Source organism: Hibiscus syriacus, unplaced genomic scaffold, assembly GCF_006381635.1.
Source record: "Hibiscus syriacus cultivar Baekdansim isolate YM2019G1 unplaced genomic scaffold, ASM638163v2 tig00110378_pilon, whole genome shotgun sequence".
NCBI classification, from domain to species: Eukaryota; Viridiplantae; Streptophyta; class Magnoliopsida; order Malvales; family Malvaceae; genus Hibiscus; species Hibiscus syriacus.
Genome location: NW_024062712.1, coordinates 147,691 through 266,354, shown reverse-complemented (window position 1 = coordinate 266,354; position 118,664 = coordinate 147,691). Strand labels below are relative to the sequence as shown.

At 34.9% G+C, this 118,664-nt stretch overlaps 9 protein-coding genes, 1 long non-coding RNA gene and 4 pseudogenes across 13 annotated transcripts; 10 read left to right on the top strand and 4 right to left on the bottom strand.

Moving 5' to 3' along the window:
• The first annotated feature begins 1,662 nt into the window (after positions 1 to 1,662).
• Positions 1,663 to 2,473, top strand: LOC120121727. Its single transcript, XM_039141027.1, has 2 exons — positions 1,663 to 2,158; positions 2,250 to 2,473. Exons 1-2 carry the CDS (start codon positions 1,663 to 1,665, stop codon positions 2,471 to 2,473), a joined length of 720 nt encoding a protein of 239 aa, XP_038996958.1.
• Positions 2,474 to 3,766: 1,293 nt separating this feature from the next.
• On the top strand, positions 3,767 to 7,210 carry LOC120121688 (probable carboxylesterase 16). Of its 2 annotated transcripts, XM_039140995.1 has the most exons (3): positions 3,769 to 4,329; positions 4,360 to 4,865; positions 6,398 to 7,210. In XM_039140995.1, exons 1-3 carry the CDS (start codon positions 4,057 to 4,059, stop codon positions 6,933 to 6,935), a joined length of 1,317 nt encoding a protein of 438 aa, XP_038996926.1. In that variant the 5' UTR covers positions 3,769 to 4,056; the 3' UTR covers positions 6,936 to 7,210. The 2 variants fall into 2 exon arrangements, with proteins under 2 accessions (XP_038996925.1, XP_038996926.1); XM_039140994.1 differs by having other exon boundaries at positions 3,767 to 4,865.
• Positions 7,211 to 24,185: 16,975 nt separating this feature from the next.
• LOC120121726 lies at positions 24,186 to 42,450 on the top strand (annotated as a pseudogene).
• Positions 42,451 to 44,661: 2,211 nt separating this feature from the next.
• On the top strand, positions 44,662 to 58,164 carry LOC120121678 (protein WVD2-like 7). 3 transcript variants are annotated; one of them, XM_039140986.1, is made up of 11 exons: positions 44,662 to 44,665; positions 55,044 to 55,150; positions 55,315 to 55,806; positions 55,927 to 56,070; positions 56,404 to 56,769; positions 56,850 to 56,908; positions 57,011 to 57,085; positions 57,173 to 57,275; positions 57,394 to 57,456; positions 57,530 to 57,637; positions 57,727 to 58,164. In XM_039140986.1, the coding sequence occupies exons 2-11, from the start codon at positions 55,082 to 55,084 to the stop codon at positions 57,952 to 57,954; spliced, it is 1,707 nt and encodes a 568-aa protein (XP_038996917.1). In that variant the 5' UTR covers positions 44,662 to 44,665; positions 55,044 to 55,081; the 3' UTR covers positions 57,955 to 58,164. The 3 variants fall into 3 exon arrangements, with proteins under 3 accessions (XP_038996917.1, XP_038996916.1, XP_038996918.1); XM_039140985.1 differs by lacking the exon at positions 44,662 to 44,665 and having other exon boundaries at positions 55,028 to 55,150; XM_039140987.1 differs by lacking the exons at positions 44,662 to 44,665; positions 55,927 to 56,070 and having other exon boundaries at positions 55,028 to 55,150.
• LOC120121681 (alpha-soluble NSF attachment protein 2-like) lies at positions 45,005 to 47,455 on the top strand. Its single transcript, XM_039140989.1, has 9 exons — positions 45,005 to 45,164; positions 45,508 to 45,557; positions 45,659 to 45,731; positions 45,818 to 45,897; positions 46,164 to 46,315; positions 46,444 to 46,603; positions 46,696 to 46,743; positions 46,986 to 47,066; positions 47,207 to 47,455. The coding sequence occupies exons 1-9, from the start codon at positions 45,020 to 45,022 to the stop codon at positions 47,285 to 47,287; spliced, it is 870 nt and encodes a 289-aa protein (XP_038996920.1). The 5' UTR covers positions 45,005 to 45,019; the 3' UTR covers positions 47,288 to 47,455.
• On the top strand, positions 49,091 to 53,568 carry LOC120121677 (annotated as a pseudogene).
• Positions 58,165 to 58,337: 173 nt separating the features above from the next.
• On the bottom strand, positions 58,338 to 59,560 carry LOC120121682 (succinate dehydrogenase [ubiquinone] iron-sulfur subunit 2, mitochondrial-like). The gene is made up of 2 exons (XM_039140990.1): positions 58,838 to 59,560; positions 58,338 to 58,653 (listed from the first exon to the last, which is right to left on the bottom strand). Exons 1-2 carry the CDS (start codon positions 59,527 to 59,529, stop codon positions 58,476 to 58,478), a joined length of 870 nt encoding a protein of 289 aa, XP_038996921.1. The 5' UTR covers positions 59,530 to 59,560; the 3' UTR covers positions 58,338 to 58,475.
• A 19,974-nt stretch (positions 59,561 to 79,534) lies between these two features.
• On the top strand, positions 79,535 to 82,724 carry LOC120121683 (proteasome subunit beta type-7-A-like). The gene is made up of 9 exons (XM_039140991.1): positions 79,535 to 79,639; positions 79,743 to 79,915; positions 80,787 to 80,928; positions 81,079 to 81,175; positions 81,271 to 81,340; positions 81,440 to 81,544; positions 81,786 to 81,884; positions 81,974 to 82,061; positions 82,476 to 82,724. The coding sequence occupies exons 2-9, from the start codon at positions 79,772 to 79,774 to the stop codon at positions 82,550 to 82,552; spliced, it is 822 nt and encodes a 273-aa protein (XP_038996922.1). The 5' UTR covers positions 79,535 to 79,639; positions 79,743 to 79,771; the 3' UTR covers positions 82,553 to 82,724.
• On the bottom strand, positions 82,489 to 93,374 carry LOC120121684 (transcription initiation factor TFIID subunit 13-like). The gene is made up of 6 exons (XM_039140992.1): positions 93,255 to 93,374; positions 93,127 to 93,164; positions 92,218 to 92,277; positions 92,053 to 92,127; positions 91,733 to 91,904; positions 82,489 to 82,501 (listed from the first exon to the last, which is right to left on the bottom strand). Exons 1-5 carry the CDS (start codon positions 93,355 to 93,357, stop codon positions 91,794 to 91,796), a joined length of 387 nt encoding a protein of 128 aa, XP_038996923.1. The 5' UTR covers positions 93,358 to 93,374; the 3' UTR covers positions 82,489 to 82,501; positions 91,733 to 91,793.
• Positions 83,782 to 85,030, top strand: LOC120121686. The gene is made up of 3 exons (XR_005516011.1): positions 83,782 to 84,004; positions 84,747 to 84,824; positions 84,948 to 85,030. It is a non-coding gene; the product is annotated as an uncharacterized LOC120121686 (long non-coding RNA).
• Positions 85,287 to 87,761, bottom strand: LOC120121685 (E3 ubiquitin-protein ligase RGLG2-like). The gene is made up of 11 exons (XM_039140993.1): positions 87,219 to 87,761; positions 87,049 to 87,131; positions 86,825 to 86,967; positions 86,636 to 86,749; positions 86,457 to 86,554; positions 86,309 to 86,388; positions 86,119 to 86,224; positions 85,899 to 86,026; positions 85,663 to 85,816; positions 85,494 to 85,559; positions 85,287 to 85,405 (listed from the first exon to the last, which is right to left on the bottom strand). Exons 1-11 carry the CDS (start codon positions 87,516 to 87,518, stop codon positions 85,328 to 85,330), a joined length of 1,350 nt encoding a protein of 449 aa, XP_038996924.1. The 5' UTR covers positions 87,519 to 87,761; the 3' UTR covers positions 85,287 to 85,327.
• Positions 93,375 to 94,335: 961 nt separating the features above from the next.
• Positions 94,336 to 96,105, top strand: LOC120121680 (annotated as a pseudogene).
• Positions 96,106 to 96,384: 279 nt separating this feature from the next.
• On the bottom strand, positions 96,385 to 97,916 carry LOC120121724 (SAGA-associated factor 29 homolog A-like). Its single transcript, XM_039141026.1, has 8 exons — positions 97,881 to 97,916; positions 97,764 to 97,766; positions 97,557 to 97,679; positions 97,358 to 97,437; positions 97,219 to 97,262; positions 96,808 to 96,968; positions 96,632 to 96,645; positions 96,385 to 96,484 (listed from the first exon to the last, which is right to left on the bottom strand). The coding sequence occupies exons 1-8, from the start codon at positions 97,914 to 97,916 to the stop codon at positions 96,385 to 96,387; spliced, it is 561 nt and encodes a 186-aa protein (XP_038996957.1).
• A 42-nt stretch (positions 97,917 to 97,958) lies between these two features.
• On the top strand, positions 97,959 to 114,591 carry LOC120121679 (annotated as a pseudogene).
• Positions 114,592 to 118,664: the final 4,073 nt, after the last annotated feature.

Sequence of the window (118,664 nt, the reverse complement as noted above, 5' to 3'; positions counted from 1 at the left end):
TCCTATATATATCCTCTTCTTTATATTGATGATATGTTGATAGCTTCCAGGAGTCAGATAGAAATTGCGAAACTAAAGACTCAATTGAACAGGGAGTTTGAGATGAAGGATCTTGGTGAAGAGAAGATTCTAGGCATGGAGATATCAAGGGATAAGAAATTGGGGAGGCTTTGTTTGTCTCAGAAAGAATATCTGAGGAAGGTACTAAAACGTTTTGGCATAAATGAGATGTCAAAACCAGTTAGTACACCTCTTGCTCCTCATTTCAAGCTCGGTGCATCAATGTCACCTAAGGATGATGCAGAACGGGAATACATGTCAAAGGTTCCGTATGCAAGTGTTGTTGGTAGCTTGATGTATGCAATGGTGTGTACGAGACCTGATATTTCACAGGCAGTTGGGGTTGTGAGCAGGTATATGCATGATCCTGGAAAGGAGCATTGGCAAGCTGTGAAATGGATTCTGCGGTATATTTTGAACACCGTAGATGTTGGTTTGGTCTTTCAGCAGGACAAACAAGACGGTCAGTGTGTAGTTGGGTATTGTGATTCAGACTATGCAGGTGATTTGGACAAGCGTCGATCAACTATTGGTTATGTGTTTACATTTGCAAAGGCACCAGTCAGTTGGAAGTCCACCTTACAGTCAACAGTGGCTTTGTCTACTACAGAGGCAGAGTATATGGCAGTTACAGAGGCTGTGAAGGAGGCAATTTGGCTTCAAGGGTTGCTTGGTGAATTGGGAATGGAACAAAAGCACATCAAAGTGCACTGTAACAGTCAGAGTGTTATTCATTTAGCAAAGAACCAGGTTTACCATGCAAGGACGAAGCACATCGATGTTCGATATCACTTTGTACGAGAGATTCTAGAAGAAGGTGGAGTCATAATCCAGAAGATTCAGACCACTAAGAATCCTGCTGATATGTTGACAAAAGTGGTAATTGCGGTCAAGTTTAAACATTGTTTAGACTTGGTCAATATTGTTACAAATTAAAAGATTGTTTTTTAGAGATGTGTGTGGAATTTGCCAAGGTGGAGATTTGTTGGTTTTTGGCAAAGTCCCACATTGGTTGTGTATAAGGAGGAGGGGAAATTCTTTTGTTATAAATAAAGCCATCCTCCTCCTTAGTTAATCATCTCACAAATATAAGCATTCTTCTATATTAAATGTTATTTGTATTCTTTCTCTCTTTGTAATATTTCCTCTATTAGTGAAATATTTTGGTGTTCTCTTTTATCTCTATTTAATAGTTATTGTCGGGTATAGTTATTGTTAATTATTGTCCTATTAAAATTATTTGTCTTGGTAGTTCTGTCTAAGGAAAGTGGGTTTTAAGAGGGACCATTGTGACCCCTCCTCTTTCCTGGGAATATACCTTGGGGTGATTTTTAGTACAATCGTTTTCACACTAGTCACATAGATAATAGTTTCGAAGGTGAATCTGTTATTGGTGGAAATTAACCCGAATTCCACAACACTACCTTGTGGAGGAGTTTGGCGTGCATTTGGGATGATATTCGAAGCAATATTAACTGGTGCATTTGGAATGGCCAATATGTTGATTTTTGGTTCGATTCTTGGCTGGACGATTGTGGACCTCTAATTAATCACGTTGTGTCCGCTGGAGCGGTTGGTATGCATAAGATTTCTGTAGCGGATATGACCAAAGAGGATGGAAACTGGCAATGGCCACTTTTCGAGCAATTTCTTCTGTTGAATATATTGCTGAAAATTGCAACAAAGAAATGTCCAGCGCAATTGTTTGGAATGGATGTGGGTTGGAGCTTGTGTGATGATCGTCGGTTCACGGTTAAGTCTGCGTATGATTTTTGCGTTGGTTATCCCACTAATTCAAGGGAGGAGGTTTGGGCAATGATCAATATATATCGTGGTCTGTCTAAAATTAAAATGTTATTGTGGATAATTGGTAATGATCGTTTGTTGACAACTGCTGAACGTCTGAGGTGTCATCTTACCACCAATAGTAGCTGCCTGCTTTGCGCAGCCCCTGAGGAAGACATTTATCATTTGTTGAGTCTGTCCATTTGCACTTTCCATATAGGTGGCGTTGGTGAAACCAGAGAAGCTACAAGCTTTTATATCTATGGACTTGAAAGCTTGGATAACTATGAATCACAACAATTCCAAAGATTTTGTAAGCCACGTTGAAAATTGGCATCTCTTATTTGGTTACATAGTGTGGAATATGTGGCTATATTGCAACTCGGTTGTGTTTGATTCACCAGTTGAAGATGCTCTATCGATTATAGAACAGAGTAAAAGCTTAATGGAGATCACGATCCAAGCTTCTACAATCAGATTACAGCAGACTGGTCAGAAATCACGAGGTCCAGCTCGTGTGAATGTATGGAAGCGTCCTCCATCCGGTTGGTTAAAGATGAATTCAGATGGTGCCAGACATAAGGAACCAGGTCTAACTTTACGTGGTGGAGATCCTGATGGTAAATGAAAAATAGGAATTACCAATTTTATAGGAATATGTTCTGTCTTGGAAGTTGAAAATGGACATTGCAAGGTAACACTTGTGAGTCACGTAACAGAGTTATTGAAATAAGATTGGGTGGTTCAGTTTCATCACGTGTCTCGACAAGGAAATAAGACTGCAGATTACTTGGCAAAGTTGGCCGTAAAGAATGACTTTGAGTGTGTGAAGCGGATGGTCCCCCAGGAATGACGTCATCGTTGCTGCATGAAGATCAAGCACTTCCGGTAGTAGCCTAATAGCATTCTTCATTGTTTATAAAAAAAATTATTTTAAATTAGTATAAATTATATATGTGGTCCTTTTTTTTTTCAATCTATTTTGTTTTAGATCATTGATTTAGAAAATAATAAAGATTTGGTCATTTACATCATTAGTCGTTCTTATTTTAGTCCCTGGATAATTAACTCTCATTAATTCGAGAAAATGACATTAAAAAGTAATAATAATTTAAAATTTATCTCTAAACTTAAAAAAAAAATCTTCACCTCCAATTTGGTTGCTCAACATCCACGAGAACCCTTGGCTGCTTAATGGTAGAACAATACCTAAGAGTGGAAAAGATCACCTATTTTCTGGAGAAGATTTCTACATCCTACCATAATCAACCAACTTATCATTGATACTTGTTTTTACTTTTGATAATTTGAACACACACTCAAAGATGCCAATGAGAACTTGCACATTCATATGTTGCAATTTACAAGAATACCATTTCAAGGTAGATTCTTGTGACAATGACAAATCGCCGCATACCAAGTTTATGCAAAGAATTTGTGTTTGGTATGCTTAAGCAAATGTGTATATACGTCAGAAACTTCCAAAAAAAATGTTTACATCAGAAACTTCAATTTTTTTCTCAAAATATAACTCGCTTTGTCTCTGTCATTGGGGAGCAAGAATCTTTTTAGTGATTAAAATGAAAGAGATTGATAATATAGGTGATCAATTTATTATCTTTTTTAAATTGATAATTAAAATAAAAAAAAGACGAAACACAAAATCTACCATTAGTTTAAGAATATAAATCTTACTCGAAAGTATTTCAATAAAATGTTCCTGCTCTTGCATTTAAGATTTTTAAAAATATTTTATTTTAATTTGTCATTAAAACTTTCACTTGTACTGTATTTAATTGACAAAAAAACATTAGTTTAACATTAATAAAATTGGTTTGGTTGTTGAATGTAAATGTAAGACGCCATAATCATCCAACAACGGAGTTCCTTGTATGAATAAAACTCCCAAGGATTTAAAAACCCTAATTACCCAAATCTCCCGTGGAATTCAATCTTAATTCACCATCTTCCACCAGAGCCATGAATTTACCTTTACTTTAAACCCCCCCAAAGAACAAAACAGAACCTTACTCTGAAGCTAAAAGAAAGAACTAAAATAAAGGCTTCATCTTTATTTCTGGTATCTGCAAAGTGCAAACCCATCAAGAAAATCCCAGAAAATAAAAAGCCCAGACTTGTTTCGAGCAAGAAAATCGTAAAAGGAATTTTCTTTTCTTAGTTTTTGGGTAAGAAAAGAAAATCTTAGGGGAAATGCCAGGCGTAGCTTTGAAATTATACAGTGTATTCTTCAAGTTCGTCTTCAAACACCGTCTGCAAAACCTCATCCAATCCTCTATCGATGAATCTTCCAGTTCGTACGGTGTAGCGACCCGACCCGAGGAATCCATTTCCGCCTCCAACCCTTCGTTCACTGATGGTGTCGCCACTAAAGACATCCACATCGATCCATTCACTGCCGTTTCAATTCGGATCTTCCTCCCTGATTCCTCCCTTTCCCCTCCCGAACAACCCGATTCAAAACCCAAGCCCAGATCGTCCCAAGAAAATGACCCGAATTCCCATAATCACCGCCGGAGTAGTTATGGTCCGTCGAATATGAACCCCCCGAGAAATGATTCGAGAAGAAGCAGTCTAGAGGGGTTGAATTTAAGATCCGACAATATTGCTTATAGAGGATATTCACCGTTACCTCAAAATTGTCGAAAATTACCAATAATGTTGCAATTTCACGGCGGCGGTTGGGTGAGTGGGAGCAATGATTCAGTTGCTAATGATTATTTTTGTCGAAGGATAGCGAAATTGTGTGATGTTATAGTCGTCGCAGTCGGTTACAGGTTGGCACCGGAGAATAGGTATCCGGCTGCATTTGAGGATGGGTTGAAGGTGTTGAACTGGTTAGCAAAGCAAGCCAATTTAGCCGAGTGTAGTAAGTCGTTGGGGAACGGGGCGCGTGGGGCTGGATCAGAGTTCACCAATGCTGAATTTCAAAGACATTTTGTGGATGCTTTTGGGGCTTCAATGGTTGAGCCGTGGTTGGCCGCTCATGGAGATCCATCTAGGTTGTTATTCCTATATGAAGTTTTGAGCTTGATTGCATTTAGTTTTGTTGCTGAAATTATTAGATTTAAAACAATTAGTTAACTGTAATTCGATCCTGGCCATGAATGCAATGCTGCAATCTTCTATTGTGTCTGTTGTTTTTGTTAGATTTGCTTCCGTTGATGTGCATCGTTTGTTGTTGATTTTGTTAAGAACAGGGGCTTGGTGCAATTAGATCAGGAATTTTGACTTTATAAGCTTAAAGATGTTTGTTGTTAGTAGATGCAATGCAGGATTATTGGCTAATGGCTGTAGATTTGATGTGTTTTATTTAGTTGAGATGGCTTAGGATTAGGAAGTGGGTTTTGATTTTGGAATTGAGACTTATAACATATAAGCTTCAATTTTTGTGTAATTTGAATACTTTTGAATATGAGCCGTTGGAAAGTAAATACGGTTAAGATATCTTTGATCATGCTCTCATCTGAATTGTTTAACTGGGTAACAAGTCTTTAAAATCCATAGTCTCTCATTTTGTGTTCTACTATATGGACTCAATCTCAGAACCTGAGATTTTAAGACAACTTTCTGTGGCTGGGCTTTCATTTTTGTTTGTGCACAACGACCTTCTGTTTGTTGAACACAATTCAATAGTTTGGTTTCGTTTGCATTTTTCATAATCTCATGTTTTTCTCTTAATATTGATTACATTTTGTTGATGGTTGCCCTTGGTTTTAGCTTGTGGTACCTATTTATAGTTTTGATTTGGGTTTGTGGCATGGAAGTTCTTTATTGACATCTTAATTGGTCAAAAAGTATGCATCCGTCTTTTTTTATTCTATTTGAGAATTAACAAATGTTTTTATTTTCCCCAGGCCTATTTCATTGCTGTATTTAGATTTTATATTTGAGTGGTTTAACCGATGCATCAGAAAGAGAATAATATAAGAATCTACTATTATATTTTTTTCGAGTTATATCTTCCATTTGTTTAGGTGACCTTTATTACTAGGTATGGCGTCTACTAGGCTTTCATGTTATCCTCTCGTGCCATTCATGCAATAGCACGTAGATTCTTATTTACATTTGTCATGTAGTGTCGGTACAATTCATATGTTATGATCAAAGGCCTTTTAGACTGCATGTAGCTAGAGTTTTACTGTTTTAGTAGGCATTTAATGTCCAGTTGACAATTGATTGTATCATGTTCATTGTTGTCTTAAGTACGGTCATCAATCTTCTGGACTATAATCTCCGGTATTAGTCGAGTATACAGTTATCATGTGTAGCAAAAGGCGTGCAAAAGATAGAGTCAACCTGGAAATCAAACTCGAATGAGGTAGAATTCTGGTCAGGGAAGAATCTGTCTGAATAAGTCCCAAGTTTGATCTCACGCCTGACATTTGGGTGGAATTAAATGTTGGCAAATCATGATTAATTGTTATTCTGTAAAATTGGTGGTTCTTAGTACTTTACTCTTTATATACGTATGTATATATATATATATTCTTCTGTTTTGCCTAATGATTTATTGTGATATCCTTTAAAACAGATGTGTTCTACTTGGAGTGAGTTGTGGAGCAAATATTGCAGATTATGTGGCTCGCAAAGCTGTGGAGGCAGGCAAGCGTCTGGCTCCTGTCAAGGTTGTAGCACAGGTTCTAATGTACCCATTCTTCATCGGGAACGTCCCCACACACTCTGAAATAAAGCTGGCAAACTCGTACTTTTATGACAAGGCTATGTGCCTACTTGCATGGAAACTCTTTCTTCCCAAGGAAGAGTTCAGCTTGGACCACCCGGCCGCTAATCCACTGATTCCAGACAGGGGCCCACCTCTGAAACTTATGCCCCCAACACTAACCGTTGTAGCAGAGCATGACTGGATGAGAGACCGGGCGATTGCTTACTCGGAGGCCCTTCGGAAGGTAAACGTAGATGCACCTGTTCTTGAGTATAAGGATGCAGTTCATGAATTTGCAACCCTTGACATGCTTCTAAAGACACCTCAGGCCGAGGCCTGTGCCGAGGACATTGCCATCTGGGCTAAGAAATACATCTCATTGCGAGGTCACGAGTTCTCATATTAAAATGTAGAAAAGAAAAGAAAATGTATGAGGCGGATCATCATCCAACGACATCCTTCTCTATTTATTCGGTTTTGAAAAAGAGAACGATACAAGGATTTTGTGCCGGAGGATTTGGACAATGTATTGCTTTTGTTCATTGTTGGTAACGTGATCATCGGGTTTGCTCGTCAGCTTCCAGGTTTACCCTTATGCCCTGTTCTGTTCCTTTTTGTAAGATAAAAACCTGTCTGATGGTAGATAATAAGTGAGTTGAGATTACTTTCTTTTCATTGAGATGTCAATTACATTTTTTGTTTCATGTGAATTAAAATGTACTATTTGTAGCGACTAGCGAATATAGTTTGATTTATTTGATATAACACACTTGTATTTACAGTGTAGCCGAGAATCTCATCCTTTGTCTACCTCAAATTACCTGTTCCATAGAAGGATGTGGGGAAACTACTGGGATATCATACGATAAAAATGTCCGAATTATGCAGATAATATTTAATCTCTAATTTATTGTTGAATAAAAAGTAAAAATATTCAAATTCTCCACTGTAAATCTTCTATTTACAGTTTCAAACTATTATGTATTTGAATATAAGTTAAGAAATTATAATTTAATTGAGTATAATAAAAAGAAAAATAATTTAAAAGATTTTTTTATGTGTTGGGCGTTACTAGGTAGGGACCGTTCTGATATAGGACGAATTGGTGTGTCATTGCCTCGGCTTGTGGGTTTGTTGGCTACTGTGCATGCTGCTTCAAGTGTATAAGTCGAGCAAGTCCTTGCTGGCTTGTGCCTTGTGGGTTATTCAGGGTTTCAAGCTTCCTGTGTCCTAGGGAGGGTCTGGTTCTCTGTGTACTGCTTTTGTTCATTAGGATATTTTGATTCGGGTGTTTTGTTTTTTTTTTTGGTTGACCTCCTGATTTCAAGGTTTCACTTTGATTAATCCGGATTGACCCGTGTTGCACATCTAACTTAGACGGGTGAATTTCCCAACAGGAATTTTCTGCATACACAGACTGTTCGAGTCTTTGCTTAAGTGATGTTAAGCTGTTTACCATTTGAATTTGAATAAATCTATGTTGATTTTGGATTGTTTGTTAGTAGAATGTTTTGCCCTTTTGTTTGGAGTCGAACCCGGTTTGTCAGAATATATTGTTGTTTTGCTCTGTTAGTCTGTATAACGTAGTCATGGTGCACTATTTTTCCTCCAGTCAAGTGTAGGAAGGTTTTTCTATCGAATCTCATGGTCGTATTATTTTGTATATGCATTATCTAATAAGCGTACAAAGCTTTACCTTTCAAAAAAATATTTTAAACTTTTGACATCAAAATATGTTGAGTAATCAATTAAGTGTTTAATCCTCCAGTTATTGTTCACAAAATATTAATTTTTTTTGGTAAATAAAGTTGACTAAACTGCTAACTAATCACCTCACTAAATCTAACATATCTTCATGGAGCAGTGCATGTACTGCTATTGGAGCCGAGTGGTATGATCTCCCCAAAAAGTCGTTCTTTTGGACCAGTTTAGTTATATTATCGGCTTGCCGATTAGCTTGACTCTTCACTTGATTGAAAGAAACTTCCCATCCTTTATTTAACCATTCCTGTATGTGCTGCAAGATGACTGGGTTAGTATGCTTTTGTTGTCTTTGCGAAACGAGTTTACAAGCCTCCATGTTATCTAGCTCTATAATAACTTGCCTTGCATCTAAGTTCCAGGCATGTGATAGACCTTCTAGGACTCCCCAGAGTTCGGCCTCTAGCACGGTACATGTGCCAACTGCTCTGGCGAATCCAGTAAACCATTCGCCTTTGTCGTTCCTTGCCACTCCACCACACGATCTGTAGCCGTCCTTAGGGTCACGTGCTCCATCTGTATTCATCTTGTTCCAGCCTGTAGGTGACGCTTCCCATCTATCTGTCCGTCGCAGTAAATCCCTCTCTATTTGTAAAGCTATCCTCTTTTGTTGTTCTCTCGAACTCCAGCAGCATGCTAGATCCAAAATTGTGAAGCTAACTACCTTTTCCGGTTCAAAGACGCAGAGATTCCCGCATTTCCACAGAATGATTAAATAGGAGTTTAATATTTTTTAAATATTTTAAATAAAGACGTAACGTTTTTGAATCTAATAAAACAATTATTGATTTGATTAAATTTAATGATACGATATTATTTCCAGGCACACTCATGAATCTAGCCTTAAACATTTATCATTTTGTCAATCTTTAAAATTCAATTAAAATATTATTTTAGGAAAAAAATTAATTGAATCATTATTTTTTTGGTAAATGAATCATTAAAATTTAACGAGGTTAATATAACAACTTGTGTGGTAGTCCGTGTATACTTTATAGATTGAATAACTTTTAAGAATTTATGAGCTTTTTAAATTTTTAAAATCTTTTATGTGTTTTTTAAAGTATTGTCAGACATATTATCACGTTAATATTAACTGTTAAATTTTAAAGGTTAAATTAGATTTTTATAAAAAATAATATTTAAAAAATAGAGGATTAAAATTATTTAAATAAAGAATTAAATTAAATTGATAAAAAAAATCAGTGTATAAGATTAAATATATAATTATATTTTTATAAAAATGATATAATATTAAAATTAATTGAATCGAAATGTAAAAATATATCTTTGGATTTGGCTGCATGAATGTTTCTTATTTTCAAGTACATATATATAAACTCCCCACCAGATATTACATTTGTATTGGTTGAGGTAGCCTAATTTAATTTGTATATTTAATTATATACTGTGACGGAATTATGTAGAGATACGTCATACGTGTCCACTGTTTCCTTAATTTTTTATCATTAAAAATATAAAGATAAATATCTATCTAAACCTTTAAATTTTTGTTTATTATAATTTCACATCTCATTTTTTATTATTAAATATACTTGCCCTTTGATCTAGAATCTTGACTCCATTCCTAATTATATAGATATATATCAATTAAAATTACACATGTATAAGTTGATGTTAAATAGTTAATAATAAATAATATATATTTATAATATATATATATATATATATTGTTGGAAAATTTTGATAAATTTAGAATTTTGAATGAGAAATTGATCCGAGAACCAAGGAGTGGCCGAAAATATGTTTTAAGGAAATTATGTAGCGACATGCCTCAATTGATTCCGATCACAAAATAAAATATAAAAGAATATTTTTATTTCCTTTTTAATTCTCTTTTATTATAAAGAATTTGATTTATTTCTTTTACTTTTTCTTGGGTTTCAATTTCGTCTCGGATTGTTACTCTCATATAACAATAATTGTTGGGGAAAAAGGTGAATTACATTGATGAATTTAATATTTATATTAAATTCATAATCTTTTAAATATTGTAAATTAAATAATATTTATTTAATTTGAATAATAAAAGGAGTGTATATCTGTTTAATATTTTAAATTTAAAAAATATTATTATATGTTTAAATTTAGATATTAAAATATATCTGATTGGAATAAATCTCTCAGGTTTAATATTTTAAATTTAAAATATATTATCATCTATTTAAATTTATATATTAAAAGAGATTTAGATGGAGTAAAACTCTATTGAAATTCCCCTATAAATACTAAGCAAACCTCTCAGTTTTTTCATATCTGAGAATTCAAGAAGTTTTTTTCTCTTGAAAATATTTCTTCTCCTTAGAAAATAATCGTTTTCTCCCTTAGTTTTTCTGGTGATAGTCGAAGGCAAGGAAAATTCTTGATCTCTACTATTGTGCTATTATAGTTGATCATCTAGTTGTTGTACTTGGGAGACAGACGACCAAAAGATCTCGAGCACCAAAGAGTGACCGAAAATATTTCTTAAGGAAACTGTGTAGCGACGGGCTTCAACTGATTCCGATAACAAGATCAAATATAAAAGAGTATTTTATTTACTTTTTTAATTCTCTTTTATTTATAAATAATTTGATTATTTCTTTTACTTTTTTCTCAGGTTCCATTTTTTTCTCGAATTGTTACTCTCGAATAACAATCTTAAGACATATTTCATCTTCTACCCTTCTTGATCCGAGATAATTCAGAGATAGTAAACAAATTTGTATAGGGATTTATTTTGTCGTCTGAATGGGTTTACTAGAATCTCAAGTGGACAAATTTGTGTAACATAAATTTTCGTGAAAGTAACTGTGGTTATGTAATACCCCAAAATTTGACTAGTGACTAAAATGTAAGTTTTAAAAGTTTGAGGACTAAAGTATAAACTTTGTAAATGTTCAAGGACTAAAAATGTAACTTTGAAAAGTTATAGATTTTAGCTCGTAAATGAACAGTTTGGCCTAAAACAAGGATTTTTGTGGGGAATCAAATTTTCGGTATGGGATTTGTGTTAAAAGTTATAAAACGATAAAGTTCGGTATTGAAATCGAATAATCAGATTGAATTGAAATTTTATGAAAATTTGAAGGATGTTATAAAATGGTATGAAATATTATTTTCATATTTTATATCAAATAAATTTGTCTCAGAACAGTGTAATTTTTCAGATTTGGTCAAACAGTGGAATTTTAGTGACTAAAGTGCAATTTTTGAAAATTGCATGGCTAAAGTGAAAAGTCAAAGTCAAGTTTATTTATATTTGAATAAGGAATATTTTAATGGAAGATAATGCAATGACATTTGGGAATTATCAAGTTTCATTAATGGTATTTTTGGACTAAGTTGTGAATTAGAGAATTAATCTATATGAAATTCTCTATCATTTGATACCAATATTTCATAGTGAAGATGCTTATATGTTGAGATTGAAAGTTAGGTTTTATGTAGGATTTTTGGAGTTTGAAGAATTAATGAAAGATTATTATGTTTTTGATGTTGGAGATTAATTTTCAACCATGTATGATGTTTAAAATCAAGTGTATAATGATTTAAAGCTTTTAGCCTAATTAGGGTTTTGTTGATTGATTGAATTTTGGTTCAATTTAATGTTGTGTTGATTAGAATAACATGAATTTGAAGTAAGGAAGTTGTTAAGGAAGTTGAATTCATGCTTGAAATTGAATGAAAGACTAGTCTTATGATCATAGTGACATTCGGCCATTGGGGAAAAATTAAGGGAAAATATTGAAAAATTTCCTATGTTCTAGAATTGATATTAGAAGTGTTATATGTGATTTGGAGATCAATTTGGAGTCTTGAGTTATTAAAAGGGTTAATATATAAGTTTTGAGGATTGTGGGATATTATTGCAAGAATGTAATATTTGAAGGGTTAATGTTGATTTTTGATAGTTGAAAATGCTGGAAATTTAAGTTGGAAAGTTGTTTGGAACCAAATTTCAAATTTGGTAAAATTTGATGGTGGAATTAAAAAAGTCTCAATATTTTGGAGACTTGAATATACAAGCATCAAAACGACGTTATTTTGAAAAACTTAAATATACACCAAAACGACGTTGTTTTGAATCATATATTGAAAGTTGGGTGATGAAAATAGGAGAGAGAGTAAAATTCAATGAGCAAATTGAACAAATTGAAAGTTGAGAAAGAAAAATAAGAGAGAGAGTAAAATTCAGTGAGCAAATTGAAAGTTGAATGAGGAAAATAAGAGATAAAATAAAGTTCAGTGAGGAACGATGTAATTTACTCATGAGGAAAAGCCATCGAATTTACATCTCTATTTGACAAGTCCAGTAAAAACTTTTAACAATAATATATCGTAAACGTCTCGTTTGAGTGTGTTGGGGAAAAGACTTCTGCAAAATAGAAAGTTAACAATAATATTTTTTTGAGAAAATCGCCTCAGTGACCAAAAAAAAGTTATAATATACGATTTTAACCAACTTTTTTTGGATTTGCCAAAATGACCAACAAAATCGCAACGCGAAATAAAAATCGCAACGCGATCCCCAGAATCGCAAATCAGTTTCCAAAATCGCAACGCGATTCTTGAAAATCGCAATGCGATAGTACAAATTCGCATTGCGATTTTCCAAAATCGCAACGCGAATATGAAAATCGCAACGCGAACACATAAATCGCAACGCGTATCCGTAAATCGCAACGTGTATCCGTAAATCGCAACGTGTATCCGTAAATCGCAACGCGTATGGGTAAATCGCAATGCGTATCCGTATATCGCAACGCGTATCCGTAAATCGCAACGATAATCCGTAAATCGCAACGAGAATCCGTAAATCGCAACGATAATCTGTAAATCACAACACTGAAATTTTGGGTATATAACACTGAAATCATAAACTAAATCCCTAAATCGCAACTCATTCCATCTCCATCTATCACTCTCTCCGGCGACATCCGTTCCTATATCCAACGACATCCTTCCCAATCCGGCAACAGGTTTTAGTTTCGCAGCTCGTCTGTTTAGTAAATTAATTTACAACCATGAAATCATCTAATGTTGATCATGTTTGGATAGATTTGTGTTTTGGAGGGTCATGGGATAATGTTCATGGTGTTTTACAATATATGCCTTTACCCATGAATCTTCAACTAAAATTGTCTTTACAAAAGTTAACTTATGAAACTCTAATGCTACGTGTTTCAAATAAATTGAATTTAGAGCCCCTAAGTGGATTTAGGCTATCTTATCAGAGAAATGGTAAAGTTTATTTGTTAACCGACAATGAAGATGTTGAACGATTCATTGCTTACATTAGTGTTTCACAAGATGATGTTACATTGTATGTGTTGAACCTAGAAGTAGTATTGTTGGGTCAGTAGGGTAGTAATCAACTAAGTTTTTCTCAAAACCCACAACCTTCTCTAATCCAAATCCCAATCAACTTTCAGCACCAAATTCCGGTTTCGTATTGACCAGTTAGACGATGATGAGCCAACAGAAAAAATTGTGAGTACTAGTCAGTATTCGAAATTTGGTCTTGGTCAATATCCGGACTTTGATATTGGTCAATACACGGATTTTGATGATGTTTCAGAAGAAGAAACAGACCATGGTGTAATGATATTGATATTGGTCAATACCCGAATTTTGATGATGAAACAGCCGTTGCCGAAGAATGTATTGTTGATGATAATGAGGAGGAAGTTACGACTGTGAATGAACATGTTGAACATCCATTCTGTAATTCATATAATCCTGAAGAAGAAAAAGAAGAAGAAAAAGTCCCCGAAGAAAAGAAAATGCCACGGGCGTATAACTGGAATATGCCAGAATTACTTCAGATACCGGAAGAAGAGTTGATAAAGAAAGTAGTTGATTGTTACACAAAAGTTATTCGTATCAAGAAAGATGATTGTTTGATACAAAGGAAGACTTGAAGATAGCTTTATATACGAAATGTGTGGAAGATGGCTATCAACTAAAAGTTAACAAATCAAGCAAAGATCGTTTCGAAACAAGGTGTATGATTGACAAAAACTGTACGTGGCGTATGATTGCAAAGAGAATAAAAGATTGCAAAATGTTTCAAGTTAGGACTTTTATTGATAAACATACATGTTCAAGAACCCAAGTTTTTCCTCACCATAGACAGGCAAACAAAAAGGTGTTGGGTGGTTTTCTGGCTGAGTTAATGTTTTTGAATGGCAGGGTATATCGGGGACATGAAATTATGACTGACATGAATGCTCGGTTCAGATTAGTATATCATATTCTCAAGCTTGGAGAGCCAAATGTTATGCCTTGGAATTGTTGAGGGGGTCGCCAGAAGCATCGTTTGCCCAACTGCCGGCTTATTGTCACAATTTAAAGCTGAAAAATCCTGGGTCGGTAACTCATATCAAACAGATAGAGATGGACGCTTTGAGTTGCTGTTTATCGCCATTGGTGCTACGGTTAGTAAATCAATATAATTTTGTTGACTCATTTTGTTAGTTACATGCATTTCACATTTAAATGATTATATTTCTTGTGTATATTATTTTGTAGATTCGTTCGTTTATACTTGCATGCGCCCAGTTATTATAGTTGACGGAGCACATTTGAAAGGTCGATACCTTGGAGTAAACTTATTAGCAGTAGCCATGGATGCTAACAATGGGATATTGCCAATAGCTTACGGGTTGGCAAATCTGAAACCTCTGATTCATGGACATGGTTTATGGGGCATCTTAGGGATTGCATAGGTCCTATTAGCAATCTGACAATCATATCCGATAGGGCAAACTCAATTGACAACACTGTTAGAAGGTGTTTCCCAGATGCTTTTCATGGACTTTGTGGTGTTCATTTGTATAGAAATCTAAATCAAGGTCTGCTGGTATAAAAAAGCACAATGGACATACTGGAAGGCTGTAAAAGCTTATCGGGAAGTGGATTTCAATAAGCATATAAATTGTTTAAGACGTGTTTTGCCTCAGTGTGCTCAAACACTAGAAGATGTCGGGTTTGAAAGATGGTCAAGAGTACATCAACTTGGAGCAAGATATGGTTTCATGACGTCTAATAGTGCAGAATCAATCAACGCTCTAAGTCGTCATTCCCGGAAATTACCCATTACTATGTTAATGGAGTTTTTTCGAGCCTCTATTCAACAGTGGTACTACAAGAAAAGAAACCATGCAGGTATTATTTCTTTGAATTCGTAACTTATCATATTTATATATTTTACTAAGTATTGTTTATTTAAATTTACAGGAACATTGGAACATCGTGTTACACCATGGACTGAAAAAAGATAACGAAACGTGTGTGAAGTCAACGTCATGGAGAGTTGAACCATGTTCAAACACTTTGTTTCAAGTACTGGATAATAACTTAAATGGGCTAGTCGATCTAAATGCAAAGACGTGTAGTTGTATGAAATGGCAAACATCTGGTTATCCGTGTGGCCATGTTATAAAAGTTGCTCTTCATTTAAACCAAGATGATTCAGCGCATACGCTATGGATTGCTACACTACAGAAGTTTATCGACAGACTTATGCCGAGATTGTCTACCCTATTCCACATCCTTCTGAGTGGGACATACCAGATGACTTACAAACAGTTTTGCCACCAGCCATGGACAGAAGGCTACCTGGCCGACCAAAAAGTCACGATCGTATACCGTCTAAGGGTGAAGAGAAGAAGAGATCGACATGTAGTCGGTGCAGGAAAGTGGTCATACAAGGTTGACATGTGGATCACCAGTGCCATCAAAATCATCTTTTCCTCTACCAAAATATGGATCCTCATCAAAATCCAAAGCTCATATGGTGTCAAGCAAAAGGCAATCATCTTTAAAATCCCAATCACATTGGCTTCACCTTTTGGGACTGTTAACTTAGGTGATTTTTAAATGCAACGTTGTATTATGTGGATTTTATGTGTGAACTTTTAACATTTTCAGTTGAATTAATGACTCAGGCCAACCATTTTGACTTAACCAACTCTTGTTATTCAGTTGTTATCACTATTAGGCATGCATTTGACTATCGCAACACGGAAATTACAATCGCAACGAGAGAATCGCAATGCGAAATGAAATCCCAACATGAAAATCGCAATGCGGAAATGAAAATCGCAACGAGAGAATCACAATGCGAAATGAAAATCGCAATGCGAAATGAAAATCGCAACGAGAGAATCGCAATGCGAAATGAAAATCGCAATGCGAAATGAAAATCGCAATGCGAAATGAAAATCGCAACGAGAGAATCGCAATGCGAAATGAAAATCGCAATGCGAAATTATAAACGCATTGCGATTCTCTCGTTGCGATTTTCATTTCCGCATTGCGATTTTCATTTCGCATTGCGATTCTCTCGTTGCGATTTTCATTTCGCATTGCGATTTTCATTTCGCATTGCGATAGTCATTTTTGCCTTCAACATAATACAGATTGAAATCAACAAAATCAACCATTACATTTCAATCAATTAAACAAGCACAAATAAGAATTATGTTCGCATCAATTACACAAATCAACTTTTACAAATCATCTTTTACAAATCAATTAAACAATCAAAAAATAAGCAATAATTCTTATTTCCGATCATCTACTATTGAATCAACTTTTACAAATCAATTAAACAATCAAAAAAATCAATTAAACTATTGAATCAACTTTTGCAGCCATACATCATTTTCACGCAGTTCACTTCTGAGATTAACCTGCAGAAACCAAACATTTGCTCAAACAACACTTCTACACATCTAAAACCTACAAACAGCAAATTATTGAATTCTAGGTACTTAACCAACATTTTCAAACCAAAAGTATATAAACTTACCAATTGTTTATGGACATTTTTATAACGCGGATGCAGGTAGGCAGCGTCTCGTATATATCGATTTAGCCATATAATGCCGAAACCACAAGCCTACTGCAGCTCTATCTCTATCGGTGGGAGGTAGATACTTGATGCTTCCCGTCGTCAAACGCTCCAACGCCAAGCATACGAGAGGACCACAATCTCCTCTGGCTCCGCTCGTTTGTTGTGGCGCGGTCTCGTCTCTAATAACTGTAATATTGAGCTTCTTTGGCTTCTTATTTCCAGAACGAGTCCAATAATTGATCGCATCCAAGAATTTAGCCAAATGAGAGCTCCATCCCTTAATAACATCTCTTAAATCAGCCAATGATATGTAATTTATCATGCTGTCATACACTATTGTCTTAAGGGATGGGAGCTGAAGCTCGACGAGAATCCAATGTTTACGTTCCAAAACAGGGATAAACACCTGCAATCATAAGTAATTCATTCATTTGCGCACTTATTTCATAAAACCTTTAAACTCAATCTAAAATAAATACTAACCTTATCGACCTCCCACCATGCAGGATAAAGTTTAGCTTGTCCATTGCCCAAATCAAATGATTCATCTCGTGCATTCTTCAAGTGAACGGCGTGAAAAGACGTCGGCATAATTGTATATCGTATATTTTTATTTTTCTTAAGTTTCTTATTATTAGAAGACGTGTCACCCACGCATCGATATGCTGTTTTACAAAAAAAGACATATATTAGTGACTTACATAATTTAAAAAAAAATTAATCAAATTGAAATATAAGAAAAATATAAGACTTACCCCCCCATCGAAATAGCCATTGTCTTCGACCCCTAATAATACGCCCCACCAAGACCGATCAAGCAACAAATAGATATCATCGGTGAGCTTGCATATGTCAGTGAAACACCCCTGGCTCCGCTCATGTAGATAAAAATCAACAGCGGTCTTAGCCCAAAGGGTGTTATCCAGAATTGTGTCCGGTAGTTGTTCCCTCTCCTCTTCAGATACCGGTATGGTACTGGCCGGTAACTCATACGAGAGCCAACTTGAATCCATCATGTCCGGCACGTCAGAGGGTTTCTCAAGAAGCCTACATATGACGCCATGTGAATCGGGCTCTTGAATGGTGGGAGGGACCTCTTCAATGATGACAGTGGCCTCTTGAACGGTGGGAGGGGACTCTCGAGGAATGATAGGGGGGCCTCTTCAACGATAGGAGTGGACTCTTGAGGGATGACAGGCGAGTCGGGCTTCTTCTTGCGGTGTCTTCGCACTATTGGGTGTACGGAGACTTAATAGCACGTGCACGCTGTCTGATGCGTGAACTCCGTCGTGCAAGCATAACCCGACGTAAAGCATCCACTCTATCGGGCCGCTAAATAATTAAATACAAAAATCAGTAAATAAACAGACATGATATTTAAACAGTGAAAACAAAGACAAATATGTTTCAAACTTGCATTGTATTCACCCAAGTCATTATTCTATCATAGTTCACAAAATGCATCAGATAACAAAGAAAAATATGTTTCAAACTAATACCCTGAAGTTAGTATTTGTCTTTGTTTTGTCTATTGGTTGAAGTAATGCATCCATTCAAGTTTCAATTTGCAGAAGAAGAAATAGTTTACTTTCGCAACACGAAACTTAAAATCGCAACGCGAAACCAAAATCGCAACGCGAAATGAAAATCGCAACGACAGAATCGCAATGCGAAATGAAAATCGCAACGAAAGAATCGCAACGCGAAATGAAAATCGCAATGCGATTTTGGTTTCGCGTTGCGATCTTGTCGTTGCGATTTTGGTTTCGCGTTGCGATTCTGTCGTTGCGATTTTCATTTCGCGTTGCGATTTAAGTTTCGTGTTGCGAAAGTAAACTATTTCTTCTTCTGCAAATTGAAACTTGAATGGATTGCATTACTTCAACCAAAAGACAAAACAAAGACAAATACTATTTCACAGTGTTAAAGAATACACAGTTTAGCAGAATTGGCAGCAACCGAACAAATTTACTTTCAACCAAAAGACAAACAAAGACAAATACTATTTCACAGTGTTAAAGAATACACAGTTTAGCAGAATTGGCAGCAACCGAACAAATTACTTTCAACCAAAAGACAAAACAAAGACAAATACTATTTCACAGTGTTAAAGAATACACAGTTTAGCAGAATTGGCAGCAACCGAACAAATTTACTTTCAACCAAAAGACAAAACAAAGACAAATACTATTTCACAGTGTTAAAGAATACACAGTTTAGCAGAATTGGCAGCAACCGAATAAATTTACTAAGCAATCTAAGTGAAATGGCTAATCTAAGTGAAATTACGAGTAAATTTATCATTAAGTTAAATATGGAAAATCTTAAACTTACCTCGTTGCGTAGAGTATGAACCTCATTCTGCAACGATACTATCATCTCACGTAGAGCGGCAACCTCACCACGTAAAGTTGACACCTCCACACGCCATGCACCATCGTTATCGCGTAGAGTACCGATCTCCTCACGCAAGGCATTGACCTCATCACGTAACTCCCTTGACTCATCCCGTGGAGGTGGAGGTGGAGAACAGGGAGATAGGAGTCGTGGCATCTTTGCCGGTCGCCTATCATGAGGTGATGGTGGAGAAGAGGCTCGATGATGTGACGGGATAGGTGATGGCTCTCGTTCTAGAGGTGTATAGTCGGGTCGATCGGGTGATGGCTCTAGGTGAGGTGATGGCTCTCGAATTGGAGGAAGTGGATGCTGCTCATCATCCGTGCCATCAAAAAAACTCTGACTAGCTTGCCACCAATCAGTGGCAAGCTCTTCCTCCGTGGGTGTCAGTCTTTGTAATGGAATGTTGGCCTCCTAAAATATAAAAACTCAAACAAAGTTAAACGTCTACTATTAATAACTTGTTTATATATTATATGAAAGTATTTGTGTTAACTTACATTATTTATTGTCGCATATGGTATTAAGTCTTCCCAATCCAACAGAGTTTTTCTCTTCCAGGAAATAGCCCTGGGAATATCATTTGACGTTTTTATTGCATATGTACGCATGCTGGGGAAAGCCTCGAATATCCAAATCTACAAACAATATAATAACAAAATTAGTAATTGTTAAATAATTAATTATAATTTTAGAAACATTATATAGAAATTCTTACCTTAAAGGCCCAAACAAAGCCTGACAAAGTGTATTTGGACCCATCGCCCCGCAAACTTTTGCGGTCATCAAAGGCAGACGACAACTTAGTCCAGGTAGCTTTCCATATATACGAACCCCACGGAAACAGATTCCATGCATTCAGGTCCTCTACCAATTATTAGCTCCCGATGAATAGGTTGTCTGGCCTCTCTGCCTAAAAAGCCGGCATACACAAGTAGTAGAAGGCATACTCGGACAACATCGACGTCATCCATCCGAGTGAAACCAGCTTTCTTATTAAACAATTTCTTCAGGTCGTCGACATGTAGGTTCGGCTTCTCCATTGACTCATCCAGAAAAACCCGGGATAACCATGATGGGCGGGCGATATGACGAGTGTACCGGCCTACATCATCGTGTCCGAATCGTAGACCAGTGATTAAGCAGAACTCCTTCCGCCCAAAACAAGTATACGCTGGTGGAAAATGAAACCATATCTCTTCCTCACCACGTTGTATACTGTCGGGTAGATTTGATGTCATGGTCTGAAGCCACAAATGGGTCAAATTAGCATCTCCACCCGGATGATGTACTCTCAGCCATGGCCCGAAGCAGGTTTCCTCAAACAATTGTCTTTGAGCAGGTGAAAGCTTCGAAGCAATTGTAGTGGCCAGGCTGACTTTATTTCTCAAGGTCAATTGAGCCGAAAAAATTTCTACAAAAACAATAAACATACCAAGTTAGATATACCAAAAACTACACTGTGAAGATATACCAAAACAATAAACATAAAAGTAGTAGTTTATTCTTGAAACTAAAATTTGCAACACTGTTTTGTCTTTTGGTTGAAATGAAAATCGCAACGAGAGAATCGCAACGCGAGAGAATCGCAACGCGAAATGAAAATCGCAACGAGAGAATCGCAACGCGAAATGAAAATCGCAATGCGATTTTTGGTTTCGCGTTGCGATTCTCTCGTTGCGATTTTCATTTCGCGTTGCGATTCTCTCGTTGCGATTTTCATTTCTCTCGTTGCGACAGTCATTCTCTCGTTGCGATTTTCATTTATCTCGTTGCGACTCTTCTGCAAATTGAAACTTGAATGGATTGCATTACTTCAACCAAAATACAGAACAAAGACAAAGACAAATACTAACTTGAAAATCGCAACGAGAGAATAGCAACGCGAAATGAAAATCGCAACGACAGAATCGTAACGCGAAATGAAATCTAAGTGAAATGGTTAATCTATTATTGAAATGACCAGTAAACTTATCATCAGTTTCAATATGAAAAACCTACAATAATGCAAACATTTCAAAATAAAAATAATTAAAAAAACTAACCCTCGGAGGTTGATTTTCCATTTCTGAATATTGTGAGGGATTTCTGACCGTGAATGGTTGTGAGGGATTTCGCCGGAGATGGGGACGGAAATCTTCGGAGATGGGGACGGATTTCTTCGCCGTAGAGAGTGAGAGATGGAGATGGGACTGAGTTGTGATTTTAGGTTTTAGGTTATGAGTTGCGATTACGGGATTTTGTCTTAATATTCGTTTTTGTAATTTGAAAATAAAATACGCGTAGCGATTATAATGGCGCTTTAAATATCGCGTTGCGATTTACGTATACGCGTTGCGATTTTATGTATTATCGTTGCGATATACGGATACGCATTGCGATTTACCCATACGCATTGCGATTTACGGATACACGTTGCGATTTACGGATATGCGTTGCGATTTATGTGTTCGCGTTGCGATTTTCATATTCGCGTTGCGATTTTGGAAAATCGCAATGCGAATTTGTACTATCGCATTGCGATTTTCAAGAATCGCGTTGCGATTTTTGGAAACTGATTTGCGATTCTGGGGATCGCGTTGCGATTTTTATTTCGCGTTGCGATTTTGTTGGTCATTTTGGCAAATCCAAAAAAAGTTGGTTAAAATCGTATATTATAAGACATTTTTGGTCACTGAGGCGATTTTCTCTTTTTTTTTTTGTATAATCCAATAATTATATTTTTGAAGTTTTCTTGTGAAAAAAGAAAAGCCATCAGAATAATTGGTTTTAAAGTGTAGAATAATTTAACAAGTAATTGTTTCTTTTTTATTAGTTAGAACAGAAAAGTCGTTTAACCACCGAAAACAATGCATTTTTTTTAACTAAAGATAAAGAGACAGGGAAAACAGGACCGATTGCTTAAAACACCATTATTCAAAGATTGAATTTATTATTGTTTTTTTTAATATTAATATGCTTGTAATCATCTCATATATATTATATTTGAATTGTGATAAAATTTAGTTATCAGTATATTGTTATGTTCTATTATTATATTAGTATTAATGATATTTATCTGTTATCGTCAAGTCGAATGGTCTTTGTATTGTTTATTTATTTATTTTTAGTTGTTTGACTGATTTTTTTATATGATATTATTTTTATTATTTAGTGATTAGATTTTGTTTTTTTATAATTTTAAAAGAAAATGTTAGATTGATATAATTAGTCTATTTTAAATTTTGTAAACTTTCTTTCTTTAAAATTATAGATTTTACTGAATTTTCTTCTCATTTTATTGAAAATTATTATTAATAAAAATCCATTAACTATAATATGATAATGAGATTATAATTAAAGAATAATATTATGTTAAACTGTTTTTTTTTTTTACAAAAGGGTTTAGATCAACTCCTCCAGTCCAAGGTCATCAAGAGTAACGGTGGTAGGATTTGAACTTGGCCTTACAAGGTTAAATTTCTGAATCTCAACCACTTATACCAACACTCATTGGCGTTAAATTGTTTTTTATTGATAAATGATTATAAGATATTATTTGTTTAGATTTTTTAATTAATCCACACATACAGCTACGAAAACCCTAAACCACCAAGAAAAATAACACCCTGTGCATCCATAGTTGGATATCTGGTGAAGGAATCTCTCCGGCATCATTAACTGGGAAAAAAACAAAATCCCAGAAACTGTTTTAAAACTTTCTTTGGTTTTAATATAAATTATATCGAAAACCAACGAGAAGAAAGGCTAGTTGCACCAATAAAATTTGTCAACGAAAACGACCCACGTTTACTCCATATATATGTATATGGAGGATCATTCGTGCTTTCAAACATCATCTGTATTTGTCTCTTTTTCTTTTCTTGAACAACATCATTTGGCTTAGTATCTAAAGACCCTTTTTAGTTTCTTTCTTTCTTTTTTCTTTTGAAATGGGACTAAAACCTTGTTGTGATAAAGTTAGATTAAAACGAGGTCCATGGAAGATCGAGGAAGATCATAAGCTTGATGAACTTTACCTTCAACAACATTGGTACTTTTCCTTGCTGGCGAAATGTTCCCAAGCTTACTGGTAATGTTTTTCTTCTTGCATAGCAAGTGCTTCTGGTTATGTCTTTTGTCTGATTTGTATGGTCTGATCATGCAGGCCTTTTAAGATGTGGGAAAAAGTTGTAGATTAAGATGGATAAATTATCTAAGACCGGATCTTAAGAGAGGGTCTTTTACTGAATCCGAAGAAGATGAGATTATTCTACTTCATTCACGTCTCGGTAACAAGTAAAAACATCACCCAGTTCATGAACATATAAGAACAGATTGCAGATTGAGATTTTAATTTCAGGTGGTCTAAGATTGCTTCGCATTTTCCCGGTCGAACGGACAATGAAATCTAGAATCATTGGAATACTAAAATCAAGAAGAAGCTGAAGCTGTTTGGTTTAGACCCCGTGACACACAGCCTGTCGAGAAAACCGATGGTAATAAGAAACAAGAAAAAAGGTCAGAGGTTGTTCCATGCAAGGAGGCTGAAGAAATTGAAGTGACTTTTTGAATGAAACAAATGATTTGTTGAACGACTACGAAATGCTATGTCGAAGCTTCGATTTGGATTATTCATACACATCTTCGTTTTCGATGGAAGAATCCAACAATCCTTCAATGGCTGAAACGACATCGGCTCAGGAAGAAAACCCTTTAAAGCAATGGGTTGATTGTGTGGATTCATTTCTCTCATGGGATGATGTTCGCGTGTTGTGAGTACTATAAAATATACGCAAATAATGTGCAAGTATACACAATCGCTCAAGTAATATAATGATGAGTGAGTATCGTCTCCACAGGGATTGGGTGAAATTACGAAAGTCTAACCAAAGCAACGCACTAAATTATCTAAGTATAGTTAGTCTTGATATATACAAATGTCACGGCAATGGATATGTGTATGCTGGTGGATGCGGATTGATGGTGTGATGGTGTAGCAAATGGAAATGCAGTGGCAATGATGGATGTTTAATATTGAGTATGGTGAAATGTCAAGGCAATGAAAAATGGTAAAAACAGTAAATAAAAAGATAAATAAAATAAATAAAATAAGAAGAAAATAATCCTCACGTGACAAGCTTCCAATGAAATGAATGGTAAAGGATTGGTCTAAGGTTGCTAAACTTATTTCTCAAGTATATTTAAGCTATCTCGTCTTTACTTACTCGACAGGGCTTTCCTAAGGTGTTTAAAAGAACCTAACAGAATAGGATGCTAAGGCATCTGCTCTCACTCAACGATGTTGGACAGCCTACCCTATTGATAAAGACACCTTTTTTAGTCGTTGAAATCCTTTCCTAGTCTCTTCCGAGATCTAAGGGATTAAGTTATAATATTCCTAAGCCGGTTCAAAGCCCCTTGAAAATACCATAACCCATTGCTTATGAGGATCTTATCTTGCGTTTCTTCTGAATACTTACAAGTATTTTTAGCTTAGGATTCTTCCGAATACCTAACCTTCATCTAAGAGATGGACATTTCCATGCCTCTTACAAGCCTAGATGGTGAAGCATTCATAAGCAAAGCAAATAAAGAACCCAAAATAAACTCAAATATACCCTAAAAAATAAAGTTTAAACAATCGTTTAACCAACCACCACCAAATAAGTTAGTTCATGGTGGGGTTCGAAATATCCAAACACAAAGTCATGAAAATATTCGTTCCAACAACCCATAAATTAATAGAAAAATAGTAGCAAAAGGGAAGTGAGAAGAAGCCTTCGATGCACCACCGGAGGTCTCCTCTCGGCCACCACAAACCACCTAGCTCGCTAGCTCCTTCCGGCGCCTAGCTTGCCACTCCTTGGAGCTTTATCAATGGAGGAATATCCCAAGGAAGAAAAAAGGAAAAGAGAAAATAAAAATGTGATTTTTTTCTGCTATATGCGTGTGCTCTCTGTCCCCCCTTTTTTTTCTCTCCCATGAGGTGTCATATATAATAAAAATATCTTGGGGTAATGATGAGGTTGTTGGGTGCAAAATACCCCTCATACCCCTAGAATCACATGTTGTGCATGAACCTTATCCTCCAAGTGGCAGTGGTCCTTTGGCAGCTCTGGCAGGCGGTTATAGCAATCCTTCACGTGCAGAGACAGCTGTCCAGTGCCAGCTGTCCTTATGCAGAAATATCTTTTTGTCTTTTTCTGCGCCAGAAATGCCAAGGCATTTCAATCTGCTTTAGCAACGTGTGATGCCGCGACATTACTTCCCAAAGAATCCTTTTTCTTGTTATTCCTTGCACACCATAAACAAACTGTACCTTTCCCTCAAACAGCGCCATTAAGAAATAAAATAGCACAACCACCACAAATGCAACTATATGCAACTATATGATCCTAAAATGACTAAAATGAGCTTTTAAACAAACAATAACTTAAGTGAAAAGGCTTTAAAAGTAGCATTTTTAGGAAGTTAACACACCCCCAAACTTAAGCTATTGCTTGTCCTCAAGCAATGGATAGCAGTTACATAAGCATAATGTCATGGCAAAGTTCGATAGTAAGACAGTAGGAAAAAATTGAATTTCAACCCTCAGAACGATAGGCTTCAACATGCTAGACTTATCAAGAATTCATGTACTTTTCCCTAGGTCAAAATCCTTTGTGGTAGTGTGTGTGCGTGATTGTATCCAATCTATACTTAGCGAATTTAGACAATTTCTAATCAAGTCCCCTAGTTTTTGTCAAGGCATTTACTTATCATTAAGCACATTTTTACTCCCTTTTTTTTATGCTGTTTCGAAGGGAGTCAGCTCATCACACCTACTCTCCCACACTCTAGATGAAAGGGAGCATACCTTCCATCCCCGAGCTAGTTAAGTAGAGTCATCCCGTGACTTCTTTCATTCACTCATATGCACAAGGCTTCCATTTATTAAAGAAAGTTCCAAGAAATACCACGGCAAAGAGGAGTGTCCCTCTACAACTATGCTTAAGCATTTATTCACAGTTTCATTTCTAAGTGAGTTTGTTTTTTATTTTTCTTTTAAACACCATACTACATTTCAATGCCAAGACTAACTAAAGTTCCTTCATAAAAATTTCCTAAATTTTCTAAGTATAGAAAACATACAAATCGTGTAAATATTTTTCACAAAGCATCAAGCCCTAGAGTGAGTTCTATCATTCTCAACAGTCATTTACATTCAGATTCTAGCCTAACAAAATTATCATCATCGGGTATCCTCAAAACATTTCATATAACTGTCCTACCATTTACTGATGCCATGGCATAATACTATGCTAATGCTATCATGCATATGACCTACCAAGAACAATACCTCCCCCAAACTTAAGGGAAGCATTGTCCTCAATGCTTTAAAGAGAACTAAACTAACTAGAAACTATATGTTATGCAATGAAATGCAACTAAATGAAAATGGATGCAAGAGGGGTACCTCAATGTTTACGTGGTGGTGGTGCTTTAGAGGTGCTAGCAGCTCCTCGTCGGGTGCGCTTTCGGATAGGTGCTGGGCCGGACTCGGAAGAAGTGGAGTAATAGTGTGCAATGCGTCCAGCCGTGGTCTTGGTGCGGCGACCACTTTGTTGTGCATGAGAAGGATTGGGTGCTGGGACGGGGCTGGGTGTTTCTTCGACAGGGACAGTGGGCGGATATTCAGGAGTCTCGGACCGGTGTGTATCAGGAGTAGGGTCAGCAGCAGGAGGATCGGGTGCATTGTGCTCAGGCTCTGGAGATGCCTCGGCATTGAATGCCGGTAGAATTTCGTCTGGGAAACCAGGGAAATTCCGTTGACCGTGGGGAATAATTTCTTGAAACAACGATTCCACCATAGCATCTCTATGCTTCACGTATCCAAAGAAATTACGGATGTCACCGTGTAAAGCATGCAGTTGAGCTTGAGTCTGCGTCACATCTTCCTCGAGAGCAAGTAACCTTGCCTCGGCATTTGATTCTGTAGTACCTGCAGATTGCTCATGAACAGGGTCTTTAGACTTGGGATTTTCAAGTCCCAACAATAGTGGAAGTCTAGCCCTAGTGATGCCCGATAATCCAGGTAAAATTTCATCAAAAGCATTTTCCTCAACCTTTTTCTTATGACATAAAGCGGTAATTAAATTAGGAAACACCAAAGCACTTGCCTTTTTACCCAAACAGTCATGAACTTGCTGAACAATAATACGACCCACATCGATCGGACGTGATACTATCATAGAATGTAAAAGCAATAAGCGTGAAAGTGATACTATAGTGTTGTGGGAAGTGGGCATTAGTTTATGCTTGAGAAAGTGATTCCATAACTTTGCGCGAGGCTGAAGACGTTCTCGGTTGACCGAGTATCTACTCGTTTGTCGTCCATTCCACTCAGTGTTTTCAAAACAAAGGTCCTCCAAGACCCCATCGTATGTGTTGCTATCGGCTTCCTCTTCGAGCATGGCATGGCCGTCTACTACCTCCTGTAAATGAAAATAACAATTAATAGCAGTGGATGTAAAATGGATTTGCTTACCTCGAACGAAGATGGAGTGTTGATTGGGCTTGGAAATGTTCGCATAGAACTCCTTAACTAATGAGGCGTTCACCGAACCAGGATGACGGGCAAACTCCTTAACGATGTCCATAACATCGGGTCCAAAACCACCATCGGTTTCCTCGGTAAAAATAAATCCCAACTCAAAAAAGAGTTTTCGGTTCTTGACGTTTTGGAACCGAGGCTTGGCCTCATCGTTCTCAAACTGTTGCAAAGCGGTCGTGTCGGTTGGAGCTGGTCTTGAGCGCACCATTTTCAGTGTTTTTGAAGTAAGAAAAATGAAAAAGGAAGAAGCTTTTGAAAGCTTTAAAAACTTGGATGTATTTCGACTATGGAGAGAATAAGGGAAGAAGATGAGTAAAAGAGAGAGAAAAAGTAAAAGTTAACATGAAATAGAAAAAAATGAATAAAGAAAGAGAAAAGAAAAAGTTAAAAATTTGGGAGGGAAAAGGGGTGATAGGACGGTTAAGAGAGAAATTAGTGGGTGGGGGGTTGTGCATGTATAGGGAAGGAAAAAAAATTGCCAAAAGGTAATGATGGTGATAGGACAAGTCTGTGGAAAGAGAAAAAGAAATGTCATACATTAAATTAAATAAAAAGAAACAAATCAAAAGAATATCTCTCCAATTAATGCTCTGTCCTTTCCTCCCTTTGGTAACCGCTCCTTGTACGGTTTGCAGCAATGTGGTCCCTACAAATCAGATCAAAAATTAATTACAAAATAAAATAAAATAAAACTAAAGAAAAAAACTTTAATGTTAAATTTTATTTATGCACAGACACAAATTCATGCCGAGGCATCGAATTTTGGTTCTCCTCTGGGCACGCTTCAGTATCGTGCAGCCGTAACACGTCCTTGTTGTGCGGTGGTGGAATTCCATTGTAGGCTTTCAGACGCTGGCCATTGACCTTGAAGATCTTCCCATTGTCTATTCTCTTGATGCCAACAGCTCCATGGGGATAGACATAATGCACCTCAAATGGCCCTGACCATCGAGATTTTAGCTTCCCAGGAAAGAGTTTAAGTCTGGAGTTGTAAAGCGAGACTTGGTGCCCCACATGAAAATGTCGTGGCATCAGTTTTTGGTCATGCCACTTCTTGGTTTTCTCCTTGTATATCCGAGCATTCTCATATGCTTGTGCTCTAAACTCTTCCATTTCATTAAGTTCTAATAATCTCTGCTCCCCAGCTAGCTGAGCATCGAAATTCAATCGCTTGATAACCCAATAAGCTTTATGTTCAAGCTCAACCGGGAGATGACAAGCTTTACCATAACTAACTTGAAGGGTGACATCCCCAAAGAAGTTTTGAATGATGTTCTGTACACCCAAAGTGCTTCATCCAACTTTGGCGACCAATCCTTTCGCTTTGGGTTCACCACTTTCTCTAAAATCTGCTTGATCTCTCGATTAGATATCTCAGCTTGGCCATTTGTCTACGGATGATATGCCGTGGCAATCTTGTGTCGAACTCCATATCTCAACAATGCATTGGCAATCAACTTGTTATCAAAATGGGTTCCTTCATCACTGATGATAGCACGAGGTACTCCAAACCGAGTGAAAATATACTTGTGCAAAAACTTGAGTACGATCTTGGAGTCATTCCTTGATGTTGTTATTGCTTCCACCCACTTTGACACATAATCCACAGCAAGCAATATATATAATTTTCCTTCAGAAGATGGGAATGGTCCCATGAAGTCGATACCCCACACATCAAACAGCTCTATCTCCAAAATATTTTACAGCGGCATCTCATGTCGTCTGGAGATGTTTCCAGTCCGTTGGCATCGATCACATCCTTTGTAAAATGCTTGGGCATCTCTAAACAAAGTTGGCCAGTAAAAGCTTGATTGCAGGACCTTAGCAGTAGTCCTTGCTCCACCAAAATGGCCTCCACTTGGGGCCGAATGACAATGGTACAAAATATCACTTTGCTTCTCTTCAGGTAGACATCGTCTAATGAGCTGATCGGCACAATGTTTGAACAGATATGGCTCATCCCAAAAATAGTGCCTTGCATCGTGCTTGAACTTCTTTTTAACCTGACTATTCAAATCAAAAGGCATAATTCCACTAACAAGAAAATTAACAAGGTCAGCGTACCACGGGATTGCCGCTGCATATAAAATTTTCTCATCAGGAAATTCCTCTTGGATATCTACAGTGTCATGGAATTCAGAATTGTTCTCTAGCCTAGATAAGTGATCAGAAACTTGATTTTCAGTTTCTTTTCTATCTACCACCTCTAAGTCAAATTCTTGCAAAAGTAAGATCCACCTAATAAGTCTAGGCTTGACATCCTTTTTGTTCACTAAGTATTTTATAGTCGAATGGTCAGTGTGAACAATAACTTTAGTGCCTATTAGGTAAGGTCTAAATTTATCAAAAGCAAATACTACGGCAAGTAATTCTTTCTCAGTGGTGGTGTAGTTCAATTATGCTTCATTTAAAGTGCGGCTAGAGTAATAAATAACATGAAAGATTTTACCTCGGTGTTGCCCCAAAACAACTCCTACGACATAATCGCTTGCATCACACATCAGCTCAAATGGTGATGTCCAGTCGGGAGGGACTACAATGGGTGCCGAGATCAGTTGTCGCTTTAGCTCAGTAAACGTGCTGAGGCATAATTCGTCAAACACAAAGGGTTGGTTTTGTTGAAGCAATGTGCACAAGGGTTTAGAAATATTGGAGAAGTCTTTGATAAACCTTCTATAGAATCCAGCATGTCCAAGAAAACTTCTTATTTCTTTGACCGAAGTTGGTGGTGGCAATTTTTCAATCACTTCAATCTTTGCCTTGTCCACCTCAATACCCTTGTGTGAAATTTTGTGGCCTAATACAATACCTTCAGTCACCATGAAGTGACATTTTTCCCAGTTTAAGACCAACTCAGCCTCCTCGCATCTCTTGAGAACTTTTGCTAAATTGCCGAGGCATCGTTCAAAGTCGTCCCCACAAACAGAAAAGTTGTCCATGAAGATCTCCAGAAAATCCTCAACCATATCTGAAAATATAGCTTGCATACAGCGCTAAAACGTTGTCGGGGCATTACAGAGTCCAAAAGGCATCCTCCTAAAAGCAAAAGTGCCATAGGGACAAGTAAATGTAGTCTTCTCCTGGTCCTCTGGTGCGATGGTAATTTGATTGTACCCCGAGTATCCATCCAAAAAGTAATAGAATGCTTTGCCGGCCAATCGATCCAACATTTAGTCGATGAAAGGTAGAGGAAAGTGGTCATTCTTCGTAGCTTTGTTGAGTTTTCTATATTCCATACATATCCTCCATCCGGTCACAGTGCGAGTGGGTAATAGCTCATTATCCTCATTCGTAACCACCGTCGTGCCTCCTTTCTTCGGAACACATTGGACAGGGCTCACCCATGAGCTATTAGAGATAGGGTAGATCACTCCAGCATCAAGCCATTTCAGAATTTCTTTCATCACCACTTGCTTCATAACAGGGTTGAGTCTTCTTTGTGGTTCAATTGAATTGCCGTGGCAATCTTCTAGCAGAATCTTGTGCATGCAGATCGTGGGACTAATGCCTTTCAAATCGGCCATAGTCCAACCAATTGCTTTCTTATGTTGCATCAAAACACTTAACAAACTTTGCTCTTGGTTAGCAGTAAGGTTAGCGGAAATAATCACCGGAAAAGTCTCATCGCTACCTAAGTAAACATATTTAAGATGCCCTGGCAAAGTCTTAAGCTCTAGATTGGGTGCATGCAATAATGAAGGCTTAGGAGAAATGAATTCATCAAAATTCAGAGGTTCAAAATTCATACCTGATCTAACTTGTACTAAGCTAGATTGCTCCTCCAAAATTGGAAAGTCGTCGGACTCCACTAAGCTTTCATCATCCACCCAATATTCATTTTCTGCTAGCTGAATGAAGTTGTTCTGGCAAAGATGTTCAGTCTCTTCTTCAATCACTTAGTTCAATTCAGATATGCCTTGGCATTCTTCAGTGTTATCAACATATTTGATCGTTCTAAAAACATTGACAGTCACACACTGATCAGCCACTCTCATGGTGAGTTCACCTTTTTCACAGTCTATCAAGATACGTCCAGTGGCTAGGAAAGGTCTTCCCAGAATGATTGGTGCCTTGGCATCAACTTCACAGTCCAGAATTAAGAAGTCGACTGGAAACACAAACTTGTCCACCCTTACTATGACATCCTCGACTCTCCCTTCAGGTTTAATATGGGATTTGTCGGCAAGTTGTAAAATAACTGAGGTGGGTCTTGCATCTCCTATGCCAAGCTTCAAGAATATCGATTTCGGCATTAAGTTGACACTTGAACCAAGATCACATAAAGCCTTTCCAACGAAATTAGCTCCAATTGAACAAGGAATAATGAAGCTGCCCGGATCATTTCTCTTTAGCAGCAACTTACTCAATGAAGAAAAAAATTTTGTTGCCGTGGCAACAATCTCTACTTTCCTCTTCTTGGTACAGATGTCCTTCATAAATTTGGCATACATCGGCATCTTCTCAACAGCTTCCAAGAGAGGTATATTGATATGGAGCTGATCAAGAATGTCTACGAACTTCTTGAACTGAACTTCATCATTATGCTTCTTCAATCTTTGCGGGAAGGGTGGGGGAGGTCTAGCTTCCTTAGCTGTAGGAATAGAATTTTCTTTTGCCTTGGCATCCGAATCTGGTACCTTGGCAGAATCCTCCTCCTTGTCCTTCTCAGAAACTCTATCATCTTGTAATTCAGCTTCAGTAGTGGGATTAGAATCATCATGTTGTGGCCCACTATCCTTGACTTGTCGATTGATTTGTGTTCCACTCCTAAGAGTTAACACATTGCAGTGCTCTTTTCCAGGCCCTTTAGTGACTTCAGTATCACTTGGAAAATGTCCTTGCTGACGCTCTTGCAATGCCGTAGCAATCTGACCAACTTGACCTTTCAAAGCTCTCAGAGACGAGCTATGGCTTTGAAGTAAGGTGCCTTGACTATGAAGTAAAGCTCCTTGATTCTTAATTGAAGTAGAATGGTCTTGCAGCATTGTCTTCGTAGTAGATATGAATTCTTGAATTGTAGCTTCTAAGGAACTTATGCTCGCTGAAGATGAAGCTCCTTTGTTAGCAATATTCCATGGCATAGCATTTTGGTAACTTTGAGGCTCATTGTGATTCTGCTGCCTAGTAGGTTAGTTAGCATTGTGGGCTCCTTGATTTCCCCATGAGAAATTGGGATGCTGACGCCATCCAGCATTATAAGTGTTTGAGTAAGGATTGTTGCTGCCTCGATTGTAATTACCAACAAAGTTGATGGACTCATGGTTGGTTGGGCATTCGCTCTCGTGATGATTGCCTTGGCATAACAGACATGCCAGATTAGTTGTTTTTCACTTCCTTCACATCAGTGGAACATTGTAAGTTCTTCAACATATTAGTAATAGCTGAGAGTTGAGCGGACACTAAATCTTTGGCTTCTAACTCGAATGCTCCAGGTGCTCTCCTCCCACTTCCAAGTCTTGAGGAAGGAAATTGATAATCATTGTTAGCAATTCTGTCCAAGATAGCAAACGCCTCCGTAGGTGATTTGTCCAGCAATGTCCCATTTGCCGAGGCATCCAGTAACATCCTCGTGGGTGCATTGACTCCATTATAGAACATGACTACTTGAGTCCAATCATGAAAACCATGATTTGAACACTTTCGAAGCAAACTCTTGTAATGATCCCAACACTCATACATGGATTCGTCGTCGCCCTGGCAAAAAGATGATATTTCATTCCTTAGCTGCGTATTCATGTTTGGTGGGTTGTACCTCAATAAGAAACTCTTGCAAAGATCGGCCCATGATTCCATCGAACCGGCTGGTACACCACTCAACCAAGCTCTTACTCGGTCACGCAATAAATACGGAAAAAGCTTTAATTTCAGAAAATCCTCATGCACTCCTTCTTGGCGGAAAGAATCACAAACTTCCAGAAAATTACGAATGTGCTGCCTGGCATCTTCAGTTGGCATACCCCCCCAAACTGCCCAATGGAATTCAACATGTTGAACATGACTGGTTTCAGCTCGAAATGTGCAGCTTGAATTTCAGGTGCCACAATCCCAGGATTCAGATCATCCAACATCGGATTTAAATGATCTCGAATAACACGAGGCCTGATAGCAGGTTCAGCATTGTTTAATGCCGCGGCATTCTGATTTCCGTCATCTTGACCAATGCCTTGGTTTCCAATCTGATACATATTTCCTTGAGCACGTCTTCTTCTTCTAAAGAGTCTTTTAATCTCAGGTTATATTGGTTCCAAAGGCTCTTCAGAATTTCTTCTAGGTATACACTAAATAAACTTGAAAAATAAAACAAAAATATCAAGTAAACAATACAAAAAATAAAAATACAAAACAAAATAAAATGCTCTGGCAAAACTAAATAACTTCAGGCTGCCAATCCCCGGCAACGGCGCCAAAAACTTGTTCGCGTGTTGTGAGTACTATAAAATATACGCAAATAATGTGCAAGTATACACAATCACTCAAGTAATATAATGATGAGTGAGTATCGTCTCCACAGGGATTGGGTGAAATTACGAAAGTCTAACCAAAGCAACACACTAAATTATCTAAGTATAGTTAGTCTTGATATATACAAATGTCACGGCAATGGATATGTGTATGCTGGTGGATGCGGATTAATGGTGTGATGGTGTAGCAAATGGAAATGCAGTGGCAATGATGGATGTTTAATATTGAGTATGGTGAAATGTCAAGGCAATGAAAAATGGTAAAAACAGTAAATAAAAAGATAAATAAAATAAGAAGAAAATAATCCTCACGTGACAAGCTTCCAATGAAATGAATGGTAAGGATTGGTCTAAGGTTGCTAAAACTTATTTCTCAAGTATATTTAAGCTATCTCGTCTTTACTTACTCGACAGAGCTTTCCTAAGGTGTTCAAAAGAACCTAACAGAATAGGATGCCAAGGCATCTGCTCTCACTCAACGATGTTGGACAGCCTACCCTATTGATAAAGACACCCTTTTTAGTCATTGAAATCCTTTCCTAGTCTCTTTCGAGATCTAAGGGATTAAGTTATAATATTCCTAAGCCGGTTCAAAGCCCCTTGAAAATACCATAACCCATTGCTTATGAGGATCTTATCTTGTATTTCTTCCGAATACTTACAAGTATTTTTAGCTTAGGATTCTTCCGAATACCTAACCTTCATCTAAGAGATGGACATTTCCATGCCTCTTACAAGCCTAGATAGTGAAGCATTCATAAGCAAAGAAAATAAAGAACCCAAATAAACTTAAATATACCCTAAAAATAAAGTTTAAACAATCGTTCAACCAACCACCACCAAATAAGTTAGTTCATGGTGGGGTTCGAAATATCCAAACACAAAGTCATGAAAATATTCGTTCCAACAACCCACAAATTAATAGAAAAATAGCAGCAAAAGGGAAGTGCGAAGAAGCCTTCGACGCGCCACCGGAGATCTCCTCTCGGCCACCACGAACCACCTAGCTCGCTAGTTCCTTCCGGCGCTTAGCTTGCCACTCCTTGGAGCTTTATCAATGGAGGAATATCCCAAGGAAGAAGAAAGGAAAAGAGAAAATAAAAATGTGATTTTTTTCTGCTCTATGCGTGTGCTCTCTGTCCCCCCCCTTTTTTTTCCTCTCCCATGAGGTGTCATATATAATAAAAATATCTAGGGGTAATGATGAGGTTGTTGGGTGCAAAATACCCCTCATACCCCTAGAATCACATGTTGTGCATGAACCTTATCCTCCAAGTGACAGTGGTCCTTTGGCAGCTCTGGCAGGCGGTTACAGCAGTCCTTCACGTGCAGAGACAGCTGTCCAGTGCCAGCTGTCCTTATGCAGAAATATCTTTTTGTCTTTTTCTGCGCCAGAAATGCCAAGGCATTTCAATCTACTTTAGCAACGTGTGATGCCGCGGCATTACTTTCCAAAGAATCCTTTTTCTTGCTATTCCCTGCACACCAAAAACAAACTGCACCTTTCCCTCAAACAGCACCATTAAGAAATAAAATAGCACAACCACCACAAATGCAACTATATGCAACTATATGATCCTAAAATGACTAAAATGAGCTTTTAAACAAACAATAACTTAAGTGAAAAAGGCTTTAAAAGTAGCCTTTTTAGGAAGTTAACAGATGATAACTTTATTCCTCTGCAAGAAGAAAATTCATTTCCTCCCTGGGAAATTAGCCAAATAGGTATATGAAACATAGTTTTCTTTCGAAATTTCTCTGGAAAAATAATGATTCGGGTTGATGAAGGTTTGTATTTAGGCTTTGAAACTGTACTTTATCAAGAAAGTGATGTTTTTAGAGTTTAATTTCACTTTGATTTGGTGAAACTGTATAGATTTCTTTATATAAGCAGTGGAGAAAGTAAAGAGACTTTACTAGATAGTTATGTTGTACGACAGTTTAATATAAGACTAATGAAATAAACTACTAGAAATGTTAATATTTTTTTAACATTTCCGGTAAAAAGATACCTAAATTGATATTTTTTTCTACCGAAAATATTAATTTTTCTACCTAAAATTAATATTTCCGATATTAACATTTCTAGTAAAAAAATAACATTTTAAATAGCGCTCTATCGGAAATATTAAAAAAATATTAACATTTAGCATTATATTAGACTATCTTTCTTTAGGCATCCCCGTACATTATCAACCCTAAAGAAACCTTTAACTTTCAATGATTAGGTGATTTTAACCTCTAAAAATTAAAGCATGTTTAGTTCACTAATAATTTTATTTACAGCCTAATAAGTCTGAAAGCTGAACAGCTTACGCATCAAAATCATTTCTTTACAAAAAATAAAAAAAATCAAACATAAGTTTGGTTTATATTTCGACTATTATTAACTTATTGTAGACTAATGCCTGCTGTCATCAATTTAATCTTAACTTATCGCCATTGCTATCGTCATTGATTTATTATTATAAGTTTTGTATAAATAATTTATGGCTTCATTGTTTTATTTAATTATTGCCATTCGCCAATGCATTAGAATATTTTAAATTTTCGTCAAAGGGTAAGCCTGATAAAGTTTTCTCTTCTTTGGTTTAGTTTGAAAAATTATTTATTAATTAAAAATCATTTTTGATTTGTTTAAGTTTAATTATAAGAATTTAAAAATATTTATATTTTAATATTATCTTCAACAATGATATGTGCTTTTAAATAGGCTTTATTGGAGTTCGGTTAGATCAAAGATCAATTGATATATAAACACAGGGAGTATGCCACTCGGTTCGTTCTTATATAAATTAATTAAACCATCACAATTGAATAAAATAATTTAATTTTATCTCAAAATTAAAATAATTAATTTAAAATAAGGGTCACAATTTGAACATTTCTTATACAATTCACTAAAAAATGTTCAATAAGATTATAGCACGCACTATAAGAATTTATATTTTTATTGCTCATTTAATTATTAAAATAAAAAAATTAGTCACAAAAAGTATGTTATTTATAACGAAAAATATTTTTGTAACTTTTGAAACAATTAATTGTGATTTATTTTTATTTGGTCACTACTCAGATAATAATTGTGATAATTTTAAAGTTCATCACAAGTTATTAGTCACTTATAATGTTTTACTATGACAAAAGTAAGTTGTTATTATTAATTAATCACTAATATAAAACTCAAATTGGCGCCGAAACATTATAATAGTGACAAATATTAAGCAACAACTATTATTATTCATAATTGTGATGAAAATATGTTGTCACTAGTTTTAGTTGATGGTTTGTGACGACAAGTAATTTTTTTACTAATTTTAGTTGGTAAATTATGATGACAATTATTTGTCACTAGTGAAGTGAATAGTTGTGTCAAACTTCTATTTGATCACTAATAAAATGTTTGAATTTACATCAACGTTTTTAATAGGAAACGATATAATAGTTATGACATATTAAGTGGTCACTTTTATTATTCATAATTGTGACAATTATATTTTTTCACTAGTAAGTTTACCATTTTATAATAGTATACCTATGATAGTCTTAAATTACGTCACAAGTATCACTACGAGAATAATGTTTTACTGACAAATTGATAGTGACTATTAGTAATTCTGTCATAATATTAAGTTTTTGGTGAACAAAAAATTGCACGATTAATAAAAATAATTGTGATATATTTTTATTTTGTCACTGTTATAGTAATAACTAGTTTTTCAAAAGATAAATTTTATTATTACTTTATTTTTTTTATTTAAGGATTTTCACCACAACGGTTAATATTTTGTTGTGATAAATATTGACATCAATAAAAATTAAAATTATTGTTAAGATAAACTAGTTTGCCAAAAGGTAAATTTTATTAGTACTTTATTATTTTAATGTAGGACTTTCACCACAATGAGTAATACATTGTCAAATATTTTTATTTATTTTTTAGTATAATTAAATGACAATTGGTATTATTTTTGGTTCAATATATTATATGTTTACATTTTAAAATCAACCTACTTATGGTTTATATTAATCTTCCAAAAACATATTTTATATGAGAAATCATAGAAAATTTAATAAAATTATAATAATAATAATAATTAATATTATATATATTAAAATAAATAAAATTTATAATAATATTTTAACCTAAATATTATTTTTTATTAACAACAAATATTTCTTTCTTAGTGTAGTGGTTAGACATTGCACTCTTTCCCTGAAGATTCTAGGTTCGATCATCTTAAAAACCATGTATTCTATTAATTTATCAAAAAATAACATGTGAAACCATCAACCAATTAATCTAACGGGCACTATATATATATATATATATATAACATATGATATATATTATTTAATATATAATAAATTATATTATTTATTGTATTCAATATTTATAATAAATAGTTTTAAAAATGATTTGCACAATATTATCCAAATATCATAAAATTTTTCTAAAAATTATTTTTTAAAAAGTATAATTTATTTTACGAAGTTTGTTTTACGCGAAACAAATGACCATATATAAAAAGTCTAAAAATGAAAAGGAAATGAAGAAAATAGTGACAAATGAAACCCAATAATAGCCTAAACTATTAAAAATAAAGGGCCAAATTTGTACAACAAAAGCAAAGATCAGATCCAACAATGTTTATTTCCCACCTCTAGAAAAAGCGAGTCACTTCGAACAAATCAATGCTAGCTCAGTTCAGCTCATCTATGGCTATGCAGAGAGCGATTCAAAGGATCCACACTCTCTCGGTGATACCCCGCGCCTCAAAAGCTTCTCTCTTAACGCACCCAAAAGTTTATATTCCTGTTTTCATATTATTTTAGTTTTATTATTTTTTCTAATTTCTTTTGGTTTTTAATTTATGTATATAATCTTACCTAATACCTAGATAATATTTTTAAGCACCTATTTGATTTTTGATTTATTTTGTCTCTTTGGAAGTAGAAATAATCGTTTGGGTGATTAAGAAAATTGCCAAAGAAAGTTAAATATTGGTTTACTTGATGAATTATTGAATTTCTTTCTTCCTTTCTTCAGAATGTTGTGTGTGTGTGTATTGCTTAATCTGTTTTTTTAATGGCAATGACAGTAAATTTTCTTGATTCATGCTGTAGAGATTGTATATCTGTCCTTACTGAAATTCTCATGTGTCATGTTGAAAAATGAATTCAGGTAGATGTGGAATATGCAAATGGCATCAAGTTTAGCTTGTCAGCAGAGGTTTTGCGAGTTTATATCCCTGCTGCTGATGGCAAGATTCTGTCAATCGGCGGTGAAAAGGTATATATTTTGCTCAATCTTCTGGCATTGAGCACAAAACAATAACTAATGTCTAATTCTTTGATAAAAAAAATATATATGTATCTAATTCGAGGTGTTATCTTTCTTTTAGATGAGTAAGTTTGGTTTGTGATTGCTTGAGGTTCCTTTCTCAGGTTATATCCGGGCGACGCCATGTCAGGATAATGTCTGACAAATCTGTAGGGATGTAGGGAACTATGGGGTAAGGTAGCTGTCGTAACCGATTTTGCCCGGTCACAAAATTTTACTTGACGGAAAAAATAAGTGATTTGATTTAGAATATTTTAGGAGTCACCATTGATCTTTTTGGTTTAGGTGGTCAAATACCTAAAAACAATCTTTTAAAATAGTTTTTAAGAAACATAATTTAAAAGATAAACTGTAGCGTTTAACCAAAAATTCATTCTTTTTAATAATAAAAAGGGATTCGTGGTCGATTACGTTTGGGGATGATTAACATCCCACAACGCCCAAGATTGGTACTTTATTAATTATAAATTGTCTTTATTATTAAATTAAATATTCAAAATGTATTTAATTTATAATCCTATTATTTCAATTTATAATTTTAAGAAAATCTATTAATTTATATATATAAATAAGATATTTATTTATTTAGAAATATCAGAAAATGACTTATAGGTGCTTTAAGATAGCTCTTTTCTTAATATTAAAAAATAAATAAATATTAAAACATTTATCTAAAAATAAAAATAGATATAATTTATAAAAGTATATATTTATTTATTTAAAAATATCAGAAATGAACATCCAATTGCTTTAAGACTGTCATTTCTTAATTTTTGAAAAATATATATTTAATATAATTCTTTAAAAGTAATATTTAAACTTAAAAATAATAATAAATAAATAAATATATTATTATATAGATATTATATAATAATGAAATGATAATAATAAATGTTTAAAATAAACATATAAATTGAAATACAATAAATATATGACAAAATAATAAAAATTAAAAATATATTAAAATTAAATATTTAAAAATAAAGCTTAAATTACCTATTTGTTAATGTAGTGACTAAATAAACTTATATCAAATTCAATATCAAATTAAATAAATTGAAATATGCTTTCAGGATTTAAAAAATTAATAAAATTATGAGGGCTAAATCGATTATTTGCCTAAAATATATATATATTATGTAAAAGATTAAATTACAATAAATTAAAATTTGAATACCAATTATAAGAATCTAAAATATCATTCAGTGACTAAAATGTAAAGTTATAAAACAGAGGACTGCGGGTATAGTTTACCCATATGTGAAATTACACATATACCCTCCCCAAAACGGCGTCGTTTGGGGAGGGGTTAAATACCCCAAATTACCGACCTTCTTCTCTTATTTTTCTTTTTTTCCTCTCTCTCTAAAACTGAGAGAAGCATTTCTTCTCTGGCTTCTCTATAGGTTCCCTCATCGGAGGGAATCCGGTAGCCAACCGGCAGACACACGCCGCCATTAGCTCCGCCGCCGACCACCGTATTCGTGGTCGGATTTATAAAAACACTCCAAATTACAGCTTATTTTTTTCTTTATCTAGATCTAAAGTGGGTTTTGCTAAAACCCTTTTGATTTCCCTAATCTAAAAAACCGTAGGTATTACCTTCGGTTTTCACGGTGAAACTGACGAGCAGGATAAGTTTTCTTCTTTTTTCTGTCTATTCGTGGTTGATTGTGATCGTTGGTAGTGTTATATTTGTTGTGTTTCTTTTTTTTCTTTTTTTTGTTCTCCTTTCTCTGTCTGGTTGCTCTCTCTAGTTGTCTCTGCCTTTTTTCATTTATAGTTAGGTGGTTTTATAACCACCACCGAGTCTTGCCTCGGACCAGTCCCAAGGTAAGTTTGGTGAGTCACCGAACTTCCAGTGGTGACGTGTGCGGCTAGGGCTGGGCCTTCTGGAGCCTTCTGTTGAAGCCGTGGCAGTGTGGCAGCATATGTCAAGGCGGTGGCAACGGCTGACTGACGAACGGCGGTCAGGTGGCCCTAGGTATCATAACCCTAGGTTTCTGCTGGGATCATCTGGATCGTTGGATCTATGTTAGATCCAATGGCAAGGAGAGTGGCGGCTAGGATGGGATGATACAAATCCTAATCAGTTTAGGGTTTTCATTGGGCTCCGGGTTTTGTAATTGGGTCATGTAATCTGGGTCTGTTTGTAAAATAATATATAATAATAATAATAATAATAAATAATAATAATAAATAAATAAATAATAATCAAATGAAGAAAAAAAACGAGTGTCTTCAGTAGCTTCTCAAGTTATTCGTTTGATCATCTTACTTTATAGGGTTACGTTTGGTTGGATTGAATGTGTTTTTCCCTTGTTTATTGATACTTGTGTTTTTTGGGTGGACGGTTCAGGTTAGTTTTGATGATTTGCATGAAACCGGGATATATTCTTGGGACTACTCTATAATATTGGGAGCAACAAGTTTACCCTCATGAGAGATTATATCAAATCATTGAAGAAGCATGGACTCAGCCAGGTTCTGTCTAAAAGGAAGCCATTGAAAGACCTCTGATACCCGAATTAGTCCCTCTAGAACACCGATTTAATATCTTAGTCTTATCAAGTTCTTTGTGTTGCTCGATTTTGTCGGAGGTTGGAATAACGCACGAATTATTTTGGAGCATCCACGTGGTTTAGTTTCTGGACTCAACTTGTTTTCCAGAAAAAGAGGGATTTGGAACTTGGTATCATTGCGTGTAGAAACAAGTGATTTGCTTTCCATCTCCATATTACTCTTGCTTCCCTTCTCCTATGGGCTGAGAAATTGTGATGTTTTTTCAATTAATTGTTCTTTTTATATGTTAATGAAAATAGAAACTGCTCATGTACATGTCTGAATCTGAATACTATAATGAATATCAGGTTCGAATCTGATGTTGTCTGTAAAATACTCTGGTCGGATGTTCGAATATGCAACCCTCATTTAACTTTATATGAAAAATTTGATCCAACTAATTAATCATAAAATCCATCAAATCAATCAAATCTTAAAATAACTTAAATTTGAGTGGTTAATATATTAAGTCAAATTCTATAGAATATCGTTTTTACATATAATCCCTATATTACAATTTAAAAATTCTATGTCTCTTATTTCACTGGAGTGAGTTATGAAGGAGAGGGTATTTCAAGGCTGCATATTTAGAGACTGGGTTTCCAAGACCAAAGAGTGCAACTTTGGCATAAAAAGCTCTGAAAAAGAAACAAAAGAAAAGACTTTCGTGTAATGGTTCATGGTGGGTTAAACTAAATGGGATCAGTCTTATGCAGGAGGAGGAGAGACGTGTGTGTGTGTGTTTTTTTAATTTTAACTTTAAACTTTCGTAAATCGTTAATGAGTAGATGAGAGTTAACGGATGAGAGATTAAAATTGAAGGAATTGATACGGTAAGGGATCAAAATCGCTGTCTTTTTAAATTGGTGACCAAAATTGAACAGGTTAAAAACATAAGAATCATCCGTGCAGTTTACCCATAAATAAATAATGCGAAGGAAGACATGGTCTTCTCAGAGCCTTAAAGTTTAAAACTCCTTGCTATCTAGGCCTGTAAATGAACTGAACGTTCAACGAACCGTTCATGAACCGTGTGGCGGGAAGTTCGTTTATGTGCGTTATTTATTAAATGAACGAACATGAACAAGATTTTGTGTTCGTTTAATTAAATGAACGAAATGAACATAGGTGTCGTTCGTTCATTACGTTCGTGAACGTTCGGTTATGTTCGTCGGTTATGTTCGTTCGGTTATGTTCGTTTATGTTCATTCATTTATGTTTAACCCAATATTCTTAAATCAATTTTGGTGATCAATTTGTAAGTATCTTAAAAATATTAATTAATCTGATATTCTGATGACCAATTTATGTTCATATATTCATTTTCCCCGTTTTCCCAAACCCTAGTGTTCACTGGAGAGTAGAGACGATCGCTGGAAGCTTCAAAACAAGTTATATTATAGTGCAATCTGAAGTTTTACAGGTTTGTTTTCATCTCTTTCTTTATTTTATTTGGCTTAATAGTTGATATGTAAAGTTATTGTGGGTATCTTCACATCTAAAACTCAAGAAAACATCATACTTCTTTCTAGAAATAGATGGGAAGATAAATGTAATAATCGGAAGTATATGAGCATCAGTAAAGAGAAAAATATATAGAATTGTCATAAACAAAACAAAGGTTTCTATGCAATTTTTGAAAAAGAGTGTAATAGCGGAAGTAATGGGTTTTTCAAAAAGAACACATTAATAAGTAGAAAATACATTTTGACAATGAACTTTTGTTTTCATAGTTCTTGTGTGGCCTTTAGTTGTGGAGTAGACTTTAGGTACGTTAAAACTTTGAATGGTGTTTAGCAATAATATCAGTTACAATATGTAGCATCGAAGGGATTTCGGATCTATGTTATTGCCTTGTAGTCCAATTTGTACCGTTCGAAATCTTTATGCTATTAAATTTTCTACTCTGCCAACGGAAATGACCATTATTAACAAACCTCACTAAAGTCTGACATTGATGTCACAAAACTTTTAGCCAACGAATTTATTAGAATAACGTAGTGGAAAATGATTGCTCATATGTAATCATGGACCACTAAGATAAATGTTATAGCGTTAAATTAAAGTCGTGTGAATCATTTAATATCTTTAAAAGATCGATCGAAATATTTGGTATCTTCAAACATTTCATCACTGCTAATCAGCTCTTACGCTATTTATCACTGTAGATTTGGTTGATTTGCATTGTCGACTATTTTTCATGAAAGAACAATGGAAGGTAGGGTCTCCAACGTTTATGTTCGTTTATGTTCGTGTTCATTTATGTTCGTGTTCGTTTATGTTCGTGTTCGTTTATGTTCGTTTATTTATTAAATGAACGAACATGAACAAGTTATATTCCTTAATAAACGAACATGAACAAAAAAAAAATTGTTCGTTTATGTTCGTGTTCGTTTATGTTCGTTTATTTATTAAATGAACGAACATGAACATACCTCCGTTCATGTGCGTTCGGTTCGTTTACAGGCCTATTGCTATCTTAAATTGGTTTCCGTCAAATCAAAGGAGGAGAATAAAGAGGAAAACAATGGGAGATCAATTAGCGAGAGGCGAAGAATTCGTGAAAAAGGCTGAGAAAAAGCTGAAGAGCTGGGGCTTGTTTGGTTCTAAATATGAAGACGCCGCCGATTTATTTGATAAAGCCGCCAATTGCTTCAAGCTTGCCAAATCCTGTACTTTGCAATCCTTTTTTCTTATTTATTATATGTTCGTTTTCTTGAGTATTTTTTTGGGTTATTTTTCTCAATCATCCTAATTCCTTCAATTTGGGATTTTCTTTATTCTTCATTTCCTTAAATTTTAATTTGTTATTTTCTGGTTTAGTTTACTGATCACTGTAGCTTTTTAGTTACATTTTCGTCAATAACCGATTAATTACGTTTTGGTTCAGTTAGTAAATTTGAAATTTAGGCTTTTCTTTTCTAGGATCAGATTATTGATTAATTACGTTTAAGTTCAATGATTCTTGTAAAAAATTGTATTTTTTTAATCTCTTTACATTTTCCTTTTCTCAAGGGGACAAAGCGGGATCAACTTATGTAAAATTGGTGAATTGCCACTTGAAAGTAAGCAGTTCGGAGTAATAGCATCTGGTTCTTGCTTCTAAGTAATTGAATTATCTTCTAAGATTTAATTTGATTCTTGTTTGTTTTTTAATGATCTGTAGTCTGAAAGCAAACATGAAGCAGCTCAAGCTTATGTTAATGCTGCTCAGTGCTATAAGAAAACAGCTACAAAGGGTAAGTGTGGACTGAATGGTTTCACGGTCCGAATCCTTCGACAAAGATTTAATGTATATGCCTCTGACTAGATTGTGTTCCTACAGAGGCTATATCTTGCTTTCAGCAAGCAGTGAACTTGTTTTGTGATATTGGAAGGCTAAGCATGGCTGCAAGGTATTATAAGGTATGAATTGACGAAAAGAGATTTTATTGATTATAGTTTACTTCAGTTTAGTTAAGCAGAAATTTGTAGTGATCATTTTTCGTTTTCATTCTTTTTTATTTGGTTTCTGTTGTTCCCTTGATCTTCATTAACAGTCTCTCTGCAAGTGTTTAACCCTCTATGATTTGTTTTTTAGTAGTATTGTTATTGTTTCTTACAGCATCCTCGACCCTCTATGATGACGTTTCTCAGCTATTTATAAACACGAGTGCTTCTATTTCTTGCAGGAAATTGCTGAATTATACGAGTCTGAACAGAACATCGAGCAGGCCATGGATTATTTTGAGAAGGCTGCTGATTTCTTCCAAAACGAAGAAGTATCTTCTTCTGCCAATCAATGCAAACTGAAAGTTGCACAGTTTGCTGCTCAGATAGAACAGTGAGCATACTTGCATCTTCTTGACATTGTTCTTGCAATGCATTTGTTTCATCTTACTTTGCTAACACCATTGAATAAATGTTTTCCCTCATGCTAAAGTCTACTTCTGAGTTCTGATTTTTCTCCAGATACCAAAAAGCCATTGGGATCTATGAAGAGATAGCACGTCAATCACTCACCAATAACTTGCTGAAGTATGGAGTTAAAGGGCATCTTCTTAATGCTGGCATTTGTCAACTCTGCAAAAGTGATGTTGTGGCAATCACCAATGCATTGGAGCGATATCATGTTGAAATTTTGCCTCTTTTTGCATTGTTACACATTAACCTTTTAATGTAAATTGGTTATGTTAAACTTATATCTTCATTTGCTTTCTTCAGGATCTGGATCCAACTTTCTCTGGAACACGAGAGTACAGATTATTGGCTGTAAGTTATCATTAGAAACAGCTTATTCTTTCATAATTTATCTTTTTCTAGTACTAAAGGAGTTGCTGGGATTTTTTTAGTTCTTTTGGCTCTTGCTTAAAGATGCTTCATCTGTTATTGCACTTTTTCCATTCATTTTACTCTTCCATCTTTCTATACTTAATGTGCTTTAGCTGATGATATCTTCCGTTGTACATTTCCTTTAGCTGATGATCCTAATGAACTCATGCTTTCTGTGACAGGACATTGCTTCTGCTCTTGACGAGGAAGATGTCACGAAGTTTACAGAAGTTGTCAAGGAATTTCATAGCATGACCCCATTGGTACATCTATCTCCTAATGCCTCATATTTGGATGAACCAGTTGTCTGGCTGGAGTGGTCCAGGGGCAACATTCAATTCGGGTTCTGACCCCTAAAAATAGAATTCTAACGTTCTTGCTGTTTCTGTATAATGCTATGCAGGATTCTTGGAAGACGACCCTTTTACTTCGAGTGAAGGAAAGGCTGAAAGCTAAAGAACTGGAAGAAGATGATCTTACCTAAAAGAGCTTCGCTTTGTGATAATCGCCATTGTTTCCCAGGTTTTTTTTAATGGATTGCTTTGCATTGTCTGTGTGAGTATAATAAAACTATTGGTTTAGGAAATGTTTTACTTGTTTGGCTTTAAATTTTTGAAACTTGGCTGATGATTATAGTGTGCTGTTTTTGCTCCTATTTTATTGGCTTCGGTTCGTCCGATATGAAAATGTTCAATTTTCAGAAGTTTTTTCATGTATTGATCCTCGTTAACCTTTGAAGAGTTTATCTTATACTCATCAATAGCATGAACGAACTGAACTGTTATGATATTTGTGTAGGTTTATGTTATCTTTTGTACCAAAAAAATCAAATTTAAAAGAAATTTATTTATTAATAAAACCAATAAGATATTATAATATCTTAATTATAAAAAATAATTAAGAATATAAATATTCGTATTATTATTATTATTATTATTATTTTATTAATTGTAAAAATTAAATGTATGATTATTGTTAGGAGAAATCATTATTAAATGAATTCGAAATGATTTCGAGGTCAATGTGGGAATTATTCATTTTGAAAAAATTATTATTTCAAAAACAAAAAACCCTAAGATGCATTACCTTAATTAGGGTTGTAAATGAGTTGAATTGAGATGAGTATTATTGAGTTCGACTCGATTGAAAAAGTCTAAAAAGGAGTTCGACTTGATTTGCTGGTCGCGAGCCGCAAATTTTTTTTAGATTCAAATTTCAAGCTGATAGCTTTGTGTATACAAAAAAATCAGTAGTATTTCAAATCCACAAGAATGGACTCTCGAGAGCAGCAGAGATTTACTGTGTCCCATTATACAGTGTTTTAATAACAAAAGAAGGAAGCTATTAATCTCACTCTATCTTAGACTGCAGTATGTCCGCCTTCGTTGTCCTGACATGTTTAAAAATCACACAGCACCACTGCCCAATCTTTAAAGACCGACATCAGATTGTAACAACATCTCACAACCAACCGATCATCGTCAAACTCGGGATGCTTGCTATCACATAGACACAAGTACTACCCTCCGGTATGGCCCTAGTTTCGATGACGATGCAGTAACCATTCAACAGCAACCGATGTTCGTAAAAAAAATCCCATACTTCTACAGCTCTTTCTTGAACGAAAGAATACTTAATGAAAACACATACATCTGATTTACGATTCCTTTTCTTCAGCCACGCTACGAGCTTGCTGAACTTGGATAGTGTATTGCCTTTGAAGATCTCTAAGCTAGTAAAAGCTCAAAATAATAAAAAAAAAACTTAAATTTTACTCAATTGAAACTCAAACTCGAACCTTAAAAACATTAAAACCTAAGATTTACTGTTTATCAAACAATTAAGTACATAATCTTAGTAATATATATATATATATATATATATATATATATATATATATAATTATATTAAACTTTAATACTTAATTTGAGAACAATTTGTTATTAAAAAAATGGAGATCTTAATTTTGGATTTTTATACTTTCTTAAAAAATGAAAAACAATTTTGAAAACGTAAAAGAGAAAAGAAATCTAATAAAGGCAACGTCTTTTAAAGTTGAACTGTTTTAAGTTAGGCAGTGAAGTGTCGTGCAATAATGAAACAACAATCACTTGATATCATTTAACACTTGATTTTAACTTTCTTTTAATGAGATCGACACTTGTTATATTCGTGATTATTATTTTACCAAATTTTTAAAAAGATTTAATTTTCAGTTAGCTCAGAGAATCTTTCCATTTTTTTAATACCATTTCGTTGCCTCCATGTTCTCTGTTCATGAGCTGCCTATAAAAATGTAGATTTTTTTTTCAACGTTTTGACTTATTACAATCTGCTCATGAAATTCAGATCTTTTGGAGACTACCCATTTTTAATCAGGCTCTCAGATTCACGCCTCCAATGGCTAGATTCTTAGCTTTCATTATATTACTGAGCTTTTTGGGTGGTTCCATTTCGGGTCAAAAACCGGATCTTCAGGCTCCATATAGGATCCAGACTTTGTTCTCCGTGGAATGCCAGAACTACTTTGACTGGCAAACGGTTGGATTCATGCACAGCTTCAGGAAAGCCCGGCAACCCGGACCAGTGACCCGGTTACTCAGCTGTACGGAGGAGGAGAAAATGATTTATAAAGGGATGCATTTGGCTCCTACTCTTGAAGTCCCCTCTATGAGTAGACATCCAAAAACTGGTGACTGGTAAAGGTTTCTGCCTTTTAACCCCCCCCCCTTTTTTAGCATTTTTTTTTCTCTTTGTTTAAGTTTGGGTTGTCTTTTGGTCACACTTTCTTTTAATTGATGCTAATCAGGTGTTTGATATAAAGTCTTGAATTTTTAAGACATTGTGATGAATCAAATTAGAGATTGAAAGTTTATTTCTTTTAATTGAAACAAAGTATATGTTGTGTATGAAATAGTGTTGTAGTGAATCTTATGTTGTGTATGAAATAGTGTTGTAGTGAATCTTATCTTGTTTCATACGTTTAAATCTTCAAGAGTGATAAATATCTTCCAATATTTCATCTTCACTTAACATTCCTTCTAGCATATATTGCTTTTGATTCAATTATGTCTTTGTATGGAGTAAAGACTAACGAGTTGATTATGGATTCCATCGCTTTTCCGAATTTTCACTTGATTTGAATCAAAGAAGCTTTTAGAGTATTTTCCGTTCGAGCCATGGAAGAACTTACAGGCGGAATAACAGACATTTTCTTCTTTTAAGTCTGCAGGTATCCTGCAATTAACAAGCCTGCTGGAGTTGTCCACTGGCTAAAACATAGTAAAGATGCACAGAATGTTGATTGGGTCGTAATTTTGGATGCGGACATGATCCTTCGCGGTCCAATTATACCTTGGGAACTTGGCGCGGAGCGAGGCAGGCCTGTTGCTGCTTATTACGGGTACTAAACTTTTCATTCGTTTATGCAAAGTAAGCCTAAACGGAGGATTGTACTTGTGACACTGCTTCAACATTCATTTTTCTATGTTCTAACTTTAGATATTTGTAATTGTTTGGTATTTCAGGTACTTGATAGGATGTGATAATATTCTGGCGAAATTGCACACGAAGCACCCGGAACTTTGTGAAAAGGTTGGTGGCCTTTTAGCCATGCATATAGATGATCTTCGAGCTCTGGCACCTTTGTGGCTTTCCAAGACTGAAGAAGTACGTGAAGACCGAGCTCACTGGGGGACTAATATAACTGGTGACATCTATGGAACAGGCTGGATTAGTGAGATGTATGGTTACTCGTTTGGTGCAGCAGAAGTACGTTGTTTTGATTATTTTACCCCACATATAAGAACAAAAAGATTTTTCTCCTTCAGCTGTGCTGTTCGTGATATCTTTATATCCATCTTTGTTTACGGTTATGTTCTTTGTTTTTCAGGTTGGACTTAGACATAAGATCAACAACGACTTGATGATCTACCCGGGATATACTCCACAACCAGGTGTTGAGCCTATTCTTCTACATTACGGCTTGCCATTTAGTGTGGGAAACTGGTCTTTCTCTAAATTACAACACCATGAAGATGGTATTGTTTATGATTGTGGGCGACTCTTTCCCGAACCTCCTTATCCTCGAGAAGTATGTTAACCTCTTCTCAAATGAATGAATCACTACAATGCCTGCTTAAGTTCTTGTTTTTATTTTCATGTAATGCATTTCTTTCTTACAATTAAATTTAATGCATGGCATTTGCTTTATTCGTATACTAAACACTGTGGATTATAACTAATGATGATTGGACTTATAAAACCGTTTTATGGCATCTACAACTTTCCTGTTACAGTATATCATTTCTTTATGCAGGTGAAAGCTATGGAATCGGATCCGAATAAAAGGCGTGGCTTATTTTTGAGTATAGAGTGTATTAATACTTTGAATGAGGGCCTTCTCTTACAACATGCCAGAAATGGATGCCTGAAGCCAAAGTGGTCAAAATATCTAAGCTTTTTGAAAAGTAAAACTTTCGCGGAACTAACTCAGCCGAAGCTTCCCACTCCTCCTAGGGTACAATTTGAGGTGGCTGAAGAGCGGAAAGAAATAGATGAACCCACAAAACCATATCCGAAAATTCACACGCTCTTTTCTACGGAATGTATTCCTTACTTTGATTGGCAGACTGTAGGACTCATGCACAGTTTTCACCTCAGTGGCCAGCCCGGAAATATCACACGTCTTCTCAGCTGTACAGATGAAGAGTTAAAGCATTATAAAGGCCATGACCTGGCACCCACTCATTATGTCCCTTCGATGAGCCGTCATCCACTCACAGGCGACTGGTAATTCTAGATCTATTGTTATTTTCTTTGGAAAACTCTCAATTGTTGGATTATTCTTATTTAATAGTTCTTCTGGCTCATGCTATACTTGGTGTTAGTCTAGTGTCTTATTAGTTTTGAACTGACGTTTGGCTTGATTCTAGGATTATATAATTGTTTAAGCCTTGAAAACTAGTGTGGTCGATTTGGAGTTTGTTAGCTTTGACATGTTTCGAGGACCAACCTGCTTCCTAAATCGAGTCACTGGAATAGCCATTTCCTTTAACATATGACACTTGTTGTTGCTCGATCCATTTCAGGTATCCCGCAATTAATAAACCAGCTGCTGTTGTTCACTGGCTCAACCATGTAAATACTGATGCAGAATACATAGTTATTCTTGATGCTGACATGATATTGAGAGGCCCAATTACACCATGGGAGTTCAATGCAGCACGCGGTCGACCAGTTTCAACCCCTTACGAGTAAGTTGAGGAGAACAAAGAATAATGTTTTTCTTCAAATTATTTCCAGATTACCCTTTGTGAATGTTATCCCTTCTGCGTTTGTGTGAACTTGCTTTACTTATTTTATGGCTTTGCATGATAGGTACCTTATTGGCTGCGACAATGAACTTGCAAAACTTCATACTCGCCATCCCGATGCTTGCGACAAAGTTGGAGGTGTTATAATCATGCATATTGATGATCTCCGGGAATTCGCTCTGCTATGGTTGCTTAAAACTGAGGAGGTCCGAGCTGATAGAGCTCATTATGCAACAAACATAACTGGAGATATATATGAATCCGGGTGGATCAGTGAAATGTATGGCTACTCATTCGGTGCAGCCGAGGTATCATTTTCAGTCAACTTCTCAGGAACTAATGATAACTCTTAATGTGCAAAGTGCAATACATTCCTTAAGTCAGAAGAATATTGAGTAAAGACGATAATATGCTTTGATGAATTGATTTGCTGTTTGAGTTTAATTTTAATAGTATTGTCTCATCATGCAGTTGCAGTTACGGCATACCGTAAGCAGTGAGATATTAATATATCCGGGTTATGTTCCTCAACCCGGGGTGAAGTACAGAGTTTTCCACTATGGCTTGGAATTTGAAGTAGGGAATTGGAGCTTCGATAAGGCAAACTGGAGAGACGCCAATATGGTAAATAGATGCTGGGCTACGTTTCCAGACCCACCTGATCCTTCAACACTTGAAAAAACCGATGAGGACTCACTTCAACGAGACCTGCTCAGTATCGAATGTGTAAAATCATTAAATGAAGCACTGCTTCTGCATCACAAGAGAAGAAACTGCCCTGACCCTACCACCTTATCTGATCCAAAATCGGACACAACAAATGATGTCACAAGTTCAAGGAAATTCGGTATGTTTGCTGAGAATAACGAAATGAAAAGCGATCTGGTACTTGGAAATCATTCTCGAGAATCATCTCTAACTAAAGTCCCGAATGGACTGTTTAGTACTTTAAGGTTCTGGATCATTCTTTTATGGGTGTTTTCCGGGATAGGTTTACATTAGTCATGTTAGTAGTGTTTTCCAGTTACAGAAGCAAGGGAACACTGAAAGGTAAAAATAACAAAAACCGGCGAAGATCTTATGCAGGATTCCTAAAGATGAACGACGGTGGTTGGCAAACACGAAAGTCTGATGCATCTTTGTAACAACACGAGTGGTTTGTCGAGAAGAAGTATTACTTGAAATAGAGGTTTGAAGCAAGCCCTGAGTGCAATAAAGAGCTGAGAATATGAATCATGACAGTTTGAGATCAGAAGAACTATCTTATTACAGACTTCACAGTAGGAAGCCAATACAAGGTTTCAATCGTTTTCTACCAGACAAATTGGATCTTTGGTCGAAATTGTTCTTCTTGTTTACGTAACTTATAGACATGCAGTTTTTATCTGAATTTTGTTCGGGAATTGTAATTTCAAGCTTGCCATGGAATCTTAGGGCACTCTTGAAGGTTACCATCTATAGTAATATTTTTCATCCAATGCATCATAAAATCATGGATAAAGTTGTTCACTCTTGCTAGATGTTACTTCTCTTTTTAAGGTGAACTTTTGTATATTCCAAATAGAAAAAGGGACTTGGAATTTAAACTTACTACATGTTACTTCTTGAAGGTCTATTTACTTTTTCCTTTTCTTCAACAATATGTGAATAGAGGGAAAAAAAGGTTGAATTCTCTTATCAGTCTCTTTAGCATGTGTAAGTTATAAATTTATTCCTTGTACTCTAATTTAGTCATACTTAATTGTGTGTTTTCAAAGTTTAAAATTTAATTTTAAACCAAATGGTATAAAGACTAAATTACAAAGATTAAATTTGATCAAATTGAAGAATAGATAACTAAATTACAATTTATGTAAAATACAAAAGACTAATGACAAAATTGGACTTAACATATTCAATGGTTATTGTAAAATTTAAAAATACAAGAATCAGAAATAACCAAATTAGAGTATACGGACTAAATCTGCAATTTGAGCATAGTACAAGGACTAATAACAGAATTTAACCCATAAAAAGATAATTGGCAAAGGATAATATTGAAACTTAATATTAGAATTAGAGTAAGCTACCAACAATCAGTTGGTCTAGTGAGATGAGGTACTAGGTCCCTTAAGTAAGGTCAGGGGTTCGAATACAAGCGTTTGCGAATGGAGCAAATTGGGTTAGAAGGGTCGCCCTCGCCTCTGCAGTATCCGATATGGATTAGTCGATTAATTATATCGGATATCAGTGATTAATTCAAAAAAAAATTAGAGTAAGCTACACTACATGCATTGGATGCTTGAGATTATGTATTGCCATTATCACCTTCCTGAAAGCTAGAGTATATCTACTCAAATTTGTACTCACTCGAAGAATGATGGTTTTGATGGCACAGATTGTAAGCAAAACTTGCAAGAATTCCCAACAATTAAATCCCCAAAAGCGGACATAATTTTTTTATGTTTCAACCACAGGTTGTTCAACTTGGAACATCCAAGGAAACCTAACACCCTTCACCTTGTGTTGTGGCCAAACTTGGTTAAACATGCTGCCAAAAATAATGCTCCAAATTTAAACATCAAAACCAAGCAAAATCCAGACCAAACTTGAAAACATGTTGGGGGCTCTTGTTCTGTATTCAAATTCAAAAAAAATTCCCGACAATATGGACGTTAAAAGATTTTCATGGGGTTCTTCAACAAGTGGGTCCAAACATGAAAAAAAAACCCAAGTCCTTTTGTAATTAAACATGGAAGCTCGGGTTTTTGACCCCACTTTAGATAATAAAATAAGATAAGAAAATCTCAACTTGCACTTTTTTTCATCTCCACTAGTGCTATTATCATTTGAATTTCAAATTTAAATGTTTGTTTTTTTTTTTGAAAGAAAATTCTCTTTCTTCAATAGTTTTGTGGGAGACACTGCAAAGAATAATTGTTAAAGATTTGGGTCATTTGTTGTTTGGAGATATTTGCAAAGACATGGGAGACTCAGCTTGTCTCATGCAACCATTTTCTTATACTGCAGGTATTCCCAATGATTCCAAGGAGGTCAGTTCCATTCATTATCATATAAATTTATGCTAATAATTCATTCAATACCAGTAAAGATTCTTCCTTTAGATTTTACAGTAAAGCTTTCATGGACATTCCTTTAGATTTTCTCAACTTAAAGCTTCCAAATTTTCAAAAATGGGTTCTGATTTTTTTCCCAGGGAAACCCAGTTCTTGGACAGTCGATATCATTCGGGAGATTCATGTCGGAATCCTTGTCATGGGATAAATGGTCTACGTTTTCTCATAACAAATATGTTGAAGAAGCTGAGAGATATGCAAGGCCTGGTTCTGTGGCTCAAAAGAAAGCTTTCTTTGAAGCTCACTATAAGACCCTTGCTGCTAGGAAAGCAGCCGCCTTGCTTGAACAAGCCAAGAACAGTGCAACCATTAATGCTACTGAAACTGAAGCTCAAGGTCCAGAAACTGGCTCCATTTATGAATGTAAAGAGACTAATTCTGAATTTGTGAAGATTGAGAATAGAAATATGGGGATACTAGCTGCTTCAGTTGATGAACCCCAAGTTCTTTTGGAGAATAACATGAAAAATCAATCTTTTGAAAAGAGTGAGGTTGTTTGTAAGGCTGAAATTATAGATAATAAAGAATTGGAGCTCAGTGAAGGAACTCAAATGGAGAAGCCTCTACTTAAGGTAAACAATTCTATGCGACTCTTTGTTTTCGATACCTTTTCGAACATGAGTATGAAGATATACCTCTCTAAATACATGAAAAGCTTTAGATAGCTTTACATTGTTGCTACTGTGATGCAGAATGGTAAAACAAATCAAGAAGAATCCGAGGTAACAAGCAAGAAGAAACCTTCACATTCTTCTTCCTCAAAGGTGTCAGCTAATGAATGTGATAAAGAATTGGAACTCAGTGAAGGAACTCAAATGGAGAAACCTCTACTTAAGGTGAATAAGTTCATCTAAATATCCACTTTTTTTGTTTTGATTTCAATATTTTCAATGTCCATGTACAATGGTATCTCCGATTATAGCCCCTCTGGGATGTAAAATATATAACTTCTGACCATCCCCATAGTGTACGAGACAAATGTATGCATTTCGATTAGGGTTGTATTCTATGATTACGATTCTACCATGTCTTTCATTTCGTCAAAAATCAATGCCTTGCGGTAATGATTCCTCTGGCATTACTATACCACAACGATTTTGTCCATAGATCAAATTATTTTGGGAATTAGATTTCACTTGGCTGTCTACGGCTATGCTGCTGTGATGCAGAATGGCAAAACAAGTCAAGATGAATATGAGGTAACAAGCAAGAGGAGACCTTCACATTCTTCTTCAAAGGTGTCAGCTAATGCAAGGACATCAAAGGTGCCATTTTCACCTGCGAAATTCAAAGCTCCACTTCACCCCAATAATGGAAACAATCTCACCCCAATGGCCAAGAAGTCTGCTGCAATTGACACATCTGAAAGAAAGAGACCAACACCAAAATCAAGCCACAAGTCTATCAACTTCAGCCCTGCAAAAGAACTCAGTAAATCAACTTCCACAAGCATCAGGAAGATCGATGGTTCAAGAATTGATTCGAGCTCCAAAGCATCTAAAGAATGTCCAACACCTTTAAGGACTCCAAGCAAGGTTCTATTTTCGTTTACAATTTACTATTGTGTCTAGTTCTTGTTGCCATGTTTGATAAACAGGGTTTTCATCTACTGCAGGTTTCTATTAGTGGAAAACCGAAACAATCCTCAGCCACCCCTTGGTCCGAAAACCGAAGGTAATCCAATATAAAACGATGACAAGGTTCTAGTTATTGAAAATAGGAAATGTTCGGAATTTATCTTTAAAACCCCTTTATTAAATGCATCATGCATTACAGTGGTAGAACACCGGTTAATTCCTCAGCCAGTATCAGCAAAACAGCTTGCGGAAAATGGAGCTTTCTTCCTACAGAGTAAGAAACCTTTTTTTTCTTTGATTACTGCAAATTCTTCAAAAGGGACGTTGAAGTCATAATTTTTTTGTTGCTTTTTTCGGCCAGTTGTTCTAGGATTTTGAGTGGCCGCAGAAACAAATCACAATCACCTGGTATATTTGTATCCTTCAGTTTGAGAACTGAAGAAAGAGCTGCTAGAAGAAAACAGGCAAGTCTCAATATAAACCATCTGCTTTACCTTTATTGTTTTATATCTGATGAATATGATGTGCATCAATGAATTATATAAATTCATTAAGCTTGTCATTTTCTCCATCTTTTTTCAGAGGCTTGAAGAGAAATTCAATGTTACTCAGGAACAAAAAGTACAGCAGCGAACAACTCTCAAGGTTTTTTTCTTTATAGGATCAAATGATGAAAATATCAAGTAGAGCATATCTGAGTTAACAGATATTGTTGCAGGAAAAAGCAGGGACCGAACTCAAGAAACTACGACAAAGCTTTTGCTTCAAGGCAAGACCATTGCCAGATTTTTATAAAGAAAGAACACCTAAAGATCAGATTCAAAAGGTAAACTAGTTATTTTGTTTGACCTGGTTCTATAATATTAATTCGTAGCTAAAGTATTCCTATTTACTTTCTGTTGTTCCTCTTCATATGTTACATTCACAAAACCAGAAACACCTGCCCTAGGAAGAAAGTCCACTCCCAGCAAAGCAAGCATTTCCGAAAGAAAAAACTCTCTCCCTCATCGGAAGTCTTCAATTAAGAACACTTGCTTCATGCGTGCCCCGGAAAAGAGAGAAAGAGTTTTAGGTCGTTCTCTTGCTGCACAAATCGCGATGACTGCTCATGAGAATACATCACCAAATATCCAGAATGCTTAAGGCTTTACAAGATTGTAAAATTTCGCACGTCAGTTGTATGAATACCACTATACCACTAAATTCTAATGCAGGTTGTCTAGAATTGGATGAAATGCAGGGGCTGTAAAACAAAAAATCCCTTTCAAACTTTAGCAAATTCATATTTGTATGCAGTATTTCTTTATGTAATTACTACTATTTAATAACATATTGCCACAACATTTATGTGCCTTGAGAAATTGATTAAGACTACATTAAATATTAATTATTATTAAAGAATTTTATTGAAATTTAAGTGCATTCAAAAATCTGAAACAGATTATGGAAACTGGAGTATGTACAAGTGAAAGGGAATTCTTCTGTTTAGATCTCATATAAGCATTAACATACATAAACTAGCTATAAATGATCAAATTTGGCATTATACCAAATGAACAAGGGTTCTAAATACAGAATACAATTATTGGCATCAAGGAGTCCTCACAAAAACAATCCAGATTAACTGGTTTAATACACAACAAATTATTGTAAAGTATGAAACTTTAAGCACCAGCAGTGAGCTGAAGCTGCTTGATGTGTTGGATCTGTTTTCCTGGATTCAGACCCTTGGGGCAAGCACGAGCGCAGTTCAATATTGTATGGCAACGATACAGCTTAAACTCGTCGTTTATGGCATCCAATCTCTCCTTTGTGTATTCGTCACGACTGTCACTTATCCATCTGCATTTGAGAGCATATAGTTAAGAAGCTTTATAAATACACAAACCGCCATTAACATAAAAATTAAGAAATCAAAAGCTAGCTTCTTTCCTGTCAACCAATCAAATAAATACCAAAAACCATCAACAACATCAAATTAAAAAAAAATAAAACCCAAAATGATCATTAGTATGACTATGATTACCTGTTTGCGTGAAGCAAAGCAGCAGGACCCAAATAAGATTCAGGATTCCACCAATAGCTTGGACAGCTCGTACTGCAACAAGCACACAAAATACACTCATACATGCCATCCAACTTCGCTCTATCCTTTCTAGACTGCGGAATCTCTTTTCCCGCCGCAGGCGGTGGATTCTTCCTCTTCAACCAAGGCTCAATACTCTTGTACTGATTATAAAAGTTGGTCATATCAACCACCAGATCTTTTATCACAAACATATGCGGCAACGGCGTAATCGTCGTCTCCGACGCTCCAGATTCAATCTTGGTAAGGCAAGCTAGCCCGTTACAACCGTCGATGTTCATTGCACAAGAACCGCAGATTCCTTCACGGCAGGAGCGACGGAAAGTGAGCGTCGGATCCATCTCGTTCTTGATCTTGATTAAGGCATCGAGCACCATGGGTCCGCATTCTTTTAAGTCGATTTTGAAGTCCTGTAGTTGGGGTTTCGAGGGGTTTTCCGGGTTCCATCGGTAAATTTGGAAGGTTTTCATGTTGGAACCGCCGGTGGCTTTCGGTTCCACCTTTTGAGCTTCAACCTCGCTGGCGTAGGGACGGTCCAACACCATCCTCGACGCCGGGGCTTCCGTATAAACCGTCGACGACGACACGCGCGATTTAATATTTATCGCTCGACGAATCAAATTGGTCGCCATTGTTCGACGAAATGAAAATCAGAAAAGAAAAGCGCAAGAGCGGTTGAAAAATGAGTATTTATGATGATCTTTTTTATTTTATCTATTTATTAAATGACTGAAATAGGCTTTAAATGAGGCAGCTAGGGGATAAAGAGGCGTATATTGGGGACTTTCAGTTTTGGTAGCTGCAATGCCGTGGATTGGATACGCTTTTTAAAGTAAGTTTGATGACGTGGATGAATGTGGACCGTAGTTTAAGGGTGTTCGTGGATTTGTCGTGGAGCATTCATTTCTTTCTATTATATTACAAGGCGTGTCCTTAGCATAGCCCAAATAATAGTTATACACGTGGCCGATTACTGGAAATTGTGAGGCTGTGGGCTTTACTTTAATGTGAAGTAAAACAAAGGCCGAATAGCATCAATTAAGCCCTAATAATTATAAGGAGTATTTGGGTTTTGGGATCCAATTATATAAACTTATTTAGGCTGAGCATTCAACCCAATGAACTGAACTTATCTTATTAAAAAGCAACAACAACAACAACAAAACCCTATTCTCATATACAATGGGGTAAGGGGGAGGTAGGGTAGTAGGTTGCCCCCAACGCCAGGTTGAGAGCAGCTTCCGTGGAAGACCTCCGGCAGTTAGAAAATTAAAAATAAAGATAAAATGCAATGCATGTATAAATAAATAAATAAATGCATAGTTGAATAGTCTTCATATGCAGTCTACATATGTGCGTCTGTAATGGGAAGTAATCCCTGCAAAGTAATCCCTACGTAAAAAGCTCTGCATATAGACAGAAACGTAAGATCTAAAATTAAAAAGATGAAACATGAAGAGAATGATACACAGAAGTCAACGATAGCAAACAACGTGAATGAATAAAGTCAAATGGGTTATAACATAAACTAAGGCAACACTTCTCCGCTACTCTAGTTCTAAGCCTTCATAAATTCCAATGACAAAAACGTATAAAAAGTAGAAGTCATGGAAATTTCTACAAAGACATTAAAAGAAGACAGATATGATACACCCTATGGATGTGACCCGTACTACTCGGCTACCCTGGTCTTAAGTCTCCATACTTTCCTATCAGAAGTCATGTCCTCGGTAAGGGCTAAATCCTTCAAATCAGATCAAGCAGTCTTCCCACTTTCGCCTTGGTCGTCCTCTCCTTCTGGCACCATCGACTGTAATCGACTCTACCCTCCTGACTGCATCTGACGATTGTCACCTAAGGACATGCCCAAACCACCGTAATCTTCCCTCCCTCAATTTTTCGGATACAAGCACCACCCCAAGGACATCCTAATAGTAGAGTTTGGTGTCATATCCCAAAGAGTCCTACCACATGCCCATCGAAGCATTCTCATTTCTGCGGCCTCCATCCTCCTTACGTGATCCTTCTTGATTGTCCAACATTCTGATCTATACAGCAGAGCTGGTCTTATTGTCATTCTATAAAATTTTCCCTTAAGTTTTAGAGACACCTTATTGTCACACAAAACGCCGGTAGTAGCCCTCCACTTTAGTCATCCTGCCTTTATACGGTGTGTAACGTCATCATCTACACCCCTATCTTTATGTATCATAGACCCTAGGTACTTGAAACAATCCTTTGAGGGGAGAATGTGTCCTTCAATGCATACCTCTACATCTTCATCGTTTTGGTTCCCACTGAAGTTTAAACTTAAATACTCTGTCTTTGCAATATTGAGCCTTAGACCTTTTCCTTCCAAAGCAGTCTTCCAGGTAGTCAGTCTACTATTTAGCTCAGTTCTTGTTTCAAAAACTAGGACAATGTCGTCAGCGAAAAGCATACACCATGGAACACCGTCTGGTGTCGCACAATAGATGTCTTCCATAATCAAGGCGAAGATGTAAGGGCTAAGAGCCGACCCCTGGTGGAGTCCAATTTACACCGGGAATGCCTCGGTATCGCCAACTGTAGTCCTGACGTATGTAGTAGATCTACAGTACATATCACGAATCGCCCAGATATAAACAGTTGGGATCCGTCTCGTTTCCAAGGTCTTCCAGATCGTATCGCGAGGAACAATATCATACGCCTTCTCAAGGTAAATGAACGCCATGTGAAGATCTCTATTTTTTCCCTATATTTCTCCATAAGCCGTCGAAGTAGATGAATCGCCTCCGTAGTAGACCTGTCTGGCATAAAGCCAAATTAGTTTTCCGAAACCCTAGTAACCTGTCTCAACGTAGCTTCTATCACCCTTTCCCATAGCTTTATGGTATGGCTGAGTAGTTTAATACCTCTGTAGTTTCCACAACGTTGGGGATCTCCTTTATTCTTATAGATTGGTATCACCGTAGACTCTCACCACTCCTTTGGCATCTTGGCAGTCTCTAAAATAATATTAAAGATGTTGATCAACCACTTAACTCCCTTTTCTCCTAGGGCCAACCACACAGTAATAGGAATTTGATCTGGGCCGACAGCTTTGTCCCCCCATCTTTCTAAGACCCATTTTGACTTCCTCAAACTCAATCCTACTTGTAGGGCATTCATTGGTCGTAGTATGATAGTCGGCTGACCCATCAACGTTACTATCTCTACAGGGAGAGGCACCGTCATTAAATAAGCCAAAGAAGTAACTACCCCAAACCCTCTTAATATAATGATCTTTCACTAAAAGAACACCATTGTTATCCTTAATAAACCTAATGCTACCTAGATCCTTTTTCCTATTCTCCCTGGATTTTTCTAGCCTGAAGATGTCGTTTTGTCATTCCTTGGTGTCTAATCTCTTGTACATTTCCTCGTATGCCTTATCCTTTGCTTTAGCCACCGTTTTCTTGGCTTCCCGCTTCACCTCCTTGTATCTGTTTAGCTCTCGATCTTTCTTCGTCGTCATTGCATTGTAGATACTCCTTAAAGCAAATTTGCTTTGTCTTTACCTTAGTTTGGACTTCGTCGTTCCACCACCACGATTATTTATGCTCCTTGACCTTCCCTGTCGACAACCCAAGGGTGTTTTTGCCCACCTCTCTGATGAAATATGCCATATTTTTCCATAACATATCTACATTATTTGAGTTTGTAGTTCCAAAACCTGTATTAGACATAATCTTACTCCTAAAGTCATCAGTTGTCGCTCCATGTAAGTTCTTCCAAAGGATCCTAGGTTTACCAAGTTTAGCCCTCTTATGAGTGCTCCGCCCGTGGCGTACGCGAAACACCAAAACCAACAATCTGTGTTGTGATGCACATGCCTCTTTAGGGATCACCTTACAGTTATAATTAGTATATAGTAGGATTGTTTTTTGACTCTCTAAAATGATAAAATTATAATTTGATCATTCTTAAAAAAATTTAAAGTATAGAACTATATTTTTTATTAACTAAAAAAGATTGTCCAACTACACCTTCCATTTATAAAATAAATCTCATAGTCATCTTTTATGATACTTCCTTAGTTGCTGACCAAGCAATGTTTAGATTAATATAAAGTTTGCGATTTATTGTATTCATGGTTTTGATTGTATTATTTACGGGTTGGCAAAAGAGATTACTTTTTTTACTTGGGCCATCTGATTTGGGGTTGATTTTTCTTATAAAAATATTTAAATATATTATTATTTTATTATATGAATTAAGTGACTTAAATAGTTTAAAAGATGATTGTTATCTTTAAAAGTTTGAGTTAGAGCACCAACAATTGTAGGATCTTTAAATATTTATTATCAAATGATTAAAAATCTTTAGAACAAATATTATTGTTTATAATCATCCTAAGTTAATAAAAAAGCGTGAAACAATAGAACAGATGAGAGCAATTAAAGTTTTTTTTTTTAAAGTAGAACTATGATATATTCATTTCTCAAGAGCATCATGAACAATATTGTGCTAAATATAGATTGAACAAATACAATCGTGACTATCATAAGTAAAATATAATAATGATCAACTAGTGATAGCTTGATAAGCAAATGTGTATACAATTGAGGTAGCGACGTACATAAACATATCACTCCAACGCCTCAAGTACTAAACATGGAGGAAAACAACTTGAAGAAGATCCAAAACAGACAAATGAAAAAAACAATCTCTCTTAACGGTAATCTCATCCGACAGAGCTATTTGATAACCAACGAATCTTCATGGACAAACAAACAATGATACTAGACATCGGGAAAGCAACCAACTATGAAAGCACGTAGAAACATAGACTTAGAAGAAGGCCAATACAAGAAATTTATACCGAAATTACAAAAATATCGATAACTATGATATCTTTTAAAAAAAAAAGTCAAGAAAAACATTATGATTAAAATATGTTAAGCTATAATTGAAAACTAGTAAAAATAGATAAAAATTAATGGAAAAGAAGAACAACAGTACAGAAAAATGACCGTGTGAGAGGTAGAAAATTGTGTAACTAACGATAAAAAATAACTGCTGCTGCAGAGAAAAAGTAATTGTGGAAAGAGTTTTTTTTTAGTGGAGTCAGTTGAATTCAAATTCAAGCACAAGTTTAGTTACTCACCAATTACTTCTAAATATATAATTAATTGATTACTTTCGTACCATTTCAAAATTAGTCTATTTGCTAAAAGAATTATTTTATTTTATTAAATTCAAGTTAGTTACAACATGTTTTAATACGATCGTCAAATTAATATTTGTTAGTTTAAAATGTAAATGGATTTAAATTTAATGATAGTAACAATTAAATTTAAACTTTTAAATATGAAAAATAGAGAAATTAAATTAATAGAAAAATATGAAACTAACGACTGTTGGTACATGTGATTGGAAGTCAATAATTTGAGCTTGCAAGATTAAATTTGAATCATACCACCGTCACTCTTGACGCGTAATATATAAATTTTTATATAAATCCTAATTAGACCTTATGTATGACATGACCTTGAAGTGAAAAAACTATCCTGACTTAAAAAAATTTTAACCCAAAAAAAAAACTAAAAGTGTGAAAACCAAAGTCTATGTACAATAATACAAAGAGTTTATATATAATTTTATGCAATAGATAGGTGAAACGTTTGTTTCTATTTGATTTCTCAAACTAATTAAATGTGAATATTTTTTAACAATGACTACCAAGAGGGGAATGAAAAATTTCGCTCCTAATAAATATTTAACGACCCATAATTTAAAAAGAATAAAAAATATCAATTAAAATTTTTTAACCACATATTTTAAAGATTATTAACATAAAAAAATTGGCTAGAAACAAATCTTCAAATAATTAATTTAATAATTATTTTACGAAACCCATGATTTAACAACTTGATATAGAAAAATGGGGGAGGGTCCTTAAGTAAAATTATTACATTATCTAATTTTTTATGTGCTTCTTTATCTCAATTTCATTCTCTCAATTTATCATATATATATATATATATATATATATGGCTATTCCAAGACTTTACCCTGATTAATATGGACCAACTCTTGTTGTACACTTACTTTTGGTTGGTGAGTCTCCGAACGAGAATTTTCTACATATACAAGAACTCGAACTTGAGACTTGCTTAAACGATATCAAGTTGATTATCACTTGAACCAACCACATTGATTATATATATATTAAACAATCTTAATAGTAAAAGTAAATATCATTCTTCTTAAAATTTTATATTTAATTAATTATGTCTCTAAATTATATACATATATATTATCAATAACCAATAAACGTTACTTATATGTAAACATACGGAGGGATATGTTGTATTATTCCAAAAATCCAACCAAAATAATATTCCTAAAGTGCATGAATTGAATCAGCAAAATAATGTTTAGCAGTCGACCTATGTTTTTCGATTATGTGCGTTAAGGGTTGGGCCCGCCAATCAAGCAAGCTTGTTGCATAGGCGTAGGCACACAACACCCCATGTGCTACTTCTTATCACTTTGTCTTCTATTATATAACCCCCCTAATACTTTCTCTTCCCACCTATACCTGCTAAGAACTTTAAGACAGAGATGATGAAGTTGAAGTCTAAGAAGTTTTGCAGAGGCAGCTTTAAGTTAGGAAACGGAGGTGGCAACGTAAAACCTGGTGAAAGGTTGTCGGACATAATTAATAATATTAGCGAATCAAATGGGAACTTAGACCCGCCGGGATGCTCGTTCAAAGGCGAGAGACCAATTCGTATTGCGAAAGACGGCTATCGAATAGAGCAAAATAACAACTGATAATTTGATAAAATAAAAATAAAGATAAAAGAAGACACAAATTTTACGTGAAAAACCCTTAAATAATATAGGGTAAAAACCACAGGCAACAGTAGAAGAATTTCACTATTAGAAAATATGAATTACAACTTCTCTCGATCTACCAAGGAGAAAATAATGACAATTATCTCTTGATAAAAAAGAGAAAACAACTCTCAAGAAAATCTCTAAATTCTCTAGTATTGGAAGAAAACTAGAATGCTTTGGGATGATTTTGAAGCTAAATGAACTAGGGTATTTATAATTGAAGCTTAAGGACTAATTTGTAAATACCTTAAATTACAATAACTAAAATTTAGGATTTTACCATTTTTTTCAACAAAATCTGCACCTTTCGGTGCCCCCTTTTTTAATTCATTTCTTTATTTTGTTTTTCATGCACTTTCGGTGCATGTGCCTCAATTTTAACAATCTCCAACTTGAAGATTTGATTTGAACAATCATATCTTCACACCATTCTTTCTACCTTGTACCATCATGTTGCTTACGTCTCTGACAGACCACAAAAGGATCGACACCAAGTAAATTTATCAACATTGATCGCCTTCGTCATGAAATCTGCTATATTGTCTTTGGTATGGATTTTCTGTGTATCTACCGTCCCTTCTTTCACCCTTTCATGAATGAAATGGTACTGAACTCGCATGTGCTTTGTCCATGAATGAAATGTTAGATTCCTTGCTAGATGCAAGGCACTTTGACTATCACAAAATAGAGAGACATACTCTCGATTGTGCCCAAGCTCCTCCAATAGCATCTTCAACCAAATTGCTTCTTTACTGGCTTGTGTAGTTGCTACATATTATGCCTTTGTTGTGGATGTAGCCACAACTGACTGCAATTTTGAAACCCAGCTTACAGCTCCACCAGCAACTTTAAACACATATCATGTAGTAGATTTGCTTTTATCCAAATCCTCTGCATAATCAGAATCAACATACCCATTGATAAGTAAGTTTGATCCTCCGTAACACAATGCAACATTTGAGGTCCCTTTGATGTATCTTAGGATCCTCTTTACTGTATTCCAATGCTCTTTGCCTGGATTCGCCATATACCGACTAACCACTCCCACTGCTTGTGCAACGTATGGTCTTGTGCATATCATAGCGAACATAAAATTTCCCACTGCCAGATGCATACGGCACTCGAGACATCTTCATCCTCTCTTCTTCACTGCTAGGACTCATACTGGAGGATAATTTGAAGTTAATAGAAAGAGGGGTAGAAATTAGCTTACAATATTGCATATTAAATCGTGACAAGATCTTCTTTAAGTAATTCTTTTGTGAAAACCAAATCTTCCTATTACTCATGTCTCGGTGAATTTACATCCCTATAATCTTGTTTACTGATCCAAGTCCTTCATTTCAAATTCCCTAGCCAGTTGTGCCTTCAATTCATTAATATGATCTTTGTTAGGTCCTACAACCAACATGTCATCCACATACAACAACAATATAACAAAATCGTTATCACCAGACCTCTTGAAATAAGCACAAGGGTCTGCATTAAGTCTGTTGTATCCAAGGCACATAATGAATGAATCAAATCTCTTATACCAACACCTCGGCGCCTGCTTTAGACCGTACATAGATTTGTTCAACCTGCAAACTAAGTTCTTCTTTTCTTTTTCTTCAAAACCTTCAGGCTGGAGCATGTAAATCTCTTCTTCAAAATTTCAATGAATAAAAGCTATTTTAACATATAGTTGCTCTAGATGTAAGTTCAATGTAGCACACATTGTCAAAATTACTCGAACTTTTGTTAGTCGAACCACGTGAAAAAATATTTCATTGAAATCAATACCTTCTTTTTGAGCATATCCTTTGACCATCAGTCTTGCACGATACCTCTCAACTTGATCGTCACCATTTCGCTTGATTTTGAAGACTCATTTGTTACCAATTGGTTTCCTTCCTTGTGGTAGTGGCACAAGGTCCCATGTATTATTTTTATGAAAGGCTTCAATTTCTTCTTGCATCGTCAGCATCCACAGTGAAACATATGAGTTGTTTATTGCCTCCTCGTATGTTGATGGCTCACCGTCCTCTGTTAAAAGGCAGTATGTAATATTTCCTTCTATAACATAATATGAGTGCCAATTGGGACGTCTTCTCACACGATCTGATTGACGAGTTATTGGAGCTTCAGAACTCTCTGGTTCTTGTTCATCATGTGCTGGTTCTGCTTCAGAAGAATCTCCTTGTTCAAACTCCTTTTCCACATGTATCTGTGCAGTCTCTGACTTTTCAACGCTACCATCTTCTTCTTTTCTTTGTAGCTTATCTTCTACAAAGATAACATCTCTGTTAATGATCACTTTGCGGGCAGTGGGATCCCACAAGCGATACCCCTTTACACCATCAACATACCTCAAGATTTTGCATTTCCTGGATTTTGGATCCAACTTTGAGATTTCTTGGGAGTTGTACATCATGTACATAATACTTCCAAATACATGGAGATTTGAATAATTAGCTGGTTTACCAGTCCACACCTCTATTGGTGCTTTCAGCTCTGTTGCAGTTGATGGAGCTCGATTCACCAAATAATAGGCGGTATTGACTGCTTCTGCCCAGAATGATTTTTCTAGGCCTGCATCCCTCAGCATTGCTCTTGTTCTTTCTAACAAGGTTTTGTTCATCTGCTCTGTCACTCCATTTTGTTGAGGAGTGTTCGGGACTGTGAACTATCTTTTGATGCATTCTTTCCTGCAAAAGTCATCAAATTCTTCACTTATGTATTCTCCTCCATTATATATTCTGAAACACTTGATCTTATTTCCATAATCAAGTTCCACCCGCGCTTTGAAGTTTTTCAAAGTGAAAAACACATCTAACTTTTTCTTAATATGGTACACCCAACATCTCCTGGAGTAGTCATCAATAAATGAGACAAAGTATTTTGCTCCGCCTAGGGATGTAACTGGTGCTTGCCATACGTCAGAGTGAACCAATTCTAAAACACTTTTGCCTTTAGAATTAGATGTATTGAATTTTAACCGGTGCTGCTTACCTGTTGTGCAATGCTCATATAAAGGCAGTGATACCTTTGTTAAGCCTGGAAGTAGCTTTTGCTCCACAATGACTTTCATTCCTTGTTCTGACATGTGTCCAAGTTTATGATGCCATAACATTGCAGAATCTGAATTACATGAGGCAACAAAGGCTTCTGCTTCTAGCACAGTCTCTCCCTTCAGCATGTACAAGTTTGCTGCTATCTTTTCGCCTTTCAGCACCACAAGTGCTCCACGGAACACCTTCATGATTCTTTTCCGTGTTTCAATCTTGCTTGTATTATTATCCAACAATCCGTAGGATAATAAATTTTTCTTCAGGCCTTTCACGTGCCGCACATCTCAAACAACTTTAATTGTTTCATCATACATCTTCAATTTGATGGTTCCCACTCCAACGATCTCTAAGGCATGATCATTACAACTATACACAGATCTTCCTGAGACATGTTCATAATATGTTGCTCCCGAATCAATGAGTCATATAATTACAAATCTTTCTGCCTTCCACAATGGTTGACGCTTCATAGCATAGAACATCTCCATCATCTGAAGTATTTGTGGTATTGCCTTATGGATTAGAGTTTTTATTTAGACTCCAACAATCTTTCTTTAAGTGACCCTTCATTCCACAGTTGTAGCACTTTAAATTCTTCTTGCTTCTCGACTTCGATCTACCATGTTTGTGACTGCTGCTTTAGCCACGTTCTGTTGATCTCCCTCTCATAGTTGTCAACGCTTCTGGTTGTTGCAGATTTACTTGTCTGTCTTTCTTTTTCTTTCGCCAATTTTCTTCTTATAGAATAGCAGCTGCAACGTCATCGAAGATGTAACACCCTAACTCGTACTCGACCCGGATACAAGTCCGAAATGTCACATTGACTTTTTAAAATAATATTCTTACAAAATAACAAAATATTTGAACTTATATTAAGAAAATACGATGATATATTATTGAATTATGTCCGTTGTAAAATTTTGAGACAAAAACATATTTATGAACAGTACTATTCAGTATGAACAATATCTTGAACATTAATGAACAGTGTCATGAACAGTTCTACAGTACATCGATGCACTGCTACAGTGATTTTCATAAAATGTACATAAAACTCGTAAAAAATTAACCGTTCATTACTATGCATTTAATTTACATAAATACGTTTAAAACATTACAAAACTCGATTAGAGCATAAATACTTAATTTACCCACTTTGTTTACATGCCAACATATTTAACACATAATAATACATACTATTTAATCTACTTCTGATCTGACCTTCAAGTGGAGTTATGTTGTTTTGCTGAGCTTATAATGGATCTCTCTGCTTTTCGGTACCTACATGTAAAATACTTACACGCTAAGTCATAAACTTAGTGAGACATAAACATAATATTGATGCATTTTTCATAAATATAAACATGCAATTTATGAATTCAATCATATCACATATGATTCGGTATATATAACGACAACATAATAACATATAATAATACAAACACTTTTGTCATATAAGCATATACTGAACTTTTCTATACATACCATTGAACACATATATTATTTCACAACAGATCACACATAGTATCATATCAATTGATTTATTTATTCTCTTTAAAGACCATGTATTAGCCCATGTATACTTTTGAGAACTTAAGGTATGTGAGTACATTGAGGTTGTGCACAATTATGTTGTCACCACAGCTCATATAAATGTCCCGAAGGACCAGTCCATAGATTCCTAAGAACCTAGGTAAACAGTCGATATGTCCCAAAAAACATAGGTAAACAGTCCATATGTTCCGAAGAACATAGGTAAACAGTCCATATGTCCCGAAGAACATAGGTAAACTCTCGACCCTTGGCATGCCAACTATACCCCTAGCTCTCATATCACATAACATGGCCATTATCATTTATAACAGTTCACATATCTCTTCTTTTCTGTCACGTATCAGATGTACGTGTAATCATTGATCTTATAATCACATATTTTTTTTTCTTCTGTCACATACCATATGTATGTGTAACCATTTGTTTCATATCATATAACATGTATCACACGTGCATATAATCACATACCATATAAACTTATACATGTATTCATGTACATACTTACATATATTTCATGTATCCATGCCAGATAACTTATGTCATATATTTTCCTTTATTCATGTAATTTAGTATCACATATACTCATTTCCATTTATTCATGTATTCATACACACATAAGTATCATATCAATCAAAATTCAAAAGACATTTAAGGAGTCACTTCTTACCATAGTAACTCCATCATTGGCTCACCGCAAGCCAATATTTATTCAATAGTATAAGTACAAATTAAATTGCACTCACCTTAGCCTTACTTAATTTGAATAAATCCTAATCCTTCGATTGTTCCAGAATTCGTTTAGGCTCTGTATCGACATAAATATAATTTTCAAGATGATTATCAGGAGCCTAAACCTTATACTTTGATGCTAATAACTTAAAACAAATTTAATAAACTCATATTCCTAATATCTTTAGGAGTGTACCGATGCACTATGGGTACATCGGTGCCCAAATTAGGTTCGAAATTACCATGCATCGATGCACCCCTTAATGCATCGATGCATCTTCAAATTTTATCTTAGTGCATCGGTACACACTCATAGTGCATCGATGCACCTGCCCAGAATATACTATTTCATCCGAAAATCATCAACACTTCACCCAAGTTTTCATGTATAAAACCCTTATTATGCTACTAAATTCATCAATACCAACTTTAACTAACTTCTATCATTCCAACACTTTATAATCTCCCATATTTAATCCAAATTCTTAAGGCTAAAAATCATCCCAAATTTTTCATGTTATCCAAACTTAATTCTAACACTTCTAACTCCTTATTCTCATAGATGACAAGTCAAATTCATTCTCCAAATTCATTTAAACATTCTTATTCAAAATTTCACTTAAAACCCCATTTTCTTTAATCTATCATAACTCCTTTATCTTTTGATTTTAAGATAACTTAAGCTTTCCTTAAGCTTAGTTATCATCTAATGATCAAAACTCATGCTTAAAATCAACAAACAATCAAGTAATCAGAAAACTCACCTTTGCTTTGAGTGTCTCACGTTGGAGAAGAATAAGAATAAAAAATGAAGAGTGAAGAGATTTCTGGAGAAATCTCTCAACCTTATCCCCATATATGTAACATCCTCAATATCGGGTTAGTGATTAGATTGAAAAATTTTAGAAATTGGTGATTAAAGTAGGATAATTGAATAGTTCAATGATTTATTGCAAATATAGTTCAATGATTTATTGCAAATATATGATGAAGGTTATTCAGTAATTATAGAATGAATTAAAGGGTAAAATGGTCAATTGACAAGTAAGATTTTTATTCTTACTTTATAAGAAAAGGGAACCACGTGGAAAGGGAGAGATTTCTCCAGAGTTCTCTTATTCTCCTTTCTTCTTTTTCTCGTGGAAGCCAAGAGCAAAGGTAAGTTTGATTTAGCTGTTGATTTCTTAAATTTTTAAGTTGGATTTGAGTCTTTGGGGGTTATATAAGCTTAAGGAAAGCTTATATAAGTTTAAAACACCAAGAAGAGAGAATTAGAAAGGAATTTCTATTAAGAGTTTATAAATGAACTTTTGTTATAAAAAGGTTTTTGAAGTTCTAAGGATGAATTTGACTTGTCAAGGGTATAATTAAGAAGTTAGAAGCAATATAATTGAATTTGGAACATGTTAAAAATTTAGTGTAATTCTTGAATTACATATGGAGAATAGGATTTTGATGTTAAAGAGGTGATTAATGAATAGAAATGAGTTTGAATATGAGTATGTAAGTTAAGAATAAGAAAGGAGATGATATATGAAGTTATTAAGCTGAAAAGAGTGGATTTTTGGGCATAAAAATGAATTTTGGGCTATGTGCATCGTTGCACATTCAATGTGAACCGATGCATCAAGGGTATTTCCAGAAATTGTTCAGTGTGTATCGATGCACAGGAAGTGCATCGATGCACCCATTAAAAATGGAAACATCGAATGCAATTAGTGCATCGATGCATAAGGAGTGCATCGATGCACCCCCTTAAAATGAAAACATCGAAGGTGATTTGTGTATCGATGCATGAGTAGTGCATCGATGCACATGTTAAAGAATGCATCGATTAACATGTGCATCGATGCACTGTAGAATGCATCGATGCACTTCAAAGGGGAAATAGAAATAGACCTTTCTTTTGGTCTAAGAAATGATAGATTAGAGTATATCAATTGGATATTGATATGTATCAATGTGTGATTATGTAGATATCGAACATGAACAAGTTTCGGAATGATTATCAAGTTAAGATTCGATCGAAATGGAGGAAATGATAAGTGGATTGGAATGTAATGAGGCCAAGATGAGTTCATATTAGATCGTATATGATATAAAATGGAAATAAGACTTGTGACAAGTCTATTTCCTATAGTGTTATGCATAAATTCATGAACATGAACATGTGTTTGTTATGAATTATATGTTGTCGTAGGTATGATATGACTTGTATAAATATATGTTTATATAATGAATAATATGCATATGTGATATATGAATATAAGAGATTAAGTGAATGAACATAGATGATATGCATGATTATATAAGAATAAGATATGATATATATGATTATGAGAAACCATGCAAGTGACTTGAACTATGTGATATGAATATGTGGAATATGATACAAAGTGATGTGATTATATGGTCACAAGAGATAAGAGACAGTTGAAAGTGAACTATGTGATTATATGAATATATGACATGATATATTACTAATGCCCATGTTATGTGTAAAGAGAGCTAGAGGTATAGTTGGCATGCCAAGAGTCGAGGGTCTACGCGGTCCTTCGAGACATACAGTGATCCTTCGGGATATTTTATAGTGGTCATTCGAGACAAATCTCATAGCCCCTAGTGGGACTCCATATGAGCTGTGGTGACAGCATAGTGCACAACCTCAATAGACTCACATATATATAGTTCTCAAAAGTGTACATGGGCTAAATAAAGAGATAACAATGAAGATAGTACTTGTGAAGTATATGTTTTAATGATATGAACTGTATTATATGATTGATATGATGATGTGTGTATGGTTTGAATGAGTCATATGCAGATAAAAAGGTATGATTAAAGGATATAAATGATAATAATATGGATAATAGAATAAGATTAATAATGGAAATAATGTGTGATGTGTACATTATATTATATATAATGATTGTGTGACATCATGAAGTGATATGTTCATACATGTTTAAGCATTTAGAGTTCCTTTATAAGTTTAATGCCTCACTAAGTCATAGACTTAGCGTGTGATTACTTCACACGTAGGTTACAGAAGCGAGAAGAGAAGCGAAGAAGAGCAAGATAGGTCAGCATCTCCCTTACAAAATTTCAGATCAGAAAATAGATGATTTAAACGTGTTTGGTTAATTTGAATATAGTTGGCATGTACTAATTGATTGAGTTGAATATGCTCTGATAGATTTTGGTTATTTTAGTCAATTGTGTAAATAAACCGTTTTTTATTTTAATGAAAGCTTTAAATTTTCTTTGAATTTTGTCAAGAGTCAAAGTTTGAAAAGTCAATGTGACACCTCAGACCCGTATTCAAGTTGGGTACGGGTTGGGGGTGTTACAATATATATCATTATTTTATTCATTTCTAAGTCAAATGACTATTTTCCCTTTAATTCGTTTAATAATTACTAACAACTTTTAGGATTTATTTCCCAATAAATCATTGAACTATTTAATTATTCTACTTTAATCACCATATTTTGAAATTTTATAATTTAGTCACTAACCCGTAGTTTGGGATGTTACAGAAGACTAGACTGGTGACATTACTGTTTGTCAAGTTGATGATGAGTTGATCATACGAATCCGGTAGACTTTGAAGTAGAAGTTCAACACGTTCTTGTTCAGTGTGTTTAAGTGCTCTATCACTAAAGTAGATTCTGGCAAATGGAGAGTGTACAATTTCCTCTTAAGGAAAATTTTATTGTGTAGCGATGTGGCCTCGTACAGTTTGGTGAGATGATCTCATATCTCCTTAGTTGTTTTCTTCTCCTCGATGCTTGACAATACTTCATCTGCTAATGCTAGATGAAAGTTTGTCATAACATTCCTGTCCATTTCGATCCATTTGTCGTCATCTGTGAAATCCACCGGTCTTTCCCTGATAGCTGCTAGACAACCATCTTTCCTCAGGATGACCTTCATCTTCAATTTCCACAATGAGAAATTTCTCCCATTGAATTTTTCACTATCAAATTTCGTTTTATAGCTTCTTTTATGGATAGCTCCCACTATTTCACTATCGTGAATAGTTCTTTAGAACCTTCAAAGAATGGGTAATAACTTCTTATTTTCTTATGTTGGAGGATCCACCTTTTGGTGGCAACCACAAAGACAATAAGCAGATATTACACACTCTAATATGGCTCGGGTACCAATTGTTGTGGAAGACGGCTATCGGATAGAGCAAAATCGCAACTGATAATTTGAGAAAATAAAAATAAAGATAAAAGAAGACACAAATTTTACGTGTAAATTCCCTAAATAATATAGGGTAAAAACCACGGGCAACGGTAGAAGAATTTCACTATGACAAAATAGGAATTACAACTTCTCCCGATCTACCAAGAAGAAAACAATGACAATTCTCTCTTGATAAAAGGAGAAAACAACTCTCAAGAAACTCTCTAAATTCTCTAGTATTGGAAGAAAGCTAGAATGTTTTGGGATGGTTTTGAAACTAAATGAGCTATGTTATTTATAGTTGAAGCTTAAGGACTAATTTGTAAATACCCTAAATTACAATGACTAAAATTTAGGATTTTACTATTTTTTAAACAAAATCTTTACCTTTCGGTGCCCTTTTTTTAAAATTCATTTCCTTCTTTTGTTTTTTCATGCACTTTCGATGCACGTGCCTCAATTTTCAACAGTTTGAACGTCAGAGAAGAGATGATCGTCATTAGAGTATCTACTTTCTGTAAGCCTTTAATTTTCTTTTTCAAAATTCAAATCTTGATATCTGTAATAAACATTGGTTAATGGAATATGAGTTTGTTGTTTCGGGCAAGGCAGTTGAAGATGATATTGTTATTGGTGACAGGTTTGGAGCCAAGAGAGAAAAGGGTATTGTTCAAAGGGAAAGAAAGGGAAGATGATGAATATTTACACATGGTCGGTGAATATTTACACATGGTCGGTGTTGGGGACGAAGACAAAGTGGTTTTACTACAAGATCAACCATTAAAGAGATTAAAAAGCTTCATAGATTGAGATAAACAAACCAACAAATTCCCACTGCTTATCGCACCATTAGTGTATGGCAAGTCTATTTATCATATTATAAACTGTATAATCTCATTTTTGTTCAGGTTTTAATTATTATTATTATCATTATATTTTTTTATTATTATTATTATTATTATTATTATTATTATTACTATTATGATTATTATTATTCTATTAATAATAATTATTTACATTTTTGTAGGCCCAACCCGAAGGCCAACAAAGCCCAACATCCAAGCTAACCCGGTTTAGGCTTAGAAGGAAGCAGACCCAAACCCGATTAAGGTTTTCACTCTTAGCTCCAGCTGCCCCAATTTCCAGCCGTTGGATCTTATTGAGATCCAACGATCCAGATGCATTCTCAAAGTTAGAGTTTTTACCCTAAAACCAGTAGCAAACGTTGCTCAAGCCTGGCTATGCCCAGCTCTCGTCGTCGTCATCCAAGCCTTTGATGTTACCGTCGTTTCAGACACCCGTCACCAATCAATCAAGCAAATCAAAGTCATAACCCATTGAAAAAAATAAAAACAAATCCAATATGAAATCCCGAGGAAAATCGGGGTTGTCGAAAATAGGAAACTCATACCCTATTTGTCTCAGTAATACAAAAAATAAACTACAAAAAATCCAAAGACAAAATAAATGGAGAGCGGGGTAACCGGGGGGAATGACCTAGGAAAAAAACACAGAGAGAGAGAAAAAAAAAGAATAAACATCATAAACGAAAAAAGGAGAATCACTTTTCAAAAAAACCCAACATAAAGAAAAAGAAAAACACAAACAAAAAGAAAAAGGGGAAGAAACGAAAAAAAAAGAAAAGAGGGAGAGTTCACCTTCGTGTCTCTACCAATGATGACTCCCATGATCAGACAATAGATCCGAGCAGTCAGTTGAAGGAGGTGGAGGATGAGAAAAGCATACCTTGGAACCGAGTTGATCTGACGGTCCAGCAGCGAGATCAAAGGTAGAAAAGCCGAATAGTCTCGGCATCGATTTGTTGACAATGGGGTATTTTCTTCAAAATCGAAGCCCAAATCCTTACTCAAGAGGTGGAGACGAATACTTAGGAGTATTGATAATGGACAATGAATCGGAACCACAATGAAATTAGGGATTAGCTTACCTTGGCATTCTTTGTACCAGACCTTCTCCGAAATGGTTAAGGCAACAGTGACTTGCATGTCTTTTTCTTGTGTATACTCATCACTGTATCCCAACATCATGACTTTATCATGATGGGTCATGTAATTGTTTGAGATGGTGACTGCAGTGGATCCATGGATAACATCAATCAGTCCATCTTGACAATTTGAGAGCGTACAATTGTCAACCCATATATTCTTTCTATTAAAGATGGATACTCCGTCACCGTTTGATTGATCCCAATGTCCAACATGCTACTCCCTCCGGGCTTACAATCATGTATGTTGATCCCATGGATGATTATGTTCGATACGTAATGTATGGTAATGCAAAGCCCTTCCGATATATGAACGCTCATGCCTTATCTGTCGATCGTCTTGTATAAGTTCATCACCAACTCTTCTGTCAATGTAATCACCATGTCTCTCTTGAATATGATCCATAATGGCTCGTCTTGGATCACATTATGTCTTAATGTTCTAGGTTTAGGGTTCATGGGATCATCTTCTCCCATATCCGTAACGACATAGATTCGACCGTTTTTACCGCCCATAGCGTTCTTTCCGAACCCGATTCTACAATCAGTTAACTTCTAACGGTTACGCTCCCAACTCGGGTCACACCTCCAACCATCATCAATGGGGTTCCCTGATCCAGTTAATAAGTAATCCAAGTTCCTCCGACAAGCATTAATACTCCTCCAAAACAAACACATAATAAAATGTCAGTCTTATAAACCTTACATAAAACCGAGATCCCGTATTTTATTGAATCTATACAGTAGCCTTACAAATATTAATTTATTAAGTACTAATTTATTAAGTATTATTTTAAAAAATATTAATTTATTAAGTACTAATTTATAGAGGTAACTATTTTTTTATTAGGTTTAATTAGAAAATAAGTGTACAAACTATATCGCTTTTTTCAAATAGGTGCCCAAACTTTTTTTTTATTCATCCAAGTGTCTAGCGTTACAATTGTTACCACTTTAGGTGTCTCGACCGTAACAACCGTTTAATTCTATCATTAAAAGACACGTGTTACATTATGGTAATTTTAAAATTTTTATTTAAAATTAAAAAATTAAAAATATTATTACATTTTAAAAACCCCAAATTTTTTCAAAAAACTTTAAAAAAGTCAAAAAAAATTAAAACCCTATTCTCAACCCCTAAACCCACACCAATCACCACTCTTTACCGTCGATAAACCTTTACATGACCTCTCTTTCACCCGACGACCGAAAACCTCATGAAAATCACTGAAAAAGAGTCAATCGATGGCCAATCGACATGTGTACCTTGACACTAAAAATCGCGACCCTACACGATCCCAACAACTAATCAGCGGTAAGGATAACGGCGTCTGACTATGAAGATGGAAAGGACGACTTCATCGATGGTAGCCGTGGCTGACAATGATAACAATGACTGGTTAGGGTTAGGGATTTAGGGCTTTTTTGTAATTTAAGATAGATTAGGGTTATTTTTTTATATATAATAACATTTTTAATTTTAAAAAATTAAAAAATTCAAAATTATCATAATGTGACACATGTCACTTAACGAGATTTTTTAACGAATATTACAGTTGAGATACCTAAAGTGGTAACGATAAGCACATGGATGAATCAAAAAAAAAAGTTTGGGCATCTATTTAGGAAAAGCGATATAATTTGGGCACTGATTTTCTAATTAAGCCTTTTTATTATAATACATAAAAATAAATCATTCTAAATTAAAATGATAAAAATGAGAGAAATACAAATTAGTTAAAAAAATCATATTTTTTCATTTTTTTTTCATGTTTATTTTATCAAATAATAAATTATTTTTTCTTTTATCAAACAAAAAGCTTTAATTAAATGATAGAATTTGCATTTATACTTTTTCATGTTATGATATGAAAGGCTGATATAAATCAAACCGAAATAAGTACATGATCTAAATTCAAATCTACGATTCAAACATATAAAATAAATTGCGACTCAAAATTAAACATTATGATTTTAAATTAATTTATTATTTAATAAAAGATGACTAATTCAGAAATAATTATATGATTCGTTAGCTGAGTGTTTGTAGTTTTAATGAATAAAGCCCATTAACAATTTAAAAGAGAATGTGATCCAGTCCAATTGTGATAAGTCCAGTACAAAGGACGCACACGAAAATAAAAATAAATCCAAAGCCACAGTTGAAGATTTGAATTTTGAAGTTGGTCATAATTTAAAATAAGTTATAAATGAGACCCTTATTAGCGAAAAAGGGAAAAACTCTTCTTCTCTTAATAGGTTTTCTTGTCCATCACTCCGGTCTTTCTCTTTATTTAACTTCCAAACTCTCGTCTCCGGTTTGTTTCTCTCTCAGCTTTTCCGGTGAGCTCTCCGGCGCCATCTCTTTTAATCAGAGTTCTAATCTTTCTGTTTTATTTTAAGGTTTAAATTTTATTCAGATTTGAATTGTCTCATTTGTTTTTAGGTCAAAGAAACAATTAATTCAAGGAAAACATGTCGAACTCTGTGATTGAAGTTCCTCCGAAGGGTGGATTCAGCTTCGATCTATGTAAAAGAAACGAGATGCTTGCGAAGAAAGGTCTTAATCCGCCTTCATTTCGTAAAACGGGTACCACTATTGTTGGCTTGATCTTCCAGGTACTAATTTCTGGAGAAAAAATAATTTCTGGGTTTTAATTGTTTTACCATGAAAAAAATGATTCTTTTTTTTCAGCTGATTTTATTGCGTATGTAGATTCCAATATATGGGATTTAATGCGTTTTGTTATCTTACAGTAAAAATTGCTTCCTTTAGCTACAGTCGGTGTATTATTTATATACTCATTTTCGTTTTTTGGTTGGTTGATACTGGGAAGTTACAATAATTTGCTGTGGTTTTTGTTATATGTTTAGATTAAGAAATCGAGGAAGGGATGGATTTTACTACTGATAGTTTGCTATATACATAGAGAATATTGATTTTTGGTGTTGTTAGTCTTTCCTTGTGGTTGATTATTCCAAGTGGGTTATGTGATGGTGAATTTGGAAATAGTTTGATTATAGCTGCAGGCTTTAGAATTTTTTTGAAGTGGAAGCATTTTTGTGGTATATATCTATGCTATCGTGATTTTAGGCTCATGATTCTTATTATTGAAACAAACCTTTGAAAAGCTGAAATAGAGAGAACAAATTACCAATTTGATCAGCTTCTTGGTTGATTTTAAGTTCAATGGCATTCATGGTTCTTTGTGGGTTATATTGTCGATATATAGCTCATAAGACAGCAACTGAGATGATGGTTGTAGGTTACTAACTAACGATCTGCTGCAGAACTTAAAAAAACAAGAGTTGGCGCCATGTTATTGTGAAATTGTCGAATGCCATATTCTCTTCCTTTTTTAAACTTGTCATATATAGCTGTCCTGATATTTTCTGCTTATCTCTCCTTATTTGTTTTTTATGTTCCATCGAGCTTTATTTCTGATGCTACTTATGCAATGCCACTGGTTTCACTTGAAATTATGTATAGGATGGTGTTATTCTCGGAGCAGACACAAGAGCAACTGAAGGACCTATAGTTTGTGACAAGAATTGTGAGAAAATTCATTACATGGCCCCAAACATTTACTGTTGTGGTGCTGGAACTGCTGCTGATACAGAGGCAGTAACTGGTACTTCCTAAAATTAGTGTTTAATATGGTTTAACAAACATCAGTAGTTTCTTCAAATTGAATGCTTGAGCACCTCATTTATAGCCGTTATTTTCACATTCTCATTTTACTGTAGCTAACCCATTGTTTCGGTGTTATGCATATCCTCAGACATGGTCAGCTCACAGCTCCAATTACACCGCTATCATACTGGTAGAGAGTCGAGGGTTGTTACAGCATTGACCCTTCTCAAGAAACACCTTTTCAAGTGATGTTTTTCTGTTTTCTTATATTTTTTTACCGACATACTTCTACATTATCTACGGAGAATATGTGATTCTAACTGCTTAGTAATTTGTCCAGCTACCAAGGCTATGTTTCTGCTGCTTTGGTTCTCGGTGGTGTTGATGTCACTGGGCCTCATTTGCATACCGTGGGTGTTTTCCAACCATTCGGCACCTCAAAATGACAGTAGTTTTTTGCTTTCTTTATTAGTGTAGTTTCTTATCACAGCAGTGCTTAAGTTCTGCAGATATATCCCCATGGGTCAACTGACACATTGCCATTTGCTACAATGGGCTCTGGTTCCCTGGCTGCAATGGCAGTATTTGAATCTAAATACAAAGAAGGCCTTACTGTAAGTTCAACTATTTATTTCTTTTGGTTTCTTGAAGATCAAGGGGTACAATACCCTAAGATGTTCTATGATTATCAGTTTGTTTGCCATCTATGGATCTCTTGTTTGTTTTCCATGTAAAATAAATATTTCATGCGTTTGCAGTTGCAAAGAAAAATAAATCAGCAATATTCAATCTGGAGCAACTACACCTATTTTGATCTGCTGATAATACTAAGTCAACTGTTCTTTCGCTTTGCAGAGAAATGAAGGAATTGAACTTGTCACCGAGGCTATATGCTCTGGTATCTTCAATGACCTCGGGAGTGGAAGCAATGTTGATGTTTGTGTAATAACTAAGGTTCGATGTTACTCACTAACCTCTTTTTGTTCGAAGGGACACCACACATTCATCTTGATCTCAACTTTCTCATTTTAATGAATCCTCAGGCTGGCAAAGAATACTTGAGGAACCATCTGCAGCCTAATCCTCGAACTTACACCAGTTCCAAGGGCTATTCTTTTCCCAAGAAGACAGGTTAGAGTGTTCTTTACGATTTCAATCCATTTCAACTATGCAGAACGTTTAGGTGTGTTTCTACTTTCTGTTAAAGCAACAACGAAATGCCATTTTTCTATTATCAAAGGTTTGGATGTTGCATGATTGAACTGTGATTACTATCTTGTTTGGTCGATAGCAAAGAATTTGAATGTCAAAGCAAAGGCCATAATAGTTGTTTTAGTCTATGTTATTTGGATTCGTATAAATGTCATATACAAAGACAGTTATGTATCCAGCATTGGTATATTCATTTCTTTTCGTCTCCTTTTTTTTTTTATAGTTTTTTCATGTATTTAAATCCTCATATCTGTATCAGAAAATGCCGAACATCGGTATTCCAAGTCACTATGATATGTTGTTTGATTTTCTTGTTAATTTATATGGTTGCAGAGGTTCTGTTGACAAAAATCATTACACTTAAGGAGAAAGTGGAGATTATTGAAGGAGGCGACGCCATGGAAGAATGAAGCAGACGTGTTACAAAATCAGCTTTCATTTATGATCTTTCAAAGAACTACTTTCTAATCAGTGTTATGCAATTTGCTCATTTTTTTCAACCTAGATTTTGTTGGTTAAACCTTTTGAGCTTGTTTTTAACATTCTAGTAATGATATATGATTTACATGGAATTATTAGGGAGAGCAACGGGTTGGGTTAGGGTTGAGTTTTTAGTTAATTCGACCAAAAAATATGTATTTTCCACACGAACCCAACTCGATCCGAAAATTATATATCCTCTATCCGACACTCGAACCAAAAAAATGTATATCCTCCGTCTGACTTTGATCCGACCCAAAAAATATATATTCTCTATCTAATTTTGACTCAGACCGATATTTTAGAGTATAAAGTTGACCCGATTTGATATAAAATAAGGATTTAATTAAAAGAATAATAATTTTTTTAAAGAAATTACATTATGATCTTGGCTTGGGTTAGGTTAGAATTTTTTCACCTTCCATTTTAACTTGATCAGATTTGTTCTCACCTCTTAAACAATTTAACCTGATCTAATTTCAACTTAAATTTTTTAAAAAAATTTGATCTTATCAGATAATGTCAAATTAAAGACCTACGGTTACGGGTTAAATTGTTAAATTGTCATAGTAATTATTACCCTGAATATCTTCGCTTCACAATGTTCCTGTTATCTTAATAGTTAAAAGTCCAAAGATCAATCTTCTAACATTTTTTGGATTTGACGTGCTCCATTTTTGTAATCTTACACAGATTATAGGCATAAACCTTCCCGGATTTCTTTTTAATTTAAGAATAATCTTTCGGATCATGTAAGATTTTCACGATAATCGTCATCTTATAATATTTTTACTTTTTTTTTATAATTTCAAACAATTTTATCCTCTTGTATCAAAGAAATTATTTGATGGATCTGACTTACCACGTCATTCATGGTCTCATCCAATAATTTCATTCATCTTAAAGTATCTTTCAAATAAGTCTTATTTACATGTAGAAAGAGGTGAAAATACATCTTGACAAAAATGAGATGGATGAACCTTGTTGACTGAGACTATCGATGATGTGTATGATAATGTTTTCTTGCTTTGTGATATTTTTTTATTAATGTGGATGTTTTTAAAAAGTTATTTAAACCTTTTATAATAAAATAAAAGTTGAATTATGTTTATCCTATTATTATCTTTTCAAGTGCATTATCATCGGTGACACTGGTTCGTCTATACACCCTGACCCTATCTCTCTGCTTAAATATCAGCATTTGGGTTTCTTTTTATGGGGACCGGTTGGTTTGTGGTGCAGGCGTAGGGAAATCATGTCTGCTCTTACAGTTTACGGACAAGAGATTCCAACCGGTTCATGATCTAACCATCGGTGTTGAATTGGGTGCTCGGATGATCTCCATTGATGACAAGCCCGTCGGGCTTCAGATCTGGGATACCGTAAGATGTTTTCCTTCTTTTTTTCTTCTTTCTAGTGAAAAGAGTATTCATTTCTTTTTCACCATTTTAGCTGTTGGGTGCGAATAACTTGGGAAATTCTGTTACAATATTATGTTCATGAATCATGTGCTTCTTTGGCCGTTATTCATAGAATTTAGTTTAGGATCCCAAAACGGTGACGGGAAATATGGGTTTATTTTGGAGTAGAATTTCGTAGGAATTTAAATTTATTTTACGTGGAATGATTGGTATATAGTTTGTTTGCGGTTCGAGTTAATTTAATCAGATTTGTCTCGAAAAAGAGTATGCATCGGTCTGTTAAAGTTTCTCCAAGTTAATTATATAGGTATTAGGTATGAACATATATTCAATATCAACAGTCTCTAAGTCCATCGTGTATTTGGAAGATCGAGACATAGGTATTTGTTCATTTGTTCCCTGTAACTCCATAAAAAGGAGATTAGTTATTATTTTGGTAGTTGCTTCCTACTCAAGGAATGTGGAACCAAATGAAATGTAGCTTATTATTAATGAAATTTAATTGGCTTCTTTTATCTTTTTCTTTCGGTAGTTGCTTCCTACTCAAGGAATGTGGAACCAAATGAAATGTAGCTTACTATTAATGAAATTTAATTGGCTTCTTTTTTCTTGATCACAAGGCTTTTGTTGGTTTTTTTCTTCCATTATTCAATGATTAGATGAATATTTAGCAAACAGCTTTTCGTTTGCTTATATATTTCAGGCTGGGCAAGAATCCTTCAGACCCATAACCAGATCTTACTACAGAGGAGCCCTTCTGGTTGGTCTATGATATAACCAGGTGAGATACCAAATTGTTGCTTAAGTAATGAGTTTTGAAGCTATATTGCTCCAGCTCGGATGTGGGAATAAAAAATTGATGTATCTGATATTAGTATGTTCAAAATTTTCATGTGTCAGTCAGGCATGAATACTTCAAGTAAAATGAAGAGTCCAAACAATATAATTGTAAAGAAATGAAGGTCCCACCAGCAACTGTTGTCCCGATCCGTAGGTAACTTGAAGGATTGATGATTGTGTGTAACTTTACTCGTGACCTAAATATTATTTATATTGATAATGTCATATTTTTAATAGTTTTTTTCTACAAGATAATTATTTAATACAATTATGTGAATTAAACAAAAAATATATATTGATCATAATTTAATAAGCGAAATAATGAGAAACAAATAAATTTTCAATCAATATATCTGAATATATACAAAGACTTGGCCAAGCCTATTCACTATATGCATCTTCTCAAACTACAAATCAAAAAGAATAATTACAAGTAGAGAAGCATTAAAAGTAAAGCTTTAGTTTCGATCTGATTGGACTCCGGCATATCGGGCAGTTTTCGAGTTCTTCCGAACATTCTTCACGTCTGAGGAAAACGAAAGGAAAAAGAAATGGTCATATAATCTCTACAAACATCCATGGCAAGAACCAAGGGAAAATAGCTTTAGAGGCATGTCACCTGGTGCCCGCAACAAAATGCCATGCCTCTCGAGTTACTAAGACAAATGGGACAAAGCTGTTCGAAACAACCGTAAAGGGATTAGCCTTCAACATTAATTACACAACATTTATATGTTCCAAACCTTGTCTTGAATCTCAAGGGAGCATGCTTCCTGTACCTGGCTATCGTAAGTGGAAGTTGTAACTTCGGGGTACAGAGAGACACTTGGTCGGAAACCGGTAACGTGAGACAGTTTCGAGCTGTTGAAAGATGCAGCACCGCATGTATGCGGAGGTAGGGGAACTCTCTCCGGAACATTTCCCTTTCGAACACTGCACAAGTAAATGGAAAGTTGGCATCATCACTTGAGTTTGCGGAAAGGCTAACATTAAGCAATGGAGAAGTGAGTATTACCCCAGAATGTTATGCTCAATAGTTGCCTTGTACTGTGATGGGATCTCCATTAAAGCTGCTAGAGCGAATTCCGTCTCCTTGCGCGATGGAGCTATATTCTTCGACATGATCTCCGTGAAATTTACAAACTAGAGAAAGAGAATCATCACGAGGACAACCTTAATAACTGAAGCATGAACAATATCAAACATGTAACTTCTAGTATGCAATCAGAATTTACCTGGAAATTATCAAAGGCTCGAGCAGGAATATTGTCGTCGAACTCCTTCATCATGTCCCATGGTCCATCTCCGACACCGACCACTATAATTGAAAGTGGAAGCTTGCTGTAATATACCAAACAAGATGTAAGAAACAATTTTTGCAATGAAAATAACTAAATTGAATGAAGCAGGCTCCATAACGTTTACCTTGCTTGCACTATGGCATCAACGGTCTTCTGCTCTAGCGGACTTAACCTGCCGTGCCCGGTATCAACATTTCCGGTTACCTGAAACAACCGCTGGTATTCGTCATACTAAACCGATATGAAACTACAGCAAAAATCGAGAAAATTACCTGTCCGTCGGCAATTATCACTAACACATGGTACTGGCCACAACTCTGCTCAACAATGGTCATTGCCATTTCAATGATAGGAGCAAACGATGTAGGTCCTGAAAGAATAATAGTTATTTATCAGTTAGCTTCAAAAGGCAGATCGAAACACCGATGAAAAATGGGAGATTAGTCGAAACCTGAAAGACGTAGATGAGGCATGATTTCTCTATATCGGCTTAAGATTTCCTCAAAACCATTACAAAATCTCTTGTCCGGATAGAAACTGAAGACATCATGGTCATGAGTTGATGCTTCCAACAGTACATTCTTAGCATCAGCATTAATAAACAGGCTCTGTAGGTTAAAAACCGGAAGTAGATACGTACCATCACCGAACCCGAAACATGGAATCAAGTTATCCTCGTCAAAGACAGCTAGGGTTCTCCCAATGATTGATATTGCTTGTTCGTATGGATTCAAACCATTTCCAATATGGTGCAAACTTTTGCCATTGAATGATCTTTTACCTACAAAACAAGCCACATTCAGCAGGTTTTACAATGGCTCATAACATATCTTACTGGCGCGTTTAGGACATCGATCTTAAACTGTCCACTGGTTACTCTTCGTGAAATCGATAGCGACAATGAGATTTGACGATTCAAGGCCAGCATTCACGAGAGCCTCAGTCACCTACTTAATGGAAAAACTCGTCACCGAAGGAATTATTCCATCAACGTAACTTGTAACAAAAGAAAGCAATATATAATAGATACTAACCTGATCCAAGGAGTGATAGTTATCTGCGATTCTCGAATACCTCCTCTGCAGCATCCTTCTATCACTTGCATGATCTCGTGAAGGCAGGTTATAATACTGTGGCACTTGTTCGGAAGGTGCAAAATACGGCGGCTCGTGTTTCAAATGCGGATGATAGGACGGTGACCGTGGCTCAACACTGGGGCTCTCTTGATCGTATGAATATTGATTATACCACATATAAGAATCCCTTGATGATGAATTTGAACGATTCAATGAACCCTGCCTCCAACTTCCTTCCCTTGAATTACTAATCCCCATTAACTCCAAGTTTACGAAGAAATCATCAACGAGTAAAGCTAAATATAAGAGCAGGTTTAAACCAAAAGGACAATAACAAGAAGGTGCCACGAAAGAATGGTGATTGAGTAATGGAGTCTCCAAGAATCAAAACACTGCTCTTCACTGTTATAGATCCAGTACACGAAATCTATATAAATCAATTATCAATGAAAACCTCACCAGGCATATATATATTAGATCTTCGGAGAAACTTCAAAGTTTACTGTATTTCTACCAAAAAAAATCCAGAGACCAATTCAGAAGCGTTTGCCTAATAAGTAATATTCTGGAAGGGAGAAAATTTTGAAGTTTAGAAGCGAAAAGTCAATAACTTTATGACTTTGGGACGAAGAGAATATCCCATGCCCTTGATTCATTGATTGAAGCAGAGGAAGTTGCTTAGAGCTTCAGTGGAGGGCGTGGGTATCATATAATCTTTGCTTTTGAAATTTCAGATGAATTCATTGATTAATGATTACTCCAAAAAGAGCAAAGCATCTTTTGATGCTTGCAAGCTAAATTCACGTTTCAATCTCGTCTTGTCATTGTCCAGTTTGCTTAGCTGAAAATGTCATTATCAAGAAGGAATATTTTTTTCTGAAATTATATTTTTATGCACCAAAAAGATTATTACAAAAGAATAATATTTCCTCGATAGTAACATGTTTTTGATTAAAATGAACCTCCAAATTCTCACGTATTACAGAATTCATATCACTTTGAACAAGAATATCTTTATACAAATAATTTTTTTTATAATGATCCTCCTAGACTCTTATTTTTTGTATTTTACACAAAACTATAAATATAATAATAATATACAAAGAGTTTAGTTTAATAAAATATTAATAAATTTGAATATATAAAATATTTTATTGTAAAAATATAATTATTTAAAATAATATCTAATCTTAAGTTATTAAAAAATAGATCATATATTCCACTCGAGACTATAATATTATTTTTTCATATTATATTATATTATATTATATTATATTATATTATATTATATTATATTATATATAAATAAATATGATACTTATGAAAATCATTTAAAAAAAATTAAGTTTAATATATTAAATAAAATTTTTATCAAAAGTTAAACAATATAACGATATAAATATTTTTATGAATTTTCATTTAAGTATTTATAATTTAATATTAAAATTTAACTTTAAATATATATATCGCAACCGTCTTTCGGGTGGGTTCGGAATTGGACTTCAACTTAGATAAAATCGTTAGAGTCGCCACCGATCATTTTAAAAACAATATTTAGGTTGGTCGGACACCATCTTACCTTATATGCGTTTTACCATAAATATGTCAGATTCGGGAGTCGATTACAATCAAGGAAGGATTGGTACCCTTGATCTGCCATTTCGGTACCATTTAATTTTTCAATTGTCATAATTGCGAAAATTAAAATTTAAAAATTCAATTTGAAATGCTTACCATTGATCAATTGAAATTATTACTGAAAAAGTCAAAAAAGGAATGTTAAATTGAAAAAAATAAAAATAAATAAATAGTAAATAAAAAAGAGGAAAAAAGTTTAAAATATAAATAAATAAAATCATATTAACATAAATAATAAAAAAATTAAAAATTAAATTAAATTTTAAAGGAAATAAATAAAAAAATAAATAAATAATAAAAAGAGTGAAAAAAATGTTAATTTGTAAAATGAAGAGAAAAAATGTTAAATTAAATAATAAAAAATAGAAAAAGAATGAAATAAAAACTTAAAGGACTAAATTCGAATAAATTGAAATTCATGGATCAAATTGATTCTAAAAATGAGATGAAAGAGAAAAATAAAAAGTTAGGGGGCCAATTTGCAAAATATAAGAAATGTCAATAGGGATTAAATTGAACAAATTGAAAATTCATAGACAAAATAGCAATAGGTGACCAAAATGAATTACACTTCAAAAGTTGGGGGACGGCAGAAAGGAATTAAGTATTTACTAATTACAATGTGGTACATCCCTTATAAATACCCACAAACCCCAAAATAATTCATTTTAACACCAAACCGAAAAAAACCTTAAAACACTCTCCCCTCTCCCTCTAAGTCGACCGAAACCCGACCGCCGCTCTGGTGGCCAACCACCGTCCGCTGCCGCTTCCGGTGGCCAGAAAAATTAAAAACATCTCCAAAATATTCTCCACACTACCCCGATGTCGAAACCGAACCCCAAATCTCACAAAAAACCCTTAAACGAAGTAAATCTAAGGTGAAAGGTTCAACTTTTACCTATTAACCATTTGTATTCTGGCGTTTTTTGTTCCTCACGGTGGTGCTTTTCCTCGCGCCAACGGATCTCCTTGTACCTTGCGAGGGATGCTTCGTTATTTTGCTTGTGTAACTTTGGTTGGCTTCGATTTTTTTGCTTGCTATATCTTGCTTTGTATTTTGCTTGTGATATTGGTGGTTTGGTTACCTTTTTCCGTTCACCGTGGTTCGATGTTGTTCTCTATTGCTCTCGACCGGGGTTTTTTATAACCCCATGGTCTGCCGTTGTGGTCCCTGAAATAACAGGATTCATGTGGGTTGTTACTTGACTTACTCGTTCCGATCTTATTGTACACGTCGTTCGGCTAAGATTTTTGGATTGATCAATCCTGATCTCGGTCGGTTGTTGACCTCTGATCTCCACGCTTTGAGTGTGGCTTCCACGTGCCATATGTGCGGTGCCAATGCCAAAATACGTAACCCTAGTTTGACTGGGCTAGGTCAGGCCCACCTAATCAGGCCTGCTGGGTCAGGCTTACCCTATTGGGTTTCCTACGGGGCCTTTGTTGGACTTCATTTGGACCTAAAACGAAAATAATAATATATATATATATATATTAATAAAATAAAATAAAATAAACAATATTAATATAATATATAAAAAATCATTTTCAAAATTATATATTATATACATTCTCAAAAATATTTTCAAAATTTATATATTATATATATATTTTTCAAAAACTATATATTATATATATTTTTTCAAAATGTTTTCAAAAACTATATATTATATATATATTTTAAAAATATTTTCAAAAACTATATATTATATATATACTTTCAAAATGTTTTCAAAAACTATATATTATATATATATATTCAAAATGTTTTTAAAAACTATATATTATATATATTTTCAAAAACGTTTTAAAAAACTACATATTATATATGTTTTCAAAAATTTTCAAAACTATATAATATATATATTTTCGAAAACCGCTTTCAAAACTATATAATATATTTTCAAAAATCGTTTTTTTATATGTTTTCAAAAAACTGTTTTCTAAAAACTATAAAAATATTTACAAAAATTAACCTATAAAAAACTCCAGACGAAAATGAGTGTCTACAATATATATATATATATATATTCAAGTAATCTTATTCTCCTTCAACTAATTATTATAATATTAAAATTAATTAAATAAATCAAATAAAACAATACGACATTTTCATAATGATGTTACGTTTCAATAATATTATTGTCTAAGATAATCACGGACGGCTGTTAGTATTATTTGAGAAGAATTCATTTATCGTAGTAGTGCTTTATTACGCTTGAATTTACGGTTTCTTAAATCTTATAATAATAATTATGTAAATCAATAAAGCTCTATATCAATATAAATTTATCATATATAAAAAATGAGATCTGATCTACTCATTTTGTTATCGTATAAATTATCTTTGATTATATAATTATATATATATATATATATTTTATAAATTTAGCCTAATTATGAACTTATAGTTGTCCTTATTTTATAATTTCATAGGCTTTTAGTAGTAATATTATTTATACTTTAGGTATACAATAATTAAAAACTATTTATCAATTAAATATTAATTAGATTAAATAATAAAAAAACCTAATTAAAAAAACCGGTGATATATTTATTTTTGTAAGTAAGAAGTGAATGGATATTAAATTAATAAAATTTGATGCAGTTGGTGAAAAAATGAACAGAGTAGTTCTTAGAACATTTAATATTGCAGCTTCTACAACACTTGCAAGTATCGTTCTCCAATGACAATAGAGCATGCATCGTGAAGAGCTGTCAAATATAAAGTGTTTTGAATTATCGATAGATTATGTGAGCGTTTATAGATTTGGATATGAACATGGCAACGTTCAGCTTGTTTTTCTAGTCAAAAAAAAAAAAAAAAAAACTTCGTTTGTTTGCAATGCTTAATGCACTAGTCTTGACCTATACAAATAAAAGACCAATAGGCTACTCTAATGTTGCCAGCTTCTCTTCATCAACCTCAAATGCCTTCCTAGCCTGCTTCAATTCCTCTTGCATCGACAGCAATTCCGTACAACGATTTAGTTTTGGTGTGTCCTGCATAATCAAACCGGTTATCAACATTACTCTTCGAAGCACTACGATAAACATCAAAGGACAAACAACCACTGCTGTAAACATGCTTAGATTATCAACCCTTGCATATTTGTTAAAACAGCGCATCAAAATATGATTGAGAGTTTACCTTGCGAATTAGATACAGAAAATCTTCAACAGATAGCTTTCCTCTCTTTGATCCAATATCTTGTGCTTTATGTGCCTACAGACGAGGGAGATAGGAACATATTACAGACGATGGCATCTCATTTAACTAAAAAAAATATAAATTGGCAAAACCATGGAGACTCACCAGATCTGTTACGTATTCCACGACAATGTCTTCCACAAGGGTCACAGTCTCTGGAAATGGCTGAAAATGCAACAAATGGAGTTCAAAGTCATGATCGGATACATATAACAAACATATTCTGGAAGACCATACAGGAAAAATGCCCATCTCCGTTGCAGCAGGGCATAAAAGCAGGCAAAGTAGGCCAATTTTATGAATTTTCTCCCAATGAAGCATCCATAAGATGAGATTTCAAGCTTTGTATGCATGTATTGGGATTATCTTCTGAACTATGTTCAAGTATCTAAGCAAGAAAAATACTATCATTGATAGTGGAACATAAACATTAGCAATCAAAATCAACCTTAGAGACAATTATACTCCAAGACTGCATCATTGAATTGATCAAAACCAAAATTGTTATAGAAGAAAGCATGGGAAGGAATTGATAAAAGTTAGTATAGCAAAAGGTCTGAAGCCAACGAACAATATACAAACTTCTCAACGACATTTTGCACATACACTACGTCTTTCCTTCGAATGAAATATGTTGTTACTCATAGCTATAACATTGGGATGAAATCCATTACCAGGCTGCTTCGACTCTTATTTTTTTCTTCTTCAAGTAACCCTCCAAATATAGGGAAATCATAGAAACACAGCAATACTCGCTTTGACCATGTCCGAAACTCACAACAGAATCCAAGTAATGTAGGCCAAGTTTAAGGGATCAATTGAGCTGCCTACTAAGACAGTAAGCAATAAAGATAAAAATACAAGTCCAAAATTATATATATATCTTACAAAAGATACAATCTTTTTCTGTTTTACTTTCATTCACATCTCAATCATAATCCATAAAAATGACAAGAAAAAAGGGAAAATTTAGGCCATGAAAAGAGCTCAATTCAAATTTCTGAGTATACTTACATTGGCATCATCTCCAAAGCCATACATCATATGTTGCACTGTAAGAAAAACAATGGAATCATTAGGGAAAAAACTTGCAGGAAAATTAAGAGAACAGGGATATAAAGGAGGAATAAATTTTGGTTTACAATCTTTTTGAAAAACTCCTCTTTTGCGCTTGAAAGAAGCTTCTGAAGGCTGTGATGACCCAGCTTTTGCTTTTGAAGGGGTTCCTGCTGATGGGTTACTCATTTTTATCCCAGAATGATTTCTACTTTCACAGAATCGTAAGAAACAAACTAGTCCCAAGAAACACATATACTATTAGAAAACCCATCATTAAAGGGGGGGGGGGAGTCTTAAAAAGGGTAGTGAAATGGGCTAACGAATGTCTTGAGTTGTGTTGTTTTTCAGCCTGCTTAAATCTATTTTCATTTAAAGCCCAAATTTTATTGCCAGTGGAATTCAATAATTTAAGAAAAAAAAGAACATTTTCTCCTTAAAAGAAAAACAAATGTTTCTTGTGAAATTGACTAATGGTCACATAATCACCATGATTTGTTTCTCGAGGTCAAGGAAATTTTGGAACTTCAATTCTCTTAACTAATGCATTGTCAAAGTAATCCAATTTGTTTGATGACGAAACTCTTGGAAGTTCAAGATAGAGTAAATTTAAAACAACTTTTAAGAATATTCCCCTTAAGATCATCAAATCTTTCGTTTTTCACAAAGATCACAGATTTTTAAAGAAATAAAATAATCCAAGCGTATATATTGGAAAATTTGCAACTGATTTTTGGCTTTAGCTTAGTAATTGCCAGGTTATGCACATGGATGATGTACCACACAGTTGGTGCACAACCAAATCCATTTTCAATCCCCGAGGCCTACAAAATAGAGCCCTTTTTTACTTTTACATTTTGGTCTCTTTTTTTTGAATTTTACCTAACACCCAGGAAAAGCTTGTCACTACGATAAACAGAACGTGATCTCACTTGTTGTAACAGAAGACAACAAGACCATCAAACGGTGTACAGCTCTCAAGACAAAATGGTTCAAAACATGTGCATCTTGACAATAAAAGATTGTCCGGTCTGCAACAGTGGACACATATGGATGGATGTCATTAATGGGGCAGATGGTCCGGTTGATCATCTTTTTAACCCAAGCCAAAGTGGTCAAAAGGTAGATTAGCTTCTTCTTCTTTTTTTCATATATAATGTTCCTAGAATGAGCTAAAGTTGTAGAGGAAAAAGATGGAGCTTTGGGGTGTTTTAATCTCTGGGGTTTTAGTGTCGTGGTGGGTGTTGAGTGTAAATGGTGGTAGCTTACCACCATGTGCATTCCCTGCAATTTACAACTTCGGTGACTCAACCTCATCATAGACTTCATAGGTAACAGAAAGAACAGTTCATGGCGAACTTGTTTATATTCATGTCTAAATCTTGTTCTTTTGTTCTTTACTTTGGCAGCTGAGAGGATTAAATTGCCATATCTTCATGCGTACTTGAATTCCTTGGGAGCAAATTTCAGGCATGGGGCGAATTTCGCCACCGGAGGATCAACCGTAAGAAGGCCAAATGAGACCATTTATCAGTATGGGATAAGTCCATTTTCTTTAGATATGCAGGTTGTGCAATTTGAACAGTTCAAAGCAAGGGCTGCTGAAATGTATAATCAAGGTTAGATTACAAGTTTGTGTGTTTGATAGAATGTTGACATGAAATTAACAATTTTTTTATACTGTTTTAACCCTTTTCTTTTTGGTAATCCTTAGCTAAGCATCCTTATGAAAAGGATAAACTTCCTAGACCGAGGACTTTGCAAAGGCGCTGTACACATTTGACATCGGCCAAAATGATCTTTCTGGGTTTAGGCACTTGAGTTTTTATCAATTGCGTGCAGAATTGCGTGATATCATAAACCAGTTCGCATCAGCTGTCCAAGTAATTTCCATTCTTTCTGTCTATGTAGTTTCCGGTTTTTCATTGTTCTTGAAGTATCCGTGTTCGACATCTGAATCTGATACATTTGTTTGATTAACATGGATTTTGGTGTAAGAACTGCAAATGCATTTATGTTCAGCTAGCAGTATTATTAGAACTTTTATGGCAAGATGCAAAATCAAACTGATCTGTATGTTAAAAACCAGCGTTTGTATAAGCAAGGAGGGAGGACATTCTGGATACACAACACGGGTCCAATCGGTTGCTTGCCGGTTAACTTTTTCTACATACTTAAACCCGACCCTGGATATGTTGACCAGTACGGTTGTGTCAAGAAACAAAATGAAATTGCCATGGAATTCAATAGGCAGCTTAAGGACAGAATCATCCAGCTACGAACAGAGCTCCCTGAAGCTTCGATTACGCTTGTGGACGTCTATACCGCTAAGTTTTCAATGATTGCCAATGCTGAGAATCTAGGTAATCTCCCATTGCTATACAATCAAGCTTTTACTTTGATGATTAAGGTTTGGATTTGATTGCATCTAAGCCGACATAAACGCAATTCGAGGTTATCTTCGATGAAATATATGCTTGAATGCTTCTTGTTTATTAGTTTATGCATTTGTTTATAGGAATGGCGGATCCATTAAAGCCCTGCTGTGGATATCATGTGAACTATGATCATGTATGGTGCGGGAACAAAGCAATCGTCAACAAAACTGAAGTATTTGGCGCTTCGTGCAAAAACCCTTCTGCCTTTGTAAGCTGGGATGGAGTTCACTACTCCCAGGTCGCAAATCAATACATTGCAGATCGTACACTCAACGGATCGTTATCATACCCTGCAATTCCAATCAGTCAAGCATGTCATAAGCAGTAAGGCCTTCGATTACTGAAAAACCATTGCTGATTAGCTTTCGTGGAAAAAACAATTTGGAGCACCATTTTCATGTATTGAAGGTTTGTTACGTGCAAATTGCTCTCATATGTCATACAATAAGACCTTGAGAAGTTTTAACAATATTGTGGGCCAAGAGAAATATTTGGCTTATCCGGATTTTAACGTCTGAGCACGAATATGATCAGTTTTTTAAATATGTTTTTAAACCCTCCTCGAGTAAAATGCATCACTTATAGAATCGAATGCTCGAATCCAAGTGCAATGACAACCCAAAGCTACTAATGCGGAAGCATGAAAGACCTTTAAGTAATGAAGATGGATACAAATTTTCAATTGTTCTTTACTGATCCAATACATGAAAATCCGAGCTCGGTAACATGTTTAAGACGCCAACTTTAATAATATTATACACATTTTTATACGCACATCTCATTGTCTATGTCCTGGCAATGGAACCACTTTGCGAAACGGTACCATCTTCTGTGGCAAAGCTCCGTCTTCTTCGTCGTCATCAAATTCTAGTAGGTACCTACACGAGAACAAAAACTGGTCATGCATTTCAGTAACATATAATAATAATTAGATTGTTTATTGGGAAGATAAACAAAATGAGGAAGAACACAAACAAGCAAAGGAGTACAAGGTTTCACTCATTGGTATGGAGGATGTTACTTACTCGTCGGATTTCCTCTGGAAAGATATAATACGGTGCACAGCCCGCCATGATATGCACACAAAGTACTAGTCAGTTTATCATTTTACCAAATGAACAAAAGAACGTAAAAGAATATGAATTGATCCGAAAGTATATATTGGGTACTGAATGATGACAGTGGTGGCCGGAATAGTCACCTTTCGAGGTGTACTAACGACAGTTGCTTTATAAAGTGCAGTTGTTCCTGGATAAACAGCCAAAACATGTCTCCCAGCAGCGAATTCTCGAGTACTAGAAGGATCGTTCTGCTTGGGGAATGGTATAATGCAAGATGCAGGCAGCTTGTACTTCCTGTAATCTCAGTAACAAAAATTGAGATCTTCTGGACAAACTAGTTTCAGCCAGCTATATGAAAAATTGAAAAACAGAAGCTACCAACGAACATTGATTCGAAAATTTGACAGCATAAAAGAATTTGAGCCCTTGATATAAATCTTGTAATCCAGTCTCAATCATCAAAACAAATAAAACGAGGTAGAGTCCCCCGGCCCAAAAAGTAACGAATAAGAACATGATCTGGAACGTATAAAAATGTTACCTTCGGACACCACCCTCTTCATCATCACCTGGCTCCTCATCCATTACTTCAAATCTGCAATATAAAGATTCAACTTAGAAACAGGAATAAAGAAGATTCTGAACGGGATCTTTGCATGAGCCAAATGAAATGTCCTATATAAACTGTACTCTTTCGTTTTCTCATCAAATTTATCACTTACAACAAACCACTCGTCCTTCTCAGCATCTGAGGTGACTCTTGCAGCTACCTGAGTACGGAGGGAAGGAAAAGTTTATTAGGTCTAAGAACAAAAAACACGATCGAATGGATTGTGACAGAGCTGCACAGACCTATTGGTCTACAAGCTTATCTGTTCATCTTTGAGACCAACACAAGCCTCAATATGAATCCACATGAAGGAGAAATGCAAGAGAGATCTGAATCAGATTTCATTCTTTTCTTTTTTTGATCACCATCTGCAATTTGTTTAATGTTAGCTGCATAAATAGGCTGTTCAGATACACTAGTTCTATTATCAGAAATCTACACATGAAAATGACTTTTCTGCTTTGGCACATGCCATATGTTCAAGACCTTCTAGATTCAAAAGAATAGAAAGATCATAAAGACTTCATAGTTTCAACTAATTGTCGAGTCTTTTATCTTGTTTTAGCTATCATGATATAGTATGCAAATTAGTCCTTTAAACACAGGAAATGCGTAGGAATTGGCCTCGGAAGTCCGCATTTCAATGAACTAAACAAAAGTTGCAGGTCATGGACGGGAAAGAGAAACAGAAGAAGATGGAGAAAATCAAACTGCAGAGAACTACAGCTATATCTTCACATCCTCTTTGACTACTACATAACTAAATCAAACCCTTCCACAAGTTTAAGGATAAGTTCGGTCAACTGCCAAGATGGTTATGACTTATGAGAGGACCAACCTCAGCATTAGTGCTAAGATCCCTAAATATGTCATGCAAAGAGAGAACACGACAGATAGGTTAGAAGCAACTGAAATGTCTCAAACAGGTACGGTAGGTAGCACAGACCCATTTTTCTTCGTTGTTGTTCTGGAGGTCCAGATGGCAGAAAAGTGTTAAGTTGACCTACTAATGAGCTGGAAATCCTGTAGTAATGCCAAACAACAGGTATTCATAAACAAATATGGTAATGAGAATTATAAAAAGGCCTGCCTAACCAAACCAGAAAGCTCATTGCTAAGTACAAAGAAAATGGTAGAAAAATAGAGATAATGGACGTACGCTACTTCTCTCTCTGAAAGATCTCTACCTTGAATATACAAACTTTTTAGCCCCGATAATGAATGAATCACCAGGTTTCTCAACTACCTCAGGAGCTGCATAGGTATGAAAGTTCGAAATTAACAATAAAAATTGTAATAGTTAATAGAGAACATGAATAAAGCAAAAACAAGGAAGAAAAACTACTCTTAAATCAAGAAAATAGTTGATTCCAGATATAGCTTTTAAACGGCAATGACCATATGGATCTCAAAATTCCTTAAACCCCAATGAATAGACAACAAAAATGTTCATTTATCGTCTTGCTGCAGTTAAATCAATCAAGACATTTCCAAAAGAACAGATATCAGGAGTAAGTTTTTGTTAAGAAAATGATGAAATCCAAACTAAAGCAACAAAATGGATATTTTGAAGCTCGCCAGCTATAGGTAAATATACATGAAGCATTGAACATTATTCTACATGTATACAAAACTAACCACTCTCGAAATGGATTTGCAGGTATGCAATGAGTGAGGAGCAAACAATTTCTTTCTCCATGAAAATTAAGCCCCATGAACAGCAATTTCAGGTAAATCGCATGTTTTTCAATCAAAAGGGCGAACCTTCACACTAAAATTGCCTCAAACGTTTGCTAAAGTTTAAACCACAACTTAGATTCAAATAAGCATTAAACCAAGTCACAAGTCAAAGTACAAATAGGAAATATCCTTTACTATTTGATCAGATACTCTACTTTTTTTCTTCTTCTATAAACCAACAAAAAAAGTCATATATTAAAACAATCAGCAATAATAATGTATAACAAAAATAACTTCCTTATCCAATAAAATCCATCATCAACGGAATTTAACCTCTTTTAAAAACAAATCTACCTAAAAAAGCATGTTTTTAATAAGAAAAATAAACTAAAAACCCAGCGAGCCAAACAACTTAAAAGAACATTCCGCCAACTTGAGCGAATAAAGATGTTGCTTTAAGCGCAATTTGTTGGCCAACGATTTTTACATGTATAGTTACTCCAACTTCACTCACAAAGAAGTAGTCATTTTCTCTTTCAACACATCCTGCAATATTTTATTTGATAAGTGTAAAAGGATCTGAGATAGAGCTTTATGATCATTACGTTTTTCTTCGTTTGTTCAATTTGACGATGTCTCCATATCAAACTCTTCCAATGCATCATCTAAGTCTAATTGTGAAAGGATGTCCCGAATATTCACCTACCAAACGAGAATCTAGTGTTTCGATCCAACTACGAAATATCATATTTTATTGTTTCCATAATCTTGAACTCGAAGCTCTACTATCAATTTGTTATAATATCGAAACGATTATTGACAAACAAATAAACACAATCAGAAAAGAAAACAAAGAACACTAAGATTTTACATGGAAAACCCAAAAGAGAAAAATCACGGAGAGGAGAAGAATTTCACTAATATGAAGGAAGAAAACACAAGACGATTTTGGTGAAAGAAAAGAACTTGATATCTAACATTTTACCCTTAGGGTGCGTTTGGTTCACGGAATGTAAGTACCAGTGGGAATGTAAGATTACCAGGAATAGGATTACTGAGAATGTTGTATTTTGTGTTTAGTTGACTTAGCAGAATGTAAGATTACCGATTTGGTTAAAGGAATAAAAATTATTGGAATGTATATTTGACCAAATGTCTTTATATATATTTGTTTTTTAACAAGTTGAAAAATATTTATATATTTTCTTTAAAAAAATTAAATTCTTAAAATTATGTATTTTCTTTAAAAAATTTAAATTCATAAAATTTATATAATTTTTTTTACAAAATTAGAATATAAAAAGGTTTAATGAAAGGGTAAAATTTTATTTAACCACTGAACTTTATATAAAATTTTAATTATATTTTTTTTTTGTAAATCTAAATAGTTTAAGGATAAATTTATAATTTAACCTTCGTAGAATTTTTATTATTCAATGACAGAATAAGAATATTTTTGAAAGAAAAAAATTTAAGGGCATTTTAGTCCAAAATGCCGGTAATCCAACAATATCTAAGGAAATGGAGGTAATGACATTCCCGGTAATATACTCCAAAAAATACACTATTGGTAATCTTACATTACCGGGAATGGGATTCCCGGGCTAACCAAACGGGGGAATGTGGATTTCATTCCCATGAGAATCTCACATTCCCCCATCCAAACACCCCTTAGTATCTATTTATAGGGATAAATACTTAAATATAAAGAAAAACTAAATAAAGTAAAAGTTACTTTATAAAAAGTACTTTAATAAATTACTTTACTTTAATAAAGTTCTTTAATTTTAATCAAACTATAATTCTTACTTTTTTAATTAAATATTAATTAATTTGTGTAACTTTGAATTTGAGTTAAATTATAACAAAAATTTTATCCATTTGATATTAATTTTACGATCAAAACGAGTTTTTTAACTAAAAGAACTTTTCGACAACATTACCAAACGTAATCTTAATATAAGAATGACACTAGATGGATATCTAAGCCAAGCAATCACATTACAATAGTTAGATTCAGTAATCATATATCATTTAGTTAATCTTTGTTTAAATTTTAAATTATTTAAAATGTATATATATTTTATATTACACATGTAACTATTTGAATCCAGTACATGTATTAAAAATAATATTTTTTAATCGCCAAGGTTATTAATAAATTTGATTATAATTCTTAATTTGAAGGGTAATTAAATGTTGTTTATGAACTCATCAATGATTTTAGTGGTAAAAGTGAATATTGTTTTTAAATATTTTATGTTCGAGCTATTATATTTGTAGAGTATATACATATTGTCAATAGATTAATAAAATTTTAAATAGATATTATCTTATAAACACTTTAAACAATTAAAAGTATTATTTTATATATCAAATACTTGATTCTTTCATCTGTTTCGAAGGGGTTTAACTATTTAAGCTTGTATTTTTGTGTGTAAATATATAATATATTACAAATTTAGCAAAATGAGGGAGGAAGAGCTATTATTATTTTGTAAATACAAAATTTCGAAAGATGAATCATCATCAAATTTTGAGAAATATTTTCCGTAAAGGCAATGCCGCCGAATAGCGGCGAAAGTAGAGCTAAAAATAACTCAATGGTCCCATATACCATGCATTTCCCCTTTTTTTTTAAAAAAAACTATATTTTTATTTAATTATTATGAATAGTTTTGAAAGTTATGAATATAATCCTTTTGGGATACGAAAATTGAAGTTTCCAATAAGCCCTATAATCATACTACTCTTTCTTGTTAATGTGGCATAGATTAATGATTTAATCAAGTGAGTTATAATCATAAATAAATAATAGAGAGAACTTAGTGAAATTAAATTAAAATAATAAAAATTAATATAATAACTTGGTTTTAATCATTATATATATAACATAATAAAAGAGTATAGAAAACTAGAAGTTAGGTGGCAAAAGACCTCAACTGAGTCATAAAAACTGCGTCGTAATTGTACTTCGGATAGGCTTGGAATCAGGCTTTGACATAAATTTAATGTGTTAGAACCTCACGATCATTTAAATTAGGTTGACCGAACACCTTAACTTACCATTTATTTGATATGCGTTTTTCCAAAGATTAATCAGATTCAGGAGTCGATTACAGTCAGGGAAGGATTAGCACCCTGTACTGACCTTTCGGTACCAATTTAATTTCTCGGTTGTTTTAATTACGAAAATTAAAAATTAAATTAAATTTAAAAGTTCGAATTACTTACCTTTGACGAATTCAAAATTGTCCTAAAAAATATCAAATTAATGTTAGGCAATAAAATAAAATAATAAAAGAAAATAAAAAGAATTAATGTTAGAGTTAAATAAATAGATTTAAAAAAACAATAAGATAAAATTTTGATAAAATTAAATAAATAAAAGAAATACAAGAAAATTTGAATTAAAGGATTATATTATAAGGAAATAAAAAAATTGAGGGTCAAATTGAAGTTAATTGAATGCTGCAAAGAGAAAAATAAAAGTTAGAGGGTTAAATTGCAAAAATATAAAAAAAATATGGACTAAATTGAATTAATTCAAAATTATAGGGCATTTTACAATATGACCAGAATGAATTACGCATCAAACTTGTAGGGATCATGAAAATAATTAAACTATTTGTTATTTACCCTTTGACCCCCTATATAAAGCCCTTTTAACCCAAAATATCATTCATTTCCATCACTTTCTCAAAACCCAAACATTCTTACTCTATTAAATGCTCTCCCTCTCTCCTATCCGGCCAAAGGATGGCTATCACTCCGGCGAAACCCCGCCATCCCAATCGCCACTTCGGCCACCGCCACTGATGGTCGGAAAAATTTTAACTCCACCAAAATGTTTCTTCCAACCTCTTAAACACAAAACTGAAGCTCGATTGCAAGTACCAATTGGCGTAGATCTAAGCTTTAAAGTTTGAACTCTTTCCTTTTTCGACGAACCCCTTTCGACTTTCGATGGCCGTTTCCTTCCCGAGCCAAGACTAACGTCGTATCGATGTCTTTTGGTTGCATGAATGCTTTGTTTGGCTTTTGGTTTTGATTTTTGGCTTGGTTGGTTTTTGTTTTGGCCGAATATTGCTTATTTTGGCTTGTTGATTTTCCTCGTGGTTGCTCTTTTTTTCGTCATTGTTGTCTTGATTGTGCAAGTATTTATAGAGCCTCGTCGGGGCTGTTCCCGGTTGCTTCGGGGGTCGTTCTCCCCGTTCCTGATTTACTCGGGCTAGTAGAGTGTTGTTGGCCGAAAGATTTGGGATGGTTCAGTCTCGAATCAGGCATGATTTTGCTTTGATTTGAGTGCTTTGAGATCTTGAAAATCTCGGTAGGTTGGTCATCGGAAACTGGCTCGGGATTCTCGGGTGAAAGTTGCCTGCGCGTGGTCCTCACGCACCCTCTTTTCGTGCGGTGTTAATGCTAATGTTCAAACCTTAGCTATCTTTCGATCCGGTCGTTGATCTTTATCCTGATCTAACGACCAAAACGTGTGTGGCGCGACTACTTAGTATGAAACCCTAATCTGGCTCGTTGGGCTTCCCGGGGTGGCTTGCTAGGTCAGGCTAGCCTAACCGGTTGGGCTTCTTGCTAGACTCTTTGGACTTCTGGACTTTTTATTGGACCCTAAAAAATAAATTAATTAATTAATGATAAATAAGAATAATACTATATATTAATAATATATACTATATAATATATATATAATATAATAAATAATAATTACAATTATAATATAATACACTATAATGTAACGCGTGGTCCTCACGCACCTCTTTTCGTGCGGTGTTAATGCTAATGTTCAAACCTTAGCTATCTTTCGATCGGGCCGTTGATCTTTATCCTGATCTAACGACAAAACGTGTGTGACGCGACTACTTAGTATGGAACCCTAATCTGGCTCGTTGGGCTTCCCGAGGTGGCTTGCTTGGTCAGGCTAGCCTAACCGGTTGGGCTTCTTGCTAGACTCTTTGGACTTCTGGACTTTTTATTGGACCCTAAAAAAAAATTAATTAATTAATGATAAATAAGAATAATACTATATATAATATATACTATAATATAATATATATAATAAATAATAATTAAATTATAATATAATAACACTATGTAATACTATATATAACAATAACTATAAGACAAATGATACTATAATAAAATATATACTATATAATATAATATATATATATATAAATATGATATATATATATACCGTAAATAAATATAATATAATATAATATATAAATATAAAATAATATATACTAATAATAATATAATACTAATATATATATATATACATACTATAATATAATCTATAACATGTATATAGTATACTATATATACTATATAATATATACATATAAAAACAAAAAGGTCGGACGAAAATGAGTGTCTAACTCCTCACCCCAAATAATTAAAGGAAATAAAGGAGTAATTAAAGTTAGATGCAATACATAACACATATTATTTTCATATAAAAGTATATATTAATCAATGATGAAATCACTCTTATAATTATAAAAGAGGACTCAATTGGCCACCTAAAAAATTAATAAATATCTGTACAAATTTCACATAAAAAATACTAAAAAAAAAATTAATATTAACACTGATTACTAATTAAACGTGAATTATAAAATCTTCAGAAGTTTCCCAAAATGAATACCCTAACCAACCATTAAGCACTCTTTGTTCATAAATTAAAGCCCCAAGAATCTATGACATATAATTACTGCTACTTTTTACCTTCTTAAGCAACCCTAGTTTCCCATACATATATTTTCTCCTACCAAAGGAAAAAGATTTCTTTGATTTTTAAATAATAAAATAAACCCAGAGTTTAATCCGAAATGAGTAATATTTTCTAGTACATAAAAGGAAGAAAACAGAAGATTTATTTATTTTAAAAGCTAAGGGTGTTTGCTTCTATACAAGGAAAGTAAAAGATTCATGCTTGGGAATCATTTAATTCTGTACGACTATTTTGTATTATTTTCCTAAGAGGAAAAAAAAGCTGACCAGAGAGAAGAGCAAGCTTGCTTCAAGTTGAAACAATGGATGCCCACAAAAGCCTAAGATCACTTGTTGAAGCAACCGCAACCAAATAACCTATTTGTATGCCCTCGGCATTTTCCAAATTGATACCAAAGTTTCTGTTGTCAATGGAGGATTGGGTGTGGAAAACCTCTGCAATGGCAATAGAGAATCGCAGATTGAAGCGGCGACTCAACTCAGTAACTCAGTAGCAGACAAAGGCATAGATTGGCTGAAACTGGGATTATTCCACCCTTGATTTCAATGCTCCAATCCCAGGATTTTGAAGCCATTGAAGCTTCTTTGTTAGCCCTTCTTGGCCTGCATTTGGCAGTGAAAGGTCTGTCTCTCACTCCGACTCCATTTTTCTTTTCCTTGCACAATCCAATGAAATTTATCAATTATTTGGCCAAATTATGTAGAAGGTCCTGTATTCTTCATTTATATGTATTTACTCCCTCAACTATAATTATGAGAATTTTCAATTTTTTATGTTAGTTCTATCTGTTTAATAAGACTAAAAAGTATAATATTTTTTCACATATACAGTAATATAAAGTGTCTATGCTACATAATCACATGCTTTAGAAACAAGTTAAGTACTAACATGAAAAAGTTGGGTTCATGACTAAAAAAATACACATTTCAAAAAGGGACTAAATCTGTAAAAAAAAATTTACATAGTACAGGAACTTTGACCAAGTTTGTTTAGACAAATTTCTAATTCTTTGTTTTTGCTCTTTTATATCAGGACAAAATCCGGATTGTAAAATCTGGGATTATACCAGTGTTGTTAGAGCTTCTTCAATGTGAAAGTGAAGAACTCATTGAACTTTCAATGGCAGCAATGTTGATATTATCTTCTTGTAAACCAAACAAGTTGGTAATTGCTTCATCGGGGGCCATCCAATTACTTGTACAGATCCTGAACGATGTTAATATACTCTTCAGCATTCAAGCAAGGGTAGACGCCATTGCAACACTCCAGAATCTCTCAACTTGTCATCAAATAATCCCATTGATTGCGACCCTCGGGCGCCATCTATACTCTGCTTCAACTCATCCACGGTTATGAGAAATCCTCGGACTTGACCGAAAAGGCGATTTCATTACTCGAAAGCATCATCATTTGTCGAGGACACGGTTTCTGAGACGACCACGATTGCCGGTGCGATACGGATTATAGTAGAGGCGAGGAAGATGGTTCGCCGCAGTGCAAAGAACATGCTGTTGGGATCCTTCTTCATATATGCCAAAGCTGTAGGGATAAATACAGAGGTTGATATTAATGGAGGGTGTAATGCCTGGACTGCTTCAACTCAGTGTTGATGGAACTTGGGGAGCCAAGAAGATGGCTAGGGATCTGTTATTTCTTCTCCGGGATTGCACGGATTATGCTTCGACAAGTAAACAGTCGAGACACGAACTTATGGAGCAGATTATGCAGGTGATCGATGCCGATGGAGAGAACGTTGATGGAACTACACTGAGATTGGTTCAAGATGATAAACAAGCTTATATATAAATCTTGTTGGTATATTTATTTTGGTTTAGGATGATTGCAGTTTAGCCTTCAGAATTATAGGCTTACTCAGGGCAATTGAAATGAAATCTCTGTAAATAATATCGGTATGGGCCATTGAAAGCTGTTTCCTTTGCAACTTGATGATTATCTAACATTAACAAAAATTCCAATGGCAAGAATTTGCATAATTTAGCACCAAAACTGAAAACTGAACCTTCAAGTGAATCTGGTGCTCGGCTCGGATGGACTTGCGCAACTCATTTTAGAGATGGAATCGATCGCAATATCCGCAACCCCTTTTGTTAATCTGGTTGAACATATTGGTTTGATGCAAAGATAATGAGATTATGATTTCATACAGATGATAATCAAGCATTATCCAACCACACGATTCATTTACATTAGTTAAACATTAAAAAGTAAGAAAATTACGCATCAAGACTGTTCTAGCAAGCTTTCAAGATATAAGTTTAAGATGCATCTCCCTGTTGACAGAACATCGAGCCGCTTTTCTCTGGTTCGTACTTTCCTTTACGAAGTTGGTACCGGTGTGTCATGGCTGAGATCATATATGTTTGGCCTTCGATGTGTCCCCACTGCAAATTCTGATGCACGGGAAACAATTACTCGTCGAACAGAGATGGAACAAAATATCCCAACAGCCATTTGATGATATATAGGTTTTTTTAGTTTGAGTTTCACAACTGTATCGGACCTATCAGTCCCGTTGAAACACATAACGAATGGCCATTGGCATTTACCAAACTCATTAAACTCAAACATTAATATAAGAGAGATAGATAGTCCGACTCTTCATATTTTCTATGGATGGCACGGGTCTGATGCAAGAAAAAAGTCTGTCCTAATATATGTTGTGTGTCAGACAACCCCTGCCTGAGACTCGCACTCATTCACTTATCTATTCACTTATCTAAAAGCGATTATAAGTTAATGATGTCTTGGTATCATCATGCCGTTGATATCATTACGAACCTGAATTAGGGGAAGGGAGGAAAACAACAAACGAGATCATCAAAAGCTGAAAATCGATGACAGTTGCCATTTCTCATACAGTTTCAGACAGTTGCCATTGCATAAACTCACTAACGGTTAATCAATTTCAGTTGCATATACTAGAATCTCTAAAACGCTCGGAAAGATCGAATCACCTTCGACTTCACTTTACCACATCCTCAACAACAATGTTTCGACACCGGAGCCCAAAGTACCATCCCTTACGGTGTTTTTCCCGAAAAATCACCGGTGATCGGTATATTTATCGATCTAACACCGGTCAGAATATATTTCTCGATCTAATACCCGTAGCAGTAAAGCGCGCCCCTGAACCGCGCTATATGCTGATTTGGCGCCACGTGGAGTATAGCGCCCCCTGTACCGCGCTATACGCTGACTGAGTTACACGTGGGGTATAGCGCGCCCCCTGCTCCGCGCTATACGCCACGTAAGGGTATAGCGCGGATCAGGGGACGCGCTATACGCCGTACCAAAATTATATTTAACGCGGTCCCTGATCTGCGCTATATAATAATTACATATAACGCGGTGCAGATACCGCGCTTATATGTTTTATATACACTCCTGGTTCTCACATCTCCTCGCATCTCTCATCTCTTATAATTAATACAAAAATTCCATCAACGAGTAATAATTCTGGCAATATTCTATTTGATTTAGAAGTTCGTGCTATTTTTCGTTATAAGGTAATTTTGTTATAATTTTTTAATTATACTTATTGTTTATTATCATTATTTGAAAAAATATTATACTAATTATTTTCAATTAATTTTTATGTTTGTAAAATTGAAAAGCGGGAGCATACGTCGAAATAGTTTTGTGGTGTAGGTAATAATATAAAATTATATTATTTAAATTATTTACGTTGATGTGTAAAAAATATTTTGTGTTATATTTTCGTTCATATATAATTTATTTAATCAGGTTTGTTTCAGTTATTTTTTTGCAGATATAATATTGCCGCACTTTTAAACTCAAAGAATGGCGCGAATTTCAGTTATTGTTTATTATGATGGTGAAATTCGAGAAGATGAAACCGGCGTTGTTTTCATATCAAATGAGCGTGTTAAAATATCATTTAAGAGAAACATAACTCTTGAGGAGCTGATAACGAAGATTTCGAGGAAGATTCATGTTGGAAGTAGTAGAATAATGTCGTTGTTGCAGTACAGATTTCCAACATCATTGTTGCCATTAACTTATACAGCGTTCGAACTTTCGAACAATGATGATGTTCAAATGATGGTTGAAGCTCAAAGTAATTATTCAGACACCGCTATTGAGATGTATGCACATTTTGTTTAAGTGCGTGCTGTTCGGGGTCAATCTTTAAGCTCACACTATGGGCTGGCTGAATAAGTTGATCAAGTTGACAGCCCGACTACAGTAATGTGTAATGATTTTAATGCCATAATGGGGAGACATTAATCCTCAACTCCTTACGATATGTACCGAGGTGGGTCGACGAACAATCCGTATGGCAACATCGCGTCCAGTTCAAGGGGAAGACATTCATCTGCAAATCCCTTTGACCTTAATATGGAGATACCATCGACGCAACAATCTGTGCAATTTCCATTTGACGCGATGGCTTCAAGCTCCATAGGGAGGTATTCGACTGCGAGCTTTTTCGATCTGAATGTCGATATGCCTTCCAGTTCAAGGGGAAGGGGTACAAGTAGTAGGTTCTTCGACCTAAATGTGGAGATCATGGAGGAACCATCATCTCCACCAGAAGAACCGCTTCGTGAGCCTGGTGCGGATGGTGTTGAGACTGGACTATTCATTCACCCAGAATCACCTCAATTCAACTCCGATGATGATGAAGTTCCAGGAAATGTGGCACAAACTGACCCTCCTGCACACATGTATGAAGTTGATTATGGTGCAATGTACGGGCCAGAATTTGCGGATATGCCTCATCTCGAGTGACTATGGATAATACTCATCAATAAATAATGGTGAGTTTTCTTTAGGCATGGAGTTTTCAAGCAAAGAAGAAGCGATGATGGCTATAAAAAATTATAATATCTGTAATTTTGTTTAGTCCAGAGTCAACCGATCGACGACCGAAAAATATGTATGCTACTGTGCCCGACGCGAAAACGGATGCAATTGGATGGTTTGCGTATCGAAAATGAAGAGGAAAAACAACATATGGGAACTAACAGTATACAACGGTCCTCACACATGTTGTGCTAGAGGGGTCAACTAAGATCATCCCAACTTGGACTCTGAAGTGATATGCCAAGCCATCATGCCCATGGTAAAAACAAACTCTCATATAGCTGTTGCAGTGTTGATTTCAGCTATACAACCGCAGTATGGGTACACCGTCTCCTATAAAAAAGCTTGGTTGGCAAAACAAAATGCCATTGTCAAACTTCATGGCAAATGGGATGCATCTTACAAAGAACTTCCAGGTTGGTTTATGCTGGTGCGTACGTTGAATTCTGGGACAATTGTGGATTTCGAAACCCTCCTATGCATACCATAATGATCGGGTTCTTCGCGATCGATGTCAATTCTATCGAGTTTTTTGGAGTTACCCACAGTGCGTTAATGCTGCCAAATACTGCAAGCCTGTGGTCCAGATCGACGGGACTTTCTTGTATGGAAAATACAAGCAAGTTTTATTATTGACAGTTGTCTAAGATGGCAATTGCAACATTCTTCCAGTTGCTATACCCCACAGTATGATAAAAGTGATTGAGGATGGGGGTATTTATAGGGAGGATTGGGATGTGGAGGGGCGAGTATTTAGGGTATAGTGCGCCCCCTGCACCGCGCTATACCCCACGTGTCAGATACCCAGGTATAGCGCGGATCAAGGGGGGAGCTATACCCACGTGGTGCCAAATCATCGTATATCGCGGGATAAGGGGCGCGCTATACCCACGTGGTGCCAAATCAGCGTATAACGCGGTTCGGGGGCGCGCTTTACTGCTACGGGTATTAAATCAGGAAATATAATTTGACTGGTGTTAGATCGGTAAATATACCTATACCGATCACCGGTGATTTATTGGGAAAAACGTCATTCCTTACAGGTATAGAGCTAATTAAAAAAGTTAAATTAATATTTTTAATTTAATGATACATTGAGTGAAAAAAAATTGGATCATATATTAACATCATATATATCATGTTTGAAGTTGAGTCTTTAATAAATAACAATAAATTTTTAATTATTAAAACCATTTGATTCATAATTAATTATTTGATACATTATTAATAAAGGAATTTTTTAACCACATAAATAATGATATGATTATTAAATTTTTTCTTTTAGTCATTAAATTATCGAAAGTTATAAAATATCATTAGAGTTATCAAATTTACTTTTTATCATCGATAACAAAATTTATTGTAACAGTTTATAAAAGTAATATAATAATAAATTTAACAATTAATATGACACTTTATGTTGATTTAATTTTACTTAATTGAAAAAATAGCTTTTATTATTTATATATTGTATCGATTGATCTTACATTTATAAAATAATATATATATATATATATATACACGTATATAATAAATGAAAATTACTTTTCAAAATTATAGAAATTAATGAAAATGACATTGGTTGGAGGAGAATGAGGGGTTATGTTATGATTCGGCGATCATTTAATTTACCCTCGTAATTTTTTCATAGATGATAGTAATGTTATTAAAAAATATATCTTGAATTATAATAAAGATTTATAATTATATTCTATAATTATAAATTAAGTATATAATTATGATATATTTTTTAAAATTGTTGATATAAAATTAATAATTTAATATCACATCAGGATTATACAATGAAAGATTAAAAAACTTAATCAAAACTCGAATAATGATATTAAAAAATATATCTTGAATTATAATAAAGATTTATAATTATATTCTATAATTATAAATTAAGTATATAATTATGATAATTTTTAAAATTGTTGATATAAAATTAATAATTTAAGATCACATAAGGATTATACAATGAAAGATTACAAAAATTAATCAAAACTCGAATAATGATAGATAAAAATATATCTGATAGCATCAATCACAAAAAGGATCAAACTATTGAAATACCACCGACAAAATCACAAATTAGAGTCAAGCGATGTGAAAAAACTATTAATGAACGCAAATCAATAATCCAAATCTAATCTGATGGTCTAAAGTATGGAATATCAATATGATAATAGATAAGTGTCATCTTGATCAGTTGTGTGATATCAAATCAATCTTAAAAAAGATAAATAAAAAACAACAACCATACGACAAAAAAAGTAACATAAAGACAGATGAAAACGTGTCATAAAGACAAACTTATTAAAAATTAAAAACAAAAAGAAAAAAAGATACAATATAAAAAAATAAAATGACAAAATAAATATCAACGGTCAACAATCAAGATTAAGGTTGATGCCATCGTGGATCAACAAAAAAAAAAAAATACGAAATATAAATGGCACACCACAAATATCGACACTAGTAATTTTTAAATAATTGTTAAAACATTCTAAATTAATTTTTACTATAATTGAGATTAGCCTCCCATTATCGAGTTAACAACACGGGATGAAGATAAAATTTGATAAGTAGAGTGATCATTTAATATTCTTAGTAATCAAATGATTATTTGTATAAATTTATTAAAAATTGACAAACAATAATAGAATCATCAAAAAAGTTTTTTAAATAAATTTATCATTAACACACCTAACAATAATTAGGATAAACTATAAAAATAGACATTAATATTCAAGTACGATTTTTTATTATTATGGTGGGTTGGTGTTCAATTTTTTAAGTTTGAGTTGAAGCGGTTTAAAAGTTAAATTCGTTTACTTAAAAATAATAATTATTATTTAAATAATATTAAACGTGTAAATTACATAAATGGTCATTAAAATTTGATTAAGTTTATCTTTTTTCATTAAAGATTTAAAAGTAACGTTTTGCTCATTAATATTATCGATTTATGATAAATGAGTCCTTCAACGTTAATTGAGGTTAGAGGTTTAATGCTTGGATGATCAAAACGTTAATGTCCTTTCGGAGTGACTAAATTGGAAGAATTTGTTTAATAACTAAAATATTAGCAACCTAAAAGTTGAGTGACCATTTAATAGTTAACTGAAATTAAATGATAAACAAAAGATGATATACGGAGGACAATGGAGATTTGTTTTTGTTTTTTACTTGAACAAGAAAGTTGGAAAAAAACGAAAGTTCAAACAAGAACACGTTTAACACGCGCTTGAATCTGCGGCTATCCAAATTCCCAAGTCAATTTAAAATCCAGTCCAATTTTGTCACCTGATCATCAAAATTTAAGCTTTTAGATCATAGCCAGAAAACCAGTTGTCAAAACACCATAAATAAAATCAAACCACGAAACTCAATTGAAGTTTCGGTGTGGGTGTTTCAAGAAGGAACCAAAAAGAAGAGAAAAGCTTTGAATTTTGAAGAATTTGCAGAAGAGGTTATGGATAATATGTTATGTGATGAACTATTACAAGAAATATTCAAAAGACTGCCATCAACGCCATCTTCTTCTCTTTATCAGTTTCCTTAGTTTCCAAGCGTTGGCTTAGCCTTTATAGAAGCTCAAAAGCTTCACTTTCTCTCAGGTTTTTCCCCCACAAGTCAGTAATTGTTTCTTTGTCTTCTCTTCTTTCTTATTACCCTTCACTTTCTTCTCTCTCACTTCTTGTTCTGTCCGATTCAATCACCAAGGAACCCAATTCAAGCACTGCCTTCTCCGATCACCTGCTTTTCATAGTTTCTTCTTGTTGTTCTAATATTCTTCATCTTAGGTTCTTGCCCTGTCCAATTTCTGTTTCTTCTTTATCTTCGCTATCCAAATCTTGCTCTCAACTTACTTGTATTACTGTTTCTTTATCTAAGCCTCTTTTTCTAAGCTGGGTCGTTTCATTTCCTTGCTTGGAGGAGTTGTGTTTGTATATATGCCCCGATGAAAGAGTTGACGATGAAATTAAACGATTCAGGTCGTTTTTAAATGAGGAAGTGAATGCAGAATTCGGTTTAGAAACTCTTTGTTTGTCTGGGATTCAAGCAGATGATAAGGGTGTTGGTTGGCTATGGAGAAACTGCAAAAGGCTCAATAAATTACAGCTAAAGAGCTGTGAAAGTGTTGGTGATGGAGAATCATTCTCGTCGTTTATCTCGTCTGTTAAAGGTCTTCAACAAGTTGAATTAAGGAAATGTAGGAGTATCGTTGATGGGGTTTTGTTAAAGTTGGCAGAGAATTGTGTTTCATTGAATTCTCTGTCGGTTTATGATGGAGGAAGCAAAGATGGTTTGCTGGAATTCATAAACACTTGCGGGTCGAATCTGCAGAAACTCGACCTTAGATTGCCATTAGACCTCAACAACAATCATCTTTTGGCCGTTGCAATGAATTTAAGATATATATCTCAACACTTAGGCTTCAAAGTTGCTGTCTTGTTACAGGTGAAGGTCTAAGCACACTTGGGACTGCCTTACAGAACAGTCTTGAAGAGCTGGCATTGATAAACTGTGATGTCATCGAAAGAGAGATAGGGTTGCTAGCCACCTTGGGGCAAAATTTAAGGATGTTGAGGAAATTGGACTTGTCCTATAATGAGCTATTGGTCGATAAAGAGCTCGTTTCGATGCTCGTTTCATGCAATAACCTCACTGATTTGAAGTTAAGAGGATGCAGGAAGATAACTGGTGTGGCCTTGGTTTCTATATCTAAGAACATCAAACGTTTGCGAAGTGTTGATATTATGAATTGTCCCGGAATGGCAGCCGAGGCTGTCGAGTTCTTTGTCTTGAACTGTTCACAGATGAGACAACTGGTGGTTGAGGAGAGCAAGGTTTCTGATATTGCAAGAGCATGGGCATTGCATAACGTTATAGAGGTAACTTCTGGTTGATCAATTGATTGATTGAAGTACATAATTTATATTTATGCATACACCAAAACTATTGCTTGTTTGCTGTAAATATTTCATTTCTTCATGTTCTGACACCGAAAGGAGCTTCAACAATCACGCTTAAAACTGTTTGTTATTGAAATAAGATACATGCAATCTAATAAAACAAGGGATTGCAGATTTTAAAATTCGAACTTCAGATGTATCATATGCTTAATTCATTTTTTTGCATTGAGTATCAATGTTTACAATCTTTTTGCATTTAGTGAATGAAGCTTTTAGTTTTAGGAATCAACAATTACCAAATATATTTTTGCACATGGATACAAAGATAGAGTTCAACAAGTCCGTGTGGGACATGAACTCATATACGACATTCACACCCGAGTCCGAGTAAAATAGCGATTAGATTAAATAAAATGTCGTCTTAGTAGTAGGTTAAAAGCAGGCAATTAGGCTCCCCTGTTCTCAGGTGGTTCACCCACAGAGAGCATGATGTGGTTATCTTATCTGTAGATGGGTTGGGTCGGTTCGGTCCACTTGAACCGTTCTAGAAGGCTCCTGGATCGACAGAAGAGCCCCAGTCGCACTGATGGCACGTGGCGGGGCTTGCGGCGACGACGGGGCTTATTGAAGATGGTCGATTACTTCTTGTTCAAGTACTCACCAAAATCACCCAAAAAAAGATAAAAAAATCCAATTAAAACACAGTGACTCGGGAGAAAGAAAATGGTCGAATCACTTACCACGACGGCCGACGAACGAGCGACAATGGCGCGATAAATCTGGTTGGGGTTTGTTCGCACGAGACTGAGGAGTCCGGTGTTCGGGGCGGTGAGGCGAGCCAACGCCTTGAACGACCACAATCGAGGAAAATAAAAACGGCGGGGACGAGATTTCGACGAAACTTCAACTCTTTGATTCACGGCGATCGTGTCCGATTCTGGTGTTCCGACTGTAGGGCCGAGTCACAAGAGGACGCCAATTCAGTTGGTGGCGTCAGGGCATACCAACGGCGACCGGAGCGAGCGAATATCGAAGGGAACCAACGGTTGAGGCTAGGGCTGAGGCAGAGATTTTTTCGCAGGGTTTTTTTTGCAGGATTACTGCCCATTATAGACGCGCATATGATATTAATGATATTAATGACTGCATATGAATATTGTTCAACTATGTATTTATGTATTTATTTATATATGCATTGCATTTTATTTATATTTTTAATTTTCTGACTGCCGGAGGTCTTCCACGGAAGCTACTCTCAACCTGGCGTTGGGGGCAGCCTACTACCCTACCTCCCCCTTACCCCATTGCATATGGAATTGGGTTTTTGTTGTTGTTGTTGTTGTTGTGGGTTTGATTCCCCGGGGGTTCAGATTGGTTTTGGGTTATAACCCAAACTAAATTAAAATAAGACAAATTTTAATTAATTATAGGGTTAATTACACGGAGACCACCAAACTATGGTCATTAATCGATATTGCCACTGAACTATTTTTTGTCTCAATTCGATCACTAAACTTTTTAATTGATTCAATCAGATCACTCTCCGTTAAAAAAACAAACTTGCTGACATGTTCGTTAATAAAACTGGCATAATTATCTATTTGGTCCTTAATATTTACATATTCTATCAATTTAGTCACTATTTTAATTCAATTAAATAAATTTAACTATCCAATTAGAACATGACACATGTTAATACATGATTGGAAGGTTTTATTTATGAATTTTAAATTATTTAATTAAGTGATTTTATAACCAATCAGGTGATGACATGTGTCACTACCATGATTGAAATGGAAAATTAAACAAGGAAGTTTCTCCCGAGGAGATTCAAACCTGCGTCTAAGGGGGAGAAGTGTAACCAAGCACCCAAACCGTTGGCCAAAGCTATCCAATGGTTCTAACTTACAACAATTTGTATTTGACTTGTACAGATAAACAAATTATTTGGTTAAATAAATTTCAGTTCGATTAATGGTTCCAGAAAAAAATTTAGTTAATTCGATTCGGTTAATAATTTTCAAATAAATTTCGGTTCGATTAACGGTTAAGGAAAAAATAATTTATTTTATTCGGTTAATAATTTTCAAATAAATTTCGATTCGATTAACGGTCAAATAATTTTGGTTCGATTAGAAAAATAATTTATTTTATTCGGTTAATAATTTTCAAATAAATTTGGGTTCGATTTATAGAGGATAAGCACTGCAGAGGTTTCAATGAATATTTTCCCACACTTTATTGATAGAGATTCTATGTAGTTATATACAAGAATGAGAGAAACTAATTTAGGAACAACATAAATGATAATGCTAGAATTGTGTTAGAGATTACAGTGGACAGTTGTACAATACAATGATAAAATCAGTTACACGTATGGAATTTATGACCAAATGTTTGTCATGATTTTAGACTGAACATGCTCTGGATTGAGCAGAATCTATGCTTGTTTCCCCTATACGCCCCACAAGATTGGGCTTCCATCGGCAAGACCAATCTTGGTACGCAACAATTCTGTACGCTGTTTTGAAAGTGGCTTGGTGAGAAGGTCAGCTAACTGATCTTGAGTTTGAACATGTCTGACTTGAAGGCTTCCTTTTTTAACTAAGTCACGCACAAAGTGAAGATCAATTTGAATGTGTTTCATGCGTGAATGATTGACTGGGTTAAAACTTAGATTTGTGGCTCCAATATTGTCACATAACAGATGAGGAGAGTCTTTGAGTTGAAGTTGAAGTTCTTTAAAAAGGGTAGACAACCACATTGTCTCGAAAGCCGTATTTGCTAGGGCCTCAGCCTCGGTTGAAGATCTTGCAACTCCTCGTTGTTTCTTGGAGGTCCAAGAAATTGGATTCAGACCCAAGAAACTAATGTAAGCAGAGGTTGACGTGTGGTCATCCATATTTCTATCCCAATCGGCATCGGAGTATGTCCTTAGAACAGAAGGTCCAGCTTTGTGGATCTGAATACCATAAAAAATGGTTTGTTTTAAGTAGCGAATGAGTTGTTTTGTTGTTGTCCAGTGATTTGTAGTGGGCTTGTGCATAAATTGAGATAGTTTGTTGACTGCAAAAGAGATATCTGGAAGTGTGAAGGACAAATATTGAAGACTACCAATTATTCGACGAAACTCAGTTGTCTACAGTAGCCGTGCCATCAATCAGTTGTAGAGGTTGAGTGGTGGAAAGAGAGATTGAGACATCTTTCGCCCCACTCATACTTGTAGTGTCTAAAAGCTCACATATGTATTTATGTTGGGAGAGAAATAACCCTGATCTGGTAGGAATGACTTCAATCCCCAAGAAAAAAATAAAGGGGCCCCATATCCTTAAGAGAAAACATATCACCCAATTGTTTAATGATGGAGGTCACGAAGGATGAATTATTTCCTGTGATGATAAGATCATCAACATACACCACAAGGTAGCAAAGAGTGGAGTTGTGGCTATATATGAATAGAGAAGAGTCTGCCTTGGAGTTTCGAAATCCCAGTTGAAGAATTACAGTGTACCAAGCTCGTGGGGCTTGTTTAAGCCCATATATATCCTTGTTTAGTCTGCACACATGATGGGGTTTGGACAGATCTTTGAATCCCGGATGTTGTGCCATAAAAACAGTTTCAGTTAAGGCACCATTTAGAAATGCATTATTAAAGTCCATTTGCCTTAGATCACATCCATTAATCTCTGCAATAGATAATACAGCTCTAATAGTGGCTGGTTTAACTACAGGGCTAAAGGTCCATGTGTAATCAACACCATGGCGTTGATTGTAGCCCTTAGCCACGAGTCTAGCTTTAAATTTATCAACAGAACCATCAGCCTTCCATTTTACCCGAAATATCCACTTACACCCCACGGGTTTACATTAAGAAGTGGGTAAAACTAAATCCAAAGTTCTATGTTTCATCAAGGCAGTGAGCTCTATGGACATGGCCTCACGCCAGTAAGGTTGAGAGATGGCTTGGCTCACACTTGTTGGTTCAATGGTTTTAGGGAGGGAATACTTTGACACGGTGTGGATTTGTTTAAGTTTAAAAATTTGGTTCATTGATCTTGTGGTCATGATGTGAGTGTTGAGGTTGAGGGTTTGTGAGATTCAGATTAGGGAGAGGATTAACTGTAGTAAAATTTGGGTGATGTGAAGGGGACATCGTAAAATCTGGTAAAGACCCAGTCCGCTTGTAAG

Excerpts from the sequence above, each read along its gene's own strand:
- LOC120121684 (XM_039140992.1), bottom strand. The coding sequence starts at position 93,357 with ATGAGTAACCCATCAGCAGGAACCCCTTCAAAAGCAAAAGCTGGGTCA. Across the intron at positions 92,128-92,217 it reads TGGAATACGTAACAGATCTG|GCACATAAAGCACAAGATAT; the intron begins GTGAGTCTCCAT and ends CCTCGTCTGTAG. Across the intron at positions 91,905-92,052 it reads TTCTGTATCTAATTCGCAAG|GACACACCAAAACTAAATCG; the intron begins GTAAACTCTCAA and ends TTGATTATGCAG.
- LOC120121682 (XM_039140990.1), bottom strand. The coding sequence starts at position 59,529 with ATGGCGACCAATTTGATTCGTCGAGCGATAAATATTAAATCGCGCGTG. Across the intron at positions 58,654-58,837 it reads GCTTTGCTTCACGCAAACAG|ATGGATAAGTGACAGTCGTG; the intron begins GTAATCATAGTC and ends TCTCAAATGCAG.
- LOC120121727 (XM_039141027.1), top strand. The coding sequence starts at position 1,663 with ATGACCAAAGAGGATGGAAACTGGCAATGGCCACTTTTCGAGCAATTT. Across the intron at positions 2,159-2,249 it reads ACAACAATTCCAAAGATTTT|TTGAAGATGCTCTATCGATT; the intron begins GTAAGCCACGTT and ends TTGATTCACCAG.
- LOC120121724 (XM_039141026.1), bottom strand. The coding sequence starts at position 97,916 with ATGCGGACTTCCGAGGCCAATTCCTACGCATTTCCT. Across the intron at positions 97,438-97,556 it reads TCATATTGAGGCTTGTGTTG|GTAGCTGCAAGAGTCACCTC; the intron begins GTCTCAAAGATG and ends CTCCGTACTCAG. Across the intron at positions 96,969-97,218 it reads AGGTGATGATGAAGAGGGTG|ATTACAGGAAGTACAAGCTG; the intron begins GTGTCCGAAGGT and ends TTTGTTACTGAG.
- LOC120121685 (XM_039140993.1), bottom strand. The coding sequence starts at position 87,518 with ATGGGGATTAGTAATTCAAGGGAAGGAAGTTGGAGGCAGGGTTCATTG. Across the intron at positions 86,225-86,308 it reads GATGCCATAGTGCAAGCAAG|CAAGCTTCCACTTTCAATTA; the intron begins GTAAACGTTATG and ends GGTATATTACAG. Across the intron at positions 85,406-85,493 it reads GCGGGCACCAGGTGACATGC|GAAGAATGTTCGGAAGAACT; the intron begins CTCTAAAGCTAT and ends TTCCTCAGACGT.
- LOC120121683 (XM_039140991.1), top strand. The coding sequence starts at position 79,772 with ATGTCGAACTCTGTGATTGAAGTTCCTCCGAAGGGTGGATTCAGCTTC. Across the intron at positions 81,176-81,270 it reads CTCAAGAAACACCTTTTCAA|CTACCAAGGCTATGTTTCTG; the intron begins GTGATGTTTTTC and ends TAATTTGTCCAG. Across the intron at positions 81,885-81,973 it reads ATGTTTGTGTAATAACTAAG|GCTGGCAAAGAATACTTGAG; the intron begins GTTCGATGTTAC and ends ATGAATCCTCAG.
- LOC120121681 (XM_039140989.1), top strand. The coding sequence starts at position 45,020 with ATGGGAGATCAATTAGCGAGAGGCGAAGAATTCGTGAAAAAGGCTGAG. Across the intron at positions 45,732-45,817 it reads TAAGAAAACAGCTACAAAGG|AGGCTATATCTTGCTTTCAG; the intron begins GTAAGTGTGGAC and ends GTGTTCCTACAG. Across the intron at positions 46,604-46,695 it reads ATGCATTGGAGCGATATCAT|GATCTGGATCCAACTTTCTC; the intron begins GTTGAAATTTTG and ends TGCTTTCTTCAG.
- LOC120121688 (XM_039140994.1), top strand. The coding sequence starts at position 4,057 with ATGCCAGGCGTAGCTTTGAAATTATACAGTGTATTCTTCAAGTTCGTC. Across the intron at positions 4,866-6,397 it reads GCTCATGGAGATCCATCTAG|ATGTGTTCTACTTGGAGTGA; the intron begins GTTGTTATTCCT and ends CCTTTAAAACAG.
- LOC120121678 (XM_039140986.1), top strand. The coding sequence starts at position 55,082 with ATGGGAGACTCAGCTTGTCTCATGCAACCATTTTCTTATACTGCAGGT. Across the intron at positions 55,151-55,314 it reads TTCCCAATGATTCCAAGGAG|GGAAACCCAGTTCTTGGACA; the intron begins GTCAGTTCCATT and ends TTTTTTTCCCAG. Across the intron at positions 57,638-57,726 it reads CTAAAGATCAGATTCAAAAG|GTTACATTCACAAAACCAGA; the intron begins GTAAACTAGTTA and ends TCCTCTTCATAT.